Consider the following 144,179-nt stretch of genomic DNA (forward strand, 5'->3'; position numbering starts at 1 on the left):
TGCCTGGGGGGGGTCAACAATCACACTGTGGACGCACAGGGTGTTTCACTGCATGCGTGCATGTGCACAGGTGTGCATGTGTGTATGGGTACCGTGTGCATGTGTGTACCGTATGCATGTGTGCACCATGTGTGTGGGTACCGTGTGCATGTGTGCACATGTATGCACCACGTGTGCATGCCTGTGCATGTGTACACTGTGTGTGCATGTGTGGGGGTACCATGTGCATGTATGCACCATGTGTACGCATGTGTGCACCATGTGCATGTATGTATGTACCGTGTGTGTGTGTGTGCATATGTGCGTACTGTGTGTACCGGCTTATTTCTGAAAACACAGACAGGCCCCTATCACTGTGTCCCTGCCTGGATCTGGGGATGCAGCTGGGGGCCCCTTTCCGTGAACACTGTTCTCACACCCAGTAACTGAGTTGCTTTTGGGTGAGCTTCACATCATGTCCACAACCTCATCTCAGCCTTTCTGCAGAGAAACGAGTGCCTCCGGGCGTATGTTCACGCACACGGGTTTCAGCTCTCCTGTGCATTTCCCAATAAAACAGCAATCACAGAACCATAAGCTGGAGGACAGGTATAGGATTGTTGCAAGATCTCTTGTTAAACTGACTTTTAGTTCTTACTGAAGCCCGTTGACAGCTGGCTGCACTCTTGTTCCCGGAACCGCCGTGGGCGCTGGGCTCTTGCAGCCCCCAGGCCCTCACTTCTCCCCCGCTGTGTCCCCTGACGCCCACTGCACCCCCTCTCCCCTCCCCCCACCTCCAGCACCGGGGTCACACTCTGCTGAAAGGACGGAGGGCTCACGGCACGTGGTAGGGAACCTGTTCCTGCTGAGGTACATCCTGGGGCATGATGGTGGGCAGGCGCATGCCCTGGTCCGCCCCAGTGTGCACCACACCCTGTAGGATGTTCCAGGTGATAGCGGAAAAGTCCGTGGGTATAACTTAGCTGAGCAGGAGCAGATCTGTGCCGGGCGTGTTTCCGCTGAAGGGGGCTGTCTCCGGTTCCAAAGACAGAAACGAGTCTCGTCACAAAGATGTCAGGATCTGCAGGGAGAAGCCACCACTGGGAAAAATGGCCCCCATGGCTATTACATGGGAGCCATGGTGTAAGGAGACAGCGAGCATCCGTGAACACAGGCCAGCCGCACACAGACGAGCGGGAGCCAACTGCCAGCCTTCATGAGAGGCAAGGCCTCCACGGATAGTACAAACTCGCGTGCTCCTCTGCTCACCCAGGACACCCTGTGGGCTTCCTGCACACCCACCGGCCCACACACCAGCTGGGCGCCCTGCAATTCTGTCCACCCAGGGTTCCTGCAACCCCCAGGCCGGGGGCTCCGTCCCGCAGGCCACCCCACCCCACACGCCAGCCACAGGGGCTCCGGGGCCGCGTGGCTCTACACCAGGGTTCCCACGGCCCTGTCCTCAGGTGCAGTGACTCGCTCCAGGGGCTCCCAGAGCTCAGGGAAACACGGGCGTGTGCTGGCTTATTCCAGAACCCAGGATGTGATAAAGGACACAGATGAGCAGCCAGATGAAGACGCACATAGGGTGAGGTCTGGGAGGACCCCTCGCGGAGCTGGGGGGCATCACCCTCTCCACACTTCACATGTCCACCCACCTGGAGGCTCCCCGAGTCCCCCACTGTTGGGAATTTTATGGGGGTTCCTCACGTGGGCGTGATGGAGCATCAACTCCATCTCCAGCCCCTCTCCCCTCCTCGGAGGATGTGGGGTGCGGCTGGAGGTTCCACGCTTCTGACCGCGGCCCGGGGCTTCTGCCGAGCAGCCCCCAGCCTGAAGCTATCTATGCCCAGTCACCTCTTTCGAACAAACCTGCTCCTCCCGCCCAGGAAGTTGCAAGGGGTTTGGGGGCTCCGTGTCAGGAGCTGGGAGATGAAGACTAGAATATGATTATTTTTACATCACAGAAGGTCCGGTGGCTGGGGAGCAGCCTGGTCTGGAGCAGAGCCTGGTGTGTGTGCTGGGAGGTCACCTTCTCCAACGGGTGCTTCCCTGGACAGAACGCAGCCACCCCCTTCTCACGCCCACTCCAAACCAACCAACAAGCACGTCTGCGTCTGGCTCACCCATCACCTTATGTAAACCGACCTCCAAAGCTTGCACACGACAGGGGTGGTTTGTAAGTCATCCTGCTGAACTGTCTTATTTTGGATTAGTGGATCTTAGCCACAGAGGTTGGCACACATGAAAGAGAAATTGACCAGCTTGACTCAAAGTTACAAAACCAGACATTATTAGTGAAGAGCTGCTGTCCATAAACATCACAGAATAGGTCAAAGAGTGAACGGACTGTGTTTACACTTTGAAAACCCAGTGTATGCAAACACATTAGCTGCTCACATAGATGAGACAAAGCATGTGCCCAAATACACAGGCTGTTTCTATGGGAATAAGTCCTGAGCATTAAGCATGTTGACTTTGCCTTAAAGCGTCGGCACGCAGGCTTGGCTGTCCCTGCAGACCAGATTGCCTCTGGCTTGCCCGTATCTGTGAAGTGAGTCATCAGCCACAGTGCCATCGATGTTGTGACTGAGAAGGACATCTGGGACTCAGTTTACTCCCAAGGGGCTCCGGCCCTGACTGGCCTGCAGCCCCCAGTCTCTGACTGCCACTCCCGACCTCGGTGTATGCCGGTGACCGACTTAGCTGAGGTCGTCTGGGTGGACACTGATCCCAGCATGGCTGGAGGGAAGATGCTTGCAAGCCGAGTGGAGAGGCCCGGACAGACCCTCCCTCAGAGCCCCCCGGGGGGACCAAACCCGCTGGGACCCTGGTGGCTCCAGAACCGTGGGTCTGTGAATTTCTGTGGTTTGGGCCACCTGGTGACGGCAGCCCTAGCACACCAACACACTATGGACACAGGTGTGCACCGTTGGGCCCCCTATGGACGAACGAAATCAGGAGCCCGTCCATGGAGCACCTGCTCTGTGCTCCCTACCATCTGTCATGGAGCACCTCCTCTATATCTCTTCCGCGTAGAAAGACACTTCACCCCTCCCCAGCAGACACAGCCCGAGCTCCTCGACATCTCTGCACGGAGGTCGACCTTCAGGACACCTGCTCGATATTCTGCCCCAAACGTCAGGCCCAGGGATGCTCCTTCACGCCCCAGTGCCCAGAAATGGAGCACCGGGCGTGCGCTCCCGCTGGGCTCCCCTTCCATCATGTATAAATGGGGGGAGGACTTCGCAGAAAAATCTCAGTGTGGATGAAGCGGGGCTGACGGCCACAAGACGGGGTCTGGAAAACGCTGGCTCAGCGCCCTGGCACGTGCCCCCTCACCCAGGGTTGCCGACAACCTCTGACCCAACCTGGGGAAATGCGCCCCTGGGCGTCTTGCAGCATTCCGTCCATTCCTGGGCTGCTGTGCTGAGGGCTGGTTCCCGGTGCATAAGCCAGACTCCAGACGCAGCCTTGCTTGCTTCTCCGGCGGGTCTCCTGCCAGGACCCTGCAGGCCAGCGACCCCTCCACTCCCTGAGGGAGGAGGCCTCCACTTAGTCCGTCCATGGGGGCCTCGGCCTCTGCTGAAATTTGGGGCTGCCCCCCAGCTCATGCTGCCCCAGAGCACGGCCCCTCTGTCCAGGGAGACCCCAGCGCTCTGCCCTTGGTGACTCAAGCACAGGCTGCTCTGTCCACCCTAGGAGGGCTTCGATCCCTGCACCTCGGGCTTGGGCCACCGCCGCCTGTGGCTGTGACAACTTGTCACCCTGACTCTGCCCTGGTCCATGCGGCAGCTGAGCTGGGCTGGTGCGACGACAGTGTTGGGGGGCCTGGGCCGGATGCCGATTCCAGCCTGATCGCCGCCTCCCCTCCAGCCTCCCCCTCCTGGTTCATTTCTGCGCTCCTCAGCTCAGCTGCAGCTGAGGACGGTTCCCGCTCGTACGGCAACTGCAGACACAAGGGCGCGTCTCACCCGTGTGGGTGTCAATTCGGTGATGCGCAGGATCCTGTGCCTGCAACGTGCACTCCGGAGGCATGGTCTCCGGGCGAGGAAGCTGCAGCACCACAGGTCCTTCCGCGAGTCTGGAACCGCGAGTCTGGCTGTGTGAACACCGCACCAAGGAGGCAGGCGCTCTGCTCGGGAGGAGCAGGGCTGCTGGGTGCATGCTCAGTCCCAGGCTCAGGTGAAGACAGCCCCTCTCGGGGCTACTTCCTGTCTTGTACTCAGCTCTGGGATTTCAGACTTTCTCAGGGGCCAAGACCTTGTTTCAACATAGCGAAGTCGTCTTGTGGTGGAAATTTCAAATCATTTTTCACAGTTAAGGCTGTTGATGGTGTAGAACTTAAATTCTAGCCCGATCGCCTGGCCCATGGCAGTGAGTGCGTTTTCCCCGGTAAGAAGCACTGTTGCCCTGGTTACACCCAAAGTCACGTCACCCTTCTGAAGGACAGGCTTTCAGCAAGAACTCCCACTTGGGCTGAATGTGGTGGCGCACACAGAGGAAGGGCAGAGAGGCTGTGCCCTGTGCTCACAGCACATGGACTCCTGCAGAAGCACCTGATCTTGGCACCCGGGCTTGTGCTGCCCACACGCAGTTCTCCCCCAGACCATCCTGAACCAGCGAGCCCGCTTGTCCCACGTGGGGGGCTTGCGTGGGGGGACTCGCTCCCCCTCCAGGCACAGCGCACGCCACTTGCCACCTGCAGGACCGTCAGCACTCGGTGGAGGATGGGACTCTCCGCCCTCTGAGAGCTGTGTTTGCCGCCCGGCCTGCCCCTCACCTTCCGGGGGCCCCATGGGAGGGGGCCCATGTGTTGGGGGTGTTGGGAAGGTCTGTGGCCGTGGCCCAGCAGCTCCGGCTTCTTCACCTGATGGAGGATGAGCGGCAGGTGCTCCTCACACATCTCAGCACGATGCTGATGCAGAGGCCCCAAAGGAGGCCTCTGGAGGCCAGTTTATCTGGAACGGAGGTGATGAGGGGGCACCGGGATACACATTGCCCTGGACCAGAGACCCCGCGCCAGCCCAGCACCAGCACCGGGCGTCTACACAGCAGGGCGCGCCCCGCCCGCTGCCCGCCCCTTCCGTGGCACTCACTCACCGCTGTTGCCTGAGGCCGTGACACAAGCCAGTTCAATGCCAGGCCGCCGCCTCGACACGCTGTGCATCCCACGCGCGGTACCCAGGCTAAGAGAAGTTTTTCTGTTCCAGCCAAAGAGACTCAAATTACACTGTAATAATACTGCCGGTCTCCGCCCCCCTGGAGAGCTCCGGAGGGTCTCCCCCGCCCAGATGCCCGCGGAAGCTCACCCCAGCGCCTTTGTGCCCCGGCCACACTGCTCACTCTTCCCCGCTGCAGATTTCAATCTATGATGTTGGCATAAATAGCTTCCTAGAAGAATCCAAACATAAATAAATGAAGCATGATTTAAAAGCGCTTTGCACCAAGAATGTAATTCAGAGCCTCTGGACACACGGGAAACATCAGACAGGTTATGTGTCCTTCGGGGGAGCGACCGCCCCAGCTGGACGGCGGCACCAAGACTGGCAGGGTCCGCGGGGAGAAAGAAGCCGGTTCTGAATTCCCAACCCCACCGTTTACTTGTTGTCTGACCTTCGTGAAATTTCTTATTTCTTGAGTTTATGTTTCCCATTGAAGTTCTCAAGAAGCTCAGAAGAATAATGAGGAGGAACATTTGGCCGCAGTGTTCCAGGCTCCCGCCCGCGGGGACTCGCTGCGTCCTTGGGGCTGCGACCCCGTGCCCACTCTACGGGGGGAGACCTGATGGGCTCCACAAACACGTGAGTGCAGAGCTGAGCCAAACCACGGATTCTTGCACAAAACTTCCATGGACAGAGCCTGCGCAGGGTGGGTGCTCACGAAACCGCAGCGGGTGCCATGTTTTTATATCAAAATTAGGAACTCTTTATTTTGGCATTTTTCATTTTCATTTTCATTTTCTGGTTCAGCTCCGGAGCCGCTGACACATGAACCCAGATGGCAGATTCTCCCTGAGGCGCGGCACCCTGCGCTCCCCGGTACCCCATACCCCCACAATCCCAGAACATCCGCACATCCTGCACACCCCGTGCACCCCACACCCCAGAACACCATGCATCTGCACACCCCGCACCCCACAGGCACCCTGTACACCCGGGCACCCACACCCCGCACACCCTGCACACCTGCACACATTGCATCCTGTGCAGCCCACAGGAGCACACCCAGGGGCCAGAACCCCCTTCTGGCCATGATGACCGTACTCTCTTTCAGCTCACCTCCTTTGAAACAACATATGCAAACACCCTGGAGGTGTGAGTGGGCATCCCCCCATTTATGAAGTTAACTTGTTTGTGACTCTGAAATACTCTGAGACCCAAGACCCATGACACTGACCCGACCTCATCCCTCGGCTCCCCGAAACTGCTGCTCTCCCACCAAGATGCCCCGCGCATATGCTTTAGTACTTCTGTCCACTTTGTTTTGGGTGGAGATGAAATGCGAGAAAGCTGATGCAGGAGGAGGTGAGCCCCGGACTCCGCTCGGCCTGCAGCCCCCGGGCCAGGCAGCGCGCACCTCACCGGTGATCCTGGGCTCAGACACCCTTCAGGTCCGCGCTCTCCCTATTACTCCTGCGGGAATAGAACCGGATTTGTTTTCTAGTCTGAGTGCTGCTGGGATTGAAGTTGTTTCAATCTGATTTTACAGAAGCCAATAAAAGCTTAAAACAATCCACGTCTTAAGGAATCAGAAATTATGTTACCTTTCTTAAAAATCCTTCGTGTTAACCAAGACTTCAAAACAAGTGTTTCCAGGGTCAGTGAGTTTTGAGGGAGATGTGAAATTCAACAAGACACTCTGGGTTAGTTCAGCTTGCCTTTCTGGCCTGGCTGGAGAGCCCCTCCCAGGACTCTCCTCTCCCCTCGACCAGCGGGGCCTCGGGACCCGAGTCAATGAGGTCCAAAGTGTTACATGTACACAGACTTGTGGGAAATGGTGGGGCGATTTGTTGGAACCTGACAAAGAGTTTATTTTTCCAATTTCCTTGAATAAATTCTTGTGCCGGAAAATCTTCAAGATGGTACAAGCCTGTAATTAATAATGCTGAAAGGAACAATCTTTACACATTAAAATAATCATCCTGTGTAGGATGTCCCTTAGTGGCCACATGTAAATGGTGTTGGAAGGGCATCATTTTCAAAACGAAAAATTAGGAAAGAAAAGAAATCCCCGAGACCCCCTAAGGGCCTCGGGGAGGAAGCTGATGGAAGCAAATTTCATTTACATACAATTATAACTCTGGCTGGCTTTAATTAGCTTGGTAAAGGTTAATAGCTTGTACCCCGAGGCACCTCTTGAAAGGTCCCTTTCCTCCACATCTATAAGACCTTTTTTCAAAGATCATCCAAATTAGAGTTTAATAATATTGTCAGACTAATTGTACAGGGAGAGGGTGTGGAGTCCGAGCTTATAACTTCATGAAGAGAGATGTGTCTTCTGCAGCAGAGAAAGCTCATGCAGATGACTTCACTCTTAGAGGATGCTTACAAGGGTGTGTGTGTGTGTGCGTGTGTGTGTAGATTTTCAAAAATCGCCACTTTGCTGTCTACCCTGTTACTTGAATGTTTTCAGGGAGTCAGTCCTGGGAGGGGAACACCACACCTGTGAGAGGACGTTCTGAAGCCCAGAACACACTGCTGAGTGTTTAAGCTGAGATTCTGGTCCCCTGATTCACCTCCATGCCACTAAGAACATCCCTAAAAAGAATATTGAGGTCTGGAAGTGATCTTTCTAGTTACAGAAACCACAGTTGAGTATGTCCTAGTGATTAGCAACCGTGCATGTGCTGGGATTAGGTCTTGGCTCATTTCTCTCAGTAATGCTTGATTCTGCATTGATCTCCATACAGCACCGGCTCATCTATGCCAAGCTCCCACCTGCTCACATATGGTCAGTTCGAGGGACTGAATGGGCCTTGCACGTCTGGAATGCCTGCAGGCTTGGGTGTTGGGTAAGGGAGCGAGCCTCTCTGTTGCCCCGTGGGCCCACCTGCAGAGCACCTCCAGCCGTGGGGCCAGACTGCAGGTGGCTCAACCTCGCAGCTAGCGGTGTGTGAGGACACCCCGAAAGATGGCAATCAGACTGTTTTTCGGAGCCATACTCATTAGTGAAGGAAACCCATGGTCAGTTGCTAAATAGCCCTCATGGTCCTCTTCAAGATCTGTTGTGGGAGGCCCATGCCCGCACAGGGGGCGTCCGTGGGCCTTCCTCCCGTCCACAGCCCGCACCTGTTCGGGCTGCTGGGTGCCCCCTCCCATTGGTTGCCGAATAGTTTGCGTGATGTTCCCGTCAGTTTGCAAGTATGAGAAACTATGGTGTCCTGCTCAGCACGAGCCAGATAACAGAGCAGAGGACAAGCTCCTTCTGCCCCTCTGCCTGAGACCTGAACCAACGTAAGGCTGACTAGCAGGGAGGCCACACACACTTCCTTAAGGTGTTTTATGCATGTGGGGTCTGCAGAGGGAAGGGAAGCCCCAGGGACCCGTTAGTCCTCAGCTTCATGCACCTCCTGATATAAAGTCAGGGATCCCATCTTGCTCCCATTCTCGGACAACTGCGGCTCCAAGTACTCAGTACGCCCAGATATTTTGGGTGGTGGGCTCTGTACGCCTTCAGCAGAAGCAGCTGGACAGCATGTGGCTGCCTGTCCGTCCGATGTGAGGGACGAGGGAACGGGGGCCACAGGAGTTAAAAGGCAGATCCATTCCTGGCCCCTCTGGGACGAAGTGGATCATCTGGGGCATTTGGGAACGAGGAGGGGGACACAGGGGTGTCGTGACGCCTGGGAGGCTCTGCACTCCTCTCAGCTGATGGCCAAGTCCCAGCGCCCTGGCCCCAGGACGGCTGCGCCTTGCAGCCCCCACGCTGTGGCCCCTCGCTGCACCCCCTTCAAATTGCCCAGTGTGGGTCTGTGGTTGCTGCAGCCCGATACTGCACTGATTAGAACTTGTCCACTGCTGGGGAGAATTGGGCCAAGCCAGCCGTGGCAGGCGAGCCGCGGTCCCCGTGAACGCCAGGCGAGATGCTCGTCTCCACCCTGCACACCACGCCCCTTCTGAGACATGGACATACAGGGGACGGACGGAGCCGAGCCTTGAGGAACTGCCCCCACACGTGGTCCAGAGGGAGCTGAGCCGCACGTTGACCCTCCCTCTGGCTCAATACGCCAGCAGAACCGTCACAAGGCCCTGTCCGCCTGTCCACCTCCGGAGACCCTATCCTGCATGCATCTTCCCGTTCGTCATGTGTTCACACCTGGGAGTGTGGCCGGGTATGAGAACGCCACCCGGCTTCCCTTGGGAACCGTCACGAGAGTCAGCATGACGACCCAGACCCGCGTTGCTCCGAGCTCCCAGAGGATGCAGGGTGCTTTTTCGGGCATTGCTGTATCTCATCCTGCAACCCCGGGGGCAGGGGTTTCATGAGCCAGCCCACCCAGACCTAATGTGGACCAGCTTCTGAGCTCCTTGGACCCACAGAAGAGTCGCAGTCAAGAGCCTTCCAGACTTTTAAATGACTCTTTTTACAGAACGCACCACCTTTTGTACTTAAGCGATGTGGGTTGCCAACTTAATGTTTATCATATGTGATGTAAGTATAGTATATATGTATATTTACCGATTTATTGATACGAGTGGCTATGGATCACGTTCCACACACTCTATCATATGCTGTGTTCACCGTCTGGCTTCACAGGTGCAGGTGCCCTGAGCGAGGGTCTCCGTGTTCCAGAACCGTCTGGATGCGGGCATCTTTGTGGAGACGCTGGGGTAGCAGGAGGGGGTGACTGTGCGGAGCTGGAGCTCTGGGGAAGGGGGCCCTCTGAGTGGGCTGGACTTGGGGGTTGAGCCCCACAGCCGAGGGAAGGGGAGTGCCTGGGGCCCAGCAGCTGGGGGCACACAGGCTCCTGACCGTGTCTGCAGGAGTGCTGGGGGCCAGGAGCTCCCCTCTGCGGCCCCACCTTGCACGGGTCTGTGGGGCCGGCTGCCTCAGGCTGGCCTGGGCGTGAGAAGCACAGCTGTTCAGAAGCCCCGCCAACTCGCCAGCCCTGGTTCCAGGCAGAGGACTGGTGAGCTCAGGGCTGATGAAGGAGGCCACGGGAGACCCTTCTCATTTCCAGCCTTGCTCCCAAATTTGCCCACACCCCATACAGTCACCTCGAAGCCCCCGTTCCGGCGATCCTGGGGACCCTCTGGAAGGGAATTCATCTGGTCAGAGGTTCTTTAGAGATAACCTCTAAGGACCCCGGATCGTCAATGTTCTTCTGTTCAGGAATGTTCATGGGTCGTGAAATAACTGCAGAGAGACTGGGTCTGGGTCTGGGTTCCCCAGAAAGCAGGGTCTGTGCTGTGTGATGGGGGAGGCCCGAGGGCTGCTGGGGGGTTGGGGAACAGGGCCAGGGACCCGAGGTGTCTGCGGACACTGCAAACTGGGGGAATCACTGCTCTCCCCCCGACAGGTGCCCAGACACAGGTCAGGCGGTCAGGGGGCCCCTCGGCGGGGAGGGGGCTCCTGGTATGATGTGGGGGAAGCACAGGCCTCCCCCAGCGCACGCACACATCCTGGGCTGGGTGTCCTCATCAACATGGGAGGTCCTTGTCTTTGCTGCTGTGGAAACAAACCAGGGTGGCTTGGGGCTGGACGGGCGGAGGCTGCATACTCACTCAGAGCCTGCGGCCGCAGGGGACGGGCCAGGCTCAGCCTCATGGGGCAGAAACCCAAAGGCAGGCAGACGAGTGGGAGCTCCGCGTGGGAAAGGGAAGGTCAGGGAGCGCCGGGCACCCTGAGAGGCCGCGGGCACCGGGAAGCCGAACTGGGCTCGCGAGGAGGGTCGCCCTCACTGCTGGCTCGGGGGCGCATTGGCCTTCCCAGGGTGGGTCCTAAGTGGGCAGTGGGGACACAATTAGGGAAGCTGTCAGTTATGGATCAAGTTCTGGCCATTGGGCCAGCTGTCACAGGGTTATTGTCGGGCTTCCCGGATGGATTGCTAGGGACAGGTCTGACTTCCTGCTTGCTGGGTCCCCAGGGCTGGTCACCGTGGAAGATGGGCTGGGTCCCCGGGCTGGTGACCGTGGAGGACGGGCTGGGTCCCCGGGCTGGTGACCGTGGAGGACGGGCTGGGTCCCAGGGCTGGTCGCCGTGGAAGATGGGCTGGGTCCCCCAGGCTGGTGACCGTGGAGGACGGGCTGGGTCCCCGGGCTGGTCACCGTGGAAGATGGGCTGGGTCCCTGGGCTGGTGACCGTGGAGGACGGGCTGGGTCCCCAGGGCTGGTGACCGTGGAGGACGGGCTGGTTTCCTGCTGGTGGCTGCTGGGTTAGGTCAGAGTTCTGTGTTTGCAGGTGGTGTGACTGCGGTCAGTGTGCACATTCAGTGTGTCCCTGGTGTCCACACTCCCCGGGGCTCCAATGGTCCCAGGAGCTGGGTGCAGGCTGTCCACCTCAGGAGAAACATTTGGTCCAACATGTTCTGTGATGCACACATCACCAATATCAAAACATTTGTAACCTCCCAGAAATGTCTCAAGGGCTCCAAGTAGGTCTTTGTGTGCGTGTATTAATTTTGGCAAGGCTTGCTTTCAGCTAAAAATGACCCGTCACACATACATGTCACACTATTGCACTCAGTCCCTCACCCACGTCCCAGCATGGTGAACAAGAGCCACACATGTACCGGAAACCAGGACGCCACATGTAATACTGGCTTCCTCTGAGGCAAAGGCTTGGCCCCTGTCACCTCCAGGCCCTAGTTCCCCCTTCCCGATGGCTGGCTCAACTGCCGAGCTTCCTACGCCAGGGCCTGCGCTGCGCATAAAGACCGGGAGGCACAGAGCAGACGGGCTGCCCCCCTGCCCCCCGGCTTGCTCATGGAGACGTAGGTGCTGGTCTCAGAAGAGCCGCCCGGGTCAGTGCCTGCCTCGTGGGACGCATGTGCCCCTGACGAGCCGCCCGGGTCAGCCCCTGCCTCGTGGGACCTGGGTGGACCCTGGACCGTGACAAGGACGCTTCCCGTTGCGTGGCGCACCAGACTTCTCCCGCGAGGGCCTCGTGGAGGGTCTCCCAGGACCTGGGGGCATTTTCTCGTCCATGATTTTCTGTGTCGTCTGCCCCATGGACTTGGTGGCATGTGGGTAGGAGGGCACGTGGACGTAGGAATTGGTGGGAAATCCGAATATTTTGAACACTTACTTGTGGTGTCTCTTACTCTAGTTTTGTCCCTAATTATGATCCAGGTCAAGTTTGGTTAACCTGGCTTCTTGTTTTTAGTGGAAGGTTGCTCTGTGCTTGTTTGAATTGCCACATGGCCTGAGTGGACTGAACCTGTGACAGGCCACATGCCGTTGATGTGGCTCGGGGCCACGCTCACCACTTCCTACGTGCAGTGATTTCCTCACAAAGTCTAATGGAGAAATGTTTATCATTTAGTTAAAGCAGGAGCTATTATAATTCTTTCCAAATGTTTGGCATTAGCTATTCCAAAGAGATAGCCATTACCAAAATTATCATAACTCATTTACTTCTTAGCAGATGCTTAATTAAGACTTTCATGAATCATTATGAGACTTAACTGGGAGAAGTCTGTGTTCACTTGAATTAGTTTTACTAAATTACAAGCAAGAAGGACTTTGAACAAAATCGATATGGCATTCAAAGCTGTAATTAAAAGGAGAAAAATTAGAAAATTTTTCCCTACCTGCAGCAAACTTATATATTCAGAGTAATCCTCCACACATTAAAAACAAAATCGTCACGGGGCGCCTGGTGGCTCAGTCATTAAGCGTCTGCCTTCAGCTCAGGTCATGGTCCCAGGGTCCTCGGATCAAGCCCCGCATCGGGCTCCCTGCTCAGTGGGAAGCCTGCTTCTCCCTCTCCTGCTCCCCCTGCTTGTGTTCCCTCTCTCGCTGTGTCTTTCTCTGTCAAATAAATAAATAAAATCTTTTTAAAAAAATCATCAGGAGTGACAAGGAAAGTGCCAGAAAAATCTTCAGATCTCACAAAACTAAAATTGGGAATTTGCCCAAACTGACATTTAATGAAAACCAGAATCAAGGTAAGAAACAGCATCAGAGGGACTGATGTATGGTTCCCAAACAGGTGCACCTCCCAACGGCTTGCTCTGTTCCTGAGCCCCGTCACCTGCTGTCCCCAGGAGGCGAGATGCTGACTGCTATCCCTGACTGCACTCTTCCTTGAGGGGCCAGCCCCACCAGGCTCCCCCTCACAGCATCCTCGCCCCTGCCAAGGGGAGAAACGGTAGGGGAGAGCCTGGGCCATGTGCTCCTAGTGGTAACGTGGGCCATAGGTTAATCGGGCCAGTGCCCCAACGTGCCTGCCTGGAGCATGGCGGGCACTGGGCCCCGGGATGTGCAGGAAGTGCAGGTGAGAATTCAGCCTCCGGGGACACAAGACGCTCCCACCTGAAAGCCTAGCCCCGAAGCAGCTCGACTTGGGCCCCGTGGAGCTTGTCTCTCCTACTCTGGACCAAACTCCTGTCGGTGCCGCTGTTAGCCTGGTCCCAGGCGAGGGAGCAGAGACCTAGCGCCCGAGCAACCCTGCACGCACACTGCGGCCCCCGCACCAGGTCTCCGCGCAGCGTCTGTTTCCACGCTGACTGCACGGGGTGGGGACGCTAGTAACCTTTTTGGGTCACAGATGTCCCAGGTCAGAAGGGCCTACCTCTAATGACGCCACCATGTCCACCCAGACAACCCCTAATGCCCACGCCGAGGCCACTGGACAGCCGGTTACCACCTGAGGGCTGTGCTCCGTGGTCTCGGTGAAGCCCAGAGTCCACGGGCACCCAGGGTCTGGCTCACATGCCCTGACCTTGAACCGATGCTAGGCCACACGTTTGGACACCACCTACCTGCAGGAGGACCGGAAACGCTGTTCGGACGGATCCCTGCAGAAGACCAAGCGGCAAGACGCGTGTCCTACCAAGGACTGCTCGTGGACAAGCAGCTCCGAGGTCACGACTCCCACATTTCCCAGCTGGCGGAAAACACCCCCATGCTGGTGTGGGCTGGCATTTCCCCAAACTGCGTACCCACCGAAGACATCTTTGATTCGCCTGCTGACATGGGAGCATGAACAGGATTTATTCCAACATCTTTAACGTGGAAATTGCTTTCATCATTTGTCAAACACGGAACACTTGACTAGTTTCCTTGAAACATTAACTACCTCTAACAATGAGCTGGAAGTAGTGTTTTCTGTACTGTGGTCCCCAGCCCCAGAGGGGATCCTCACACACCGGCCGTCAGAGTCACGAGTTTCCTCCATCAGTTTTAATGTTTTACAAGAATTTTAAAACACATCTGCTGGTCTCTGTTATAAACGCTATCTGGGTTTGCAACAATAATTTCTGTTGCCAACCATCTCACACCGTGTTCTGTGCAGCATCCCACGATGGAGGGCGTCATTCCTCCTCTGTGCTTTTGAGGGTGAGTGTGTCACCTTCGCTGGGGCTTCAGGGCCATGAAAACGCAGGGTGAGCTCTGTGTCGCCCACCCTGGGCCGGATGAGGATGCAGGGAACGGCTTAATGACAGAGGACAAAGAGGAAGAGGGAGACAGCACGCAGGCTCCCACGGGGCTCAGGAGGCGCGAGCGCGCAGTGCAGCCCCCTCGCGTGTCGGTTCCATCAGCACGGGGGTGACAGCCTCAGCCTATGCATCCGGGGCCTCCCAGTCCGCAAAGCCACCCTCAGGGAGAAGCCCCATGAGCAACATTTTCAGCTTACGGTGGAAGCCCAACCATACAGACTTCTAAGATAGTTCAGTCTAATGGCAGGAGGTCGATGCTGACTGATGGCTGGGGCTTGACCCAAGTTCCAGCATTGGCCTCCTGAGCATGGTACTCTCAGACTTTCAAACATAGCAGCCAGCTTCCTCCAGACAGAAAAACCCAGGGAATGAGGTAGACTTACTCTCCTGCCTTGGAGAGTCATCCAACATCATGTCCACCCAACATCATTCTACCATGGAGTCATTCCACCATGTTCTTTGGTCCAAGAAATCATGTTGTCCCAGATCCCAGAGGAGGGAACAGAGACCCTGCTTCTCATTGGGAAGATTGTCAGACAACTGTGACCACTTTTCTTAAACAACCATACCACACAGTGTGTTTAAGGGGAATAATCAAATCATGTTCTAAACAAATGCAGAAAATTCCCATAGTGACATTTAACTCTTCTCTGAAAAAATCTCAGGAAACAAAAAATAGGACATTTGCTACCTTGTAAAAGGCAATATATCAAAACCTGTAATAGACACATCATACTTGATGGACAATTTTTATATAATTCATACTAAAATCAAGAACAAGATAAGGATGCCTGGTATCATTGGTATGGTTTAATATAACATTTGATATCTTGACCGAAGGTATAAGATGTGAAAATAAAATAATAAGATTAAAGATGGAAAGAGATAAAGTGTTATTGTTTATAGTTGATTAGCTCATCTACATAAAACCCTCAATAGAGTTGATGTACTTTTAGAACTAATAGGAAATTCATTAAGGTTGCCAGGTCCAAGTTCAGCTTACAAATCAACATCACTCCTCTATGCCATCAAAAATCAGCTAGAAACACTATAGCAAATAAATAAATGTATTCACATGCTCTTACAGTAAAATATTGTGGGAATGTAGTAAAAAATAAAACATATAGTAAGTAAGTAAGTAATCATTTCTAATAAGAATAAAAATATCTTCATAAAGCTATAGAATATGCCTTATATTCCATACATTCCTATGGAATCCTACCCCCAACAGGGCTAGGAACTGGGTTGTTTTCTTCATCACTACCCCTAGTGCTAAGGACTCTGAAAGCACTCAGTGAGTATGTATTAAAGGAATGAATGTCTAATGGATGAAGAATCAAGAATTAACCGAAGAAAGAATGCACCAGACTTCTATGGAGTCTGTTCAACTCTACTGAAGGACAAAAGAGAAGTTTTGGACAAATGGAGAGATACATATTTTTGGATGTGATATAATACTGTAAAGATGTCAACACCACTCAAATGCATTCTTTGCAATGCAAATTAAATAGCCAGCTGGAATTTTAGGTAAGCTCAAAAATATCATTTGAAATTTATATGAAAAATGAAAATACATGAACAGCAAAGTCAGTTTTAAAAGGTAAAGCCAAAGGGGGAATCTCCTTACCTCACAGTGGAACATACTAGAAAGCCAAACTAATATAGGCTGTGTGGATTGCCATAGGACCAGATAGATCAATACAACAAAATAGGATAAAAAACGGACCCATAGTCATATGGGAGACTCAATATTTAATAAAGATGACATACCACAATCTCCCCCAGAGAAAGGACAGATTTTTTTAAAGGTTGAGAATGAGAAACTTGCTCATTATGTGGAGAAAACAATGAAGCCTGATCCTTAATTTCATCATTAGACCTGGACTTGAACTGGATTAAACACTTGATGTGGCAGGTGAAATCATAAAGTAAGAGATGGAAGTGCAGGTCTTTGAGCTCTGGAAATGGAAAAGCCCCAAGGGTACAAATTATCAAGCAAGATATTGGTGGATGTGTTTGCTGAAGATCAAGGAGCCCCACTAACAGACACCTGGAATTCTGGAGGAAGTCTGGAATGCTGGAGGACATCTGGAATGCTGGAGGAAGTCTGGAATGCTGGAGGAAGTCTGGAATGCTGGAGAAAGTCTGGAATGCTGGAGGAGGTCTGAAATGCTCAAGGATGTCTGGAATTCTGGAGGAAGTCTGGAATGCTGGAGGAGGTCTGGAATGCTTGAGGAAGTCTGGAATTCTGGAAGAGGTCTGAAATGCTGGAGGAGGTCTGGAATTCTGGAGGATGTCTGGAATTCTGGAGGAGGTCTGGAATGCTGGAGGAGGTCTGGAATGCTGGAGGAGGTCTGGAATTCTGGAGGAGGTCTGGAATGCTGGAGGAGGTCTGGAATTCTGGAGGAGGTCTGGAATTCTGGAGGAGGTCTGGAATGCTGGAGGATGTCTGGAATTCTGGAGGATGTCTGGAATGCTGGAGGAGGTCTGGAATGCTGGAGGAGGTCTGAAATGCTGGAGGAGGTCTGGAATTCTGGAGGAGGTCTGGAATGCTGGAGGAGGTCTGGAATGCTGGAGGAGGTCTGGAATGCTGGAGGAGGTCTGGAGTGCTGGAGGAAGTCTTGCACTTGCAGTGCCTGAAATGGAGAAAGGATCTGTGCCCAGAATGTTCCAGGAAGTCCCGCCAATCATCGAGGACAATGGGAAACCTGATTGGAGACAAAGGAGTGATGGGAATGGGCCAATCCCGCAAGAGCAGCCACCAGTGAGCAGAGGGGACATAACACCATCTGAGGGGGGAAAATGGCAGGGAAGTGTGTGCTAAGTGGGGGTGGGCGTGGTGTGCCGCCCTGTGGGCATTCTGGAGCATGTGTGGCAAGGGTGGGGTGGGGGGTCCTGCTCTGTGCAGATCCAGATGCACAAGCCTGTGGCCTCCAAGGTGGTGCCCATGAGGGCGTCCTTGGGTGTGTTGTGCTGTGCAGGGCGAGCCCACTGGGGGCACCCTGTCCATCCATCCGTGAGACCTTCTGTGACCCCTGGGGAAATGCTGACCCCTGTGGTACCCATGCACCTGAGACGTGGCTGCACCCGCGTGGGACAGTGTGGGCGTGGGGAGCGGTCCCTGTGGCGTCAGGGTTGTCCTGCCAGTTTTGTGTCCTCATGGCACAGCTGTCTTGTTCAGAGGAGCGAGGGTACCATTTCCTCAGGGGCCTGGCTCTGGGTGTCCACCCTCTTGGCTCCAAATGTCCGGGCCGCGTCCTGGTCCGAGGATGCATCAGGGAAGCATTCTTCTGCCTTGGGCCTGAGGTCTGACTCCAGGTGGGCTTCTAGGGGCCATCCGAGGATGACTCCAAAGCCGCGCCTGTCCCTCCAAGCTCAGCTTCTGTTCCAGACACTTTCCTCGGGAGCTGCTGGTGCGGCTCGGGGACCAGACATCCGGAAGCGGGGCTCCCGGGCGCCTGCCCGACATGGACACAGAGCTGCCCGGCACGAGCTGGGCGTCCGCTGCGCTCAGGGCCTACGAGCAGCCGACATCATGCTCTCAGGATGACAGCTTGAGGAAGGCAAGGACGCGGGATCCGACCTCAGAGGGCCCTGCCACCTACTGGCCGGATCTTCCAGCGCCCGGCCGCCTCTGTGTCCGTCCACCCATCCATCCGCACATCCGTAAAACAGGCGCTGCGAGGGAGGAAGTATTTTCTAAAGGCTGGTTTTTCTGTGCACTGAGAGCCCCCCAGCTTCACAGGTGGGGCCCTGACCCCCCACGGGACTGTGTGCACCCAGGGCTGGGGAGGAGGTGCCCGAGGGTCCGTGAGGACCCAGGGCGGCTGTGCTGACAGGACGGCGTTAGAGGACCCGGCGCCCTCTCCCTCCGCAGCGTGAGGACCTGAGCCAGCACCGAGACCTTGGACGTCCAGCCCCCACAGGGCGCGAGGAACAAGTTCTGGGCCGTGCTTGGTTACAGCACCCGCCGTGGACTGAGGCAGTCGTCAGCAACTGAGCAGACGCTGTGGTGGCGGCCGTTTCTCTAGCAGTGACTGGAAACCCACTAGGGGGCTGGGTGCGCGGGGACCGCAGTGTGATGCCGGCGTCCGGGGGAGAATGGGCTCTGCGCCGCGCGGCACCGCGTCGTCTGCGGAGCTCGGGGGCGGCTGTGGTCTTATCTCGCTTCATCTTCCTTTTGATGAAGCAAGAGGAGGAGGCCGAAGTGGCCGAGACTGAAAATATGCTTCTTCGTGATGAGAAGATCCCAAATTAAAACACTGGGATGCATTATGCAAGCAGACAGTGGAATCTCCTTCAGTGTGATTTAGAAATAGATCTGGGATCCCATCTTTAGGGTGGCTTAAAAGAGGTGGAAAAATGGAGTGAAGTAATTTTAGCCAAATGAAACATCAGTGTATTCACGCATTCTAAATCCTTGGTGTTCTGGCCTCGCCTGTGCTCAGTGATCTTAGAAGAATACACAGCTCGGGGCCTGTATCTCCTTGCCTTGTTTTCTTTCCAATGGGTACAGTCAACACAAAACTGGTATCTCAATTAAGTTGAATTAGACACTGTGAGTCAATGTGGGCTGTTTTGTGCTGAAATTCATGCTCTGGTTCAGCTTAGGTTGTCAGTCTAGGGTCAGGAAGAAAATTGACATTCTGGTTTTTGTTATTCAGCACCTTATGCATGCCAGGAACAGTGCAGGTTTTTTTAGGGGTGAGGGCACCCTAAACATACCTGATATTATGAACCATGTTGGGTGGGGGCCTGTGGGGAAGAAGGATTTTGAAAAATACTGATTCTGATTCTGAAATCTGTATTTTAAAAAAATCACCCTTTTGCTCCTTGGAGAAATGGATGATCCCAACTCTGGGGCATAGAAAGTATGATCTGCCTGCATATCTGAGCTTTCAGAGAGCGGCGAAGCACTCAAGGATGCAGCCCGCCAGAAGGACACAGGGGCCGGCTTGATGGGGCTCCCGTTGGCTCCAGGAAACTCCATAATGGGGCAAGAGAGGCAGAAAGAGAGCAGCTCGGCCGTCCCCATGGAGGTGACCGTCATACCCAGTCTCCCCTTGCAGCTGACTACTATTGGGAGGGAGGGGGAGGGAGGCAGAGTAGGGAGGAGTGGGTGTGCGTCTGGTGCAGGAAATCATCACGGATGGCATGAGAAATCCGGGGAGTGCACCAGGGACAGAATGTCCGAGGTGCCAAGCGTCACTGGATTTACACACTGACTATGGAGACGGAGGCCTTCCCACCTAACCCCCGGCCATGGGAACACAGGCTCAGAAGAGAGCAAACAGTGGCCTCGTGGAGAACGTGGGCCACTCTGGGGAAAACTGACCCGTTTCTCCAGAGTGGGTGCTGAGGGAAGACACGGCCAAACGCTCGGTGTAACCGCTGGTTGGGTCCTGGCTGGAGGGCATCTCTGGGGGCAGCGGGGGAGAGCACCCGTGGATGGAGCAGCAGGGGGACAGACACATCCCCTCCCCACACGGTCACCGCGCGGGACATGGTTTGCGGGGTCACTCGAGGTCAGGCAGGTATACCTTACGGTATAGTGCTTAGGAAAGAGGGGGGCCTTATCCCCAGAGGATGCCTGGGTCTGCAGAATTCAAGCGGTGCGAAGACCTGGGTCACAAGACTCGAAGGACATAGAAATGATTAAAAAGTATGTGATAAGCAACCAAACAAAACCAACTTAATGAATAAATGGGCAAAGGATACAAATTGGGCTTTGCTCCAGGAAAGGGTTAGACCCTGCTGCCACCCCTCCCGCCCGCTCTCTTGCAGGGGAAGGAACATGGTCCGTGCTTTGGTTCCTTAATCAGTTAAAACTGAGGAAACATCTTGGTGCACAAGGAGCCTTCTCTTCTGGGACGCGGCCCTTGGCTCTGACCTTCCCAGAAGGGATAATATTTCTGTCTCTTGCCCAAAGTCTGCTGGGCTTCTCAAGAAGCTTGCAAGGAATTCTAGACAAAGCGGACAACATCACTTCCAGGAGCAGCATCGCTAACCACGCGCAAGGTGTCCCCCACCTGCTCCCTGTCTTTCCTTCCTCAAGCTCTGACCTGTTCCTTCCAAGCCCGCTCCTGGCAGGCCCCTGGCACCCTGCACCAAAGCCAGACGGCCCTAGAAGGAGCCAGAGGGTCCCTTATAGGGGCCACAACACCCACACCAACACCCACGCCAACACAGTCCACTTTGCCATATTGGTGATTTTGAGCTGAAGACACGTGAGAAAGAGCAGCTCTCTGCCCCTGCCCCATTTGCCTAAAGCCAGGACATCAATCCCTGGCATCCCCCTCTCCCAGACCAGCAAGAGGAGGGCAGGTGCTAGACTCCCACTCACCCTGAGCAGGCACACTGGTCCTGAATAACCATACCCTCATTAGCTCCCCAAAGTCTACCATCCCTGTTTGCTGCCCCTGAAAGCCTAACCCCCTTCCTCTGGGTTGTCACCTGGCTGCAAATGTTTGTTCTTTGTTCAGATCTGTGTAAGCCTGGGTTCCAAAGCCCCCTAGCTGCTCCTGGGAACCTCTCCTGCGAGGGTGGGTGATCCACCTACTAACAGACTCCACTCTTTCTGAGTGTCATTCTGTCTTCCGTGGGTGAACCTTCAGGGCCCCTGCCTGGAACCCAGCAGGGAGAGGAGAAGCTTTCTAACCTCCTCTACATCTTCAGCAAGCACCTCCTACATGCCTGGGGGTGTTCCTGTGGGGTGATGAGGAAGTATGAGCATGTAAGACCAAGCCTGTCCTTCAGGGGCCTCAACCTGGTCCAGGCTCAAACAGTGTTCACAGCACCGGGGCTGCTGCTCAGCCTGTGGACGGCCCACCCAGGGCGGCATGGCTCAAGGAGCTACGTCCTCCGCCATTGGGCCATGGTCTCTCCATGCCTCCTCCCGTCAGGCCCTTCCCAGGCTCCCGCGTATCATGAGGCCAACAGAGCAAGGAGTAGGAGAGTTTATGAACACAAAGGCAACCCTCAGCAAGCTGGGAAAGGGAAAAACATAAGGCAAACGCAGGACTGAATCCCATCTGCTCCACCACATGGCTCAGCAGTAGATGGTCCACCTTGTGTGGGATCCTTGGGAACATCTCATGTCTTCCCTTTCATTCTGTCACTGAAACATGACTCCCTGAACCCCTTTTCAATGTTGGTTACTAATTTTATGAATAAATGTAGAATTTGTCCTAATTGAAAATGCTATGTACGTAGATAAAAATCTATCTTACTAACAAAAAGAAAAGAGAGAATACATACTAAAAACATGAGTATCTGAAGGAGGTTTTTTTAAAAAAGTAAACAATTTTCCAACTTGGCAACTTGGGCACTTTATTCTCAGTTAGAAATTCCTTTTAGCCACACTCACAACAGAAGGCTGCTGAGAGATTTGTAGACTAGTAAACCAGAAGCCTTCCTGTTATGTCTTTAGATGTGTCTCCACAGAGCCTGGGTCCACAGCTGGACCCAGTGTCAGCCCAAGTCCAAGGCACGTGTCTTTGGTCCTTGGGAAGAGCAACAGTGTTTGGTTCTGCTCTTCAACTTGGTCGAGCATCTTCCAAAAGACAAGGCCTCTGTTGTCTCTAGACCCGAGGCTGTAGCTACAACTTACTTCCTAAATTCTCCTTTACCCTTGTGCTCAGATGCCCTAGAGCTACAGTTGGCTGTAAGTGAGCCAAATACAGCAAATAATAAAGCCTGCAGACAATTTTGTGTGTGCCTATTAGCATATCCAGTATTCTCTTGGAATCTTTTGACTTAAAAAATTGAATATGGATTTCATTAGTTTCTTTTGCCCTTCTTTCAGAGACTTCTAATTTTTACAAAAGAACAGATCTCATGTTCCCAAATTCTAAGTGTTCTGGTAAACCACATACCCGCCATGTTGGGTAGCTTGCTCTGTCGTGGTTTGGTTGTGTGCTTGTTTATTTGGTATGTAGTTGATCAGTTAAGTGGCTGGTTGGTTGGTTGTATGGTTGTCTATGGGTTTGGTTGATTATTTGTGGGATTGGTTGGTTTATGGGTGTTTGTGTAGTTGGTTGGTTGGTTGTGTGGTTGGTTGGTTGGTTGTGTTGTTGGTTGGTTGGTTGTGTGGTTGGTTGGCTGTGTATGTTTGGTTGGTTGGTGTGTTGTTGGTTGGCTGTGTGGTTTGTTGGTTGGTTGGTATGTGGTTGGTTGGTTGTGTGGTTGGTTGTTGGTTGGTTGGTTAGTTGTGTGGTTGGTTGGCTGTGTGGTTGGTTGGTTGGTGTGTTGTTGGTTGGCTGTGTGGTTGGTTGGTTGGTTGGTGTGTGGTTGGTTAGTTGTGTGGTTTGTTGTTGGTTGGCTGGTTAGTTGTGTGGTTGGTTGATTAGTGTGTGGTTGTTTGGTTGTATAGTGGTTTGGTTGTGTGTTTGTATGGTTGGTTGGTTTGTGTGTGGTTGTGTGGTTGGTTAGGGTGTGGTTATGTGGTTGCTTGGCTGTTCCTTTGTGTCTTGGACCCCAGCTGCTGAATTAATCATGCTGCTCACTTTATCCCTCATGATCACTCTTGATCTGCACAGGGCCTTTCTTTCACTCACTCTCTTTTGTGCTAATAGGTGAGGATTTGATTTTCCAGATCTGCTAAGCTCTTTGGCTTCCAAAGGTGTGATGCCCTTGCTTCCTCTCCCTTCTCCTCATCATCGTGAGTTGGGAGCTTCTGTCTTTAAAGAAGCCCCCTTACAGGGCGGTCACTCAGCCTGAGGGCCTTGGTGGTGGCTCCCAAGCAGCAGGTTCAGGGAGAGACGGGAAGGTGGGAAAAGGCCTCCAATGTGTATAGCATTGCAAGGGCTGCTGGCTCTGAATGCCCGGTGGTGGGAGCTACCGCTCTCTGTGCTGAGGGGCCTGGCTTCCCAGGAAGCCCATTATCCCCGAGTGCGAGGCTGCCTACTGCATTCTGTGAGCACAGGGGAGGGCGCCCGCAGGCTGGGCCAGCTCCGGCGGCCTGCACACACGCCGCGCCCTCACGTCTGCACACCGAATCAACTTCAGTAGAATAACAACAATTCAGGCCCCGTTTTATTTATGAATAGAGCCTGCGGGAAATTCCCATTTGTCTTTTGTCAGTTTGCCAAGCGTACTTCAGCCAAATAACAAGGCCATGAAAATTACCTCTTGTGCCACAAGAGCTGATGTGGGGTATTTATCCTGTAAAGCGACCTTCAGGACCGCTGATGGAGGACCCAGGAATGGGCTGTTTCTGGACCTTTCCTTTCCAGGCCTCAGTGGGCTGGCTGCCCCAGGTGTGGCCCAGCGACCCAGGTTCCTTGCCTGTGGGCCTCCTCCAGACTTGGTCCCCGTGGCTCCGCCCCCCGCGTGGCTCTGACTGTCCCCATTCACAGTTCGCCTCAACATGGGCTTTCTTTTAAACAGCAGCACACACCCCTCCTCACTGTCCACAAGGTGCCGGATCCCGAAGCGGCCCCGATGAATGTGCATTTCACCCCCACACGGTTCATGCGACCCGACGTCGGGGCGTCTGTCCTTAGGGGCCGCGCACACCCCCCTGCCCGCGTCTGGTCTCCCTCTCCTGGGGTGCCACTGCCGCTGGTGATGAGCTTCCTGCCCGAGTAGGACGAACAGTCCTCCCAGTGTCCCCCGCGGACACGGCAAACCTCACTCCGACAGATGCGAGAAAATTGCCTTTTGTTCACCGTCAAACGGAGCTGGCTCTGCGCGGGCTTGTCCCGTGCTCGCCAGGATGTCTGAAGGTCAAGCGGCACCTGGGAAACTGCCACGTGCAAGTGTCCTGTGCGTGGCGAGACAGTGGGCACCCCGTCCCTCCTGGAAAGGCCCCTGGACCAGACCATGGCGGTAACACCACACATGCCCCCGCAGAGCTGCCGCATGTCACCTGGAGTCTGTTCCCTGGCACGGCCTCGGGCAGCTGGCTGCTGTCAGCTACTGTCCACGCTCGTTCTGGAATGTTCCAATCTCTTAGGACACCATTTATTACTTTCAGATGGGCATGTTTCCCGCAAGGGTGGTGGTGATTAAATTTGACAGGGAGATACTGTTGCGGTGATTTCCAGGAAAGGTCTGTCAGCTCTGTGAGTCCCAGCACAGCCTTGTGGGTGCCGATGGAAAACAGCCGTGGGACCCATGGCCAGCCCCAGTCCTCTTCCCGGATTCCCAGACGTCTCCCTCCCACCTGTCTTTCCGGGAGTGGCTCAGACATCACCTCTCTCCCGAGATCCTCCCAGAAGGTGATTTCTCTCTACCTGGATGCCGACAGCGCGTTCCCCCCACTTTGTACCCACACCTACATCTCATGACCCACTTCCTACCTGAGCACACCCCGGCCTCTGGCCACCAGCTTCTCTTGCAAAACGGAAGGGGCTGGGTGACCCGGCGAGAGTGTCCGTGGCCAACCATGCGCCCACTGCAGGCTGAGGGAGGAGGCCGCTGCACAGTGTGTTTGTTCTCTAGGAATGTATTTCTTGAAACATCTGCTGAAGGGAGAAAAAAGGAGAGGGTCTAATATTTGGAGTCTATCTTAATATTATTTTCTGGAAATTGATATTTAAATAGCTAAAAGGAAGATAAAATCAAGAGGTGAGAAACAGGGGCTCATTTGGGGGGACTTTAAATCTGGGCTGAAGGAATTGCTGAAGGCTATTGCGCTTTCCTCCCCAAAAAGACATAATCTGCGGGGGGTGGGGGTCACTAGGTTAGTCCCCACCTCCTGTCTGCACCAGGTCTCACGACCGGGGCACTCCCTTGAGTTAATCATAGGATACTTACAACAATCTCAGATACCTGCTTGTGCTGACACATGCGTGTAAACACGGGACCCCTGCGTGTGCTGACTCGTGCGTGCACATATTCCAGACACCTGCGTGTGCTATGACCCGTGTGTGCACATGCACCAGACATCCCTTGTGTGGCAGACACTGCAGTGGCCGGGTGCCCTGTGAGTAGTGTGAGCACAATAAAGGCTTGTCTGCATTTACTGCAGGATCCTGAAGTTCCCCATGCATCAGTTTTAAATTATTCAAAAGGGAGAGCATTTTGGTGGGTCCAATGCATCAGGGGAAGCCCTTGAGAAGGCTCAGCTCTTCCTAGATTCTTCTGCTGGCCTTGAAGGGGTCCCTGCCAGGTTAGGAGGGGCTCAGAGGGGTCCTTGGCCTGGACATGGGGTCCTCAAGGAGCTGAGAGATGTCCTGGCCAACAGCCAGCAAGAACACCAGGACCTCAGTCCTAAACCATAGGAACAGAGCTCCACCAACAGCCCGGTGAGACCCTGAGCACACAAGCCAGGTAGCCATGCCTGCGCCCTGACCTGCAGACAGTGGGAGGGAATACACGGGTGCTGTTTTAGGCCACTGGTTTGTGTCCATTTGTTGTGCAGAAGGAGAATGTTAACACACTGGTGAATGGGTTTGGGGGAACATGCAACCTCTTTAAAGTTGTGCATGAGGGGCTCCTGGGTGGCTGTCATTGGGCGCCTGCCTTCGGCTCAGGTCACGATCCCAGGGTCCTGGGATCGAGCCCCGCATCGGGCTCCCTGCTCCGCGGGAAGCCTGCTTCTCCCTCCCCCACTCCCCCTGCTTGTGTTCCTGCTCTCACTGGGTCTCTCTCTGTCAAATAAATAAATAAAATCTTAAAAAAAAATAAAGTTGTGCACGATATTTGTGTGTCCGGGGTGGGGTGGACACGTGCATCTGCTCCTTATTTTGGAGAGGGTCTGATGCTTTCATTAGATTCTCTGAAGAATATGTGCCCCAAATGAGAAGACGAGGTCCCCGGAGAAAACGCTGAGGCTCAAGCATGTGCTGGACACAGAAGAAAAATCCAGAATCGGCCAAGTGCCGGTGCAGGTGAACTCAGGGCAGCTTTTCCCTGAAAACACTGCAGCCCTGGGGTTGTGGGGGCAGGTAAAGCTTGGGCGCACATGCCGTGGCCTCGTCTGGGGCCTCTGGTGCCTCAGGGCTGTGGGATGGTGTGGAGAGGCTCTCCTCCGGAACACCGCGGTCTCAATATCAGCTAATGCGTACCCACTCATTGCCCGAGAGCTTCCCTCTCTTTGTTGTGACTGGTTCACAGAGAACAAGTCACATGCACCTCATGAATATTCTGCACTTTTAGAAACGATAAATTGATCTAATTATTACCCAACTTCAACGCCATGGTGATAAACAGATTACCATATTTATGCCGACACATTAGAGACAGGATTTATTTGCTTTTGTTCTCTAGAAGAGGCATTTTTTTCTTCTCTGAATTAGAATGATACACAAAACCCATTGGCCTGTGGGATTACATCTTGTTCCTGTGTATTTTGGGGTGTGGCTGGGGAAACAGACAGAGAAGGCAAAACCCCACTAGGTGGGGAGGGTGGAGGAGGGGAGTTGGCCGGATTCTGTGCTGAGAGGAAAGAGACCAAATGAAGGGCCGTCTGTCTGCCAACTGCAGGGTTTTCCTCTCTGTCAACAGTGTGTTAACTTGCTGTGCACAGAAAAAATGTAAATTGATCATAATTAAGAGACACAAATTGGACGCTGAGAATTAACAGGAAAATTAATGAGTTTGTCAGTATTTTTGTATTGGCAGACACAGCTTATTAGTTCACAGGCGCTGTGGGGAGGGTCACGATCTGGGTCTGTGAAAAGTCAGGTTTCCTGAGGCCAGCCAGGCGGTCCCTGAAGGCAAGCGGTAGCTGACATCCCGCGGCTGAGCGGTCCCTCGTCCCCGCGGGCAGGGACATGACTCCCGGGACTCACACCTCACCCACATTCTATGCTGACTTATATTAGGGGAGAGAGGGAGGCAGTGGATGGGTAGGACCCTCGTGCAGTGACATTTCTCCCTGGGGGGGGGGAAGGGGAGGCGCCAGATGATGTCAGGAGAGTGAACGGTGATGCTGCCCCACCTCTCCCACCTCAAGGTGTGGCCTCCCCAAAATGGCTCCTTTAGGACATGCGCCCACTCCGGCCAAGAGCATTCATGCTCTTGGTCACAGCCCTGGGGTGTGGCGGGTCTATGCTAGTGTCCAGGTCTGGCCAGTGGCTCCACTTACTTTTATGAAGCTTGGGGTGCTTCACAGCACCTAGCTGCAAACTGATGGCTCTCCAGAACGGGTAGCAAATCCTGGCTGTCTCAATCTGCCTCCAGAAGGTTCTACTTAGTGGAACAGGCATCTCTTAAGGACATGGAGGGATAAAGAATACACACATACACCACTGTTATTCAGCAACATTGCATGATACAAAACCAATATACAAAAATCAGTTGCATTTCTTTTTTCTTTTTTAAAGATTTATTTATCTGACAGAGAGAAAGAGAGAGAGAGCAGGGGGAGCAGCAGAGGCAGAGGGAGAAGCAGACTCCCCGCTGAGCAGGGAGCCCGATGCGGGGCTGGATGCTAGATCACAGGATTATGACCTGAGCCGAAGGCAGATGCTTCACCGACTGAGCCACCCAGGTGCCCCAATCAGTTGCATTTCTATACTAATAATGAACAATCTGAAAAGGCAATTAAGAAAACAATTTCATTTACAATCACATCAGAAAGAATAAAATACTTAGGACTAAGCTTAATGATGGAGAGAAAGGCTAGTACACTGAATTCTACAAAACACTGGTAAAGGGAATTTAGGAAGAGTCATAAATACATGGAAAGACATCCCATGTTCATGGAGTGGAAGACTTAATAATAGTGTTGAGATGACCACACCACCCAAAGTGATCTCCAGGTTCAATGCAATCCCTATGATTATCAAAGGTGTTTTTTCCAGAGATAGAAAACTCTAGCCTAAAATTCACATGGAATCTCAAGGGGCCCCAAATAGCCAAAACAATCTTGAAAAAGAACAAAGCTGGAGGATTTACACTTCCTGATCTCATACCTTCTATGAAGCTACAGTAATGAAAACAGTGTGGGCCTGGCATAAGGACAGACATACAGACGAATGGAATAGAACAGAGAGCCCCGAAATAAATCCTCACATATGCGGTCAGATGATTCTCAACAAGGGTGCCAAGATCAGTCAATGGGGAAAGGACAGTCTTTTCAACATACGATCCTGGGATAACTGAATATCCACACACAGACAATGAAATTAGAATCTTACCTTACACCGTATATAAAAATTAACTCAAAGTGGATCAAAGACCTAAATGTAAGAGTTGTAAAGAACTATGAAATTCTCGGGAGAAAACATTAGGGAAAAATCTTATGATACTGGTTTGGCAATTATTTCCTGGATATGACACCAAATGCATCAGCAACAAAGGAAAACATAAATAAGTTGGACTCCATCAAAATGTAAACCATTTGTGCATCAAAGAACAGTAGTGAGATAGAGACAAGGCAGGCAGGCCACAAAATGGGAGAAAACACTGTAAAATCACTTCTCTGATAAGGGATTAATATCCAGAATATATAAAGAACTCTTATAATCCAATGACAAAACCAGATAATCCAATTCCCTAATGGACAATGACTTCAACGGGCATTTCCCTGAAAAAGAGAATGGCCCATGAGCAGGTGAAAAGATGCTCAAAAGCATTCAACACCAGGGAAATGTAAACTGAAAGCACACGAGACATTTGCCGCCATCAGGATGCCTACCACAGAAGATAACAGCTTCAGGGTGGATGTGGGGGCCGTGGCTCCTCTGTGCAGGGCTGGTGGGATGCAGGGTGGTGCGGCCCCCATGGACAGCAGACCAGCATTTCCTCGAGAAGTCACACTCAGAGTTACTGTCGGACCTGGCAATCCTACCCCCCAAGAGGCAGGAACACAGGTGTCCACACAGGATTCCGTGCACGGTGTCCAGGGCAGCACTATTCACAATAGCCCAGACGTTCATCAACAGATGGCGGGCAAACAAAACGTGGCTTATCCATATAGCGGAATGCTGTTTAGCCTGAAGAGTGGTATGGGTGCCCGACGCTGCGAATAACTTAATGCCACTGAATCGTACACTTAAAAATGGCTAAAATGATGAATTTTATGTTATGCATATTTTACCACAATAAAAAAATATATTTTCATGGACAGAGTCAATGACCTCCTAAAGTGTGAGTCAGCTGACAGGTGTTTCTAAAACCCAGTAATCCTGAGAACAGGTGACTATCACCATGAAGAAAGAGAATATCAAACCAGGAAAATGATGTTCTTGATATTCTCAAAGCAGAGAAGAGGAAACAAGGAAGAAAATAATAAATTCAACTAGAATCAAACGACCTAAACCAGAACATTTAATGTCCATAAAGTGTTCTTAAAACAGAGACTTTCAAATACAAGGTTATATTACTTTACAAAAATATATAACAACTTCAAACTATACAGTTTATTAAATTTAACAGAATGTCCATTTTCAATTTTTACAAGAATCAGAAAAACAGGATCACGGTGTAGTAATCTGAGACATAAGCAATTTCCGATAATTGAAAATGTTCCATTTTATCCCAGTTTCTCAAAGTCGCAGACTGCATGTTGCTCATTGTGTACAACACACAAATAAATAACACGGCAGAGATATTTTCAAAGTTCCTGGGATTCAGGTTACAAAGAAACTTTAGGCAATTCTATCTTCTTTGTACAAATCACGTCTCTGCCGATCGCATGTTTGCCTTTTTATATTTTCTTGCTAAATGTTGGCTCTTCTCAGATGCGCCTATTTATTCACTGTGTTTCTCCGGAAGGATGTGTGTGATCCAGTAGTTAAAGAAAGCTGAGAGCACTCTGGCGTGGTCTGGAAAACAAACACACAACATAAAACAAAAAATAAAATTGAACAGGAAAGCCCGCAGACAAAAACTATAGATGTTTTCACAGCCATTAGCCGTTGGCTCACATCTCTGGTGCAGGAGCGAGAGTGGTCGCGGCCCGCGGCAGTTACAGGCTGCAGCACACGGCTAAATTCTGGGTGTCGGTACTTCCCTCGGGTGAGAGCCCGCGGTCTGCAGGCTCTGTCAGAGCTTCAGAATACCCGTGGCGGAATCGCGCGACCACCGGCGCTCAGGGGAAGGGCACACTGAAACCCAGTGCAGGCACAGGTGTGCGCGCTGGGGACAGAGCGCTCGGGGTCCGCGGCGGAACCCCTCCCTCCGCGGGGGCGCGGGGGCCCCGGGCAGGCACACGTAGGAGAAGCCCTAGCGCACCGTGGTGCCTGCAGCCGGCCTTGGCTCCACCCGCCCCTCGTCGGCCTCCGGGGCCTGTGCAGCTTCCAGTGCGGATGCCTCTCCCCAGTCGCTGGGCCTCCTAACCGCTCGGACACCCGTCACAGCGGCCTCGGGGCCGAGTCGGAGACCCGGCTGCCCTCGGGAGCTGCCGGCTGGGCCAGCACGCTCTGCAGCCGGGTCAGATGCAGCCGGCTCCGCTGGGAGGCCCACCCCACTGCCCGCTCGGAACAGAGGCCCAGGGCTAAGGCCGGTCCGGATGCGCCCTGCTGCCCCGGCCAGCGGCCTGACCCCGCGCTCCCTCAGCAGGCATCAAAGAGGGTTGCGTGACAACATGCAGTAGACAGCAGCGTAACTGCCGGTACCGTCAGCGCCTGTGTTCGGGAACCGTAAGCGGTCAGCGAGGTGAGCCCCTTTCCTGGGCACCAGCTTGGTCCTAGCTCCGTAAACACGCACCCGTGAAGAGACCCACTAAGGTGCGGCCAGGAAAGGGCCGAGCGTCAGGAATGGTAATGACTGAGCGGCGGGGAGGGACCCTCTGCGGTTCCCAAGTGCTGTGGTCCTGGCCGCGACGCCCGCCCCTGCGCCGCACCCAGGACAAGCGTGCGTCAGACACACAGTCTGAGGACAGGGCTTCAGGGCTGGCAACATGCTTTTTGTCTACAAAACAGCTTTAAATAGAACAACTCTGAATGCATATCCTACATGCACTAAAAGGGAACCCATTTTTAAGAAAAGTGCTTCATATGTAAGTTTTAGTTCTACCAAGTGCTGAAAGTAAGTGTGCTTGTAGACAAAACTTGCCCAGTGACCTGAACGTAAGAAGCTGAGAGAAACATTCCTGCTAAATCCCCAACTGCTGCTGAGGGCTCTGCCGACACATTTTAGAGCAACGCAGAAGAAGGACCTCAGTGTGAGGAACACAGCACAAATCTTGAAAATTTTAAATGACTTATTTTTACCTTATAAAAACTTTATATTTGTTTAATTTAATAAAACTGGCTTTCTGCAATTTGAGCTGAAACTTTATGGAAATTTAAGTCGGCTCCATCTAGCACGACCACCAGCAAGCTTCTCAGGAAGTCCTGGCCGCCCGAGCCCGCTGAGCCGAGCTCCTCCTGAGAAGGGCTCGGGGTGCCTCAGCTTCTCCTGTGCTGTGCCTTCCTGCATGCTCGCCTCCAGGCTCCCCCGCGCCGCCTCCTGCAGTGGCCCCTGGACGGGTCTCTGCTATCCTCTACCCTCTCTGCTCTGCGAAGGTGGCCCCTGGTGACCTTCCCCATCCTGAGTCCCACCCTGGGGGACTGGGGTCCCTCTCCCTGGACTGCCCCTCCGAGCATCACAGCTCAGAACCGGCTGCTGGGCTCTTCCAGAGGCTCAGGCCCCATGCCTGCTCAGCTGGCCTTCCTGTGGCTTCCACCTGCACAGCCTCCCTGAACCTCCCACACCTCCGGACCACCTCTCTCACCATAAGCAAAGGCCCCGGCCTTCTGCTCCTGACCCTTCACTCTGGTCTGAACTTCACAGCCGGGGGTCTTGCTTGTGTCTGGGAGCAGAAGCCCATAGCCATGGCACGACTCCACACTTGGGCCGACACCACCGCCAGGTCGCCCTCCATCCACCTGTGCGTGCCCACGATCCGCTCCCACCATGCGACACCCACCACACTCCATCCCAGTGCATTTGCTCCTGGCTGCAAGAGTATCCCCTCCCTGTGGGTTTTCCTTCTCCGCAGACTCCGATCTAGCGTGCACACAGCGGGGTTCAGCTCTCAATCTTGTCACCCATCTCCCCACCGGGACACAAGGCTCCTGTCCAGCGTGCACATGGCGGGGGTCAGCTAGATCTCCAGTCACCCCACCGGCACACGAGCACCCAAGGGCAGGGCTTTGTCTGCCCTGTTCTCTGAGAATCCAGCAGCTGAGGACAGAAGGCGGCTCAGGCAGACGCCCAGTGAAGCTCAACAAACACGCTGATTCAGGACCTCTGGGACTTCAGCTCGGTGACTGGCCTCCCCAACTGGAGAATGAAGTGTTGACGGTCCCTGTCACTCCCCTGCTCATCACCCCAGCACCACATTGGGATGGCCTTACTGTCCTTTCACCTGATTTGATACCGTGTTAGTCTTGACTTTTCAGCTGCACCATGCGGTTTCTGGGTGGACACAGTTATTACGGTCACTTTGACATTCCCTCGGAGAAGTCTGCAGAACCCCTCCATTCATTCAGCTGAAAAGGTGCCACGGGCCTGGTGTGGGTCAGGCATGGGGCTCTGCAGTGGTTCTCTAGGAAAAGCCCTGATTTTCTGATACTTGGTGTCTGCACACTCCCGTGGCCTGATATTCCCCCCAAAGCCCATTTCAAGCTACTGACATGAAGTCAGCACCCCGGTGCTGGGAGGACTGGAGCATGGTTGGCCCCAGCACCTGACAGTTTGTGTGGAATCGGCACCCAAGAAAGGTTGGTACACAAGAGAAAAGTCATCTTGTAATTCACGTCTCCCCAAGATATTTAGCAGGCAGAAAGAGTCACCCTCCTACCAGTAGAGCAGAGAAGGAAGAGCAGAAGGGGTAACATTTAAACTGATGACATCTGGCCCAGACAGCTCAGCGTCTGGAAGATCGGGCGGCACAGGTCCTTCCACGCCCGTCATGTGAGTCCTGCTTACAGCAAGCACATTCCCGTGTCCACAAGCACACGCGCGTCCCTGATGTGCTGCACCCCGACCTCGGAGGCAAACCCCAGTGGCCCAGTACGTACCGGGCGGCATGGTGCAACATGCTGGGAGCCTCTCCAGGGCGTGCTGCAGGCTCTCGGTGTCTCGCACAAGTAACAGCGTTTTCATGTGATGCACAAGGCGCACATCGGAGGGGGACATGCTGTGAGCCTCGAGGTGCTGGAACAGCTCCTGACTGGCTTCCACAGACACAGCAGAGTCTGCATCCTTGGAGGCACCTAAGCAAAGCCAGGGTCCCAGAGAAACACATGTTTATGTTTCTTTCTGTCAGCTTAAGGTAAGCTTCCAATCTAACGCGTCTCTACTCAGAATGAGCTATTTGGGATAGAGGAAGCCACCAGGAGAGGCCCCTGGAGCAGAATGTGAACCGTCAGCAACGAACTAGGACTCACTGAAGCCACTGGACGCCTGCCTCTGTCTGGGCCTCCATCTCCTGCAACGCCTTCCAGAAATGCCGCTAGGAGTCACAGGTTGTGGCAGGGCCACGGACATGGCCCAGCTCTGCAGACCGGCCTCAGGTGCCCTGGCCCCGTTCCTACTCAACGGCAAGTGCTTTGGCTGTGCTGTTGTTCTCTGCATTAATCCCGCTTGGAGTTCATACAGCATTTTGAGTGTATGACTTGATGGCCTTTCCCGACTTTGAAGAACTCGCAACTATTACCTCTGCACACAGGCTCCAGCGCCCCAACCTGGACCCCACGTGCACGCATGTCAGACCCGTTCCCGTCCCCCTGGCACCCGCGAGCCCCCGTCTGCAGGTTCTATCCTGCCTGTTTCCCGGCCACTGATCTCTCTCATGCTGAACCTGACCTGCGGCTTAGACTCAGCACTGAGTTCTTAATTTCAGTTATTATATTTCTCAAAATTTCCATTTGACTGTCTTAATAGATTGAGGCTATCTGGTGAAATTCTCTAATTTTTCACCCTATTTTTTTGAGCACCTTAATCATACCTCTTTCAACACCTTCTGATAACATCAGTGTCTCCATTGTACGTTCTTCTCGTGGTTTTGCCTGCTAAGTTGGAGTGTGTGAGTATGGAAACTGGCGGTGGTCTGGGCCAACCCACCCCTGCAGGGACTGAGCTGACACAGGGTGGGCTCAGCCTCCTCCACCCACCCCTGCTCCAAGTGTGTGGCCCTCTGGGATGTCAACCTTGTCAGCACCCCAAAACTGCTGAGAGGTCCACCATGTTGTTGAAGCTCCTTGCTTCTCCCTACCTTGCACCCCACAGGTTGGCATCTGGCAAAGGTTCTGAGAGACCCACAGGCCTGTACTGCGGCCGAAGCTGCACTGGTGGGTGAGCTTCCCAGGGCTTGGCCGGCCCTCCCCTGCACCCCGCTCCAGCGCCCACATGCATGGCTGGCAGACGTCCCCGGGGAAAGGAGGCCGTGGAGTTATGGCTCAGTCCTCATGTGGTGTCACCTCCCCTGGGGTCTGCCCTCTTGGGCGCTTTTCTGCAGAACCTCCTAGACTCACATGCGATGGATCCTGTATTGAGGTCTTTCTGAGGCTCCTTCTGCTCTGCCGCGTATTAGCTATGTGTTTCTACGAGCCTCATTTGGCTATTAAGTTTGTTTTCACTCTGTTAAGACAAAGCGCTGATAGACGTGCTAAAGGGGAAAGGGTTAAACTGATCTATTAACAATGGCATTTTCACACCCTTGTGTAAATCACTTCCTTACCGCCCAAATTATCACAGAGCCAATATTTCTCAGTCTTATTCATAAGGTCAAATTCTTGCTCATGTTGGGATACACTAAACCCACCCCAGCCCCAGAATCCACAAGGAATGTTGTCAGAATGGGCAGTGGTTCATCCTGAGCACGTTTGTCCTTGGTGTGAACATGGTGGCTCAACCCAGCACCTGCTCCTTCCTGATCCTGAGGTCAGCCGTCAGTAAACCTCAACACAAACGTAAGCAATTACCATCCGTTAGAATAAATATGCTTCCCTTTTTCATCTCCTGTGTCAATATAGAGAGTTGCTCAAAGATGCTCACTGAAAATCTTAAATCCGCAAGTTACGTGTGGGAAGTAAAATACAGTATGTCTTAGAGGGGATGGCTGTGCTTACACTTTTACTTCCCAATTAGCTCATGAGAACGAGCCTGAGTTCATCAGACCTGCAGTCTGGACTGACCTTCCCCGTGGAAATGGAGCTGAGAATACCAACAGCCTCTGAAATCGGGTTCAAGGAGTAAGGATGCAAAGACCAGCCGCGTGAGGAGCCACATCCTCGAGCAGAAGCCACTCTGCATCCGGCTGGACAGAGTTTAAATATTCTCATCTTTGCCTCAAAACTAATGACTTATTTTGACTACTGAATATTTTAGTGTTTTATATTTTAAACATTTAAATATTTTATTTTTGCTTACTTTTCCAAATAAGTGGATGCCATTATTCAAAAGAATGGTAAAAAACATACCATCATAAAAATAAATTTCTTGTGTTGACTTCAGAAAGCTTAGGATATCATCTGCCTTTTCACTGGTACTTTTAATGTCTTCCTCATTGGCGTCTGCACCGTCCTCCCCGTGGTCCGCGGCGTCCTCCCCGTGGTCCGCGGCGTCCTCCGCGTGGTCCGCGGCCTCCTCCCCGTGGTCCGCGGCCTCCTCCCCATCACTCTCTCTCAGGGCTTCTCGCTCGCTGTCGCCCTCCTCGGGCTGGTACATGAAGTTGCGGCCAGAGGCTGTGGTCAGTAAGCCGGCAGCTTTCTTCCTCTTCATCTGCTGCTTCTTCTTCAGTTTCCTCTTTTTATTTTTACTGATTGTGGAGCCATCTGTGGGCCGTAGCTGCAGTTTTTCTTGTGAAAGACTCTGCTGTTTCTTTAATTCTGCTTGTTCTGCATGATTGTTATTGGAATTTTTAAAACTTTTCTTGGATTTATGCTTTCTTGCTCTTCTTCTCTTTGGTTGATCATGAAGATCCTCATCTACAAAAACAAAAATTCAAATACAACCGTTTTCTGTACAGTGGAACCATAAGAAACATATTAGGTTAAGTTTTCCACTGGAATCTTGCAGATTCAGTAGAAAAGGAACGTAAAATATTTACTTCAGTGATTCTCAACTTTATCTCAAGTAACTATGTGATCGAGGAACCTGGGACTTGCCCTTACCTAAATGAGCGGCGGACGCGCTCTTCCAGAGAGGCCTGCCCGGAGATGGATACACGCACATTCACTGTTGCTACAACCGTGACAAATGGTGAGATTTCAGGATTTTAGAGCTGTTGCAATTTTATTGGAAGTAAAATTTCAGGCCTGCAGCCTTGGGGAAAACACATTAACTCCTTTTTAAAATTTTACTTTGGTGCCTTCTAAGAGTTACTCGGATGTGAGAATAAGTCATAACTCGTGGCGCCTTGCCCGTGTGAACCAGCATGAGGTCACATTTTGAAATGAAGATGGAGCTTGGGCTCGCGGTCAGCAGCAATGGGTTGGCTGTGGACGCGGCGTCAGGGGCTGTGGTGCTCACCCTGAAGCCCCAGCGTTGAACACGGGACAACAGTGAAGGCTCTGAGGCTGTTGCTGCATCAGTTAAGGGGCTGCCTCTGTCTCTATTTCTGTGTCTGTGTCCCCGTCTGTCTCTCAGTCTGTCTCTGTGTCTCTGTCTCTGTGTCTCTGTCTCAGTCTGTGTCTCTCTCAGTCTCTCTGTGTCTTTGTCTCTCTCAGCCTCTCTATGTCTGTCTCTGTGTCTCTGTCTCTATGTCTCTCTGTCCCTCTCTCTGTGTGTCTCACTCTGTCTCTGTTTCTTTCCATCTCTCTGTCTCTATTTCTTTCCACCTCTGTCTCTCTCCTTCTCTCCGTCTGTCTCTATGTCCCTGTCTCTGTCTCTCTCCGTCTCTGTGTCTCCGTCTCTCTCCATCTCTGTCTCTCCATCTCTATGTCCCTCTCTCTGTCTCTCTCCGTCTCTGTCGCTGTCTCTGTCCGTCTCGGCGTCTCTGTCTCAGGACCCTCACACGGTCCCTGGGCAGCAACCCCACAAGGGCGGGCTGTCTCCACTGCGAGCCTGTGAGCACCTGCTGGGTGGGCTGGAGGGACGGACACACGGACACGCGGAGGTGGAAGGCAGGTGGAGAGAAAGGAAACCCGTGTGCCGATGGCAAGTTCCCGGTTTACCGCGGCCTGACCGACAAGTCCACCGTAACTTCGGGCGCGCCGAGTCCGCCTGGGCGCGTGAAACACCGCGCGCAGCCGCCCTCACGCAGGGAGCACCGCGCACGCTCGGCCCGCTTGTTCTGGGGCGCACGGACCCCACTTGCTGCCACAGCCTGCGTGCGGCGCGGCCCCCCATCTGCACCCGCGCTCCTCCAGCCCCAGCACCTGGGCTCCGTGCAAACGCCACTGCTCCGCCTCCCGGGCACAGACGTGGTGCTGCCTCCACGGCTGTCCCCAAGCCCCGCCAACAGGAAGGGCTCGCACCTGGAGGGCCACCGCCAGTGCGTGGCGCCGTCTGCAGTCCACACTGGACGCCGAGCCCTATTGAGAACGGAGTTATCAGGGGCTGCGCCGTCAGCGTGCGGGAAGGCGGCGTGCAGCCGAGGATCTGCGGGCCTGCCGCCTGGTTCGCTGCACCTTCTGCGCAGGCACGATCCCGGTCCAGTGCGGGGCCACCAGCCCGAGTGCGATCCCGTGGGTCTAGCACCAGCCCCACAGGGGCGCAGGCCACATTTGTGCGAGCTGTGCGCGAGCCCTGCCCACCCCGCCCCCCAGGGTGGCCCACAGGTTCCAGCCTACACGCCGGGAAGAGCAGCCCCTCTCTGACAGCCTGGCCCATGCGGGGTCGCTGCGGCTCAGTCTGGGGCCGCAGTGCGCACGCGGGGCTCAGACCCGGGAGGCGGCGGGAAGGACCAGCCGAAAGGGCTCAGATCTGCAGCTGTCTCTGTCTTCATTCTGTAAGCTCCCTGCCCTTTGAAAACAAGGCGCTTCTACAATGAAAAGTACCTTAAATGCTAATTTTCTGTGACTTCTGCTACCCTGACCTTGCATCTCACAAGAGAAGCTGGGTTGCCGCTCCTCGAAGGGACTTTGTCCAAACATGCACTCCTCCATTGACTCCAGAACGTTCCGCCCTTCACTGGCCCACTACACACCTGCAATCTTGCCTTCTTCAAACCCTCATGCACAATGAGAGCTATGGGAACATTTATATTAGGGAGCCAGTGGTCTATTTATAATCTGAGAAGCACACTAATTTTGAAAAGCTGCCACCCCCAAAACATACCTTTCAGGCACGCTAATTTTAAAAATAATCACAATTTGTCAAAGTTCTCTCAGCTACTATTTGGCACCTACATTCTGATGAACTGCTATAGTAGAAATAGATACCAAAAATAGCCATAGTCTTGTTCCAATTATCACGGCTGTACCATGTTGAATTAAAAAAAAAGCTAAGTATTTTAAAGGAAATGTGAGTTTTATTCTAGATGCAAAGCTAAGACTACAAATGCATGTGATAATTACCCTTCGGCTCTCAGGGTCCTCTAGATGCTAAATACAAAGTAGTAAGCTTATAGTTAGTGTTGATCTAAACCATACACATGGCAGGCCTGTTAAAATATGAAGAGATGAGGTGCTTCAAATTACTTTCTTTTGTTTTTAAAGATTTTTTATTTGAGGGAGAGCGACAGAGGGAGAGGGAGAAGCAGACTCCCCACTGAGCAGGGAGCCCGATGCGGGACTCGATCCCAGGACCCTGAGATCATGACCCGAGCCAAAGGCTGATGCTTCACCGACTGAGCCGCCCAGGCGCCCCTCGTACTACTTCCGTAGTCTGTTGTTTGCCTCAAATTCAGGACAGTATTGGCCAGTGACCAGTGCCAACTGCACACATTCGGCAAAGTGAAAATGGGGTGCAGGTTTTGTCAGGATGTGGTTGCCTGGCTCTCGGGACTGCCCTCCCCACCCAGAGACTGAGGGGACAGGGGCACGTCCGCAGCCCAGCCTGCATATTGCGCAGAGGGGACTTTAGGAGTTCCCTGTAACTTTAAAAAATGGATTTGCTCACTCTTTTTTTTTTTTAATTGGTTCTGGATACTAGAGCAGAAATTTCCAAAGAGAGCAAGAAGGGGAAGCAGCCGCGACAGCTGGCCACAGGGAAGAGGTCTGCCTGGGCTTCGCTTCAGTTCCAAGCTATCATTTTAATCCCAAATAACATCCAAAGATGCACGGGACCTTCATGTCATAGAAAGGGCGCCAGGCTTCAAACCCTACAATCTGGGGGCGCCTGGGTGGCTCAGTCAGTTAGTGTCAGACTCTTGGTTTCAGCTCAGGTCATGATCTCATGGGATCGAGCTCCATGTTGGGCTCCGTGCTGAGCGGGGAGTCTGCTTGAGAGCCTCTCCGCTCCCTCTCCCTTTCTCTCTCTCTCTCTGACTCTTCCTCTCAAAAACAAAAACAAAACACTACAATCTAGATAATAAATTCCTCATGACTGCAAGTCTGTCTGCCTGACAGCGATCAGATCACTTTGTTCTGATAAGATGTTCTGATCTGCTGCCACACTAAATATCTACTTCACAGGAACATAACAAATACGCGGTCCACATACACAACCTAATAATCTTCAGCCTCATTACTTCCTGCCTTCTCTTCTGAAACAGGTTTTGGTACTGAAATCATCTCCCAGTTCTCTAGTTAGTTCTGAATAGGCTTGAGTTCTCTGTCTTTGGAAAATGAAACTTTAGTCTTGAAAACTGAGAAACAGGCACTTGGTGGAAGGATAATTAGGTGGTGCCTTGCCCACAAAAACACTCGGATATGGACTTCTCGACACAATTCATATTTAGAATAATTCTCTGTGATAACTTTCAATAAAATGACCAATAAAATGGTGAAAGTTTTGAATTAATAAAATAAATGGCTTAATATATGGCAATAAAATCCCAAGTCCCTTAGATATAATGTTAAAACCATGACACAACTCATTAAAGTTAAATTATGGGCAATAAATAAAAAAAGTTAAAGAATGGGCAATCAGGAAAGTAATTAAAATAGTGTAAGTAAGGAAGAGACACAGAAATTATTCAATAAATACTGAGCTACAGAAGGTTTGCGTGGAGTAAACACGTCCTCCAAGAACAAGACACAGACCAGGGACGAGGGGGGAAGTCGCAGGCCGAGCGGGCAGGCTGTGTGCTGGGCAGGTGCGTCTGTGTCCCAGACCCCCTGAGGACCCCCTGAGCTGGAGATCTGGGGACGCCGGGCACCCGCCTCTCGCCTCTCACCTCCAGGAAAGACGTGAAGCAAGGAACAGGGAGGGTGTGGATGGCCAGGGTGGACACGCCAACCCTCTCCTGACGTGGCCCCGACCTGTGTGGTGGAGGCGGCCTCACACACGGTGCACGGTCCCTCCATGTCCACCAGACCTGCAGCCCTGGCGGCCTCTGAACACACATCTGCATAGTTGTTTGGGGCACCCGAGCTCTGATTTTGCTTGTGTGAACCCATTCTCTGCAGTTAGGATGGGCTCCACAGCAGCTTCTAAATGGGCCGACCGGTAACCAGACACCGAGCGCGCCAAGTCTGCTCCCAGGATTGCGAGCAGCCACCCCGCCTTTCTGCGGTCCCGTGACATCCCGCATCGCCACGGGGCTTAGAGACTATTTCCCCTATTTGTGTCCTAAGGATAACATCCTGATGCAACTTAGCTTGAAAATTTCAGTCAATACAGACCCAGACATGGTTCAACATTTCTTTTGAAAAACAGTAACATGTGTTAGTAATTAGATCTGATATGTAGGCAACACTGTCAATATAAAGATCCATTTATTTTAAGTGTTAACATTTCAGAACAACCTATAGACCATATATGTCCCTTGGGCAATGCCTGCATGCAAACGAACGTAACTTTTATAAGCAGAACAGAACGTAGCTGTTTGGCTGGGTTACGTGCAGAACTCCTAGTAATGTAGAATAATTTATAAAAATATGGTGAAGTGATAAATCTGACCCTTTACAACACTTTTCACATGAACACACCAGACCTTCTCATGATTCTTCATTCTCTGTGCCTAAAACTAAATTGTTCCTCTTGTTTACGAGCTGCCTTCACTTACTGCCAAGCCCAGCTCAGACCTGCCAGCTTCCTTTGTCCCCAGGGCTCTCCTTCTGCTAGAAACGCACAGCACGGGAGGAGAAGACCTGTTACCGGCTTTAATCTGCGAGCTCTAAGGGCTACGTTTCAGCCACTTGTTTCTCCAATGTTTGACATACTACGTTCTCAATAAAAAGCTCGCATTTCAGATCCAGCCAGCTACAGAAAATGACACTGTGCAGAGCTCCTCATGCTCTGAAGTTCACAGCAAATGATGCTTATTTCTCTTCTCCACAAATAGGCACCAACTGTCTTTTGGGGCCGGAAGTATAGCGACATGCGGTCCACTAAGATCTCGGGATCCTCAGAGTTACTCTGTGGTATTCACACAACCAAAAAGGCACCCTCTTATGTGGGGCTTTTCTCTCCCTATCAGACTGATTGGGGTGAATCTAGAGGAGATCCGGGTTCCTTGACTGTTTCCTAATGGGAGTTCCTTGCATTACCAGTGAGTTCATGTAGGGTCTCCTGGATGGCTGGGACCCTGGTGGCTTTGGGAAGCTCTCAGAGATGCCACCAGTGACGAGAATGGCCTGGAGGACACCGGGCGTGAGGCCTCCTTCATGAGGTCTGCCGGCCAGAAGTAGAGACCCACCACTGCACCAACAGTGTAGAGGGTTCCCCTCTCTCCACATCCTTGCCAACATCTGGCTCATTCGCGGACACTTCCTACTTCACGATGACTGGTTTTGGGTAAACTCGTGTTCTTGAGAGGCTCTGATGACACAGAGATTCAGAATGGGTCTGAGTTTGGGAATGCAGTGAGACTTCTGTGCAGAATTCACAGGGTTCTGGCACTACCTCATTATTTCAGGGTATGGCAGAGACTTAGCAAAATCCTTAATTCCACATTACCATTTTTATACTGTGTCTACAGCCAATGGTGGCAGGAACCACACACCCCTGTCCCATGTTCACACTATTTCTCATTCCCTATTTCTCGGCTAATTTACAAGAAGGTGCAAACTGCCCTGGAGAAGAATTTGTGAAATCCCATGTGAAACCATGGGTCACTGGTAACCAAATCTGTGTCCATGTGATGATGGGAAAATGGGTTATGTGGAGCCACAGAGTGCCCTTCTGGAGGGGCCCGCCAGCCACACCTGGGAGAACATGGTCCGTGCACCTGTCACCTCCCTGATGCCATCAGAAAGCACCACAAGATGCTCTTGGTATCACTGGCCATCTTTGGTGCTCGGTCGGGCTAGGCTGTGAGGATGAGATGGAGAAAGCAGCCTCGGATGTGCACCTGTCTGCAGTGACCGTGGGCCGAGTGAAGGGCAGCCCCGCTGGGCTCGGCCCCTGTCCCATCCTGGCCTCCATGCTCTTGGAACACCTGGTCTGCTGAACAGCCTGCCCCCCACCATCAGCGTCGTGTTTGCGTACCCCACCCCCTCACTGGCCTGTGAGCCTGTGGTGCACGTCACTGACTCGCTGTGGGACAGAGGACGGGTCAGAGACGCTGCATCAGAATTATTTTCATTAATCTTCTCTACCCATTGTCACTTTATAGGACAATTAGTTCAAGGAAATCTAAATGCATTCACCCTTAAAACTGGGAGAGAATTCAGAAAACCGTCTATTCAAACCCCTCATTATACAGAGAGAAAAATGCAGCCCAAACAGGTCAGGAGTCTGGCAGATCACGTGGATGAGATGGAGTAAGCACTCGGGTCTCAGACTCCCTGCACACTTCTCTTCCACTTCACCTGGCACCTCCCACCATCCGCCGCCAGGTGATGTACCTTTTTGTCCGGTGACGCTGATGGAGTCCCGTCATGAAAGCTCGGGGCACAGTCAGGGGAGACTGTGCACCTGCCGTGCTGTGAACCTGTGAGCCCTGCACAGATGCTCCTTTTGGACCCAGCCCTGTGACCTGGTGCATTGAGAACTAGCGTGAGCCTGCTCGGCAGAGAGTCTGCTCAGGTGCCATCGAGGACGTGCGGCCCCGAAGCCTGCAGCTCAGGGAGGTTGGGGCCCTCCTTGGCAACACTTCGGCACATACTGTGGGGGCTGCTACCTTGGCATTTCATGGGAACCCTTCTGGATGGGGGTGCTTCTCAGTATGATTACTGCAGCTTCTGCATGAGCCCTTCCCTCCATGGCATCTCTCCCCAGCTCTACACAGCGGGCAACCCACCCATGACTCATCGTGTAGCTGAAAACCTGGACCCTCTACCAACCCCTCCCTATTTCTCCCAACCACTAGCAACCACTTTCCTATGCTCTGTTTCTAGGGCTTTGCCTTCTGTGTTTAGATTCCACATATATGACACAATGCGGGATTCAACATTCCCCCTCAGACTTATTTCATGTAGCATAATACCCTCGAAGTCCATCAACGTCGTGGCAAATGCAGAACTTCTCTCTTCCTCATGGCTCAACCATATTCCGTTGTATGTACACAATACGGTCTTTGTCCATTCACCCTTTGATGGACATGTAGGGTTGTTCCATGTTTCAGCTACTGTCAATAGCACACAATGAACATGGGAGGCAGGCATGTCCTTGAGATCCTGTTTCCATTTCCTGTAGTTATGTGCCTGGAAGTGGAAGAGCTGGGTCACAGGGTAGCTCTTTTTGAATGTTTGAGGAACCTCCATACTGTCTTCCAGAGTGGCTGCACCAGCTTGCATTCCCACCAACAGTGTAGGAGGGTTCCCCTTTCTCCGCATCCCCGCCAACATCTGTCGTTTCCTGACTTGTTAATTTTAGCCATTCTGACGGGTGTGAGGTGGTATCTCATGGAGGTTTTGATTTGGATTTCCCTGATGCCGGTGATGTTGAGCACTTTTTCATGTGTCTGTTGGCCATTTGGATGTCTTCTTTGGAAAAATGTCTGTTCATGTCTTCTGCCCATTTTTCAATCAGACTGTTTTTTGGCTACTGTTGTAAGAATTCTTTTTATATTTGGGACATTAACCCCTTATTGGATATATACTTTGCAAATGTTTTTTCCATTCAGTAGGCTGCCTTTTCGTTTTGTTGTTTCCTTCACTGTGCAAAACATTTTAGTTTGATACAGTCCCAATAGGTCATTTATTTTTTGCTCTTATTGACTCTGCTTTTGGTGTCAAATCTAAAAAGTCACTCATGAGAACTATGTCAAAGAGCTTCCCCCCCATGTTTTCTCCTAGCATTTTTATGGTTTGAGGTCTCCCATTTAGGTCTTTCATCCATTTTGAGTTTGTTTTTGTGGGTGGGTAAGAAAGTGGCCCAGTTTCATCATTTTGCATGTAGCTGTCCAGTTATCCCAATATTATTTGCTGAAGAGACTGTTTTTTCCCATTGCATCTTCTTGCCCCCTTTGTCCAAGATTCACTGACTGTATGGCTGGGCTTCTTTCTGGGCACAGAAGTCCGAGCTGTTCCCCCCACTAGACAGGCAAGTGAGCCCAGAGGGGAGAGAAAGATGACACACGCAGAGATGACGGTGTGCAGACACTGGCGGGCAGAGCACAGACGCGAGGAACGACGCCCAGGCTGGGGTGGAGGGGTCTCGTGGGGCATGTCTTAGAGGACACCGCAGGCTGTCACAGGTCACAGTGAGGAAGCTGAGGGGACACTCAGCAAGCCTTCAGCACCGGGTCGGAAGCAGGGCCTGTGTGAAGCCCTCTCAGCTGCGGATGGCGGGGGTGTGGGGCCCTCAGGAGGGACGTCTGTGAGCGGGACAGTGAGCCAAGCGTCCGGGACCTCAGGAGCGCCATGGAAGACGTGTGGGTGGTGAGGACTGCGGAGAACGGGCCACACAGAGGCCGACAGGCACAGATGCTGGTGCATGGGGCGGGCTCATCAGGGAAGCGACCCGCTCAGTGTCCTGAGCTGGATCCACCGGGGAGGTGGCCCCGGCTCGCCTGCTGCACTCCCAGCTGAAAGCCGGGCAGACCAGGGTCCTGCTCCTGGGTTTCAAACCTGCACTGCACCCCAGCTGGGAGTGCAAAGGGCAAAGTTACTGGGCAGATGCGACAGGAACCGCAAGAGTGAGGAGCCCCTGTAATGTGATGGGAAATGTGTGTGGGCTTTGGAGATGGCCGTGAACCAAGCATGGAGTCAGACTTCCCAGGGGAAGGCTGAAGAAGGAAGAGCTCTTGCAGGGGAATGCTCAAACCAACATTCTTGCAAGCTCACTGGGAACCAGCCCAGCCAGGAAGACAGTCAAAGCAAGGAGCCTAACCAAAGAGGTGAAGGATCTGTATTCTAGAAACCACAGGACACTGATGAAGGAAATGGAGGAAAACACAAAGAGATGGAAAAACGTTCCATGCTCATGGACTGGAAGAATAAACATTGTGAAAATGTCTATGCTACCCTGAGCAATCTACACTTTCAATGCAATCCTTATCAAAATACCATCAACATTTTTCAAAGTGCTGGAACAAACAATCCTAAAATTTGTATGGAACCAGAAAAGACCCCGGATAGCCAGGGGAATGTTGAAAAAGAAAACCAAAGCTGGCGGCATCACAATTCCGGACTTCCAGCTCTATTACAGAGCTGTCATCATCAAGACAGTATGGTTAGTGGCACAAAAACAGACACATAGATCAATGGAACAGAATCAAGAGCCCAGAAATGGACCCTCAACTCTATGGTCAACTAATCTTCAACAAAGCAGGAAAGAATGTCCAATGGAAAAAAGACAGTCTCTTCAACAAATGGTGTTGGGAAAATTGGACAGCCACATGCAGAATTAAACTGGACCATTCTCTGACACCAGACACAAAAATAGACTCAAAATGGATGAAAGACCTCAATGTGAGACAGGAATCCATCAAAATCCTGGAGGAGAACACAGGTAGTAACCTCTTTGACCTCAGCTGCAGCAACTTCTTTCAAGACACGTCTCCAAAGGCAAGGGAAGCAAGGACAAAAATGAACTTTTGGGACTTCATCAAGATAAAAAGCTTCTGCACAGCAAAGGAAAGAGTCAACAAAACAAAGAGGCGACCCACAGAATGGGAGAAGATATTTGCAAATGACCCTACAGATAAAGGGCTGGTATCCAAGATCTATAAAGAACTTCTCAAACTCAACACCCAAAAAACAAATAATCCAGTAAAAAAATGGGCAGAAGACATGAACAGACATTTCTCCAAAGAAGACATACACATGAAACAGACACATGAAAAAATGTTCAACATCACCCTGCATCAGGGAAATACAAATCAAAACCTCCATGAGATACCACCTCACACCAGTCAGAATGGCTAAAATTAACAAGTCAGGAAACAACAGATGTTGGTGGGGATGTGGAGAAAGGGGAACCCTCCTACCCTGTTGGTGGGAATGCAAGCTGGTGCAGCCACTCTGGAAAACGGTATGGAGGTTCCTCAAGACGTTAAAAATAGAGCTACCTTAAAACCAAGCAATAGCACAAGACACAGATGCAGTGAAAAGAAGAGCCATATGCACCCCAATGTTCATAGCAGCAATGTCTGCAACAGCCAAACCGTGGAAGGAGCTGAGATGCCCTTCAACAGATGAATGGATAAAGAAGATGCGGTCCATAATTCAATGGAATATTACTCAGCCATCAGAAAGGATGAATACCCAGCATTTGCATCGACATAGATGGACCTGGAGGGTATTATGCTAAGTGAAGTAAGTCAAGCAGAGAAAGACAATCATCATATGGTTTCACTCATATGTGCAACAGAAGGAACAGCACGGAGGACCACAGGGGAAGGGAGGGAAAACTGAATGGGAGGAAATCAGAGAGGGAGACGGACCATGAGAGACCCTGGACTCTGGGAACCAAACTGAGGGTTTCAGAGGGGAGGGGGGTGGGGGGATGGGGTAACTGGGTGATGGGCAGTAAGGAGGGCACGTGGGTGATGAGCACTGGGTGTTATACGCAACTAATGAATCATTGAACACTATGTCAGAATCTAATGATGTACTATATGCTGGCTAACTGAACATAATAATAATAATAAAAAAAGCAACAAGCCGCAGGGAACCAGCCAGAAGACACCTGATAACCCCAAGGAGCATTTTCGGTCGCTGAAACAAGACCGGGAAACCTAAACGGCAGTTTGTTGTCGCTGAACAGAGTGTAACTGTTGTAGTCACTAAAACTATAATAATGAAGATATAATACAAATGTTATCATAACCTAAAGCAAGTTGGCTCCATCGATACACAGATACATTCTTTTGTGAAGAGATGTAAGTAGTTGTGGGTATGTGCTAACAATAAATCATTCAGGTGTTAAATATACTTTATGTTGTGGAAACAATCCGAGGGCTAGGACGGCAGGGGGGTCAGCCCAGGGAAGAGGGACAGCAAGAGTGGCCCCGCGGGCAGCAGGGGATGCTGCAGACAGCCTGGTGTGGGAGAGGGGCCCCGCCACCTGTCTCAGGGTAAGGAACTGGGCGCGGCTTATGCGTAACGGCTCTCTGAGTGGGCGCAGATGCCCTGGCAGTCCCCGAGTGGCGGAGGTGGCCAGGACTCAGACTCCTGGGACGAGGCTGCCAGGACTGAGCGCTGGCCAGGTGCATGCCCCCTCTCTGCGGCACCAAGCCAGAGGGACGAGGAGGGGAGGGCTGGACGAGGCAGGCACGTCCACGCAGGAAGGAGAAACACACCCACACCAGCCACTGGAGGAAGAAAGACAGGCCTGCAGTCAAGGCTCTGACCAGCTGTTCATGACTCTAGACAAGTGGAGCCAGCCCGGCGGGATGCGCATCAAGGGGAAGTGACTTCACGGAGGTTGTTTCTCTTGTTGTCACTGTAATTATAAGTAGGGACACGACCTAGTTCCAGATTTTTAGCCCTCATCAAACTTTGGGGTCTACAGAAATTTCATAAAATATGTTATAATAACTAAAAGGGGCACCTGGGGGCTCAGTCGTTTGAGCATCTGTCTCTTGATTTTGGCTCAGATCATGATCTCAGGGTCGTGAGATTAAGCCCTGTGTCAGGCTCCGTGCTAAGTGGGGAGCCTGCTTGAGAGTCTCTCTCACCCTCTCCCTCTCAAAACAAAAAACAAAACTAAAAAAAGTGGGCACCATCATGAAATACACAGCAATCAGTATTGGGGAAGGTCATAGAGAGATGTATGCAGTTACGTAAGAATTAATAACTGATCAGTTAGCAGATTAGTAAACCTGGGGAGTTCTCAAGATGATGGAGCTCTTCTGAAAACATGACAATGATAAGAGAACGGGTGGAGATGGTGGATTCGTCCGGCGCAAGCCCCGCCCCTGCAAGGGCCACACTCACCAAGCCCGAGTCTCCTGCAGTCGACCCCCCTTCACAGGGTCCTGGTCCTGGGGTACCTGAGGGGCTCTGGGGAGGGGTGAGGAGCAGGGATGGCCATCTGTGCTTGCCCCTCAGCTGGGGTGTGGTGCTCCCATCCACCCAACCGTCTTGAGGCCCGTCTAGCTCCAAATACCACTGGGGGCAGCTGGGAAGGAAGGGCTGGTCCAGAGAGTCCCGAGGAACAGAGCCAAGGTCAGGGCTAGGTGGGGATTTGCTCTCTTACCAAGATTTGAAAAAAACCATTAAGGAAATTAATAGATAATTCGAGAAAAGGTATTGGATTTAAAAGGGTAAATCTATTTTGAAAAAAAAGAGATGGACCTACACCTGTTCTAACAAAATATATTTTAGATGGCTCAAACATTTCACGTAAAAATTCCAAAGGTAAAGAGCCATAAAAGGGTGTTTTCATACGTTTATTAAGATAGTTGTTTTTATTTGTTCTTCAGGGTGTTGTCATTTCTGTTCTGCTCATTCTACCAGGGTGACGGCTTGCCACATTTTTAGGAAATTCACTTTCACCGACGTGAAATGTGCGAATATCCTTTCCTATTTTGTTCCTTTGTGTTTTAACCATGCACACCGTGTACTTGGCCGTGAAGAAAGTTTCGGTTTCTGCAGAGGCAGATCTGTCCACCAAGCTCTGAGGCTCAGGAAGACCGTCCCGGACGCGCGGTCTCCTCACACGACCAGCAGGACATGCTGTCCAGGGAAGGGGCTAAAAGTTCCGGCTGAAAAGGCCTGGCTCTGGGAGAAAGTGAACTTTAGTCGGCCTTCAGGACCGTAAACTGCAACAGTTTTTTGGAAAGATAGTTTGTGAACAGGTCCTGAAATTTAGAAACATGTTTACTCTTACGTGAGAGTCTGTATTCAGGAGGAAATCGGACTGCAGCGATTATGCACATGTGCGAACTGCAGTAGTGTGGAAACTTCTGGAAACCTGCTTTCACCAAACAGATTTCAACAGATTTCAGCTGTTGAAAAACACAATATGAACATATCTATATGCTGTGAGAAGAAAAACTCTGGACTGCAACATGAGAGACAAGTAAACTGTGTGCGTGCGTCTTGTGCACAGGGGACGTGTGGAAGATGCTCACTCGAAGCCTCCGGCTAGAGGCCTTACGTGCTGCCTTACTCTCTCTGCATCGTCCGTCACGCGTGACTTTCCTGTAGTAAGTATTTTCTGTGAGCAAGAAAACAAAGTGCTTTCATTTTAGCAAAACAAAAGCAACAAAGATGAGGAGTACCCAGAAAAGGCCCTCCTTCTAGAGACCGAGCCTCCTGTTTCTGTGTAACGTGTACACTTTCTGGTCATGGTTCCGGGACTTAGTCTGTGCCGTGGCTGCAGGAACCTGTGTCATGATGACGACAGTTTGGCAAGCCGCAGGGGTCACTGCGGTGGGAGGCAGCGGGAGGAGGGGAGGCACAGGGGTTTGCCACTGAGAGCAGAGCACGGAAAGACGCGAGGGCAGACGGAGGGCAGCTGGTGAGAACATCTAATTCAGGGAAGAAGGGAGGAGGTTCAGGTGCAGGCAGCGGCAGCTGCGAAAAGCGTGTCTAAATGAGGTGGATGCACGAGGACCCGTCCTGTGCCCAGATCACCTGCAGGTACGGGCTCACCAGCGCCTGCTGGGCTCCCTGCTGGAGCTGAACTGAAATCATGGGCCCAGCCACAATTCTGTTTCTAAGGACGTGAGGGGGGCTTGAGGCTTGTTGCTGCCTGACGAAAGCTGGATTCTTGGGTCAGCGGCTCAAAGGCACTGACTAAACGTGGGGCTGAAGGAAGCAACGTGGACAACAGTCACTGGGCCACAACGACAGACGTGAGAGGCGAGAGTTGTAAGACTACTACGCCGTGAGGCCGACGGAGCACAGAACCCTCCTTCCGGAAGGATGAGTGAGGCCCACAGAGCTCTCGACCAGGGCGCGCTGGAGACAGTGGGAGACACACAGGGAGCGTGCAAACAGTAATTTCGGGGGCGTTTGAAACGTGCCGGCCACTGGAATGCCCCGCGGCAGCTTCACACCAGCACTGTGCTCCGGGCTGGTCTCCATTCCCAGTGCAGTGACCTCCAGGGGCGGCGTGTGGGGGTGAACCTGTTCGCACATATGCACCTGTCCCCGGCACCTGCTGGGGTGTGGACGCCCTTGGGGACAAGCTCCGCCATGCCAACAGTGTGTGAGTGCCTTCACCTCTGCGTGGGAGGCACCGCAGGGTCCAGGCCAGGTCCACCAGAAGGAGAGATGCTCACGAGAGTTGTCTCTGCGTCCTCACGGCGGCTCCTCCAGGCTCAGAAGCACTGATGTGGGGAGGAGGGTCCTTCTCTCGAGCAAAGTCACACATCTGACTACCCCTGGGAACAACTTCCCTCCATCACCCACGACGGCTCAGGTCACGGCGCCCTCTCTCCCTCCCGGTGCCCTAGACGTGCCAAGTCCAGACCCCAGAGGTCACCTGGGGCGCCATCCAAAGTCCTTGCAATGCTCATCCCCCGCTTACTTGTCCCCGCAGGTGGGCAGGCTCAGCCTCTGCGACACTGCATCACAGCTGGGTCGCATGCCGCACACACGGCGCCTCCTTGCCAGAGGTCCTGCTACCCTCTGTCCACCGTTCCTAAGTCATGCTTTCCACAGGATCAGGTGCCCCGCCTGCCGTGCTGAGTCCTGCGCACTCGTGCGGATGTCCCCGAGGTCACTCTGCTCCCGCGGCATGCACTGCTGCCTGTTGTCAGGTAACTTACTCTACCTCAGGGCTCACGCGAGTCTCCCGGGGACGAGCCCCAGGCAGGGCCCTGTCTGCTGTCTTTGTGGTCCCAGGGCCTGACCACACAGCCAGCACAAACGTTAAACAGACATTTACTAGTTAAGAGAACGCGTGGTTGAACACTGTTTACTGTTTTTACTTCCAAAACGGGTAGGGCGTAGCTTAGAAAAATCAACATCTTAAGGACTCAATCTAAAAAGAAAGCCCAAGCATTGAGAGGTGGGGAGAGGTAACTATCAGAGAACAGAGATCAAGGAAACCAAATGCAACTGAATAAAGACAACAAAAACTATGATCTGAGCTCCCCGGCAGCCAAAGCAAAAAGAGTGTATCTGAGTAAAACATTTCTTGTCCAATAAGAAACAGCACACCAGTTTCTAACAACCAAAGCATTTTCTAGCACTGAATGCTAAAACAAATTTTCACTGTTATATAAACATCAGGGGGTGTACAGTGAGCGAAGAACAAAGTTTTAAATGACAGCTTTACTAAAACAAGCTAACAACAAAAAACACCCTCCAGGCCTTTAACTAACCTTATTAAAAATGAAATTCCACGATGATATTGTTAGAGAAAGGGGTGCTGACATAAAGTGGATGCAGAGCTTTCTTACGACCTCACGTGACATAGCGGGAGCACTCACCAAATCCCAGGGATGGAGTGATGGGTGCTCCCCTCCCACACCCGCACCAGCACTGGTGCACTTCTGACCGGCCTGGACCACAAGAACCCAGGACACAGGCACGCGGAGCCACTGCATGCCTCTCCCTCTGCAGGTGACACGAGGCTGCTCGGGGGACGAGCTTGGGGCGTCTGTAGGAGGCTCCGCGTCTGCTCACGTTTCCACCAGTGGGCACCTGAGTCCCCAAGGTCCTGCCAGGCGGTGTGCTGGGGAGATGACTGAGCTGGTAACAGTACTTATTACCTGACCAGCCGGGAGGACTTTCACGGTAAGGTCCTGCGTTATGTAACATCACACAGGGCTGCGTTCCTGGGGGTGCACCAAGACGGTGAGCTGAGCAGTGTTCCCGCCAGAGAAGTGACTCAACCAGTTAGCATTTTCTGTGGAAGAGCTAAGGGTCGCAGTTTACTGGCTCGTTGAGAACAACGTGCAATACCACGTGAGCAAGCACAGAAATGCCGGGTATCCGAGGCAGGAAGGAGCACAGGAGCACGAAGTTCTTCTCGAAAGCTGTACCAGGGCACTTGTGTGAATCAAACATAGGAGGGGGATCCTGGAGTCCGATAGGACCCGCTTGGTTTGATGCAGCTCCCTTTCCCTACAGCTCCCACCGGCCCACTAACAAGCAGTAGGCCTAAGAGAATTCAAGTCTGTATTTGTTACACTCAGAGATTACCCACGGAATGGGAAAGGCCATACGGACAGCAAGCAGCACACCAGCGATACCGGGTCTCCGCGAGTACATGCTTGTGTCCACAGCAAACACACGTGGGCCTGGAACAAACCTAGTGAGGACGGTTCACAAGCCCCAGGTGCATTCACATCAGGGTCCCACATGCGGGCAGTGGGGCCAGTGAGGGGTGACCGGGACGGGGCCCTCCCCAGGGAGGGTAGGTGCAGGATGACCAGTGACCAGGACGGGGGCTCCCCACTGGCTCCCCGGGTGGCCTGGGGACTTGGGTGCCCTGGGCCGCGGCTGCGCCCTGCAGGAGTGCCTGGTGAGTGGGCACAGAACCTGCAGGCCTCAAGCAGCTGGCCTGCTGGCCACACGTGGACACAAAAGCAGGACGGAGTCACCCCTCTTCTCCTCAAGTTTTCTCCAAGCTACTATGTCAGTGACTTACTGGTCCTGCGTATTCACAGTGGAAGTCAATGGCCAGAACTGGTTCTTGGAAAAACAGAAACAATTTGACTTTTTCTTCTTTTCCAACGTCAGTGCTCATGTTCTCTTTGCTTAAAATTGCAAACAGGAAGATTCAGGACTCCTCCTCCCAGCTTCCTGGTCTGCACGCCTCCCACCTGGCGTGTGCTCAGGCTGCACACCCACTGCGCGGAGCTGGGCGCCACGGCCTCTCTGAACACTCGTTCATTCTGGAGACCACTGGTAAGAGGCCTGGGTGCACATTCCTCCAACTTTATCCCCTCCAGCGCCCTGCAGCGGCCCACTTCCTGGGCAGACAACGGGAAGAAAACATTTGATAAACAGTAAACAAAGCAGATGGAAACAGAGATGGGTTCCAAGTGTTGAAAAGGGAAAGATACGGACTTCCCAGCCTCGATCTGGTGAGTATGTTATTCGAAGCTCTTCTGGAAAAGTGGGCAGCGTTTTCAGCAGCACTGACTTAGGCAACCGAGCTCACAGCGCCTCCAGAAAGAATCGCCTCCTCAAGCCCAGACACAGTCCCTGGCTGGTGAGGAGCCCCCGACTCCGCCTGCTGTGGAGAGACCCCAGTGGCAGACGGCCGCTCAGGGTCCCGAGGCAGAGCAGACGGAGCAAGGTGCGCAAGACTGAGCTCAGGGAGGGGCCTGCCCACGCTCTCCTCGGAGGGTGAGGGGTGGGGGCGCAAGTCCCATCAGCCCCCATCTCCACCACGCCCCTCCCCGGTCACAGCCTCTGGGAAAAGGAAGACCCATGCCCACAACAAGTAACAGAGGAAGAGACAATTCACAGAAAGATTCTGCCTCACAAGTCGCAGACATGGATCCTGTAATAACGTTGCAGTCAGCGCTGTCCAACTCACTAGTGAATTTGCCAGGTTACCGTGGAATTCCAGTAGGCAGCCCCCCGGTCTTGCCTGTTTTGCTCTCAGCCATGGGCCACCGTCAGGCTGGCTGCCAGCTGCCTGCGTGTGGGGGCAGCTTTGGGCCGGGACGTACTTGCCCAGCTGTGCCAACACCCCTCCACGTCCTGTGAGGGCATCACCCCAGCTCAGATCCTGCAGTCTCAGGACACACTCACGCTGACGACACGGGGGTCCAGGACGCAGCCGGGCCCTCACTGGCCTTGCCAGCAGAGCTAACCGTGCACAGCTGCGGGTGAGCGGAATTGTGTCCAGTGGCACGGGCATGAGTCCCGCACGTTTTGTACCGAGTATGCGAGGTACATGTGAAGTATGTTCACCAGAGTCACTGATCTTCATTAGAACATAGTTTTCTAATTAAATAATCTATTCATCCAATAATTACATTCCAAAGATTTTCAACAGGGCTTGAAAAGATAACTACATTTTTCCTTAGCTACCCCATTTTTGGTTTTATGGTTTCTGATCCTTTAATTAGGGACTCAGGAAGATCGATGTACAAGGAAACCACATTTTCCTGATGTTCAGATTAATTAAGGTTTAGAGTACAGAGTTCTTCAGTTTATACTCGTTAGAAAATCATCTGGGTAAAATTTTTATTGGACAATTCCAGGTTCCTCTTTACTTTGACTAATGTGATACCAGCACACGCACCAAAGCAGGCACCTCACTTTCCTTCATCCACAGGACATTCCAACACAAAAGCAAAACAGTCATTCAGTTCTTCCATAAAAGAGATGCAAAAGAAGTTATTTCCATAATTATAAAATTGATATACAATCTCAGAAATTCTAAAATTTGGAAAATCAAGAAAAAAGTTCTACTTAAGTCAAAACAAGTACCATTAACATCGTGCTGTATTTAATAGTAAACTTCTCCTAACCTACTGACGACTACGCCCCGGCCCCGTTCCGGCTGAGTCTCCTCCCACCCGAGTCTGTCTCCCTGTCATTTTTAATGATGGCAAGACACGTTTGGCCCATCCTGTGGCCGTCCGCGGACATGCTCACCTGAGCCTCTCACTGGAAGTCTATAGAAGCGGGACACTGTGGAATCACGCCTCACCTGAGAGCTGGCGCCCTCCTCCTGCATCATCGCCGCCGGAGGTGTCCTCGGAGGCCGGGCTGCCCCGCGGCTCTGGCAGAGCGGGGACGTACCCCTCAGGAGGCAAACTCGCCGTGTAGAACCGCCTTCGAGGTGGGGCCTTGGTGTCCTCAGCTGCAGGAGACAAAGGGACGGTGACCACGGCGTCACGTGACCAGACATTTGCTGGCCCTGGCGCCCTTCCCCAACCTCACGACCAAAGACTGAGACCCAACGGCTCGTGAAACACAGGAGCTCTGGAAGCCAAGGCCTTGTCAGAGGGCACCAGCCCTACATCCAGGCAGGAGAACGGAACCACCTGTGATTATTTAGCCTCTGGGTTTTTATAAAATGAGAGAAAAATATAACTCATGAGAAGGAAGCAGAAAAAAGAATATTCCACAAGCACACGTCTCATCATTCCCATGAGAATCTCTTAACGTCTTGGTACACGATCTGGAACTTCTTCTCCGTGTGCGCTAACAGTGCGCATACACTGGGTACATGCACACACATCTTAATGGGATCATGCCACCCACTTTGGTTATTATACATTTGTATATCATATATAATATCATTCAAAAGTTAACACAACATGACAGAATAATATCTTAAGATACATTTACATCTACGTGGTCTTTTAATGGTTACATAATATTCCATGTCTCCAGCAAATTATAATTTAAATATAATTTAACCATTGTCCTAAATTCCACACATGGAGGTTGATTCTAAATTTCCACTATCACAAACAGCTGCTGACTGTCCTTGTCGTACATAACTTTGCACAGCTGACCACTGAGTTCCTTGCAGAAATCCCTGCAAACGGGACTGTCCGAAGGGTAAGCACCTCTTGCTGGGTTCTGAGACGCATGGTCCAGAAAGGCAACTACAGGGTGGCTGGTTTCTCCCACGCCCTTTCCAACGCTGGGTGGCAGAAACCTTTAACTCACGCACAGCTGACACACACAGGTGCGTTAGTTTCACGCCACATACTGACTGGACAATTCCACCTGTCCTGCAGTGTTCCTGTGAGCAGTGCAGTCACCATCTGGCCCCACACACGGGATGACAACGTTCCGGACTCTGTTCCCCAGGCTGCACTTCCAAACCTGAGACGGGACCACACACAGAAATAAACTCTAAATGGATCAAAGACCTAGATGTGAGACCTGAGACCACAGAACTCCTAGAAGGGAGCACAGGCTGTGATCTTTTTTTGATTCCCGCCTCAGCAATATCTTTCTGGAACTTTCTTCTCAGACAAGGAAAACAGAAGCAAAAATAAACTACTGGGCAAAGGAACCGGCCAATGATGAGGCAGCCTAGGGAAGGGGCGATGTTCGTAAACGACCTCTCCATCTTTTTAATCGTCATATTTCCATTGAAAATATGGTAAAGCAATCTTGTATATGACAAACACAAGTGGATATCGCCATTAATCTTTCACAGAAAAACTGCATTTTATTTAAAAAAAAACAAAACAAGGTTTGAAAGAAATCACTAATACATATGACATATAATGTAAAAACCTTGAAACACTCTCCAATTCTTCCACCATCAATGTATTTCACTTTCTTGGAGCTAAGATACAAGAATTCAGTTCTTAGACTAATTTACTTCATAGTTGATGAATTACTATGTCATTCCACTGGAATCAGGGGCAGAGTGGGACATGGCTTCCAAGGAGACCACCCCAGACATCAACGTTTATCCTTTCCGCAGAGGATTTCTGGAAGCTTTCAGTCCACTAAAGTGTCAGTGATGAGAAGGTTAAAGAGAACTTGGAAATGTCACTGTTCATTTGATTATTCAGGTGCACATATGGGGAAGTGAAACACGATCTGGGTCACCAGAGGCAGCTGAGATGCATCTCCATCCAGTGCCGTGCTCCCGGGAAACAGGGAAACAGCTCTCATTCATCTGGACAGCACACCCGTGGCTCCTAAGGCTGAGCCTTTGAACTGTAAATGACCTGACAGCTTCCAGCTCCGGTTCTCCCCAATTTCTTCTGGAGAAAAATGGTTTGTTGTGATGACATCTATCTACCCTTCCCCAGTCAGATGTTCATGGCTCAGGGACGAGCCACTAGGCTTTGCTGAGCAGCCGTACACACAGGCCTCTGTGCCCCCAACCTTCATCCGGCATGGGGGCCCCAAGCCTCACCGGACTCCACGCCCCCCCCCCGCCCTCCACCCCACACTCACTGGGTGTGTGTGGGGACAGCGCGGGGACAGCGTCCCAGCTGGAGAGAACACTGGGGGACCGGCACGGCTCAGGTAAAGCCAGTGGAAGTCACCACTATGAGCTTGGTTGTCCACTTTGTTTAGCTCCCCCCAACCTGGAGCGGCTCCCATGCAGGTTCCTGAGCTCACTGCGTGCTGCCTCCGAGCAGCCGCCGTGCAGGGCACAGGACACGGACAGACTGCAGCGCCTCTTCCACCCGGGGGTCACCCCAAGGTGGGGCACAGAGCCGGGAAGGGAGTGAGCACAGGACGCGGGAGTGGCTGGCTGGAGGAGAGGCCCGGGTGCGAACGGCTCAGAGCCCATACGAGCCGTGGCTGCGTCCCGCGCCTGAGGAGCCGCACAGATGTGCGCAGTGACAGGAGAACGTGGCCGGGGCGGGAGCGCCGATGCTCAGGCGTCCTACCCCCTCAGCCTGTCCTGAACAGGGATGCGCCTCAAGGGGCCTGCCCTACTTGATCTCTCTGCTTCCTCATGATGCCGCAGCAGTCGAGCAAGCCAGTTTTAACAAAACTGATTCTGGTTTCCAACTCAGCCTCTTAAAAAGAACCACAACCACCAGAAGCCTTTAAAACATTCAAGTAAATGCTGTTGTTGAGGAAGAGAGAAGTTTCTCGTGGCACCATCACTCACCCCCCCCCCCCAAACTGGGTTAATTTGTTCCTCTGTTAGGAATGTGGTGTGCTCACCAAACCCCCTCCCACGGCTAGCTATTCCGATTTTGGACTCTCAGCTCCCATGGAAGTAATTGGATGCAGCTCTGCCTTCCTGCCTCTTGGACAATGCACGAAATTTGGCGCAGACTCCGGACCACATGGCCCGGCCAGCCTAGAGCCCTCCTACCACCTGCAAGTCCAGGAGGTGACACCTGGTCCGCCCCACTCTGGGGAAGCCCAGCACTGGGTCTGGGCTCTTCTCCTTTGCCCTTTGTCATTCCAGACGCGAAATTCAGCACCTTCTTCTTCTACAAATTGTCCGCTCACCCCAAGTACCTCAAGAGCCGAGTGATTAAAAGAAAAGAAAACACAACCTTTTTTTTTTTTTAAAGGACTTTACATTTTTAGAGCAGTTCTAGGTTCAGAGCAAAATGGAGAGAAAGCTACAGAGATTTCTCATATGCCTCCCCCCACATGCACAGTGTCCCCCCACCACCAGCATCCCCCCGGGACGGTGCATTTGTCACCACTGATGAGCCCGCGTGGACACGTCATCACCCCCCAGAGTCCACAGTCTACATCAGGGTCACTGTTGGTGGTGCACGCTCTGTGGTTTGCACAAATGTGTGATGACACGTCCCCACCCTGACAGGGTCCCCCAGAGTGGTCTCACCGCCCTGAACCCTCCGTGCTCTGCCCGCTCCCCCTCCTTCCCCCACAGCCCTGCGCCCACTCCCCCTCCCTCCCCCTTCCCCTGGCAGCCACTCCTCTCTTGACTGTGTCCCTCATTTTGCCTTTTCCAGAAGGTCACAGAATTGGGATCCTGCGGGGTGTAGACTGCAGAGTAGCTTCTCTCAGTAATCTGCACTTACGACTCCTCATGTTTCTCACGGCTCATTTCCTTTCTATACTGAATACTACCCCACTGTCTGGAGGGACCAGTCTATGTGTCCATCACCTACTGCAGGACAACTTGGTGGCCTCTGAGTTTTGGCAGTTTTACAAACACAGCTGCTGCAAACACCTGTTTCAGCTTTCATGTGCACAACAGCTGGGTCATTCCCGTGGGGTTTTCAGGGGGGATGAGGGGTCAGATCATTCTCTGCACATCTTTGCCATCTTGGCCTCCCTGGGCCCCTCCTCCTGTACCTCAAACAGAGTTCTTTTATCCCTGATGGAAGTCTCCGGGCCACCAATACCCCATGCAACTCAAGCAGGCTTTCCTGTTAGGAGGTAAGGAAAATACATCAGCCAAGTAAAAAGAACTTCCTCTGAGAAGCAGTCAGATTCAGGGATGTGCTGATGGTTGGTACGTATATGGAGTGGAGATGGGAGACAAGTTGTGGGCTTCCATGCTTACTGAGACGCGGGGGGGGAGGGGGACAGGGCCGTGGGAGGCACAGCAGGAACAGAGCCCTGCGTCTGGGGAGTGACGAAGGTGGAGAAGTCGGCTGGAAGCCGTAACTGTCTACAAACACAGAAGCTGTGAGACTGGGTGGAATCACCTGGGGCACGCAGTGGACAAGTCAGAGTGAGCGTGGGGCGCTCCACCACCCAGAGGTTGTATATATGCGTCTCGTTAACATGCACGGGGGAGTTAGGACATGTAAGGGTGGAGGGGCCACGTACATGCTCCAAACTCCTCCAGAAAGGCTGTGCTGAATGACGTTTGTACCAGGTTATGAGAACTCATTTTCCTGAATTCTCAAGGACCATGTGGCGTGCACACTTTGAAAATGCTGTCTACCTGGTAGGCAAAGAGCAGCGTCTCATGGTCACATTTACCATGGGTGCCATTACTAGGGAGGGTCCCTCTCTGGTCATGTGTACCGGGCACAAGTGCTCCATGCAGTCCTAAATGTCAGCTCAAAAACTCCCTGCCATTCCATTAATCTAGGCTGTGGCTACAGTTAAAAGGAAATAGGTTATTCTCAGGGGAAAAAAAATAGAAAATATCTCCGACCTGCCTGGGGTAACTGGCAAAATGCTATGGAGGGAGGCAGGGCTGACTGGACAGCGGACACGGCACCCATTCCTGTCCTAGCCGCAAGTTTTCCTGAACCTTGACGTTTTAAGAAATTGGATCTATGTTGCAGAGGAAAAGATGCCCCCACGTGCACTCACCGCAGACCCACACTGCGTGCGCAGGCACGCACACCCAGCAACCATGCTGTGACCGCACCCGTGAACACCGTGCGCCCACGCTGCGAGCGCACCCACGCTGCGAGCGCACATGCACACCCCGCACCCACGCTGCGAGCGCACCCACGCACACTGAGCACCCACGCTGCGAGTGCACCCACGCACACCCCGCACCCACGCTGCGAGCGCACACACGCACACCCCGCACCCACGCTGCGAGCGCACCCACGCACACTGAGCACCCACGCTGCGAGTGCACCCACACTGCGAGCGCACCCACGCACACCCCGCACCCACGCTGCGAGCGCACACACGCACACCCCGCACCCACGCTGCGAGCGCACCCACGCTGCGAGCGCACCCACGCACACCCCGCACCCACGCTGCGAACGCACCCACGCACACCGAGCACCCACGCTGCGAACGTACCCACGCACACCCCGCACCCACGAGCACCCACGCTGCGAGCGCACCCACGCACACCCTGCACCCAGGTACACCGAGCACCCACTTTGCAGGCACACCTGTGAACACTGTGCACCCACGCTGCAAATGCACCCATGAACACCACACAGCCACGCTGCGAGTGCACTGACGCACACCCCGCACCCACGCTGCGAGCGCACCCACGCACACCCCACACCCACGCTGCGAGCGCATCCACGCACACCGAGCACCCATGCTGAGTGTGCACAGACCACATCCCTACGACCCCCACCGTCAGGTGGTTATCCAGCTTCCAAACTGCCACTTCACTGCAGCTACTTCCTGTCAATGAAAAAGTTTCACTGCCTTGTGCTTAATTGATCCTGGAATAACATCTGCCATATAGGATGGGTCCGTGAGCTCCTCTTGTTCACGTGGTGAACAGTTAACCTGTTGCCACATCGTCTCCCAAAAGCTGCCCCTCTTGTGCTTCCAACTAGCAGCCTAGCTAAGTCACACTGGACACATCTGCAGAACAGTTAGCTTTCAAAGGCACTTCCTTTTTTATGACAATATTAGCTAAAAAGCACAAATATTTGAGCACTGAACATGTCGGTTTTTAAAGACAAACGCAATAAACTCTTGCCACTCCCCTGAGCATTAGGTACACGTCTTTCCACTCGTGGGCGTGTCCACGCTATCGCAGGCCTAGTAACATAGTCCTGTGTCAGAGGCTTCTGCTTCTGGTGACCGGGCAAAGGGAGAGAACCTGAACACTTGTCCCGAAAACTCTGAGAAATGCCAGGTAACCCGCACAAACATTCTCTCCCTGCATAGCTGTGCTCCGACGCAACCAGGCCATCCTGGGAGCAAGCAACACATTTTCAAGAATTTTTCTGTGCACACCTTGAGAATCGATTAAAGTACACGAGGACAAGCAAAGGGCGCAGTTGAGCAGAGAAAACTTTGAAGAATAAGCGGAATGGATTTTCCTGACTGGATATGAAGGCACATTATAAACCAGAGGAATTAAGCCGGTGTGGCCAGCAGCATCACGGAGCTCACTAACCCGGAGGGGACACTGTCTTCCGCAAACCTGGCCGAGGAGCCTGCACAAAGTAAGGTGAGACCACCTCCCCAACACGGGTCATGGTCTGAAAGGGGCACCTATGCAGGAGAGGCCTCTCTTTTAGGAGACAGAAAATACCTACTATTACAGTAGCAAAAGACTTCTTCAGCCAGAAACAAACAGCACTAGCCACAAACTTAAAGACGGACTTCTAAACAAGAGAACACATTGTTTTTAAAAATGAAGACAGTCCATGGAGAGAAGGTACTTGCAACATATATAGTTGGCCAAGAGTTGAGATTTGGAATACAAAAAGAACTTGTGAAATCTGTAAGATAAATAACCAAAAACAACCCAAGAGAAAAACAGCCCCTAAATCTGGTCTACAAACATGCCTATGCTGTGTAGCTTCACGAATAATCAGTAGTGCATATTAAAATGAGATGTAGTTTCCTTGCACTTGATTAGCTGGCCCTGCAACAATGGGGGTTTGAACTGCTGGGGTCCATTGATATGCAGATTTATTTTGATCAATACAGTGCATCCTGAAATGTATTTTCTCTTCCTTAAAATTTTCTTTTTTTTTTAAAGATTTTATTTATTTGAGAGATAGAGAGAGCATGAGCAGGGGAGGGGCAGAGGGAGAAGCAGGCTTCTCCATCCCAGGACCCTGGGATCAGGACCTGAGCCGAAGGCAGACGCTTTACCGACTGAGCCACTCGGGCACCCCTTCCTTATAATTTTCTTCATGACATTTTCTTTTTGCTAGATGTGTAGTAAGAATACAGTCTATAATACATGTAACATACAGAACATGTGAATCGACTGTTTATGTGAGTGGTGAGGCTTCTGGCCAGCAGTAGGCTATTAGCGGGTAAGTTTCAGGGAGCCAACAGTTGGAGGTGGATTTCCGACTGCCCGGAGGTCAGCGCCCCAACCCCTAGCTCATTCAAGGCTCAGCTGTGTTACCTACTCGGTAGGACCTGGAGAACAAGAAGGCAGGCGGGTCCCTGGAGGGTGCGTACAGCTACTTCTCTGGCGACAGGCCCTAGGAAACTCCCCTGTGTATGGAGAGGTCCATGACGACCTAGGACCTTCACTCAGAGAGAGAACTGTGCTGCAAAGCCAGAAGAACATACAACGTGAGCTTCCAGCCAAGACGGAGTCACAGGCAGCATGCACCATCCCGCCCGGAACAGCCACAGGGGCGGGCTGACCTGATAAAGCAGGTTTTAAATGCTGATCACTGAGGAACAGACTGGCCGTGAGCCCGTGGCCACTGTGGCCCAGGGCAGAGTGAGCATGAGCAGCATGGGGTGGGACCCGCCAGGTGGTGTTCTCCCAAGGTGAGGTGGGGACAGAGGTCCAGGGAGGCCCAGGTGCCTGCAGGCCACGGGCAGTGTCCCCGAGAGAAGCAGGCTGCATAGAGTGAGCCCAGGGTTCTGAGGGGGACCCCTGAGTGTTCTGATGAGCAGGGTGTGGGCACCCTGGAGAGGAGCTGCCAGGCAGGGGGGGCTTCACATCTTGGCGCCGGGCACCTTGACACTTGGCAGCCGGCAACCTTGGGAAAGGGCCAGGCCACTGCCCGGCAGCGTCCCTGCATCCAGACAGCTGGGAGGGTGGGCAGGAGCATGGGCCCGTCCTGTCCTCGACGTGAACACCGCGGGCTGATGGACAGCAGCTTCCGGGGCCAGGCGGACTTCCACCTTGCAGCCTGGCCCCTTGCACCCCGCCAGCTGAGATGGAAGAGCACGCAAGGAGCCCCATGGAGGTCAAACAAAACCCACAGAAACGGAGAAGGTACAGGACCAACAGGGCCTCTGTGGGCCGTACGACAACGTCAGGTGGCCTCGTGTGTGAACCTGAAGCCCTTTGAGAAACACTTACTGAACGTTCCCCACGTGATGAAGATCACAACTGCAGGGTTCCCAGAAGCTCCACACACTGGACGCACACAACCGTGGGGGGCACCACAGCGAGGCACAGCAGAACCCGATGGCTGGAAACCAAAGTGGGGGTATGTTCTCATGCTGCTGCCCCGCTGCATACAACAGTGGCTAAACTCGACAGCACTTACCGTCCGCAACAGAGTCTTGCACACCTTCCAGGACAATATATGTACGGTAAAGGGTACATACTGTAGGACCAAGCAGGAAAAGTGCACGGAAGTGGGGCTTCCGAATTCCAGGAAGGCAGGAGGGAACCGGGCCTGGAGGGGTTTGGGGACGCCGCTTACCCTGGTGTCACCTCACGTTTCCGTCCTTCCTGAGCTACAGCTGAGACTAGGTACACAGTGGTCAGATTTGACACACTGAAACGTGGCAAGGTGACGGCCAGCCTACTGGCGGCTCCCTGCCCTCACGTACTGACCACCTCTCTGGCGTGGTGAGAACATTTCTGGTCTATTCCCAGGAACCGCCAGGTGTACAGTACAGAAGAGTTAACTACAGTCATCAAGCCCTACGTTAGACCCCAAGAGCTCACTCCCCTATAACTAGAGGTCTGTGCCCTGTGACCAGCGTCCCCCCACCCTATCCCCTGTGAGTTCCCTGTTTTCAGAGTCCACACTGAAGTGAGATCATGCCGTGTTTGTCTTCCTCTGCCTGACCCACCCCACTCGGCCTGATGCCCTTGAGGTCCATATGTTGTATTTCTTAGACAACAGGAGGCTTTCGAGGAAGTGGCAAAAGGTTAAGATTTGAAAGACCTGAGTGGAGTGGGTTCCAAGACTTCTGCTGTACTCTCAAGACTTTATTAGAAAATATTCACATCTTAATGGAAAACTGCAGTTTTTACCAAAAAGAGCTTTGCAACATTTTCATGGGCAATTCCGGCACTCAGATGTTTCTCCACATACTGATTCTCACAGGCCCCCAAGAAGCGCGGTGCAACAGCACAAACCCACCCGACCGCCGCCCAGCGGCTCAGAGGGGCCCTCTTGCTCCCGCACACACAGTCCCCAGAACCGTGGTTTTAAACTGCGAGCCCCGTCCACGCACACGCAGTTGCCACATCGAACGCCTACTTGTGTTGTAGGGTAAGTATTCATCCCTAAAGCTAATCCACACCCCACACAAACTGGTGGCCACCCGCATCCACTGAAACAACATATATGAATGAGCTCTTGGCTCAGTCAGAAGCCCTACTCCATCCTTTTTCCCTCTGGAACTCCAACACCCCCACAACTTTGCCCTCATAGAGTAATTCTGTCATATCATACTTCTCGAACAAATTGTACTCTTTCAAAAATTTCCACGATGCTACATGTGGCTTTTTCTAAATTATTACAACTAGTAGAAGGCAACTGACCAAAGTAACAGTTGTTGCTTCTCGTGATTACCCGATACAGAGGCAAGTCCTTTTGGCAACAACTCTCTTGCTGAGAGGGAAGGACGTCCGTCCCTGCTACAAGACAACAGGGTTTTGCTGGAACGCAATTACCATTTTGCATTTTTATGGAGGTAACTGCTCAGAAACTTTGAACACAAAAATAGGTAGATGACAGTGTGTGGCTTTTTAAAAATAGCAATATTACTTGATTCACTGAATTCTCTCTAAGTCATATGCCAGAAATCACAGTGAAATCTGTCATCAAACAAAGTTACTTTTCATGATCTACTGGCTGAGAACTCAATTATTTCCTTCAGTTTTGCTGAAAGCAAAGGAATGCCGAATGTCTGACTTGCAGAGAGATGCGTTACCCATCCTTAGACTAGGTCATTTCTTTCCAGGAGACCGGGATTCCCAGTCACCCCTTGGCGGGCACACTGAAGTGGGGTCCTCACCTGCTACGCCCTCCTTTTCAGATGGGAGAAGACCGGCCGAGGAAGGAAGGCCCGCAGGGCAGCTGGGCAGTCCCTGGGAGCGGTGACCACGTGGCCTCAGGCCCCCAGCACAGGGGCAGCTTCCAGGCACACACAATCAGGCATCCCAAGGACAGGGACACAGGGACAAAGAGAGGCATCCATAGCTACTCCCTCTCCGGACTCCACCTGGGGGAGGATGGTGGATGGAAGGGCCTCCGGGTGGGTGGGAGCAGCCCCGAGGATGTTCAGGACGCTGAGCCTGAAATGACAGCGGGGCCCATCAGACAGTGTTGTTCCGGAGCTGATGCCCCAGCGAGAGGCCGCCGGCGGGGCGTGCCGGCAGGAGGGCCGGCCCTGGGTGTGGGGGAGACTGAGGCAGAGAGGGGCCATCTGCGAGCGAGTGCCGCCCTCCAGCTCGCCCCAGAAGCTGAGACAGGAGGACAGAATGAGAAATAAGCACACAGTGTGGAAGATAAAGTTGAGAAAATTGCCCAGAAAATAGACAAAGATGACGAAGTCATAAAAACAGGAGGGGAGAAAGCGAGGTGATCTCTTGGGAGCCTCAAAGCCGGTTGACAGGAATTCCAGGGGAGGAGTGACCAGAGAAGCCACGTGGCACCCGTGTTTCCAGCCTCAACGGCCCGTGTGGCAGACGGAGACAGACCCACACCGGAAAATGTCTGTGCTCTATTTCAGTTCTCTGGGGTCAGAAAGAAAAAGCCAAAACGGTCCAGAGGGGGTGACAAATGGCTATTTCCAATGGGACTGAGCATCAGAACGGCGGTTGACTTTGCCGCTTCGACAGTGGGTGCTGCGGGTGGAGTCTTCAAGCCTCTGAGAGAAGACGGTTTCTTTCTTTTTTTTTTTTAAAGATTTTATTTATTTGAGAGAGAGAGAGAGAGAGATCACGAGGAAGGGGGAGGGGTAGAGGCTGAAGCAGGCTCCCTGCTGAGCAAGGAGCCTGATGCGGGACTTGATCCCGGGACCCTGAGATCATGACTGGAGCTGAAGTCAGATGCTTAACTGACTGAGCCACCCAGGCTCCCAAGAGAAGGCAGTTTCTAACTAAGAGTTCTACATCCCGTGGCATTTAAGTACAAGAATCGAGATATTTTACAATCCAAAGTCCCCAAAATATTTATTTCCCCAAAACCGTTTGTGAAGAAACTACTCCGACAAAGGAGACAAACCCTCTTGAAGGGAAGAGATGGGTCTGGGCTTGCAGATGAGGGGGTCCGTGTGGCACAGGAGATCGCTACAAAACCATGAGACCCACACAGTTCCCAGGGTCTGACGGTGCCGACAGTGCTTCGGACCATGGCCCCAAAGGGCGGTTAGGGAAGACTCTGGGAGTATTTAGAAAATTGTTAACTCCGCGAAGCATCAGTACCTCCACTCCACTCCACCAGAAGTTGTGCGAAACAGAATCATCACATATTATGTGGCTCAGTGGCAAATACTCTCCACATATTCATCGCAGTGCAAACAGTGGGTCCCGAGCCCACAACACCGTGGCTGACTGACACCGGAAGACATGTCGTGAGGAGGAGCCAGCAGAGAAGCTCGCGGGCCCAGGAGAAGCTTCAGTCACCCAGACAGCGGGTGCAGACCTGGGCACCTGTGTGGTGCATGCTGCTGCTTGTCACGGTAATTCCTGCAGGACTACTTGTAGGACTTCAAGATATGTGCAGAGACCATGAATCCATGAAAAATAATAATAAGAGCAATAATGAAAAGTAAAGGTCTGATATGGGCCTCTGAGTGAAAAATTTACCAAATGCATACAGATTGGTTGTTTTGTCTATCTGCAGATTATACCCTTGTCTTTAACAAGTGGAATTATCAGCACTCTTTTAAAACCAGAAAGAGGAAATGGGTTTCTGTGAAGTTCTGAACAAACATCAGTAAATTGGCTAAATAATTATCATAATTACCATGCTGTGTCCTAACCACAAAGAGCATTCTCCCAATCGCACATCCAAGGACTCACTGATAAAGGCACCTTTCTTCATCTGGGCTGCCTTCTTCCAACCCTACAAAGATATGGGTGCCCCTACAACTCTGATGATCACCAAGCTGTCCCCTCTAAGAGTGCCTCCAAGGGAATTCTCAAAATAACATTTACAGAAGCTTCATGCAAGTTTTATCTATATGATTGTGATTTCATTGTTTTGCTCTAGCCAAGATTTCTTTTTCCAGCTGTAAATTATGTTTTTCCTTTAAAATTTCCAAGGCATATTGCTTCATAAAAGTATGTTGCTCTTTCATGGTTTAAAAAAAAAAAGCATTCAACAAACTAGGAATAGGAGGGAACTTCGACCTGACAAAGGGTATGTGCACAAAGCCCACTGCAAACATCCTGTGCAGAGGGAGAGCCTGGATCCTCTCCCCAAGACCAGCAAAGAGACCGGCATTCCCACCCCTGCCACTTTCCCTCAAGGGTACACTGATGTTCCAGCAAGTAAATAAGGAAAAAAAGAAAGAAAGAAAGAAAAGACATCCAGACTGAACGGGAAGAAGTAAAACATCTCTCCCCACAGATGACATGATCTTATATGCAGAAAGTGCTGAAGACACACATGTGCACACATGCACACAAAACTGTCAGAGATAATAAATTTGGCAAAGTTGTAGGATCTGAGATCAAGACACAAAAAACATGAATTTCCATATTTAGGAAACATTTGCCTATTCTGAGGTCAGAGGATTCACATTATTTCCACACACCAGCAATGAGCATTCCAAAAAGAAACCAAAAGAAGAAAGTAATTCCACTTGTAACAGTATGAAAATGAATACAATACTTGGAAATAAACCTTTTTTTAAGTGTAAAATTTATAGTAAAAGCTACAAAATATTGTTGAAAGAAACCAAAGATGACTTAAACAGAAAGTTGTTCTAAATTCATGAACTGGACAAGTGAATATTGTTACGAAGGCAACCACCCCCACAGTGTTCTGTACATTCAGTGCGATCTGTATCAAAATCCAATTGCCTTGGGGCACCCTGGTGGCTCAGATGCTTAAGCGTCTGCCTTTGGCTCAGGTCATGATCCCGGGATCCTGGGATCGAGTCCCGCATCGGGCTCCCTGCTCAGCGGGAAGCCTGCCTCTCCCTCTCCCCCTGCTTGTGCTCTCTCTCTCTGTCAAATAAATAAAATCTTAAAAAAAAATCCAATTGCCTTTCTTCCCCCCAGAAGTGGATAAGCTGACCCTAAGATTCATGTGGAATTGCAAGGGACCCTGACAGCTAAAACAGGCTTGAAAAAGAACAAAGTTGGAAGACTCTCACTTCCTGATTTCCAAACTTACTATCAAGCTGTAATTAAAACAGTGTGGTCCTGGCACAGGACAGACATACAGAAAAATGGAATGAACTGAAAGCCCGGAAATAAATCCAAACATCTAGAGCCCACTGACTTCTGGCAAGGGTGCCAAGGCCATTCAATGGGAAGAGCAATCTGCTCCGCGGACGGTACGGGGCAAGGGTGCCCAGGAGAAGGGCTGGGTCTGGACCCGGCCTCACACCATGTACAATCGCCGACCCGGAAGGCATCGATGTCTTCAACATCAGAGGTAAAACTATAAAACTCCCACAAAACCTAGATGTAAAATTTGGGACCTTAGATTTGATGATGGTTTCTTGGATATAACACCAAAACCACAGGAGACAGAAGAAAAAAATAGATGTGAGACCCAATCAAACTTGAAATCTTTTGTGCTTCCAAGGACACATCAAGGAAGCGGAAAGACAACCCACGGTACAGAAGAAAGCACCTGCAGGTCACACATCTGGTAAGGGTCTAGTATCCAGAGCATAACCAACTCTCACAGCTCAACAACAAAAGACAAACAGTCCAGCTTACAAGGGCTCATACAGACATTTCTCTGGATACACGGATGGCCAACACATGCATGAGAAGACGCCCCCCATGCACGGTCATCAAGAGAACGAAAACCAGAACTACAGTGAGATACAACCTCACACCCACTAGGACAGCCGCCATCAAGAAAACAGAAAATAACAGATGTGGGAAGGGTGTGGGAGACTGGAGCCCTCGCGCCCCTGCTGGGGGTGTCATGTGGGGTGGCCGCCAGGGACAACACAGTGGTTGTCCCTCAGAACTATCATGGGACCAGCAAGCACACACCCAGGTGCACGTCCAGGACAAGTGAAAACACATGTCCACACACACACTTGCTCTTGGGTGTTCACGGCAGCATCACTGATGACAGCCCAGAAGCAGAAACCACCCAAATGGCCATCCACTGAGCAATGAATAGACACAGCGTGCTCTACGCACCCAACGGAGTATCCTCCACGGTTCAAGAGGGACGGAGCGTACACGCTACAACGGGGATGGACCCGAGCACGCAGTGCCGAGCGGCCATGGGCCCAGGATTCCGGGCACGTGGGCTGTGCAGAAGAGACAAACCCACAGAGCAGAGCGTAGGGACGGGGAGCGGGGGTGCTGCTAGTGGGCATGGGCTTTGTTTCTGGGGTGATAACTGTGTTCTGGAGTTAGTGGTAGCTTTTGTAAATATACTAAAAATCACTGCCCTGGATGCTTTGAAATGGTTAAAACAGTAAACTTGAGGTTAAGTGAATTTTATCTTGAGAAAAAAAAAAAATCAGGGTCACCTGGGTGGCTCAGTGGGTTAAGCGTCCGAGTCTTGATTTCGGCTCAGGTCCTTGGCTCGAGCCTGGCCTCAGGCTCCGCACTGGCGGGGTGTCTGTGCCTCTGCTGCCCGACCACAGCCAGGCCCGCAGGCAGCGCTCCTGGTGCTGAGGATGAAACGTGTGCGGAGGCCCACTGAGACCCTCCCGCAGACGCATACAGTGCGCCTCCTGGACAGAACAGAGCAGCTCTGGGGCCTTGTGAACCAGCGGTTTCCATGTCATAAACACATTCCGAACCGAACTTAGCGATGGTATTTTCACATTTACTTAACACCTCCAGGCCCAACAACGGTATTTACAGGTGCCTGTTGACACAAAGTGACTGAGCACAAACGCTGGTGCGAAGACGTGGCCCAGAGGATCAGGGGCCACTTCAGAGGGTGTGAGTGATGTGTAGGAATGGACTGGACTCAGCCCCTGAAGCTGAAGCCCTCCCCATGCCGACGGCAAACACTAGCCCCCATGTGTGCGGCTGCTCGTGGGCCAGCACTGTGCACGGCCACGAGCTGCCACGACTCACAGGGCCATCTCCTCCCCATGCTCAGGCTTGCCCACACAGACCTGGCCTCGGGGGCAGCAAGCAGAGCGGTAGGACTCCTGGGCCTGTCTGCTGAGATCAAGCCAAGGGCATGTCGTCGGATGCGCGCGTCTAGGGAGCTAACCCGTCTCTTCTGCCATGGTCACTCCACGGGGCCGGCACCCAGGAACAGTCACGTGCGAACAAAGGCCAGTGCAGGCTCATGCCAGAGGGCACAGAACCAAGGATGGGGGCTCACAGCACAGCCCACAAGTGTCCAGCCCAGCATGGCGTCCCCGTTTCCCACGCAGCGGCCCCGCACCAGCGGGACACCCCCGCTGCTGGGGGGCTAATGATGCTCTGCTGCAGACCATCCTACTGCTTGAGGAGCTCACACAGGCCTCTGCCAAGGACCAGCGGATGAGGGACGAAAGCAAGGGAGCCGTCAGGAGCCTGAGCCGCATGGACACAAGCCAAGCAGGGCCTGGGAGAGAGTGGCGGTAGCAGAGGACAAGGCCGGCGGGGTCAGCGGTCGTCTCTAGGACCAGAGAAGGGCCTGCGAGTGAACTCAAGCACCCAGCAAAGTCCTGAGCTGGTCTCTGATGAAGGCACCACCAGCACCAGCTTCTCTCCCCGAGCGCACTGGACAGGGATCCCGGAGCTCAGCACCCCCAGCAGCCAGGCCAGAGCCGCCTGCCCCAGGGCAGACAGGACGGTCGCCAGGAAACCGTTGGTGACCCCCCCACAAGCCCCTCACCTGTCAGAGTGGGGACCTCCTCAGCGGTCTCTCTCCCGGCTGGTTTGTCAGAAGCTGGAGTCACGGGTGCACTCTTTTCTTGGCCACAGGGAACACTAGGGAAAAGCCTCCTCAGCACTTTTTCCACAAACACTACAACCAATTCACAAAGAAAAGAGAAGGAGGAATTATTCACGGCACTAAATCACAAATGGATTTTATGTAAAATACATAGCCTGACACTACCACCTGAGAGAAAAGGGAATGTGTGTGAGGGCACCCTAACACTGTCCCAAGGACCCCCAGCACTATCCTGAGGACTCCCCAGCACCATCCCCTAGGACCCCCCAGCATTATCCATCAGAGGGCCCCCGGCACTGTCCCCCAAGTACCCCAGGACCATCCATCAGAGTACTGCCAGGACCATCCATTAGAGGACCCCAGGAATGTCCATCAGAGGACCCCCCCAGGACTGTCCATGAGACCCCCAGGACCATCCACCAGAGGACCCCCCAGAACTCACCCCTAAGGACCCCCAGGACTATCTTTCAAGGGCCCCTGCACTTTCCATCAGGGGACCCCCAGCTTGGTCCATCAGAGGACCGGCAGCCTGGGATGCCTGTAGGTATGGGCACCAGGACAGGAGCCAGGCTGGGAAGAGAGTGGTATGAAGTCAGGTGTTTGCTTCTGGGTTTGTAAGTGGTCTCTCTTCCCTCCAATGTTCTTATCTCTCTGAGTTTCTGTGTAAAGTACCGACTGTGAACCAGTTTCTGAATCTGGGGTTCAGGTGCTGGGTACAAAGTGTCCCCCTACAGGGCCAATCCACGTGCAAGTCACACAGCTGACCCCGGGGCCGGTGTGCAGTGGGGCAGACAGAGCAGGGCCCCGGGGCTGGCAGCACGGGCCGTTCCCTCCAGCGCTCCTGTATGAGCTCAGCGCTGCAGTTAGGAACCGAACCCCGCTCTAACACGCACGTGTTTGGGTTAGCTGGCATTCTGCTTCAACTGGAAAAAGGCTGTCATAATGAATAAATATTTCTGTCCCGATGGAAGTGTGGATAAGGAACAGGCATGAATCTCAAAACAGCATCCTGGAAAAGGTGAGGGGAAAGGTTAATAAAATGAATTTGTAAATTTAGAAAGAACTCAACAGAATGGGAGAGCGCTGCTCTGCGGTGACGGGCAGCCGAGCGGCAGAAACCAGACTGCTGGGAGCCAGCACGTGGGACTCCCAGATTCTTGGGGGCGGTGCCGTCCCACCACAGCTGGGGGCACGGGGACCCTCAGCCTCCCGGTTTCATCACATTGTCGGGCAGCATCCCTACTAGGAATAACTCCCACTGCCCCGTTCTAGTTGGGAATTTGGGTTTCAAAATTCCAAAGGGCTCCCTCCATGGTAATGACTCCTCAGAGAACCCACTGGAATGCAGCTGGTGGCTCCCAGGGAGGAGGGTGGCCCCCTTCCATGGCAGGGGGCTCCTCTGCGTGAAGGAAAGCAGCCCGTGCTAATGACGTTAGCATTTAGGACCTCAGGTCCTAGCAATAAAAGATTCCCCACGCACTTGTGTTTGGTTGAATGTTCTACAAAATTGTTGTTAGCATGGAACCTGGCACAAAGTGTGTTTCCAACACAACCTGCTGAGGAGGCATGTTCCCACAGCCTTCTGCGGAATGGGTTCCAGGCATGTGCCTGGGAGCATCACTCACCGGAACTGTGGGGACAAACAGCCTGTTTTGCACAGCGTTGACAAGAAATGTTTGGTGGTACTCAGTGATATATGGAAGGGAAGTTTCCAGAGTTTTGGTTAGAAACAACAGTTGTGGGTGACTCCTTACGCAGCAGAGAGGAATGTTCCATTCTGCCCCTGCTGGGTAGGACACTGGGTTAAGGTGAGCTGAGCCCCAGCATTTCCCACCTCGAAATGGGCAGAAATGCCCCTCTGGCCACAGACGTGGCTGCACCCACCACACCCCACCGTCTGCACCTCCCACGTCACTTCTTCCTCACACACTTCCGACCACCGCTCACAGGGGACCCTCCTGCAGCACGCCCGAGTCCCAGAGCCCTTTCTCACGACAGACACCCATCCTGGTATTTCACACACAGCACTAAAAGAGTTCATAGTTGATTGAAACAGCAACAGCCAGCTATTTGAGGCCTAAAAACATGGTTTAGAGCCACTTAAACTCTCACTGCTACTCGGAGCCCACAGTTACAAATAAAACATGTACCCTATGAACTGCTTGATGGTTTCCTACAAATATGGACTTAATTCTATAATCAAGGCATGTTTTCCAACTGGTCAAATCTACTTAGTGATGCATGTGAAAAGCAGAACATAAAAGAAAGTACCAGTAGTTTTTCAGGATACTGGTACATAGTAAAGCATCATTTTTAAAAAGCACCTGTCACTTCTGGTTTGTTGAAATGCAGCTTTTGACCTTGTGTGTGTGTGTGTGTCTACTCACTACAAACATTAAATCTTCTTCAATGCCATTACTGCTTTAAAATCTAACAGTTGAGTATAGAAAAGGGAGAGTATGCTCCATTTTTAACAAAGTGTTAGTGTTGGTGTTGCAAGCATGGTTTCCTGTGTTCCGTGCTGTTAGAGCAGAGGCCTGGGATGCTGTGCAGCGTGCAGCAAGCGTCTGGAGGCTAAGCAGGTGAGCGAGCTCCCACACTGGCCAGCTGGGCCATCTCCCGACTGGGGCAAACTGGCTGCATGTTCCATTCGAAAAGGCTCTTCTGAAAGAAGAAATGGAAATAGGAACTTTTTCTTGTGTAATATCCCATTCTGAAAAAAGCAAAAGAAGATTAAAAATATGTGGTACAGAAAAAGCATCCCATCAGTATCAGGAATGGTTCTCCTTAAAAAAGTTCAGTCTGATCACAAAGTAATATATATTCGCCTCAAGATTTGTGTACATAGTAGACTTCACTTAAAATGGGAGTAAAGCTATGCACCTATTTCTACTAAATACACAGTGTACATCTGGAGAGCTTGTAATGGGGGAGAGTAGAAATGTTTACTCATTCGTGATTCTCCAGGCAGGTATGTCAAAGCCTCTGTTAGCACCCCTACAAAGCACTGGCTTTGGAAAAGCGGGACTTGGAGAGACAAATAAAACACGTGTGAGCTCATCTGGGGACATGAGGAAGGAAATCAGTTCCGAGGCCGTACTTTAAAGGGTGATGTTACTGGGAACGAGTAAAACCAACAGGACCCCACGCTCCCTGAAAGGACACAAAAACAGAAGGGGCCTCACAAGAGCGACACATAACTTTAAAAATTTTGAGAGGAAAACACAGAACAATCGGTTTATGACACACCTTTATGTAGTTTCCAGTGAACAGACGTACAAGTGGAAAGGTGATTATCTAGAATTGAGAGTCGCCGGGTTTTTGAAACCATATTTATATGAAAACTGCTATCGAAAACAAGACCAGAAAAGGACATTACTAGAAGCTTAGTGGCTGAGTGACCGCGCCCCCTCCTCACCGAAGCCTGAGCAAGGCATGCAGACGACACATACGCATGCACCCGAGAACGGAGACATCCCCCACCTCAGCAGATCCTGGGTCACGTCACCCCTGTTTCCATCCTGACTTGGGTGTACCAGGTTTCAACAGACACTTTAAGTTAACATTTCTCAGGGTTACTGTATTCTTGGAATCGGGTATTTTGAGTTCTATCTTTTCAGGAAAGACCATGTTTAAACGCCTGCTGAGTACCTGCCAGCCTATCTATAGCTTTCTTAACAATATTCAATATTTTATTTTTTCCATTTTATCCCAATAATGAGGCAAGGTATTTAGCCATTGTCTATAATCTAGGAATAAATTGATAATAGCACTCCATCACTTCATAAGAAAGGAAAGTTCAGGATAATATGCTAATTTAATGAATGATAGTTTCTTAATGAGCTTCATAATAGAATCATAAATGAAAGAATAATTAGCTAAGATTTAAGCAAGAGTTGGCAAGCTCTCTGAAGTTTTAATTAAGAGGGAAACAGTGTTCAAAATAAAGCCAGAAATGGTGCCCTGAGGGGACATGATCAGAACGTACGCCATGACCAGTCTGATGTGCTCTCCCGTCTGAGGGTACATGGACACTGAATATTCATTTTCTCCCAAAACTTCGACACTTCAAAAAATTCCAAACTTTGTCCTCATTTTTGCCTTGCAGAGTGTCTAACGTGACTTAACTGTGTCAGCTGCCAGAAAAGCCGTCCCAGCCACAACCGTTCCCACCAGGGGACACAGCAGGACACGGGGCCAGGTGGCTCCGGAGCTCCTGGCCTCACCGAACACGCTGAGGGACCAGCGCTCGGCCCAACGAGGCTCCCGGGCCCTTCAGAAAGTTGCTTTACTATCCTGGGGACATACAGGGTAACCTATCATGTCTACTCCAAGACTTCCATTCTTCCCAGTTTCATGAATGCTGGCTTTTTCATCCACCAGATCTTGAATTCCAACCAAAGCACGCGAGGCGAGACGGGCAGCCAGGTCACCGGCAGGAGTGGTTAGGTGAACCGCTTGCTTTGGGAGGGCTCGGGGAGGACACAGACTGGGAGGTGCCCGCTACTCGGGGTCCTGAAACCCCCCCACTCAGGGACCGGGCCTCCTGCTGCTGTCTTCGAGGTGGGGTACTGGCCTGCTCTCTAGCCCCTACGCCAGGCACGCCGGGCCCCCCGAATGGCGTGTTTCCACGCTGGTGGCCTGGCTGCTGTGTCCCTGTCAGCCAGGCTGTGACCTTGGACCTAGCACTTCACCGCGTGCCGACGGAGTCGTCAGGACAACGCCAGCGTCACCACGAGCTGCCTGCACTCAATCCTCAGTGTGCAGCTGCCCCCTGAGCAACGCAGGGTTTGGTCATGGACACCTGTGCAGCTGAAAACCCCTGTATAAACTCTGACCCCCCAAACTACTATAGCCTACCGTTGGCCAGAAAGCTTACCAATAACATAACAGTTGATTAACACTTATTTTGTCTGTTATGTGTATCACGTAGTGTATTCTCACAATGGAAACTAGAGAAAAGAAAATGTCACTAAGAAAATAAGGAAGAGAAAACACATCGACAGAACTATACTGTATTGATGGGAAAAACCCACGTCCAAGTGGACCCATGCAGTTCAAAGCCCTGTTGTTCACGGATTAACTGTATTATCATTTTTTGACATCTTAAAAACCTTCCTGGCTGGAGAGACTGCCCCTCCCAGGGCTGGCCCACACTTAGGAGACAGCAAAGCAGAGTCTCTTTGATATGCAAACTAATCCATGGGAGCCTGGCCTCTCCCACCAGCACCACACCCAGAACAACACCCCTCTGCCCTGCCTGCCCCACCTTCCCCGCACCCAGGAGCAACATTCCTCTGCCTTGATCATCCAGGGCCTGGTGCCACCCCTATTGCCCAAAGCCCACCCAAATTGCTCAAAGTCGCCAGTCCTGAATCATTCGCCCTGTCCTGCCTGCTTTTCCCATGGAAACCCCAACAAAGGCTGTGGCCTAAGGGTTCCCCTGCCTCCTGACCCTAGTGCTTCCCCGGGGGGCCCAGCATGGGGTGGCCTGGCGTGCCTTCCGTCTCTAGGACCCACGACTATAACGGCCTTGGTTTTCCTGAGCCTCTGCTCCGTGCCTCTTGCGGCTGCATCTGACAACCACATCAGGAAGGAACCCAGGACAGCCCCAGCCTACAGATGAGAAAACTGAGCATTACAGGGGCGCCCTGAGAGGGGCCCACCTCCCTCAGACCAGAAGCGTTCTAGCGTTGGGCACATGGTGTCAGGTGGTTGAACCCACTCTATCCACATACCCCAACCTGACTTGTGCCAAATCCAAGAGACAGCAGAGACTGTAACCGCCCACCAGGCATCTCTGGACTTACGAGGTCAGTCCCCATGTCCAGTTTTTTCAGGAAACATCTGTCCCCCAGGGCTGCTGTCTTACTCCCTGTTGTCTTCACCCACCCACGAAACCCCAACCACATGCTGGACCTGCCCCTTCCCACAATTACCCTGTGCACTTTCAGATCTGTCTTTTATGGAAACAAACACCCACCCCTCCTGTGCCTGAAACCTGTAACAGCTCACAATTCCTACCCCAACATGGCTGCTTCTGGGCAGCCAGGGCCCAGCATTCATGGTTTGCATGGAGCCATTCGTTTGTCTGTTCCCTGGGTCATTCATTCAGGAAATGCTTGCTGAGCACATGCATTCATTCATTCATTAAGGAAATACTTGATGAGATCATGCATTCACTCCTCTGCTCATTCAGTAAATGCTTGCTGAGCACATTCATTCAGTCATTCATTCAGTCATTCATTCAGGAAATACTTGCTGAGCACATGCATTCATTCATTCATTAAGGAAATAACTTGCTGAGCTCATGCATTCACTCCTCTGCTCATTCAGGAAATGCTTGCTGAGCACAGGAAGCCTTCCTGGTAGAATTCAGACAGGAATCTGGTGGTGACAATCCAGAGAGCAGCAGTGTGTGATGGAGGGTGCACGCCATCACGGGAGCTGGAACGGGGGTAGGGGCGCTAATCCAGCCTTCTGCCCTGGACAACTTATATGAGTAAGGAAAGCCAGGCTATTTCTACTGTGGAAGCCTCACAGGCACAAAGATGAAGCTGGGCCCCAAGAGCCACCTGGCGCTGGCCAGCACCAGACACCTGGCATACAGCTCAGCAAAGGAGTGGGGGTCACTTTCCAATAGAGATGCATCCCAACCAGAGCATGTGGTTCTGAGACTCCAGAGGAGGCGGCTGGCAGTGTGTGTAAGCCCGAGGGGTGATAGGGGAGACACCTGCACACACACAGAGGTACACAGGCACACGCACATGCCTGTACACGCACGTGTACAGAGCTGGGAGGCAGGGATGGCAGGGTGCTCAAGACTCTGAGGAAGCACCATTGCGTGAGGGGCTACACACTCTCTGCTCAGGCTCCAAGCAGCAAAACTAGAAGCAGGGAGACGTACCACAGTCAGGCTTTCTAAAAATGGATGAGCTACCTCATGAAATACGATGCTCCCACTACAAGAAGGCACCCGGAAAGGCAGGAGAGGCACCTGTTAGGTAGGTGGCAGGGACACTACACCTGGTCACTCATTTGAAGAGTGACCTGGGCAGCTCCTGAGGCCAGCACCGTGTGAGATGGGGACCAGACACTCCTGCAGCCTGCGCCATCCCCGGGGGAGCGCCCGTTCCACAGGGAGCTGGCCCGTGGCCGCTGCCGCCCAATCCACCTGGACATCCTTCCCGATTCCCAGTGCTATCATGCTGCTTCCTCTACCTCGGCTCCTCGGAGCCAGCCGGTCCCCACCTGACCCAGCACTTGACTACATGCTGGATATTCACCCAATCTCCCGCAGCACAAAGGATGTGGGGGCCTTCACAGGACTCGCTTCACTTACGGAGAGCTATTCATTCCAGGTCCGCCTGTTACCTCCCAGAGGCAAAGTCTGGCCCAGGAGACACTGCTAGTACCATTCACACATTTTCCCACATAAAACAGAGCACATTAAAAAAAAAAAAACTTGCTTCTTACTCAAGTCGTATCGCTGCAAAAGCAAAACATCCTCCCCATGAATCCCGCAGAGTTTCGCTACAAATCGTCTCAGGAGAAATTTGGGTGTCGGGAAGATTCAGGACCTGGCCGAAGCACTCTGCCTTCAGGGAAGTCCCTAGAATCACTGCTGCAGCCTGTCATGCTTTCTTGGTCCATGCCAGAGCGGAGTATCTTTCCTGGGATGTGGCTCAACCGCAACCATGACCCTAGCCGAAAGGAACAACCTGGGACCTGCCTAGAATGAAAGCGTTTGATTCCCTGCTGCGTTCCCAGGGCCTGAATGAGATGTCACACACACTCAGCAGACTCAGTGAACATTTGCTGCATGAAAAAGTGTGAAGCGAGAGTTCTGCAGGCGACCCTGTGTCTCTGAAGGGGGGCTGGGCAGAGAGAGAGCAGAGCTGTGAGGGCAAGTCTGCACCAGCCATGGCCTTCTCCGCTCGCTACACAAATTGTAGGCTTCGACAAGTTACAGGTGCTTAGAATCTTTTTCCAACTGTAATCTCCCCCATAAGTGTTTCTGGAAGTGTAAGTGTTGTCCCAGAGACATGCTCTTCAGTGATCTTGTTAAAAAGACTCACAAAACTAATATTTGTTTCCCACTTAAATTGTAGACTTTCAAGACTTGCTAATCCATCCTTCCAACTGCAGTGTCTTAAAACCTCACTTTGACAATTCTACCACCGATCCAATGGGAAGAGGAGTTTGTTTTTAGAGAAGAAGGTCCCTGACCGAGGAAAACAATGCAAGGTTTCACTCATGTCAATCTGGTGAGCTGCGAAAGGTTTTGACAACTTGATGAGGTGCGCTCAGATGCTTCTACTTTCTTGCTGAGGGAAGAGTACAGTGTCAGGCTTGGAAGGGTCACACACACACGTGGCATGCGAGAAGGGGATGAAGAGAAAGAGCGGCTGTGCAGAGTCCAGGAAGGACCCCTGGTGACAGGGAGGCCTGCTCGGGCTTGCAGACAGCGCAAACATCCAGGGTGGCCACCTGGGTTAGGCCCGCTCACAAGCCTACAGAGTCTTCGCTCCTGCTTCCAGCGTATGTAAGAACAGTGGTCTGAGTACTCAAGATCTGTTAATGTTCATTTTGGAGACTAACATCTGACTGGTTAGAAATTAAGCCATTTCAACCTGTGATGATCTGTTTTTAAAGCTCATAGGAGCAAGTCAGGACTCAGCAGGGTGCAGAACAGTAGGGAGGCGTGCGCACAGTGTTCTCCTATAAAGGAAGCCACAGAGATAGGAACTCTATTCACTGCTCTCCATATTCTGCCTTACTGAGAAATTAGTTTCCATTTCTTATTTTAAGCAAGTGCTTATTAACTATAATGGACACTCGACTTTTCATTTCAAAGAGCAAAACCACAATCATCCATTTTAAATGTAGAAAAGAAAAAATAAATAATTACAGCCTGAACCAATCCAAGTAACAAAAGAAATGTATCAAAAACCTTCACTTTTACCTGAAAACATAAACTCCTAGAAGAAAACACAGGGAAAGAGCTTCTCAATATGGGTCTTGGTGATGGTTTTTTGGACAGGAAACTTAAAGCACAAGGAACAAAAGCGAAAATCCACAAGTGGGACACATCAAACCAAAAGGCTTCTGCACAGGAGAGAAACCCACCAACACGATGAGGAAGTCTAGGGACCGGGAGAAGATGCCTGCCAGTCATGCATCTGAAAGGTGGTCATGCCCAAAATATATGAAGAATGTACACAACTCAACAGCAAATACCAAGCTAATTAAACAAATGGGCAGAGGATCTGAATAGAAATTCTTCTATAGAAGACGTCCAGATGGGCAACAGACACATGGAAAGATGTTCAACACCACTCATCACCAGGGAAATGCAAATCCAAACCACAGCAAGAGATCGCCTCACACCTCTTAGAATGGCAATAATCAAAAAGGCAAAAAATAACAAATGTTGGCGAGGATGTGGAGAAAGGGGAACGCTCTTACATTGTTGGTGGGAATGCAAGCTGGTGCAGCCACTCTGGAAAACAGTATGGAGGTTCCTCAAAAAGTTAGAACTATCCTGCAGCCCAGTGATGGCACTTTTGGATATTTATTCAGAGGAAATAAAATCTGGAGCTCAAAGAGGTATTTGCACCACCATGTTCACTGAAGCACTATTTACAATAGCCATTAAAAAGGAAGGAAATCTTGCCATTTGCAACCACATAGTGGACCTCGAGGGCCTATGCTAAATGAAATAAGTCAAAGACAAATACCATATGTTCTTGCCTATGTGTGGCTTCTAAAAACCCCTGAATGCGTAGATACAGAGAACGGATTAGTGGTTAACAGAAGGGGTGAGGGGCGGAGGGAAGGAACTGGAGGAAAGTGGCCAAAGGTACAAACTTCCAGCTGTAGAGTTAGTAACTCCTGGGACGTGATGTGCAGCATGGTGACCCTAGTCTACAGTGCTGTGTGCTATATTTGAAAGTTGCTAAGAGAGAAAGTCCTACAGTTCTCACCACAAGGAAAAACATCATGTTAACCTCGTGTGATGATTTTGCAGTGTGCATGCATGTCAAGTCTCTATGCTGCACACGTTAAACTTACACAGGGTTGAATGTCAATCATATCTCAGTAAAACTGGGAAAACATAAAACCTTCCCCTTCTTCCTCTGAATGCTGATGACTGGGTGGGAATGAGATTTAGTTGCACCTTAATGAGATGGGAGTTCCCTGCATCTGCCCACATTCAATTCTAAGGCACCAAAGTGTTAGCCAATTAAATGTATTCCACCCCTTGGGTGCTGGTTGGAAATATCAGTTAATGAACTGTTACAAGGTAGATATTATGCCCATTTTACAGACGAAGCAAATGAGGCTCAGAGAGCTTCTGACCTGTTCCACGGGAGGAAAACCAGTCCCACAGTGTGTGCTCGACTACAAGCTGCAGGTCCCTGCCAAGAATTTGGGGACCGACCCTGGCCCCTGCAAATCCCATATTCACTCATGGAAAGGTGCTCCCTGCTCCTTTGGGGTCCCACAGGCCTTGTCGCCTCCGCCCAGGGCCTTTGGACACCCAGGGCTGGGGTACGGATCCCAGAGATACCTGGGGTCCTGGGGTGTCCCGGCCCCCCAGCGCCAACATCCGCCTGGGCCTGGGGTTTGGGCAGGAGGTGGGCCAGGGTCCCTGTACGGGAGGGAGGTGGATAGGGCTCTGGGATCCCAGCGGGAGGTGGGCCCGGGTCTGGGGTCCAGGGAGGGAGGTGGACAGGGCTCTGGGGTCTGGGCAGCAGGTGGGCCGGGGTCCCGGTACAGGACGGAGGGGGATAGGGCTCTGGGATCCCAGCGGGAGGTGAGCAGCTCTCCTGGGTCCGGGTGGGAGGTGGACAGGGTTCTGGGGCCCAGGCGGGGGGTGGGCCCGGGTCCGGGGTCCGGGGAGGGAGGTGGACAGGGCTCTGGGGTCCGCGGTTGGGGGGCGGGGAGATGGGTCGGGGTCCCGGGCTCTCCTGGTGGGAGGCGGACAGGGCTCTGGGGTCTGGGCGGCAGGTGGGCCGGGGTCCCGGGTCCGGGTGGGAGGTGGACAGGGCTCTGGGGTCTGGGGTCTGGGCAGGAGGTGGGCCGGGGGTCCGGGGTCTGGGTCCTAGAACAGGATCTGGGCGGGTCGCGCCCCCGCTCCCCACCTGCGCCGCCCGCCTTGGCCCCCAGACCCCCACCCAGCGTACCTTGCTGCCGCAGCGCTGCCATGGAGATCCGGCGACCCTAGTTTTATCCCCGCGGGACCCACTTCGGGGCCAGAGCCGCACGGCGACGCTTCCGGATCCCGGCCCTCTATGCCCGCCCACAACAACGGACGTGCCCAATCAGGATCCGGGAGTCTTTCCCGCTGGCTGCCAATCAGCCGCCCTCCGGCTGTGGGTTGGCTCGTACGGGGGCTGCGGGCGTGGCCGTGGGGGTGCTTCGAGCATGCTCAGAGGGAAGTGACTGAATCGTGGGTTAGCCGCCTTCTCAGTTTTAGTGCCTTAAAAGAAAGTCAGGAGATGCAGGGAACTCCAGTCTCATATGAACCCTATTAAACTATATCTCCTCCTCATTACCATTTAATCATCAATATTCAAATGAAGAAAGGGAAGGATTTAATTTTTTTTTCTCCAGTTTTACTGACATATAATTGAAATACAACACTAAGTTTAGGAAGGGGTCATGACTAGGGGGTCAGCGGGAGGGGGCCAGTGGGAGGAGCCATATGGAGGGAGGTCAGCGGGAGGGGGTCAGCGGGAGGGGGTCATGGGGAGAAGGGGCACAGTGGGAGGGGAGGGCTGGGGGTGTGGCTTGGTGACCATCCACGGTGTCATCTAGGGTTCCGAGGCCCCACATCAGGGGTGCTGGTGCTGCAGGGAGGGGAGCAGTGCTGGGCCTGCTTAGCGCCCACCCTGCACCAGGTGTCCTAAGGTACCCCAGAACTAGGGGTGTGAAGGCCCAGGCGAAGAAGAGAGCCTGCTGATGGCCACGGGGAAGACCATTGCCCTCCCGTCCCTCTTCCCCGCGGGTCCACGTCCCCGCGGTGGGTTTCTTCCCTGTGCGCCCCCATCCAACCCCACTGCACCTTCTCTAAGACCTTGACTTATTGTTTGCTCCCTTTCTCAAATTTACTTCTTGGAAAACAGATTTTCCCAGAGCCCAGAGTCTGTCCATGTCAGGCACTGTTCCCGACGCTGCGGACACGTCGTGAAAAGTCTGATGTTGGGAGACAGGAAGGGAACGAGGGAGACACACAGCATGTCACGTGGACACGGGTGTGGCGGTCAGGAATGTTCCACAGGAAGGTCAAGTGGGCCAGGCTAGCCGCAGAGGAGCCAGGCTTGGTGATAACCAGGCAGAGAGCACTCAGCAGAGGGGAGGCACATGTGCCTTGAGGCTCCTGGGGGACAGTGTCTGCAGCGGAACCAGGGAGGGCAGAGGGGCTGCTGCCATCAGGCAGGAAACAGGCCTCCGTGTTGGGGACACGGGCCCAAAGGGGATTATCACAACTCTACGTTTCCCAGCAAGCCACGGAAAATCATCAGCCTGCTGGAGCGGAGGAGTGAACTTCTCTGACCTACATCTTAAGTCCCTTGAGGAAGCAGGGAGACCAGGGTGAGTCCATGGCACCTAGAGAGACCTTGGTGGCCAGCATCAGGGTGGTAGTAGCTTCCGCGGTTGTAGGAAGCCGTCCTCGGATTTCGGATGTATTTGACGACAAAGCAAAAGAGGTTTTCATGTTGACCCGTGTGGGCTCTGAAGAAGAGCAGTGTGGCCTGTGTCCCCGGTGTTGTTTCGGAAACCGGAAGGATGGAGTCACACGGAGCAGATGGGGAGCCTCTGAGAGGATCATCCTTGGGGGTGGCATGCAGCATCTGCCCCGTGAAGTTTGAGAGGCTCACTAAACCCGTAAATGTAGGCATCCATTAAACAGTTGACTGGGACTTTAGAGTTCAGGGGACCAGTGAGTCCAGGTAACCATCCACTTGTCCAAACCCACAGAATGTCCAACACTGAGAGTGAGCCCCGATGGGATTCACGATGGACTCCGGATGATGACGGGTCAATGCGGACTCATTGTTGTAACAGAGGTACCATCTGGTGGGGATGTGGATGACGGGGGGCTGAGGGTGGGGGGAGGGAGGCAGTATATGTGAAGTCTCTGCACCTTCCCCCCAATTCTGCTGTGGACGTGAAACTGTTCTAAGAAATAAAGTTACGTAAAACATGTTGGTGCAGGAGAAGGAGGGGTTACTTGCTGGACTAACGTCCTCGAGGAGGCTGCATCTTGAACTTGTCCTTCCCTTCTGCCACACCCACCGGAGTCCAAGACCACTCTGGACTCGGCAGCTGTACAAAAAATCTTCCCAGAAACCCAATTTTCCTCCCACCCTAAGTCCTTAATCTCTTTCAGACACAAACCTGAAAGAATTGAAGACGAAGTCAGCCTCCACTTGACAAAGTGGAGCGTGTCTGCGGCGTGTCTCCGGATCCACCCCCTGTGCACCTGCTCCTAAGTCACAGGACCTCACGCCCCCGGGTCCAGTGCAGGCTGACCAGTGTGCACCTGCCACCCGGTGTCCTCGCAGAAGTGCCACCTGCCCAGGTGCAGAGCCAGACGTGGGACCCCTGTGGCTCCTCTCCTCCCTCTCTCTCCCCTCATAACCCGCCCAGAAAAACCACGAGAATGTTCTCCCTGCAGTGTTTCTGGCCCCCGCTGCCTTCATCAGCTCTCACTAGAATTCCTCCAGGCTTTTTTAAAAGAAGATTTTACTTATTTGATAGAGAAAGAGGGAGCACGAGCAATGGGGAGGGGCAGAGGGAGAGGGAGAAACAGGTTCTCCGCTGAGCAGGGAGCCCGACACAGGGCCCCATCCCAGGACCCCAGGATCATGACCTGAGCCGAAGGGAGACACTTAGCCGACTGAGCCACCCAGACGCCGCTCCTCCAGGCATTTTAAACTGAGCTCCCCAATTCCACTCTCGCTTCCTCATTCCCACCCCCTCCGGTCTTCTTATGCAGCCAAAATGTCTTTTAAAAATCTCACTGCCATTCAGAATCAGTGAAGGTAATCCATCACTTTTAAGGTAAAGTACAAAATTACATGAACATATCAATAGATGCAGAAAAGGCATTTGACGAAACCCAACACGTGTTCACGATAAAAATTCTTCAGACTAGGAACAGAGGGGGACCTCAGCTTGACAAAGAGCATCTACCAAAACCCTGTGGCTCCATCATGTTAACCCTGTATTTCATGGTGTCCCTTCCCACCACGCTTTCCCAAGTGGCCCTGGAAGTCCTGCTCAAGTAATAAGACAAGGAAATAAAAGGTGTACAGATTGGGAAGGGAGAGATGAAACTTTGTCCACAAATGTCATGATTGTCTCTGTAGAACATGCTCCTTTGCTGCTCAAAACCCCACATCAGGTCTTACTGAATACAAAATACAACTTGGAGTCCTTCCGATGTCATGTAAACCCCAGACTGTCCTGCAGACACTTCCGTGCTGCTCTGTCCCTAGTCGACTTTGTTCCGCTTACTCCGATGTTCCGAGCATGCAGGGCGGGTCTTCCACCTGCCCCCTTCCTTCCACTTGCCTGCATCCTCGAGCCGGCTCTTCCTTCTTCCCACATCCCCTTCCCCACCCCGCTCCTTTCTTGTCCAAATCCCGGTGCTTCTCCAGGGCTCTGGCAGAAGCTGCCCTCAGGATTCACTGTGCTTTTCTGCACAATCCCCTTGCACTCACCTGCTGCCCCCAAACCCGGCTGGCAGCTTCTTTAGAAGGTACAGGAGTTGCTCAGCCAGAGGCACCTGCCGTGAGCCAGGGGGGAAACACCCGTCAGTCTGGGGGATAGAACTCCGATGAACAGACGTCCGGGCCTCCAAACCTCAGTCAAGCAATTCTGAGGGGCAGTGCACAGGGTTCCTTCAGGGACCCCAGCCAGACTGAGCGCCCTTTGTCTACAGGGGTGACCAGCGTGGTGATGCCTCTGATAAACTTTCCCATCCTCCCTGTCATACTCCTCCAGCTTCCTGGACTCACCTCCAAATTAAACTACCTGCACCCAACTCCATGTCTCATGCGATATTTTTACAAGTGACTCCCTCTCTGGACTGAAAGCTCCCTGGTCCAGTGGCTGTTTCGGCTGTTTCTCTGTTTTGCTCAAATATTGAGAGACGAGACAGACACTCAGCACATTTTTGTTATTTGTTTGTTGTTGCTGTTGTGTGAATGAATGAACAAATGAATCTCGAAAAGATGAACAGATGAGGATAAATATGGAGAGGAGCGAAGTAAGCTTTTAAGTTAAAAAATGAATCTAGAATCTGGATTTCTGGTTGAGGTTTGGCACGCACGATTCATCCGTTTTTGACCCCAGAGGCAAATGGGAAGATGCTAGAAACACTGCAGAGAACGCGATTGTGGACAGGTTTCTTTGATTCACCTTGTAACCACTCCCCTCAGCATGTAGAACTTTGCTGTAAAATAAAATAAAACGCAATTGATGAACAAGAGTGGTCAGTTCTATGAAGAACTCTTAGGGAGACAGTGCTTTTGTTTAAAGATCTTGGAATTCCTGAGGACGCCTGGGTGGCTCAGTCGGTTAAGTGGCTGCCTTAGGCTGAGGTCATGATCCCAGGGTCCTGGGTTTGAGTCCCTGCATTGGGCTCCTTGCTCAGTGGGGAGTCTGCTTCTCCCTCTCCCTCTGCCCCTCCTCGTTTGTGCTCTCTAAAATAAATAAAACCTTAAAACAATCTTGGAATTTCTGAAAAAGACTGGCTTGTCCACCAATTATTTTTGATCACCGGATTCCTAGTCTAATCCCTCTCATTTCGCCAAAAACAAAGCTTCATCCTGCCGACCTCACTTTTGCTAGCAGCTTCCTCGCCCTTTATCCCCCTTAGACTTCCCAACAACCCAGGTGGAGACCTGGAGGAGTCTGTCATTGCAGAGCGGTTACAATGGGGCTCCCTACCCTGGGCCCATGACCACAAGGGGTCGGCGTGGAATAAGAGCACCTGGCCTCTGGTTACCGGTGCAGCAGGTATCACTCTGGCGGCTAAGTTTCCTTCTCAGGCAATCCGGTCTTGGAAGGGTATTGCCACGAGTTTAATGATCTATCATTGAATAGATCTGCCACGGTCTATCAGAGTATGGCCAGTGGGGCTCAGTTGTCCAGATAGCTCAGGTTGTCAGCACGACTTCTACTCAATTCATTCTTCCTCCTCCTCGGCCGGTGTCCTCTCTGTGCTGCTGAGAGCAAACGCACGGAGGCGGCCAGACCCCGCTGATGGTGCTCACTGCCTCTCCGCGCAGGTTTACTATTAAAAGGAAGGCTGTTCCGCTGCGGCCACAGTGCACCCCTTCTTCCCTGCGGACGCCACGTACGTTTTCTCTACAGGAAAGTGCGCCCACGGAAGGAGGAGGAGGCTCGGTTTTAGGGCAGCCCCAGCAGCAGGACGGACAGAAGCAGGGCACCTTGGCGGTGACACCCCCTTGCCAGCGCCTGGAACACGCATCTTCTCCTGTGTCGTCTCTGGCTAGGGAGCATCTGGCTCTAGAGCTGACTTTACCCGGTGCGCGTGTCGTTCCTCCGAATCCGGAGCGCGCTGCTGCTTCCCAGGTGCTGAGGCACGTGCGGGATCCGCGCGCAAACTTCGCAGCGCTCTGGTACGGGCTGGCGCGCACAGCGCTGCAACAGAGGGACTGCCCGGCGAGCTCCCAGCGCCTGGTGTTCCACGCCGTCTCAGGCGCCCTGCCGCGCCCCGCGCAACAGGTGGCGTCCGGGGCGTGGCTAGCGCGCCGGCGGGCGGGGCGGGGCGGCCGGGGGCGCGGCGCGCAGGCCTGGGCTCCCCCGGGTGCGGGCCTGGCCCCTCCCCAGATGCCGCCGCGCGCCGGCCGCCCCCCAGTGCGCCGGGCCTCCCCGGGTGCCCAGTGCGCAGGCGCGGGCGGTGAGCTCCGACCGTGCGCCGGGCTCGAGCGCGGTCGGAGCGCGAGGCGGCGGCAGCGACCCCGCGGACTGACGGACGGGCGGACGGACCCACCACGCGCCATGTCGCCCTGCACCTACTGAACTCCGAGCGCCCGAGGATGTCTGCGCTGAGGAAGGTGCGAACGCCGGGTCGCGGGGCCGGGGCGCGGGGTTAGGGTCCGCGTGGGGCGCGGGCAGGGACCCCTGGGCAGCCTGGACACAGGGTCCCGGGCTGCGCGGGCGGCCTCGTCCTTTGCTCGGGCTGGGCGCATCGCTGGTCGTGGCCGGGGTTCCCCGGCCCCTGGGCTCTCGGGGTATGGGCGCGGTGCGGGCGCCGCGGAGGCGGGACAGGCTCCGCTCGGCCGGCGAGCTGGGGGAGCTGGAGGAGACTGAGGAGGGGGCGGTGTCCGGCTCCCGCCGGGCAGCCGCGAGGGGACGGAGGCGCAGGTGGGCCGTTGACCCGGATTGGGGAGGTTCAGCTGGGGTCGGGAGAGCGGGCTGCGCCTGCCAGGGGCTCGGGCCAAGGACTGCGGAGGGGCCACTTCTGCCGGGTCGCGACGGCTGCAGCGCGGGGAGGGGGTGGCCGCCGCCCCGCTCTTCAAGTGGGAGCGCGAGCACCGGGCTTTTTTCGGGGTGGTTGCTAAGCGCGGAGCTCCCGGCGCAGGGTTTTGTAACCAAGCCTCCCCCGGCAGCGGCTGTTGCTGTTCTCGGCTCGCTCGCTAAGGATCGCAGAGAAATAATGAGGATGTAATTATTGCAGCCTGCGCTGCCAGGGGTGGGGGCGGCAGGCACGGGCTCTGCGTGCACTAGCAGGTGAGGCCGGGCTGGGGAGGGTGCCCCAGCCCACCTGGCCGCCCTCCTTGCCCACGCTGCGCCCAGAGGCTTGGAGCCAGCTGGACAGGGAACCTGGGGGCGGGGGGTGGGGGGGGGACGGTTAGGGGAAAGTTAGGAGAGGTCGGGAGGAGGCAACAAGGTGGAGTGTCTCGGAGGTCAAGGGGGTCTGCAGGTGGAGAGGGCCCACGTGCAAAGGGGAGAGGGTGCAGGTGGAGAAGGGAGAGGGCCCGACTGGAGGCAGGAGAGGTCTGCAGATGGAGAGATCAGAGGTCTGTGAGGGGAGAGGGCACAGGTGGAGAAGGGAGAGATCTGCAGGTGGAGAAGGCTGCAGGTGGAGAGGGCACACGTGGAGGTGGGAGGGGGCACAGGTGGAGAAAGGAGAGAGCATGCCCAGTGGCTGGAGATTTGCGTGGGAAACTCGAGGCAGCCTCTCTTCCTTTGACTCTTGCACACTTCTCAGCTGCTGTGATTCCAGCCGCCTGCCAAAAGAATGGCGATTCCGGCCGGGGCTTGGAATTGGGAATTCGTGACTTCTCAGCATCGGCTGTCTAGTATCGCTTAAAATGAAGCGATGGGTAGCAAGTTCTTCCTCGGTAGTGGTAATGCTGCGGGCCAGGGCTGGTGTGGCTTTGGAGCTCGGAATGTAGAGCGCACCGCCTTTGTCTGTCCCCTCGGAGGCAGGAGAGCTCAGGGGAGGGCTTCAGACAAGGACTCTCCCTGGGGTCCTGGGCACTTGCTGGCTGTGTGTCCTTGGGGAGCACTGCATGCGAGAAGAACCGGCGGACCTGGTACTTATTTCAGATGGTGAATTCTGTTGGTGACTAGAAAATCGCAAGGCTCTCAGCACAGGCTGGGGGAGGCCGCATAGCACCTCCAGGGGATGTCACCCCCGCCCCCTCCCCCACAACTTGCAAGAAGCAACATGGACATCTGAGGTTCATGTGCCTCACAACACCATTCTCATTTTTCTTCCTTCACATTCTCGGGGTAAGGTAATAGGTAACTAAGGCAAAACATGGCGAATTGATGAAAAATTGTGATTTTTGGCAGGTCAGGTTGTTACTCCGGTGTTCAAAAAAAGTCATTAATCAGGATTTTCCAGGAGCCAAATTGTCTTGTGCAGGCACCGGATGACTCACACACTTGGCTCCAACACTAATTGTAGAGCCTGTGTACCATTTCCTTTTAGATGTGACTTTTTCGTTGCTTGGAAGAGAACAAATTGGAATATTTTATGCCCCACATCTGGCAACAGGGGGAGCAGGCTGTGGGGAATAAGGTCTGCTCAGGCTCATCTGAGCAGAGTAGGGACCTAATGAGCGAAAACATGGGGGAAAGTCCTGTCCTAAAGCTCAGTGTCTTTTTCTAGATCACTGCAATGTCCTGTATGTGAGGAGGTCCATAAAGGTGGCATTGACTCTCACTGATAACTTTGTGTCTCTGAGCCCCTCTGCCCCTTCATTACCTCTCCCCTGAAATCCGCTGTTCTTGCTGAAGAAGTCGGTAAGCCTTGGGTGACTTACTCTAGTGACCTGTCCCTTCTGCAGGGTAATTGTAGGTTACAGGGTAAGCTTAGTGAGAGAAAGGAATACTACCTCAAGTAATCCAAAGTGATGAAGGGCTTAAAATGAGTTTTCTCACCACGGAGATGTTTTCTCAGATAAGTGCTCTAAGCCAACTTTTCGTTCTGTTAATCCTTTATTCCCTTTCCTTCCAAGAAACTTCACATTTACAGTAGAGTTGCCCAAAGTGGTCTGCCTGAGACAGAAATAAACATGTATTCTTTTACCACTATTTTTGTATGGCTTAGGTTACTCATGATTTTGATGAATTAATAAGGATAGATTTTATTTTTATAGAACTCAGGTTACTTTGCATTATTCCTGGTGACGTAAATATGTCCTCCTATGGCAATCTATTGCTTCTGTCTACTTCATTTTTGAAATTGGGGGAAATTGCAAATTACATATTAAAAGCAAAAATGTGCTTTGCAACATTTGGGTTACATTGGATTCCAGATACCCAGAATCCAACCACTTCTGAAACTAAAGTGTCCTAATATGATCAATATTGTTAGAGGATTTCTCATGTCTGTTTTTAACAGAGTATCTTCCATCCTGTGCCTACATGATGAAATTGAAGAAATGCTGTTATTGTTTTATAACTGTATTTGAGGACAGCTTCATGATTACCCAAGGAGTTGAAGGATGGACACTTTGAGTATAGATCTTAAAAGGAAAATCAGTAAATGTATCATTTATTGACCCTTGGAAAGGATGTGTGGGTCATTCACTGGATACAATAAAAATAGCTGTGATTCATCATGTTGGACAGATGGGAGTCCTCTTCAGAGCATTGCCAGTGTGTTGGTTCTAAAAGAATTATAGGCTACCACACAGGAAGTTAGTAGGCAAAACATCTTAGGAAGTTAAAAGTCATTCTTCATCCACCACAGTTTTATGTGCAAGTTCTTTTTATCCTGTGACCGTGGTCCTAGCTGATCATCAGCGTTTCAAATGTGTCTTGTTTCGCAGGTACTCGTGAATACAAGGAATAAGCAGGGCATTCCGTGTTTATTCACGACACACTCCTGTGTAGGGAGCTGGGCCCGTGGGCTTTGGGTTGACAGGGTGGGCTTGGAGGGTGTATAGATTGCGGTTCACATCCTGCACCTGCTTGGGGAAGAGCACCGGCCTTTCCAGCCCCTCCCCCTCCCTCCCGGGGACAGACCCTGTGGTTGTCAGTTCCTTGGCAAAGGTAACTGGACACCACGTGCAATCCATTCTTTGTTTTTCCTGCCCTTACCCTGTGCTCTGGCTTCATCTTCTCCTGAAAAAGCTGCCGGCAGTGAGCCAGTCATGGGCCCCGTCTTGTCCTGACTCTGTGCCCAGGAGGGGTGCCTGCCCAGTCCTCTTGGCTGTTCCGACAGCCTTCCCAAGCACTTTGGAGAACGTGCCTCCCCGAGTGGTTGCCGGTGGTTTTCCTTGCCGGGTGCTGGTCACGCTGGTTTTGAGCTCTCTTTGTTTCTGGGTGGATCTTCAAGGAGATGAACTCTCTAGACCAGCTTGTTAGGCTTCTGTTGAACGTCCCATGCAGTGTGAATTCACCCTTCCAGATGACTGCTGATGTCCTCTGGGCGTCACCTGTGCCCACTTTTAGCACTCTGCTGTGGTGGTCTGCCCTCTGTCTAGAGGCGGGCTCCTAGTGGGCAAAAGGAAGTCACAGCCCCATCCCTGTCCCAGGAGGAAGAGCATCCCTGTGGACCTGGACATTTCCTTTCAGTCCAGAACTGCATATGCATTTTGAGGAACGAAAGCTTTTAGGAAATCAAGCTGAAAACATGCAGGGCCTAGAGTCCTTGCCATGCACTCAGGAGGGCATGGCCTCTCTGAAAAGGAAGCCCCGTCGCAGGGGATGCCCGTCTGCGGAGGACGGCAGGGCTCTGGCTGTGCTTGGGGACCACTGGGTCCTGAGACCTTATTGTGCCTGCATCGTCATTACTGCTTAACTTTCAGTTATGTAAACCAAGAAATCTCCCCTAGTTTGAATTGGGTTTTCTGTCCCTGGGACCCGGGTGGAATGTGAGGGGTTTTAGTTTCTCCCAGAATATCCGCATTAAAGCTCTCATCCAGGGGCGCCTGGGTGGCTCAGTCAGTTAAGCGGCTGCCTTCGGCCCAGGTCATTATTCCAGGGTCCTGGGATCGAGCCCCACCTTGGGCTCCCTGCTGAACGGGGAGCCTGCTTCTCCCTCTCCCTCTCCCTGCCGCTCCCCCTGCTTGTACTCTCTCTCTCTAATAAAAAATAAAAAGTCTTTAAAAAAAAATAAAGCTCTCATCCTGGTGTAAGATTTGTCCATCTTGAGGTGATATTTTTGTTTCATGTACCTTTTTGTGTGTATCCACAGGAAAAAAGTCATTCCAAAGGGGAATAAGCATTTTCAGTCAGCCTATCCATAAAATTGCAGCAAATATTTAAAAAAGTAACTTTGTAAATGTAATTGGTCATTGTCTTTACAATGATGTATACCATATTCTGCACAAAAGTAAAAATATTGAAATGATTCCCTTAGGGCCCATAGAGTATATATGACAAGCCGGACAAAATAAAATTATCTTCTTGAGCTAAATGAAGGTGTGTCCTACTGATTTGGCACAGCACTGAGCAGCAGGATCCATGTCGGCAGCGTAGATGGTGATGAGAGAGTGGGCTCTGGGGTCAGACCTGCTGGGCAGCCCAGTGTCCTCGGACCGTTCATTTGACCTTCACATACCTCAGTCCCTTGTCAGTAAGAGAGGGACGGATACCCATTAGCTATATAGGGTTGTCACGAGGTTTAAAGGAACTGATGGCTGGGGCACCTGGGTGGATCAGTCAATCGTCTGACTTTGCTCAGATCGTGATCTCAAAGTCCTGGAATCAAGCCCCACGTCGAGCTCCCTGCTCTGCAGGGAGCCTGCTTCTCCCTCTCCTCTCTGCTTGTGCTCTCTCTTGCTATCTTTCAAATAAATAAATGAAATCTTAAAAAATAAAAGAATTAATGGCTATAAAGCACTTAGAATGGTGTATGCAGTAAATGCTCAGTAAGTGTTGATCACAGAGTAAAACTGGGGCTTGGTTTCAGCCATCCTATGTTGTGGGTCGTGAAGCGATGTTCTGAATTCCCATAAAACTTATGTATTTGTTACTTGTAGTCTTCTTTTACTCATTTATCTGTTTTGCCTCCTTTTTCCAAAATTTTGACCCAACTTAACCACAAAGACTAAGGCCAAAAATGCTAATCAAACAGCAATAGATAATCAGAGCAAACAAGTATGACAACCAGGAGGGTTAACATAATTCTTTGGGCATCAAATTTGATTGAGTTTCCTGTTCACCAAGTCCACGAGACCCCACAAATCTAGGCCCTGACTTGATCACCTTATCGGAGTGGACTTTGCATGCTTGTTTTTCGGTGATGAACCTGTCTTAGCCAAAGACGAGCGGCTGTGTGGTCTGAATGGGAGCCAGGTGAATGGAGTCGTCACGGCTATGGTCTCCAACCCCAAGGCCATGTCCGGTCTCCGTCTCCCACCCACACTTTGGGGAGCAGTACTCAGCCTCCGAGTAAGAGCTTAGGAGCCATAACTTGCCTAACCCCATAAGGTCAGCTAGGTAACTCCCTGTGTACCTGCTAGTCGAGTAAACCTCACACTGCACTGTGGTTAACCCTTTACTTCTCTTCCCCTTTCAGAATGACAGCTTTCGAGGGAGGGTGCTTGGATCCCTGTCTGTCTCGCTATCTGTTGCAGCGTGTGACTGAGAGCAATGAGCAGACACTCAGCCTGGCAGATCTGACCTTACGTCTGTTACTCTTCCTTCATCCCCACGGCTCCTTCCGTGGTGTTCTAGGCTCTGCTCTCGGATCCTGTGCCTGCTTTGTTCCCTGTTTCCTGACTTGGCCATGAGCAGGATGACACCATGCTTCTGCCCACACTTAACCACTGTTTCTTGTCTGTGCTTTCCTCGGTATTTCCTTTCAGACCTCGTTTAACTGTGACGTCCCCGTTGACAGGTTCCCCAGTCCTTCAGTGCAGAAGCAAGTCATCCCTGTGGTTCTTTGTGCCTTTCTTAGGGAATGTTCCATGGAGGATCGTTATTTGTGCTCCTGATGCCTCCATGTACTAGCTGCCCAGCTCTGTCCCTGGTGTTGAGGAGGAACAGTGAAGGGGGCAGATCTGGCCGTCCCCCCTGCCCCGTTCTGTCAGTGTTTTAAGTCGTATTACTCATTAGACACTTGAGTGCGTGAATCCACAACCAGTTTCCTCCCTGGTGCCCTGCGGGAGAGGCTCCTCGTAGACCTGCTTCTACCCATGGCTTCTGAGTTGTGTGTGAGGATGTTGGAGATGTGGGATGTGACAGGCACGTCAGTGCGTTTGGTTACCTTTTTAATTTTGCTAGAACATGAAACTTTTGGCTTTTTAAAAATGATGTCCATTTTTCTGACATTCTTTGTGATTTGACAGTTTCTGAACAAATTTCTGAGCATCTCTTTTCTGACTCTTAAAACAGTGTAGAATCTATTGGTAACTTAGCAATTTTCTTAAACAGTTAAATGTTGTGTTTTGAACTTCCGTTGTGGCCGTTTTAGGGTATAACATTCCTGGGTCTACAATAAAATGCTCCAAATTATCACTCTAGTTAGTTAGATTAACATTTTATTTTCGTTGTGAAGGAGGGGCTACATAGCTCATTAAAACAACTGAACAGTATTTAGTCATCCTCAATTTATCGACTTGCTAGTTTCTCTGATATTTTATTCAGAATCACAGCACTCATTTAAAATAAAACTACTTTTGTATATAACTAGTCCCAGCAATTTCACTTCGGTGAACATATTCTAAGAAAATAGTCATGGATTTATAGGAAATTATTGAAATGATGTTCAGTCTAGTTTTGTGTTACAGTAAGATATTGGAAAATAGGAATAATAAGAAATCAGATCAATTCACTGTGTTATAGCCACAGTACCAAAAAAGCACACCTCCATTAAAAAGATGACAGTTAAGTATTTCATACTACAGAACGGTGTTCATACCACATTAAGGGACAAAAGGAGATCACAAAGAGCATATTCTCACCCCATGTCTCTGAAGAGGAGAGGCAGAAGAGATACCGAGGCCAGAGGGGGGGACCCCGTTTGTCCCCCTCCCCTCTCCAGTGCTCAGAGTGAAGGGCAGGCCCCGCCCGACCTGGTTGGCTGTCTGAGTCCCTCTCCCCAGCACACTGGGCTCACACCGGATTCTCCCCCTGCTGTTCCTGGGGCTGGGGCACGTCTTGGCGCCGGGCCTTTGCACAGCTCCCAGCCCTGCCTCTGCGCTCCCAGGACGTGGCAGTCACCCCTCCCTGCGTGGAGCCTTCACATGCGGCACTTCGTCAGGGAGTCCACGCCATGCCTCCCGCACTCGCGAGCTCCCTGGTTACTGTCTGACGCACTGTGTGATTTACTTATTTATTTTTGGATGTTTGTCCCTTGCCTGTGATCACCAGCATGCACTGAGTACTTGCCGGCGGCGGGCACGCTGCTGAGTGTGCAACACACAGCGTTGTGTCCCTCCCTTGCACACCAGCCCTGGGAGGTCTGGACTGCTTTCCCCTGCACATCGCGGATGGGGAGACCAGGGGAGACAGGTTAGGTGACGTGTTGGGGGTCACATACATGGTCGGGCAGGGCCGGAGAGTGCAGCCTCTGGCTGGAATCTCAGCTCTGTGAGGGTGGAGGGTTGTATGCATTTTGGTCACTGCTGGGTCCCAAGCCCCTAAAATACTGCTGGGCCTTTGGTGCTCAGTCCGTGTTTGCTGAGTGGGTGAATATTGATCAGAGGACTCACAGTGTTCATCCGCAAATGCTGGGATGGATCCACAGTTTTTCGTTCTTTTTTTCTGTTTGTGTCTGAACACATTTGGCCTTGGGCCATGGACGGTCCCACATGGACCGAAACAGGACATGTTACTCGTCATAAAGGGCGGCGGGTGGAATGTCATCAGGCACCCAGGCTGCCCCGGTTCTGTGCTGGGTCTTCCCTGTGTTGGTCTAACCCCTCCTGGTGCAGGGCCCGGCACGTTCGGGGCCTTCACTCTGGGTGTGACCGCGCCCCTGGGGGAAGAGGGCCGGCCTCTGCTGGGCCTGCGGCCGTGGTGACAGCCTCCTGCAGCGTTGGTTATGTGACACCTGGCGCGTGGCTTCTGCGGTCACGTGGAACAGGTTTCTGGGGCAGGGAGTGCAATCCCCAGAATGATCCTGCTGTACCCAGGTTCTTCCCGTCAGCGGCTCCGCCATCCACCCAGGAGGCTTTCAGGGTCACTGTGCTCCCCCTCCTCACCCAGCCAGGGCAGGGAGGGGCCGGGCGGACCCCATGGGGCAGGGTCTGCGACACCACTTCTTCCTTGGCCTCTGTCACTTGCCGTGTCCCCTGCAAGCCTGGCAGTAGCAGCTCAGCGGCAGGATCCGTGGCACTCTGTCCTGGGGTTTCCGTTCTCCATCTCAGCCTTGCTTGGGATTGGTTCACGCAGCGGCTTAGCAGGGTTGTGTGCTGCTTTATCCAGAGACCTGCAGGGCAGGGGTGTGGTGTGCGGGGGACGGGGCATGCCGAACATCGACGAGGCAAATGTGTCCTGTTCTTTCTGTGCTCCCAGGAGAAGACCCTTACCCGGCCTTTCCCCTGTAAGTCGTTGGAATCCCGGCCGTGGGGGAGGTGAGAGACGTAAGATCTTGGATCCTCCTACAGCGTGTCTTCGGATGGTGTATGGAAGCGGTCTCCACGTGTATGCTGGGTAGAGTGAGGGTCCGCGGGGTTCCAAAGTTAAGAGCGTCTCTAAGCACCACTTGTCTTTCTAATGATCACAATGGCAGTTTATTCTTTTGCCTCTGCCTGTGAGCTTTTGTTCCAACCCTTTAGAATTTATCTCTTTTAGATCTAGAATGTTCTTTTTTAAAAAATTTTATTGTTATGTTAATCACCATACATTAGATCATTAGTTTGTGATGTAGTGTTCCATGATTCATTGTTTGCATATAACACCCAGTGCTCCATGCAGAACGTGCCCTCTTTAATACCCATCAGCAGGCTAACCCATCCCCCCACCCCCCTCCCCTCTAGAACCCTCAGTTTGTTTTTCAGAGTCCATCGTCTCTCATGCTTCATCTCCACCTCCGACTTACTCCCCTTCATTCTTCCCCTCCTGCTATCTTCTTCTTCTTCTTTTTTTTTTCTTAACATATATTGCATTATTTGTTTCAGAGGCACAGATCTGTGATTCAACAGTCTTGCTAGATCTAGAATATTCTTTGAGAAGTATGCCGTGTTTTTCCAGGGAACAAAAACAGGCAGAACCTGGAGGTCAGAGTCTTATTGTCAAACTCAGTAGCACATTTGCTTGGCTACCAGATCCTTTCTTGCCAATACCTCTTGTATTTATTCCGCTTTTAAAAACTTCCCTCCTATGATAATGGCTGTCTTTCCCCTTAGCTGGTGGAGAAATTGCAGGCTAGTTGGATGACATTCATACATTTTCTTTTCTTTTTCCGGCCATTGGATCTGCTAAATATTTAGAAATTATAGAGAAGCACAAAGTAATGACTTCTAAATCAGTAATTCCATGACCTAGAAACAATCATTGTTTTTGTCTTGCATGCTTCTTTCCCATCTTATTATTTTTTATTTTTTATTTATTTCTTTTTCAAAGATGTTATTTATTTATTTGACAGAGAGAGAGAGAGCACAAGTAGGCAGAGAGGCAGGCAGAGGGAGAGGGAGAAGCAGGCTCCCTGCTGAGCAGAGAGCCCGATGCGGGACTTGATCCCAGGACCCTGGGATCATGACCTGAGCCGAAGGCAGCCGCTTAACCGGCTGAGCCACCCAGGCGCACATCATCTTACTATTTTTTAAACCAAAATCGCAAACTATAGTGTTTTTTTCACTTTATATTCTTTTCTGAGAATGTGCCCCTATTTTCAAGATATTCTTTGATTTTATTGAAGTATAATATTCCAGTATACAGTATTATTTAAGCATTGCCCTATTGCTCAGTTTCAGTTGCTTACCAAAATTTTTGGCCGCCATTCTGGAGGCTGACTGGGGGTCCTGTGACTTGTGGCCCCATCACTCGGTCTCTGCCTCCATCTTCACGTGGTTTCTTGTCTGGGTCTGTGTCTCCTGTCCATCTCTAGTCTCTCTCTCTGAGGGACTCTTGTCACTGGAGCTGGGACCCACCCAGATGACCCGGGAGTGTTGGCTCCTCTCCGTGTTCTTACTTGAATCACACCCTCAAAGACCTCGTTTCCAAACAAGCTCAGGTTGCTGGATTCCAGGCAGTGGAGTGGCCATCCCCTGGGGGCCGTTTTTGGCTCACTGCAGTGGGCCTGAACGTTCTTAGAACTTGAAACTGCTGCCGAGCTCCTTCCAGAGCAGGACGTTCCCCCCCAGCACGGTGTGAGTGCTCATTCTGTGGCACCCTCACCACAGCTGGGAAAGGGGGCAAGTGTGCACTGATCGTGGCTCAGGACGGGGTTTGTAAGTGTGAGAGCCATGAGAGCAAAGGAAAGGAACGTCGGGAAACTTCTGTGCCCACCCAGAGAAAACTAAAGGCACACGTGGTGAGCTTGGACGCATGTTTGTTCTTATCCGTAAAAATGGGTTCATAGCCTTTATGTGTAAAGGTTATTTTCATGAGTGCATAAAAATGGACAAGGAATAATCAGGAAATTCATAAAGGAGTCAATAGTTGGTCCATAAGCATTTGAGAATGACCAGAGTCACTAATAAGAGATAACAAAAAGGCAAACTAAAAATCACTTTTTAAAACTCATACCGTAGGTTATTATTTTAAAAATAATTAATGACCACACATTTTCAATATTTGATGATCAGACATCTGAGCATGAGTCCATTCGTCGTATGCCCTCAACCTTCCCAAAATACCCCTGTGAGGCATTTGTATCTGCCGAGTGCACCGTCCCTAATGCTCACTTTCCCCTGCGCTTCACAGCTGATCAGAGAACACCGTGTTCTGACTTTATAATGAAATGTAGATTTCCTCTTTCAAAAGGTTTAATGGGATAGCGTTTTTTAAGAAGAATTCAAGCGAGCTAAATTTAGTGTCTGAAAAATGTCCAGTCCTAAAATAGACCAATTCTGAACTGTGGGACCGGGCTGCACTATTTGGATGGAGAAGGTGAGCTGCCCAAGCTGCTGGAGCCTGGAAGTACCCACCCCCCGCCGCCCCGAGCCTCTGCCGGCAGACAGGTGCCGTTAGCCCTGCCGATGCCACAACCATCCCTCCCTGGAAAGATCTGTTTGCAATACTTTGTGACATAAACGTCTGATGTGCTTCGAGCTCCTGACGCATTTCTGATCACTGCTCAGGGGTGTCTCTCCGTTCTTGAACGCGCCAGCTCAGCGTCCTCCCTCCGGGTCCTTGTTGCTTTCTCTGTGGAGACATTTAATAAATGTAAGGTTTAAAAAACATAAGCACTTCTCTGGGTTTTCTGCCTCTTTCCTAATCCTGACGGCAAATTCAAAATTCTCCTTCATCTGACGTTCTCGCGCTTATGTTTTCTTGATGCACCTGACTCACTGGTTCTCCTGTGACAGGGTTTGTCTGTGTCAGATCCCGCGCTGTGGTCAGAAAGGACAGTGGGATGCGGTCCTTGCCCACCAGAGGTTCCTAGTCTGGTGGGAGCCATGGACATGGCAGGACCGAGCCGTTGGCCCTTGCCCAGCACTTAACAGTGGTATCTGATGCGCAGACAGGTGGAGCAGGGGCCAGGGGGGTCAGGTGTGCCCGGGGCCTGGTTAGCATCTGTCTGGGGTGCATCTGACTGTGTGGTCCAGGAATAGGGGCTGGGGCCGCAGGTGGATGCTCAGAGCAGTGCCTCCGGCCAGTCTTCCTGCTTTCACGCCCGGGGCCCGTTCATTCAGTGCGACGCATGGAGGATGCCCCATAACGGGGCCCGGATCCCCTCTGAAATGTCAAAGTGGCGGGCTGCCTGAGCCGGCCAGGAGGCGCGGGATGCATGAGGACCCCCCCAGCCTCTGGCAGCGGACCCTGAAGGTCGGGCAGATGTGGAGTGTGGTGGCCCTTGTGACGAAGCCTCTGGGGAGTGGGGTGCAGGCCGGTCCGGTCCCCGTGCCCGAGCAGCCCAGAGTCACCCCACGGTTGGCCCCCTGCAGATGGCCTGCCTCTTGGGTTTCTCAGGAGAGTCTTCCTCTCAAATGTTGTATTCCTTTGTCCGTCCAAGTAGATGCCTGCTTATCTGTTTCTGAAGATTATTTTTAGAAACGTGGCAAAAGCCATGGTCACTCTCTTATGATTGTTTTGTCCTAAACCCCCACCTTAGAAGAACACAGATTACAAGCTTATTTGGGTCAAGTATTATCATCTCTCTCTTGCAGACATGCAAACAGTTGCCTTGACAGGTGTGCAGACTTTACAGTGCGGGACACAAGCCTGGAGTAACGGTGTCGCTGTTCCCCCGTGATTCCCAGGGAGGGACGACGGTGATCCTCTGTGCTGCGTCGCTCCCCTGCGTCTCCGAGCGTGGACTTGACAGATGCCTCTCGGGAGCAGTAGTCACTTTAGGGCATGTTAGGAAGGCTCAGGGTTCTTTTTATTTGAGGGTAGTTGAACACAATGTTACATTAGCTTCAGGGGTACAACCTAGCGATTGGACAAAGTTTTGCTGCGCACTACGAGTGTGGCTGCGTCTGTTGGCATATGGTGCTGTTACAGCATCACTGACAGTGTTCCCCCTGCTGTTACAGCATCACCGACCGCCTTCCCCCTGCTGTTCAGCGTCACCGACAGTCTTCCCCCTGCTGTTACAGCATCACCGACCGCCTTCCCCCTGCTGTTCAGCGTCACCGACAGTCTTCCCCCTGCTGTTACAGCATCACTGACCGCCTTCCCCCTGCTGTTACAGCATCACCGACCGCCTTCCCCCTGCTGTTACAGCATCACCGACCGCCTTCCCCCTGCTGTTACAGCATCACTGACCGCCTTCTCCAAACTGTTACAGCCTCACCGACCACCTTCCCCGTGCTGTTACAGCATCACCGACCGCCTTCCCCGTGCTGTTACAGCATCACCGACCGCCTTCCCCCCGCTGTTACACCATCACCGACCGCCTTCCCTGTGCTGTTACAGCATCAGCGACCGCCTTCCCCCTGCTGTTACAGCATCACCGACCGCCTTCCCCCTGCTGTTACAGCATCACCGACCGCCTTCCCCGTGCTGTTACAGCATCACTGACTGCCTTCCCCGTGCTGTTACAGCATCACCCACTGACTTCCCCCTGCTGTTACAGCATCACCGACCGCCTTCCCCGTGCTGTTACAGCATCAGCGACCGCCTTCCCCCTGCTGTTACAGCATCACCGACCGCCTTCCCCCTGCTGTTACAGCATCACCGACCGCCTTCCCCGTGCTGTTACAGCATCACTGACCGCCTTCCCCCTGCTGTTACAGCATCACCGACCGCCTTCCCCGTGCTGTTACAGCATCACTGACTGCCTTCCCCGTGCTGTTACAGCATCACCCACTGACTTCCCCCTGCTGTTACAGCATCACCGACCGCCTTCCCCGTGCTGTTACAGCATCACCAACTGCCTTCCCCCTGCTGTTACAGCATCACCGACCGCCTTCCCCCTGCTGTTACAGCATCACCGACAGTCTTCTCCCTGCTGTTACAGCATCACCCACCGCCTTCCCTGTGGTGTTACAGCATCAGCGACCGCCTTCCCCGTGCTGTTACAGCATCACCGACAGTCTTCCCCCCGCTGTTACACCATCACCGACCGCCTTCCCCGTGCTGTTACAGCATCACCGACCGCCTTCCCCCTGCTGTTACAGCATCACCCACTGACTTCCCCCTGCTGTTACAGCATCGCTGACCGCCTTCCCCGTGCTGTTACAGCATCACCGACAGTCTTCCCCCCGCTGTTACACCATCACCGACCGCCTTCCCCCTGCTGTTACAGCATCACCCACTGACTTCCCCCTGCTGTTACACCATCACCGACCGCCTTCCCCGTGCTGTTACAGCATCGCTGACCGCCTTCCCCCTGCTGTTACAGCATCACTGACCGCCTTCCCCCTGCTGTTACAGCATCACCGACCGCCTTCCCCGTGCTGTTACAGCATCAGCGACCGCCTTCCCCGTGCTGTTACAGCATCAGCGACCGCCTTCCCTGTGCTGTTACAGCATCACTGACCGCCTTCCCTGTGCTGTTACAGCATCACTGACTGCATTCCCCATGCTGTGCCTTTCTCTCTTTCCTTTTTTTTTTTTTAAGATATTATTTATTTGACAGAGACACAGCGAGAGAGGGAACACAAGCAGGGGGAGTGGGAGAGGGAGAAGCAGGCTTCCTGCCGAGGAGGGAGCTTGATGCGGGGCTCGATCCCAGGACCCTGGGATCATGACCTGAGCCAAGGGCAGACGCTTAATGACTGAGCCACCCAGGCGCCCCATGTGCCTTTCATCCCATACCTGGGCGTCTGTATCTCCCACTGCCCTCCACCAATTTTGCCCATGCCCCCAACCACCTGCCGTCCCACAACCACCAGTTTCCTGTCTGTACTTATGGGGTGATTCTGCTTTTTGTTTAATTCTTTGTTTTTTTTAGATTTCCCATATGTGTAAAATTGTATATTTGTCTTTCTCTGACTTACTTCACTTAGCATAGTACCCTCTAGGTCCATCCATGTTGTTGTAGATGGCAAGATTTCATCCTTTTTATTGGCTAATATTCCACTGTGTGTGTGTGTGTGTGTGTGTGTGTGTGTGTATTACACCTATTTTATCAATTCGTTTATTGATGGATACTTGAGTTGCTTCCATCTTGGCTATTGTAAATAATGCTGCTATAAATTGAGGGGTTGTGTATCTTAAAATTATTGTTTTTGTTGGTATTTTAATAGGGATTTTATTGGTTCTGTAGATTGCTTTGGGTAGTATGGACATTTTAACAATATTGGTTCTTCCTATCCATGAGCATGGAGTATCTTTCCACATATGTCATCTTTAGTTTCTTTCATCAGTGTTTTATAGTTTTCAAAGTACAGGTCTTTTACATCTTTGGTTAAGTTTGTTCCTAGGTATTTTATTTTATATTTTTGGTGCAGTTGTAAAGGAAATTGTTTTATTAATTTCTCTTTCGGCTACTTCATTATTAGTGTATAGACACTCAACAGATTTCTGTACATTAATATTGTATCCTGCAACTTTACTGAATTCATTTATTACCTCTAATAGTTTTTGGTGTGTTTAGGGCTTTCTAAATATAGTATTATGTCATCTGTAAATAGTGATAGTTTAACTTTTCCTTGCCAATTTGGTTGCCTTTTATTTCTTTTTTCTTGTCTGATTGCTGTGGCTGGAACTTCTAGTACTGTGTTGAATGGAAGTGGTGAAAATTGGAATCCTTGTCTTGTTCCTGATCTTAGAGGAAACGCTTTCAGGTTTCCACCATTGAGGTTGATGTTGGCTCTGGGTTTTTCGTATTTGGCCTTTATTACATTCAGGTGTGTTTTCTGTAAACCATCTTTTTTGAGAGTGTTTTTTTAATCACAAAAAGATGTTGAATTTAGTCAGATGTGTTTTTTCTGCATCTATTGAGGCGGTCATGTGATTTTTATCCTTTATTAATGTGTTGTATCATACTGATGGATTTGAGGATATTGAACCATCCTTACAACCCCAGAATAATCTCACTTGGTTGTGGTGAATGATCCTTTTAATGTATTGTTGGATTTGAGACTCAGTGTTCTTTAATGTTACTTCTAGGCTAATATGGCCATAATTTGTTTATACTGAAGCTTTGTCTGTAGGGAAATGGGGGCATTCAGTCACTAGGAAGAATGAAGTCTATTTATTTTATTTTATTTTTTTATTTTTTTTATTTTTTTAAGAATGAAGTCTATTTAAATCATAAGTTTACTCATTAAACATTTCCTTCTAGGAATGAAGAACTGAAAGGGTTTCTTTCTGTGAGGTAGCAGGTACCCCTGCAGGTCTTCAGAAATTACGGGCAGATCCGTGAGGAGTGAGAAGTTCTAGGTGAGGCCACCACAAGCAGACCAGGAGGGAGGGAGGGGCCTGCAAAATTGAATGGAGTCACAGAGAGAAAATAGAAGAAATAACAGTAGGTGCAGTTTTCAAGCCCAGAAGCTTCTTTGAGTTCTTTATTCATCTGTTCAAATATCATAGACATACAGAATTTATCAGTACACCAGATGGAGATTTACCAGTTTTTAAACACGATGCGTGTCCTCTACGATGATCCAACATAATAAAATGAGATAAATAATCATTATTTTCCTTGAAGTATTTAAAAATAAATGTACAGAGAAAGCATGGTAAGTTTATAGTCAGCCACAAATTAGGGATAATGGCCCTGTTTGTGTAATTGCGATGGGATGGGCATTTCAAGGTCCCTGAGAGTCAGTGCTGTGGAAACTGGACAGTACAGATTTGGGTTCCCTGTTTAAAGTGATGCCCTGGTAACTCCTTTCATTGATTCCAGCCCTTGTTCTGAGGGGAGGCCTCAGTGCCCCAGTGAGCCACTCCTGCCGGGAGAAAATGGTTCCGAGTGAGGGTGTGCTGGTGTCCAGAGCATGTGGGCTTGTCCCACAGGAATTCCTGAGCCAGCCATATCTGAATGATACTTCCAACCTTTCCTGGGCTCACTGGGGCCTCTGATGGATGTCTGCCATATCCAGTTGCCAGCTTCATCTACAAACACTTCTAGGGTTTGCTGAATTCAGCTCCACTGGACTTTGACAACTTTCACTGTATCTTAAACAAAGGGACAGATCTCTCTTTAAATAGCAGGGAATCACACGTTCAGTAGGATGGTGATCGCATACCAAAGGAACTTGAAGTATGGATTTCTGCATGTATCATCTCTCTCTTTTCTGTGTGTGAAGCCTTTCGTGGAGGACCGAGTAAACATATAGCTTAAAAACAAGGGCTGCAGGATTAGTGTTCTCTGTTCCCATAGAAAGGAATACTCAGCAATTGGATGTGTGCAGCCACAGAGTGGACATTAGAAAGGGGCACGTGGTTTTGTCACCAGGATATGCATTTTTAATCCATCTGATAAATCTTCCTAGTAATTTTTTAAGAGATTTTTATTTATGAGAGAGTGTGTAGAGGGAGGACCAGAGGGAGAGGGACAAGCTGACTCTGTGCCCAGCGGGGAACCCGATGCAGGGCTCAACTCAGGGCCCTGAGATAATGACCTGAGCCAAAACCAAGAGTCAGATGTTTAACTGACTGATCCACCCAGGTGCATTCTTCCTAGCAATTTGTAATAATCTGGATAACTTTGGATGAATTTCTAGATATTTGGTGATTATAGGTCCTTTGGAAGGTACTTTTTGGTGCATGTCTGGTGGATACAAGAGAGAACATTACTGTTCGTTCATTCATTTGATGTATCCATTTGTGAACTCCCAGTGGGCCAAGCACTGTACTCAGCATCATGTATATTTCAGGAAACAAGAAAGCCCTTGCTGGAGTAAGCCTCTGTGGAGGGAGATAAATATTAAATAAATATGTAACAATTCCTAAAAGTGTATTCATAATTATAATTACGAGACTGCTATATGGGGACAGCTCTGAAGGAGAAGCATTGGTCCTATGATGATGGGCAGCCTGGAGTGTGGGGGCAGAAGTGGCATTTCAGGTGCGTTCTGAAAAACAAATAGGAATCGGGAGCAGTGTTTGGGGTCGCAGAGGAGATTGTCTTCTAGGTCCAAGGAAAGGCTGTGCAGGGGAGCATCAAGGACTCTCCAAGGCTTCTGCCTGAGCTGGTGGAGGATGGTGCCGTTCTGGGCGGTGTTGAGGGTCTAGTAAGGTTGGAACCATTAACCGACTACTTGGGAATGGTCTGTAATCTGCTTTTAGGTAGTATGGATACAATTGTTTATTTAGAAGGATTTTAAGAGAATACTAAATGCATGAACTTTAGTTTGCAAGAACCAGGTTTCATTGTTTAGGTGTGGTTTGGGATTGCCCTTTTCCTTCTCCCCAATCTCTATTCATATCCAGTTCACCTGGAGATCTTATCCATCGTCTTTTGGATCATCTAGAATCTATTGGATCCCAAAGTGCTCAAAGTGAAGTGTCTGGGCAAGTCTGGCATTTTACAGATGGGGAAACTGAGGCTGGCCCCAGACCTCTTCCTTCCCGTAGGAGCGCTCTTTCCCTCCACCAGGCTCTGCACCCCGGCCACACCCTCCCCCCACTGTGCTTGAATTAATAGAACATTCTCTTAGCAGGTCTCCGCCTCCAGTCTCCCTCGGCTTGAAACCATCCTACACACAGCTGCTGGGATAATCTTTCTAAGGCCATTTTTATCATGTCACTTCTCTGCATGCTGTTTTCTGTTGCCTTTTGTCAAATCCAGATTTCTCCCTTCTGGCTTTCAAAGCTTGCTGCAAAATATCCTCTTTCCTGGGGTACTCTGCATAAAGCTTTATGGAGCAAATGCTGCTCATGCGGGATTCCTGCCCACGGTTTACTGTTGCCTGCCGCTGGGCCTTTGCACAAGCCATATCAGCCACCTGGAAAATGCTGTATCACCCTGTTTCCTGTGTTACATTTCTCCCTCGATCTGTGTCCATTTCTCTTTCCTATCTAACTGAAACCCTTTTTATCCTGGAACATCTATGCTTCACCCCTCCAACTCTGACCATTCCTTTACTCTATGGTTCCCTTTGGCAATTATGTATTCAGCTTATAAACTTTAGCAATTATGTATTCAGCTTATAACCTTCAGAAGATGTCCTATACAAGATATCTTAAACCACAAACCAGTCCTCGTATAATGGCTAGCTAGATTTACAAATAATTTACAAATACTGTAAATTACAAATAATGTTGCCCCACAATGAGTTTTCTTTAAAAAAATAGTTCCCGTTAGGTGTTGACAATGATGCAGTTCATGAGATTGATTTATTTCACGCTGGGTTAGATGCCACACTCATGGTTTTACAGGCTGATAGGAGATTGCAGCACACCCCTCAGAATGAGGCCCAGGAACGTGCTCCTTCAGCGTCCTGTGCTGTGCCTGTCCATTGGGAAATGGTGCTGGCTTCCCAGGGTATGTGGTCCATGGGCCTGGCTGGAGTTTAGAATCCCACACTACTGAATCTAAGATCAGATGTCTTTGATTTAGAGACTGTGTGTCTTTGATTTTCCCATTTTAGAGTCATGTTTTAGCAGAACCCCAGATAGTGTTGGAAGTGGTGGGAAGCTGTATGCCTTTCCCCAGAAACTCTGTGTCAAATTCACTATGTAATCAGAGGCCGAGTCTTTTCTCTTGGTGGATTTAAAAGCCAGCAGGTGTTCTCAAATGCGTGTGCCCCTCAGCTGTATGATTTCACGATCGTGGGGTGACCGTGGGGCATGATGGAGGATGGGTGGCCTGACCTCCTGGCTAAGTGAACTTGGCCATGACCGTGTCTGTGAGTGCCAGTCATCTTATCGGTGGAATGGGGGTGACGATGATGTCATTTCCTTCTGCACCGGTGCATGGAGGGCGGCGTGAAACAGGATCCCGAGATCTGGCCAGCTGGATGACCAGCCGGGGGATGGGGCAGCAGTGGAGCCTGGACGAACATTTGGGTTCCCTTCCTGTGGCTGAGCGCTAGACTGAACTCTGATCTGTTCCTCAGCACAGAGCATCCCGGTGAGCTCCCTGAGCACGCATGTAGTGAAATTCGTTTAACCGTAGAAATTACTATACTCAGAAGGTGATACTGCGTCTCCCATATTTATGGGAAAGCATTTTTAAAATTTCAACTGTTTTTTTTTTGTTTCAATCCATCCATCCATCTTTATGAGAGACGGTGTCTTTTATTTTTACTGATTAAAACAAACCGTGAATATTTTTATTGAATTAGAGATGGCGCAACAACTTTTCACGTGACGCATCTGAAGTATTACTTGCAGGTTTTCCTGGAAACTCTCCAAAAGTATGTGCTTCCATGGTTCTTCCCACCTTCTGATCTCGATGGCTTTGCCTTAAATTGGTCTCCCCAAATGCTGCGTGTCTGGTTACCTTCGTCATTCACATGCAGACAGACCTTGGGCAGCTTGGGGGCTGGCTTAGCTTCTCTGCACTCCTTTCACATCATGTCTGTCTGGTTCCTCCAGACCTGTTGTGGGATCTGCTTTTCCAGCTGCAGCCCTAGCCACACCTGATCACAGGTCCTCTCCTTCCTGCTGGGTGCCCCTGGGCACACAGTCTCTCAGAGTCATGGTGAAGTCCTGCAGTGTGTCCCCCGAGAACCGAATCAGCATTCCTACCTACAGGTTATTTGACTATAATGCATCCATTGATCACTTTGCTGATCTCTGACTTTAGCACTAAATCCCCATTCCTTCTGCTCTTGCCCCTTCCCTCAGCCACGATTATGTGTACATCAGCCTCAGCTCTGTGGCCCCATCTCTAAGTGCATAGAACCAGATTAAATGATTTCTACAGTTATTCTCAGTTCAAAACATCACTTTCTCTACTTTTGTATTTCTTTGGGTTTAACTGTTCAGCAAGATCTTAACTAATTTATATATTTGACCCTTGCACATTCATGTTCTTTTTTTTTTTACAAAATTAAGTTTATTTTCTCTTACCATTTTCATAATAAGTATTTTCTTTTCTCCAGCCTACTTTGTTGTAAGAATACAGTATATAACACATATAACGTGCAGAATGTGTTAATGGAATGTTCATGTTATTGGGGAGACTTCCTTGTGGTCAAAAGTAGGCTATTAGTAGTTACACTGTTGGGGAGTCAGAAATTATATGTGAATTTTAGACTGCACAGGGGTCTGGTGTCCCCAGGCACTGTGTTTTTAAAGGGTCAACTGTACTCTGATCATTGAAGATAATAGAGATTCAGCTGCCGTTTCCTGAGGGAGCACCCAGGTGTGGTGCTAGATGCTGTGTTGATAGTGTCTCACTGAGTTCCATGAGACCACCATGGGCGGGGGTCTGCTGTTGACCGACTGTAGCTGGACCAACAGAAAGAAGACTCAGAAAAATAAAATCACCGTTGAAGGAGGAGACATTATCACAGATGCCCAGCAATAATAGGATCATGTGGACTGTCATAAATAGTGATATGGTAGCACATTGGGTATCCTAGAGGAAAGGCATAAATTCCTAGACATGGAGCCTGTCAAGACTGAGTCAAGAAGAAGTGGAAAGCAAAGGAAGTGGTAATCAAAGAAAGGTTTTGTTTACCTCCCGACAAAGAAAAGCCTAGGACCGGAGAGCTTCACATCCAAGTTCTTCTGCATATTCATAGAAGAAATAATACCAATCCTTCTTAAACTCTTCCAAAAGGGAGAAGTAGAGAGAACACTTCCAAATGAGGCCAGCATCACCCTTACACCAAAGCCAGGTGAGATCCCACAAGAAAAGAGAACCATGGGCCGTACGTCCCTGATCAATCTGCTTTAAGCTGAGGGGACCAAAGCCACAGAAGGTAACTGCCCGAGGGTTCCACGCTGGTCGGGGTGCACAGGGTCCGCCCTGCTCTGAGGCCCTCAGTGCTGGGAGGGGTGAGGAGGCAGGATGCTGTGATTGGGGTTGGCTGTATTGAAAGCCTTCCTAGTATTTCTTCATAAAAATCAGTTCTGTATTTGTACCTTCTGTATAAACTGTGAAATGGTAATGAAGACCTTTCTTTAGGTGGGAGAAAACCCTTCACACTTGTTTCCTTGTTGACTATGAAGACTGGAAAAACCTTCATCTTAATATATATCTTTACATGTATTTTAGAGTAACATTTGCACAAAATTAATCAGATGATACAGAAGGAATTGTAGTGAAAAGCAGTAGCCTCTGGCTCCACCCCTCCCTCTAAGGGGAGGAGAATCACGTGTAACTCAAAGTTTTTGACAGACTTTATTTTTTACTGCAGTTTGAAGCTCATGGCAAAATAGAGAGGAAGGTGCAGAGGTTCCTCGTAGCCCCCTGTGGGTGGTCAGTGTTGATCTTTACTGACATTAGTTAGAGCTGGTGTGCCGCACTGCTCATCATCCAGAGTCCACGGTGTGCTGCGGGCTCTCTCCAGTCCACCCCGGAGAATGCACCGTCAAGTAGTTTCTCTGTGTCGCTCACTTGGACGTGTGGCTGCTGTGTTTTCAGGTCTTCTCAGGTGATTTCCTCACCTCCTAACTAATCCCCTTTAATGTTTCTAACTACTCGCATCTGCCCCTTCTCTCAGCGTGAGGAAGTCACTGCTCTTAGATCCTTCTCTTTGCTGCCGTGTTACCTTGATTTACAGTTTCCCCCTTTACTTATCACTGCATCGGCTCACAGTTGTATCACCCGACAACCTGTTTTGTAAGGCAGGGGTATTAACACCTGTCAGCTTCCTCCCTTCCTCGGTTCACTTCTGCCTGCCAGCATGTGTCCGTTGTGGGTACCATTCATTTGTGCTTACGTGATCGTAGTTACGTTCAGTGCTTTTCAGTGGGTTGAAAGTCGAAAATACATGTGTGTATGTGTGTTGTTATCTAAATGGCAAAATTCAGGGCAGAGCTACCTGCCTGGTGTGTGTTCATTGTTTTCTTTATCAAGCAGCTGCTCATTCCAGCTGAAGTTTCTGATGGCTTTTCCTTTTCTTGCATTTTCTTCCCTCACTGCCTCTTAGCTACGTTCCAAATGCTACATTTCTCACCTGAAACATCCTCATTTCCCCCAACGACTGCCTCATTGACAGGAGCTACTTCCTGAAGCCCTGTTTGCTCAAACTCACTGCCTTCTGGGCAGGAAGCCCTGGGTCTGTCTCTTTCATTTCCCTCCTGGCTAGAGCTGTTGTTCCTTGTCTTTTTTTTTGTGTTGATTTTCACCCTCGTTTTGCTAATGTGCAACTTCAAATAATTTACTGAGAAAATAAGAGTAGAAGGTGACTTTTCCGATCTTGCCTGTCTGGCTGCATGTGTGTGAAAGTTGGGCTGGGTATAGAAGTCTACCGTCTGATTTTGGTAAAGACGTTTGAAGGCGTTTTTTCCTTTGTTTTTAATTCAGTGTTGTTACTTGAAAGTCTCATTCTTGTTTGTTGAACTGATTTCTCCTCTCTGCAAATACACTTTTCTCTTTATCTTTGTGTTCTAGGAAATTATGGTGATGTCCATGGGTGTATATTTTTCCCTCCCAGTCAAGATGCTTGGCTATGTGGACTCCTCTGGTTGATAGTTTTGTGCTTTGGCTTCTGTAAACTCTCATGTAGTGTTTCTTTGATAACATCGATTATGCTAGATTGACATTACATTGAAACACTAGATTGATTCTTAGTGTTTTGTGTGTTTTCTGTTCTATACTTTTGAGTCTCTCTTATATTTTTGTTCTACTTTCTGGCAAATTTTCTCAACATTGTCTTCTAACATTTCTATTCAGATTTTAATCTCAACAATTTTATTTTTATTTTCTAAAACATCTTTGTTCTAGTTCTGTTTTACAACATTTTTTTTAATGGCCCAATATCTTCTCAGATTTCTTTGTGGAGACTAATTTTCCTTTTTTTGGGCGGGGGAGGTTCAGAATACTTTATTCTCTGCCATTTCTCCTCTGCCCTGGGCTGCTTGTTTTGTTCATTTTGACTGTGGCTCTTAGTTTGCAAGCAGAGCTTGTCACCAGGTGGGCTTCTCCTGAGGGAGCTGGGCTGAGAGCTGGCTGTATTGCTGGAGAACCCCTAAATTTACAAATTCATGTCTTCATTTAGAGCAAGTCAATTTTATTTTTGAAAGGAAGAATGGTCTAATATTGTGAGAAGGAGGTGGTTGCTGGGCTGATCAGCATTTTGTGTGAAGGGGTACGAGGATTCCCTAGTGATGCTTTAACCTTCACCTGACGCTCCATGCTCTCTGTGTCCCAGGCATGTTGTGAAACATTCACATAGGTATTTTTAACACTGCCCTCCTCCTCGATTGCCCTACATCATCTGTGTCTGTCTCTGCCCCTGTGACCTGGTCCAGGCATCCTGGAGCTCCTATGTGCTAGCTGAGCTTCTTAACTTCTGTGTATTTTGCTATCTGTTCCTCTGCTCTCTGTCATCAGCCACCTGTTCACCTGCTTTCCAGTTCCTGGAGATTGTTCCAACTTATCGGTCCCCACTTACTTTTCCATCTCTGTAGATTTTTTTTCTTTAGATTCCTTCACTGTTACTTAATGGGATCTCTGAGGGAAAAGGGGGTAGATAAAATTAATTAGTCACCCCAAATCAGACAACTATTTTATTGTATTTGGGCTTTTAGTTTTGGAATGTATTTTAACTCTGTCATTATTTAGATGACATTGGCCAAAATTCTGTAAGATAATCATCTTTTTGATTTCTCCATGGCATTGTTAAAAAAAAAAAAAAACCTGTGGATTATAGTGTTTCACACGTGGGCATGGACATACCGAAAAATCAGAGTGCTGATGGTTTGAGCTGGAGAAGCAGTAAGTCCTTTGTGTGATCGTCTGCCTTGGTGAGCATTTCACTTTAATACTTGAAAGCAGGCATTTCATCGAGCACGGTGGGCAGAGCCTTCCTCCCATGTGTATGAACATGTGTTCTATGGAGGCACGGATCCTGTGTTGCAGAAGACAGAACACAGCAAAACATGTACTATTACCCGTGTTCCCTCCCTCCCTTAGAAGTAATGCTGGAGAAGGAGCCTTAGATGGATGAGTCCCTCTTCACAGTGTTCTTGCCTAACTTCTCCTCTTGCACCTGCTGCCGAGCCCTGGCTGGGAAAGCCCTGGGAAGGGGAGGGCACAGACATCTCTGGGAAGCTCCGAATCCTGGTGTGGGCAGTGACAAAGTGAGCGGCCCCCAGGGCCAGGTAATGTCTTGGTGTGTATCAGGGTGTGCTGAATTCTGTGTTTTCAACAGAACTGAAGGAGAACATAACCATGTTATCCTCTGGTGGGTCATTGGGAATAGAGGAAGGGTCACTGTGAGCTTAGGTTATGGGAATCAGTGGTTGTAGTGACATTACTGTGACAAATGCTCTCTGTGAAAATGCTTTCTCATGCTTATTTCAAAAAACACCCCAAATAGTCTAGAAGTGATGCTGAACCCACTCTCAGCCCAGCAAGAGGGACTATTTATTCAGACACATTTTATTTTTTTATTTTTATTTATTTTTTTTTGCTCATATCCCTTCTTGAGGTGAATGTTTTATTTATTTTATTTATTTTTTATTATTATCAAAGACCCATTTAAAAACTGTATCTTCACAAGTGGTGACAGTTTACTTTTTATGTTTAAAGTTATTAATAAAAATTTGTATCATCTGCATAAACACTTGAACCTCATGGTCACAGGGTGTCTTAAAACAAACATTTTAATTCACTCGCCTACATATCTTTGTTGTAGGGACAGACGAAATGGTCAATAAAAGCTTTCATGCATGAGATCTATTACTTCAGGATGAAATTCTTTGCGGTACATGGAGTGGAGTGAAGAGGAGTAAAAGTGACAGTATACGATTTCTGATGCCTTGTTCGAGTTGCTACCTTGCTGACTGCCAGGGGCACCATCCATTTTGTGGCCTGATCTCCTCCGCGCTGAAGTTGGAGGTCTCGCATGGGTATGGTTGTCTCCGGGCCATTGGGTACATTTAAAAGAACCAGGTACAAGTTTTACTTAAAATGGCAGTTGTTGCAATATTCCAGGAATTAAATCCTTTGCAATGCTTTAGTAGGTATTCAAAATCCTTCAAAGGGCCACTTGAGTGAAAAAAAAAAGTATGAAAGAGCCACTAGTTTAGGGATTCTGGAATCAGGAATCCGGCGGTTTTAGGAGTCCGAGGGTGAGGGTAGAAGGGAACGTGGGGTCACACTGGGGGACGAAGACGATGCTATAAAGGCGCCCAGGGAGTCATCAGTGAGCTGGAATAATGGCCTCACCACCCAGGTCTGGGGCTAATGCCACACTTCTCCTTGCATGCTATTATTATACTTATTTGAAAAACTTAATTTTCAAGGAGTTGTATCTTATTTAACCGAAGTGCAGTATTTCCATTTTAAGTAATACTTTTGTTATCGAGATAAGAGTTCTTTGCTCAGGTGTTGTGAGAAATTGTGTGAATTGGAAGGGCCATAATCGACCATCTCAACTGTGCTACCATCCTATTAGAGATCGTTCAAGGAAAGAACATTGGAAAGGAATGACCTATAAATGGCATCTCGAGAGGGAGTTATGTGGTGTGATTCCCACTTTTATAGACCATTCTGGGTAGAATTTGCCTAAAACGGTCTATGGAGAATAAGAGATAAGGAGTGACAATTCATAATTACAGAAATCCATAGTGAATGTCAGAGATGATTAAGGCCCATGAACTCGTGGTGGCTGTGCTGGGTACAAACAGGTGCTTACTTAGCAGGGCACTTGGTATATTCCTTCCAGAGAGGGATGAATGTGCTCATGTATGGGAAGATATATACCAACCACAATGGCTTGTGTGCCTGTAGGACAGAGAACTCCAGACTAATTAGCTGGATTTAAAGAGAGTAAGAAGAATCAGGGAAACTGAAATAAATCTTTCTAATTGCAGTCTTGAACCTCAGCTGATAATTTCCTTACTTAAAACAACATTGAGAATTACACCAAGATGACAATCTCATTAAGTAAATGAAGTGGTTTTCGGAATGCAAGGATTTATGCTGTATTTGGCCGTGCTTCCAGCTTTTAAGTGGAAATCTTCACTTTGGAGAGCCTGAGAGTTCATTCTGATAGGATATTTATGTCTTCCAGCTCCTAATCTATAACCAGATTTGGTTTTTGTGGTTTAAATATGTTGGTGAGATCCTGAGTCATGATTCCTTCTTCCAGAAATCATGACATTCTGTCTAAATAGAGTTCCGGGGACCATTGTTCTGGGCCAGGAGTTGCCATTCATTTGCTTCATTTTGACAAAGACGAGGCAGAGGTGTGGGTTGACGTTACAGGGTTGAAAGGCTTCTCCCTGCAGAAGAATGAGCAAGTGTGTGGTTGCAAGATCTTTATTTTAGCTTCTGTTTAGAGAATTACTTCTAATCATAATGCCTTTTAAATCCTTAGTAATTTCCTTACTTCCTATGAATTTGTCCATCTGGGAAAAGAAATAACATTAAAATGTACATAAATGTGTACTATATACTTTAGCCATTTTGGTATTTAAAAAAACAACTATCCATTTTTTTCTAAAAAAGTTAGCATGTCTTCTGACAGATGAGTGACTAGGACATAGCTGTGGGAGTCTTTGGATCTCCCCAGTGCTGTTCTGGTCTGGTGTCTTTACCTGAGTTTGGGTTGTTCTGTTTCATCCTGAGATGATAAAGCCATGTGTTATTGGCCAGTTACTTTTCTAATTCTACACAGTGGCAACCTGTCCCATATGAACCATAAAATAAAGCCCTGACACATAGCCTTCTGGTAACAGTAGGTCAATGACCAGTGCTGTCTGTTAAAGAGGTTGAGTGCAGCGCTTATAACCTACAGATTCCCTCAGAGAGAGGAGCATGACCTGGACAAGAACAGTTCCTCTATCACCAATACAGACCACAGACCTTGTAAAAAAAAAAAAAAAAAGTACTAAAATCCACCTGTAGATCCAGATAGTTGGTGATTTAACCTATTCAAGGCAAAGTGAAGGTTTAGAAAGAAAAACTATTTCTCAGGAACCAGAATAGATACAATTAAAGCTTGTGGCAGTTACTAATACAATGCTGTAGTGACTAGTGGTAGTGAGCAAACTTTACAGGAAAGTTTGAATTGTCATTTAGAACATATTTACTCAAGTTTGAGCATTGCACAAGGGACTTGAGAATTGGGGGGAGCCACGGGGGGTGGGGCTCCATTCTCCCCACCTAGATTCCACTGTGAACTGCTCTGTTTTTATCTGCATTTTATATGGGGGTATTTGTGTGCAAGTTTATTTGAAATATAATTTAATGGCAAAAAAACCATGGTAACATGAACTATATGATTTTCAAGGGCCCTTCTAGGACTAAGATGATTTGATAATAGATAAATTTCAAGTAGTATTTTGGTAAAGACCTTGTTTTCCCTTTGTGTGCAGATTGTTGAGAATATTCTTAGGTCTGTTACACAGTGGATGGAAAAAGGAAAGAATCCCTCACCAAGTGACTGTGGCAGTGTGGGTCCCCACAATTGGTAGAGGTAGTTTCTGTTGACTTCTGTGCTAGGATCAAAATAATCATTTGCCAAATGCATGACATTTGGCTTAATTGCCATGCCATTGCCATTGAAATAAACCAGCTTTTAGGGCTAGGTGCATATCAGTCTATATTTGGTTCTAACACTACATCCAAAAAAGATCATGAAATGATAGTGACTTAAAGAGAATGACTAATTTTTCCATAATGTAAAGAAGGGCCACATTTAGGACATCCTGGGCTCTGTAGGAATTCCTTCATCATCAAAGGTCCGGGAGGCTTCTGTGTTGTTGCTCTCCCATCCTGAACTTCTGTCTTAACTCACAGGCCAAGTTGGATGCTGGAGATCTCGCCATTGTATCTGCTTTCTAACCAGCAGTAAGAAGAAACAGAGATGTGTGCACTCCCTTTTGTTAAGCACATATCTTAGGAGTCATACAACATTTCTGTGGACATCTTAACCATTCAAAACTTAGTCAAATGGCCATTCCTCTCTTCACAGTAAGCTGGGAGAGGTAGTTTTTATCCTAGAGCAGGCCTATACTCACTTTCCCTTTACGAGGTCAGATGATAAATATTTTATGTTTTGCAGGCCATATGGCCTCTCTTACCCCTCATTTCTGCCATTATCCTATGACAGCAGCCCTAGACCACACTAAGTGAACAGCATCGCCACATTTCAATAAAACATGGACACTGAAATTTGAATTTCGTATAATTTGTACCTGTCATGTAATATTGTTTTTTGCTTTTTCAATCATTTAACAATGTATTTCCAGCTTGGGAGTCATATAAAAACAGACTGTGACTGCTGCTGGTCGGAGTTTGCCAACCCCTGTTCTAGAGGGCCAGGAGTCCAGTTAAAATTCAGAAGTTCTAGAGACAAAGAAGGATTATATACTGTTAAGAGGTTCAATCCATCAAAAAAGCATAATAATTTTAAACACATAGGCAACTAACAACAGAGCCCCCAAAATACATGAAGAGTAATTGACAGAATTAAAAGTATATTGTGTTGTGGAGAAATAAGCAATTTTACAATAATACTTGGAGATATCAGGAACCCGTTTTCAATACAACAACCACGCACAAGGACAGCACAGAGCTCGAGGACCTGAGTGACACTGAAAACCAGTCAACCTGATGGACATATGCAAAATCGCCACCCAACGGCGAACACACACTCTTCAGGTGTGTATAGGACATTCTCCATGTACACCGTATGTACAGTTACAAAACAAGTCTCAGTAAATGTCAGAATATTGAAATAACACAAGTGTCTTCTGACCACAGAGGAATGAAACTGGAAGGAAAACAAAGGAAAGACAGCAGTATGGAAATTAAGCAGCACACTCGTAAATAAACAATGAGTTGAGGAAACAGTTACAAGGGAAATAAGAAAACAGAGACAAGTGAATACAAAAGCACAGTATACCAAAACTCATTGGATGTAGTGTAAGTAGCACTCAGAGATGAGCTTAGAGCTTCAAATGCCTACATTTAAAAACAAAAATGACTTCAAATTGGCAACCTTACTGTCCATCCTTAAAAAATTTTGAGTATAGTTGACACACAATGTTATATTCCTCTCAGGTGTCCAACATAGTGATTCGACAAGTCTGTATGTTATGCTAGGCTCACCACAAGGGTAGCTGCCATCTGTCACCATACAACACTATTACAGTGCCACTGAGTCTCTTTGCGGTGCTGTGCCTTTCATCCCTGTGACTTCTTCATTTCATAACTGGAAGCCTGTATGTCCCACTCTCCTTCACTCATTTTGCCCATCCCCCTGCCCCATGCCCTCTGGCAACCATCAGTTTTTTGTATTTATATGTCTGATTCTGCTTTTCATTTTTTTATCCATTTGTTTCTTAGATTTCACATATGAATGAGATCAGTTGATATTTGTCTTTCTCAGACTACCTTATTTCACTTAGCATAATACCCTGTAGGTCCGTCCATGGTGTCTCAAATGGCAAGATCTCATCCTTTCTTATGGCGGAGTCATATTCCATTATATCTGTCTGTCTGTCTGTCTGTCTGTCTACCCTACCTATCTATCCATTTATCTGTCCATCTATCTATCCGTCCATCCATACATTTCACTCCTTATTTATCCATTTATCTATCTATGGACACTTGGGTTGCTTCTATATCTTGATATTGTCAATAATGCTCCAGTAAACATAAGGGCACATCTATCTTTCAAAGTAGTGTTTTTGTTTTCTTTGGGTAAATGCCAAGTAGTTGAATTACTGGATCATACAGTAATTGTATTTTTAACTGTTTGAGGAACCTCCACACTGTTTTCCACAGTAGCTGCACCAGCCTGCGTTCCCACCAACAGTGTGGGAGGGTCCCTTTTTCCTACGTCCTCGCCCACACCTATTGTTTCTTGTCCTTTTTCTTCTAGTCACTCTGGCAGGTGTCAGGTGAATCTCATTGTGGTTCTGATTTGCATTTCCCTGGTGATTCTTACTGTGCATTTTAAGAAACTAGAAACAGAATAGCAAACTAGACCTGGAGTTAGCAGAAAGAAGACGATAATGATTAGAGTGCAGATAAACACAGAAAATAGAAAATCAGTAGAGGAAATCAGTGAAAAAAAAAAAAGCTGGTTCTTTGAAAATACAAGCATGTAGTTAGCATGACGAGTGTCCAGTTCTTAGAAGTTAGGAGTTTGGAGCATAAATGTTCTCACTGTAACCACAACAGCTGGTGACAAGTGTGTGAGGGACAGGGTGTGTTGATGAATCTGATTGTGGTAGGCATCTCACACGCCCCCAGTTGGAGCGACCGCACTGTGCATCCCAGACAGGCGCAGTCTGACATGTCGTCTCTGTTAGTGAGGCTGGGAGAAGAAGATGAGTATGAAATACAGTCGGAGCTTACTCATCTGTGGTCCCCGGCACAAGGGTGTCTGGGTCTCACCAACTCTGGTGTCCTGGGGAAACCACCAGCTAATGCATCTCTTTGTCCTCATCAATGTGGTCGTGCTCATCAGATGCTGGGGTTAAAACAAGGCCCTTGAAAACAGCGGTCTCCATACAGTAGAATTAGACGTCCCAGACAGACCAGGAGACGTGTGAAACTTGGGGGTGAGGTGGGGACTCGGCCATGGAGCTTCCAAAGGAGCAGAAACACAACATAGAAACCATGGGAAAGCACAGTGCTGCATGGGGCAGGGAGCGGGTGGAGGCCCCAGGACTGGCTGGGAAACCACAGCGCTGTAATGAAGGGACTGTAGTTTGGAGAAAGCTCAGTGCTACCTGCTCGAGATTCTGTGTAGAGCCTCTCTGGGTAGCGAGGCTTGTGTTGAGGCGCTGAGCACGGAGCGCTGTGGCATGTCAGCTTGTGCAAGCGGGCACTCTGCCAGTGCCAGGGGGCAGGACACGGGGCCTGGAGCAGTGGAGGATGCGGGCTGGGCTCCAACGGGGCTTTCTGAACCCATATTGTGTGCTGTCCCCGTGATCGTCATGCCAACGGCAGTGCTGAGTATTGTACCTGGTGTGCTCTCCTTTCTGTGTGTGCTGAACCTCTTTGCTGTTAGTGTTTTTAAAAAGTAGGTAAGTAGTGGAGATGGTTGCACAACCTTGTGAAGGTCCTTGGTGCCCCTGAATTGTACACTTAAACAGTTTAAGATCGGGGACACCTGGATGGCTCAGTAGGTAGAGCATGCGACTCTTGATCTCAGTATCATGAGTTCAAGCCCCACGTTGGGTGTGGAGCTTACTTAAAAAAAATTAAAATAAAACTGTATATTAAAAAAAAGGTGAAGATGGTAATTTTTATGTTATGTGTGTTTTATCACAATAAAAAGCACATAGGAAGATGTTGAGTGTATGATTTCCTGAATAACGTACTTTCTTTTTAAGCTGATGCCACGAGAGCCAACATAGGACTGATTTCTCTTTCTTGAAGATACTACCTTGCACCTGTCATTTATAATAACTGCGTATTTTTTGATGACAGGTATATATTTTTAAAGAAGTTATGTGATTGGAACACTTCACACACGTCCTATTATGTCTTAGGTTTTAAAGGATGAAAATACGTAATTGTTGATATATTGGAACTCCTCAAATAAATTTTCTTAATGTTACCTTGCAGTTTGGTGGCATTTCAGGGATCTTCAGCATCTCTCACAGTTAAAAAAATGTACATTTTGTAATCTCTAAGTGCTTCTGCACATATAATACATCCTATGCCTCACACATTAAGTGTGTGTTACTACAAGTGGGTTTGCAGGTCCTTCTTTCTGCCTGAAATTACAGAAATAATCCAGACCTATTACAATTAAGATGATATGTCATGCAGTCTGATGGGAACAATAATCTCACCTCTTAAACCGGAAGCACAGGCTGTAAAGTAAAAAGTGCTTTCAGGAGCGTTTTCTGTTCTATTTAAAATTAAAATTGATCTTGTCAAGGACCTGTGCCCTAAAATGAGCTTCTTCCACCATCTCTGTTTCTGTTTGTAGACGCTTTCCTACATGGATTCGCCCTCAGCCCTTCCCAGACACTCCCTGGTCGTGCCATTTCTAAGGAGACGTCCTGATTTCAGCCCATTCTGCCATTCAGAGCCTGTGGGACTGGGACCCTCTGCGTTTTGCATTTTGCGTTTTGTCTGTAGACTTGTTTTGGTTGGGGACATACCTGTGTACGCTTGTGTTACAAGCTCTTTGGGAATATCAGTGGTGACCATGGGTGTGAGGCCACGTAACTCTCCATTCAAATTCTGACCTCACCATTACTGCCTTAAGAGCCCGGGGCAAGTCACTGAATTTGGACGTTGGTTTCCATACTTGCAGGGGACCTTATCCTACTCACTTCCCAGGTGGTAGTGAGAGTGGAAGAGAGCCGCATGTCCATACAGTGCTCGGAGCTCACACACGGGCTCACACTCTGTCCTCCCTTCATGGGCCAGCAGCATCGCTGTGCTGGTGACCCTGTATTACTCACCTGCCATATTCCTCGAGGTCTGCAGACAAGAGAAGCCAGAGATCAGTCTTCTGTTTCTGGGTTACGTGTGAGCCAGCACACAGTTTTCACTGTTGACCACGTGTTTATGTTCTCTTTAAACCCCCTGTGGACAATACAGATCCTTGTAGAGCCCCCTGGATGGTATGTGCTGTGATGTTGGGGGAAGAAAGAGCCACACAGAAACGAGGTGTGTTCAGACCTTCCCCAGACAGGATGTGGTCTTTTACCTTCAAGACTGTGACGGCCTCAGGTGTGTGAATGACCTACTTGCATATGTGCTGGCCAGGTGTCCGACTTTGTCTTCTCCTGATGGAAGCTTCTAAGGTTTAAATTACATTAGAAATGTTACCTTCTAGGGGAGCCTGGCTGGCTTGGTCGGTGGAGCATGTGACTCTTGATCTCTAGGGGGTCGTGAGTTTGAGCCCCATGTTGGGTATAGAGATTACATAGAAATAAAGTCTTAAAAAATGTTATGTAACATATAACAGATCCATAACTGATATGTAAATTATTTTCCTAGACATAGGATATTAAGGACATTAGGAAACACTATTTTTTTCCACATAAGAACTGACTTTCTAACTCTAAATTATTACCGACATTGATCAGGTCAGACCAGGGGCAAACTAACAGCACGATACAGAACCGAGTGAGCCTCTGACCCTCTGCCCCGTGTCCAGGTGACATCGCCCCCTGCCCTTGGGCCGCCACGGTCAAGAGCCACCGGGAGCAGCCTTCCCCACCTGGTGTCCTCTGCATCGCTCCTCCAGCAGGAGCAAAGTGCCCACGAGCGACTCCGATTGTCATAGTTAGGGGCTGGTGGAACGTAATCCTTAATGTGGATTAAGCCACCCTTCAGAAATAGTAATCTCAGCTTTTCACTTTTAACACATACTAACTCATTATTTACAAATGATCTCTTCATGTGTGATACTGTGGAGCAGTGCTTCGTGATAACCTTGGCAAAATGCCGAAGAGCAAGAGGACTGCCTGCAGGGCTGGTTGCCATGGTGTGGGGCGGGCTGCAGCTGAATGGAGGTTTGGGTGCTGTGTTCTCAGGGGCGTGGGGGACCGGTGGGCTTGCTGGTGCTCCCCAGTGTGTCAAAGCAAGTTCTCGCAGCTCCCACCGGTGCAGGCGAAGGGCCGCAGTGCTGGGATGAGCGCTCAGCAGCGGGCTTTATCATTTTGTATCAGAATGTAAAAAAATACTGTTGTTCTTACTGGAAAACTGCATTAATTGGACTAAGGACACAGGTTTCTTTTCAAATGATCTTCTACCTATTCACTTTATGGTGATTTGGGCACAGAATTTGAGGAAAAACTAATAATTCAGAAAATCAGGGTAAAATGTGTAATTTTTTTTGAATTGCCATTTCAGTTTATTTTTCTGGATTTCACTTGTTCTTCAAACATAATTGGTTTTGAAGCAGGGTGTTTCACAGATTTCCCTGCAGAGGGACAGTACATACATGGGTCCATATTCATGCATATTTTATGTGGGTGTGTCAGCCAGCTTGGGATGCTATCCCGAGACCGGGGATGGGGGCTCACGCAGCACACATTTCTCCTCTCACAAGCTCTGGAGTCTGCGAGGCTGACGTCAAGGTGTCATGATCAGGGCTGGTGGCTGGTGACATTGTCTCCTGGATCCCAGATGGCTGCCTCCTCCCTGAGTCCTCACGTGGCCTTTCCTCTGCACACTCTTGCTCCTGGTGTCTGCTCCTCCTTTTACAGGGACACCAGTCCCATCAGATTAGAGTTTCACCCTTATGATCTCCTTTAACCTTAATTACCTCCTTAAAGACCTCACCTGCAAATACAGGTCACGTTGGGATTAGGGCTTCACCGTAGGGATTGGGGGGGTGGTGGGCACACAGTTCAGTCCACACTGTTATTTACAGCATCCATGTAAACTTTCAGCTTAAGTCATTACTCATTTCAGTTGTAGAAAAGCAAGTGCACTCATCATGCTCATCTTTGCTGATTCTTGTGTTTCAATAGAAAATAACAGCATCTGCAACTACACTAGAGTTCCAAACAGGTAGTAGCGCTGTTTTTAATTTTTCACAACATATAGGCGTTGTCTAGATGAGTTAGTTGTGTTGTCCAGAGCATCCCGCACGTGAGTAAAAAGACGGAGAGCTGTAGATGCCAGAAAGGCTAGCTCATTTCTGTGAGAAAATGTTTCAGAACCACAGACTGTATCTCTAAGCTTGGATGTTCCTCAGCATTTGCAAGGACAACCAAGCGGAGAGCTACCATTTTGGGGGTGTTCACTCACGTGGCAGGTACCTGCTGAGTAGGTGTGTTTCATGTCCATCTTTTCCCACCGTCCCCCTTTGTAGAAGAGGAAGGCGTGCTTGGAAATGTTGCCTCTTGTCCAAGACTCCACAGTGGTGCTACCATGGTGTGTTGATGTAAGACCCAGTTATAGGACCTTCACATTGGCAGCAGAAATACTGCAGTTCAGATGGATTATTTTCATCTAGGAAGCATCTGTCTTTCACGATATGGTACCTCTAGCCCTGTTTTGTATGTCTCGTTCCATTGGCTCCTCTGTGCTGGGTATCAAGGAGAGGTGTGTTGCAGACTTTACAACAGAAAAGAGACGCTTCTACAAGTCATTGGTTTCCACGGAGACCAGGTAAGATGATGCAGATGGCTAGAGGTAGTTTGCAGCGTTCCTAGAACACAGCTCAGGGCAGATACCACAGGGAGATTAGACGTGTCACTGTACAAAACAGCAGTGCATCCCTGATCCAAGGCATTAATCCGGGAATGTTTATTTTTTCAAAGCATGATAAGAATAGATTCATGAATTCAAAGTGTTAGCTCAGTGCTACCCAAATCTCAGTAGCCGTACATTAAAAATTGATTTGAAATCAAATCTAAAAATTCTGCCCATTCACTCTTGAGTGTGCCTGCAGTTGTAACATGCTTGATGGAGCAGCAGGGGAAGCACGTGTGTGGACCCCGTGTCCCTTCTCTAGGCGGATCCTCCCTCAGACACCTGCCTGTCCTTGGGCACATGGCAGGGTGCATGGCGTTCCTCCCTCTCCCTTTCCTGACCATCCCCGGACTGAGACATTGTAACTCCGTTTCAGAGGGCAGTCTTCTAGTTACTGTGTAACATGGGGGTTCCAAATTTCAACAGCTAACAAAAGTCAGAGATAAAAGTTTCTATTTTGTTGGGCACGTGGGTCTACTTCTGCATTTCCTTTGTCTCAGTTTTTGGTTTATTCAAGTGCCCATCCCTGCTCTCATTCAGATCCTGTGACTTAGGAGCCCAGAGGATCAAGGGCTGCCCCTAACCTACGTCTCAGTACAGAAGATGCGGGGCAGCATGTGAATAGTCTGACTGGGAAATCAAGTGACTGGGAGGGAGCAGGACAGTGGGAAGGGGGGACTGTAACTTTGGATCATGGTGGGGGGACAGCCACTGGTCCTAGGGTCCACGTTACTTGTGGAAAGGGGAGCGGGTCCTTGTAACTCCCTGCAGAGTCCGGGGGAGTAGAGGACTTGAGGCCCGTTACAGCCAACAGCTGACTCTAAGAAGGAGGGAGTTGAGAGAAGCTCTTACTGCCTATTCAGAGCTGATTCCAGGGGAAAACACCCAGACTATTTCCTGACTGGGAGAGGAATCATGTGGGCATCGAGGCAGAGCCTCAGTGCCGCCTCATCCCGAGCCTGGAGGCATCAGAGAGAATAGCTGGTTACAGTCAGTGTGCTCGCACCTGCTGGGGAAGGTCTGTGGGGACCAGGGCTCCCCTGAGAAATCAGCCCCCAAACTGGTGAGTGTATTGGGATGTGGGCACGTTTCAGGAGAACCAGGGCAGCAGTGTTTTGGACCTCAATCAAGAGAGGCATAGTCAAACGAAGACCTTGTCTCTAGGGGATTCAGAATTCACCATGTTCATTAGAGAGGCAGACAGCTGAGGACCTGAGAAATGGAACAACCTGGGCAGCCCAAGGCCTGCGCCACATGAAGTATGTTAAGGAAGCCTCAGACACCACAGAAGAAACAGAGCCTCTGAAGGTCGTCCCAGCATTACTGGGATCTGAGTCTCAGAAGCTGAGCTTCACAGCTTCCGTTGCAAAGGGGGGGTCTGGGCCGTCACTGCTTCAGCCAGTGGAGTGGCTGTGAGGCAGGGTTCCAGAGGGGATGGGAGGCGTGGCTTCAGCCTCAGTCCTTGGCAAGAGGCCGGCTAGACAAGGTTCTGGGCAGGCCTCAGAGCCACACTGAAGGCAGACTGTTAGATCCGGCATCCACAGCAGAGTTCTCATTTTGAAATAAAGAGTGAAAGAATTCATTCATTTGGTTTTTCAACAAATCCTGACACCACGTGTTACGGAGCAGAGCCTGGTTTTGGAAATGAGGATAGTTGTGCCCTGGGAAGGTGGCCTAGTCTTTTCAGGGCCCTATAACAGGACACCACAGACTTATAAACAGCAGACCTGTACTTCCCCTGGTTTTGGAGGCTGGACGTCCAAGATGTAAGTCGCATACCGTACAATTCACCCATTTAACGTACAACTCCATGCTTTGCAAGTATGTTCACAGAATTATGCGGACATCACCAATATCAGTTTTGGAACATTTTCATCACCCCCAAAAGAAGCTCTGTACCCATTGGCAGTCACTCCAACCCGGCATCCCCTGGGAAGCACGAAGGTACTTTTGGCCTCTCTGGATTTATCCACCTGGACATTTCGTAGAAATAGAACCCTACTCTATGTGGTCTTTTGTGATAGGTTCCTGTCACTTACCATAAGGTTTTCACACTTCACCCTTAACGCAGAATAGCTCAGCACCTTATTCCTTTTTTAAAAATTGTGGTGAAATATACATAACGCATTATTTACCATTTTCACCATTTCTTTGTGTACCATTCAGTGGTATTATGTCTTTTCATGATGTTATTCAACCCTCACCACTATCCATTTTCAGAACTTTAAAAAAAATTATTCCAAACAGAAACTGTATCCCATTAAACACTAACTCCTTATTTCCTGCCCCCCCCCCCCCGCCCCACCCATGATCACCATTACTCTGCGTTTGGATTCCTGGAATCGACCTGTTCCAGGTACATCCTACAAATGGAGCCATTTCCCTTGTTCTTTCTGGTCTGCCTGGTCTCCCTGAACATGTCTCCAGGGCTCATCCTGTTGCAGCAACTATCAGAACTTCATTCCTTTTTAACGCTGAGTAATATTCCATTTTGTGTGCCTACTATTTTTCTTAATCCATTCACCTGTTGATGGGCACTTTTGGCTGTTGACAATAATGTTGCTGTGAATATGGGTGTACACGCATCTCTGAGTTCCTGATTTCCATTCCTGTGGGTCTGTACCGAGGGGTGCTGATACCGTGTGTGTAACCAGGAGTGGTAGCCAACATCCTCATAGGTGTCAGGTGGTATCTCACTGTGTTTTGATGGGTATTTCTCTAATGACTGGTGATGGTAAGTATCTTTTCATGTTCCTTTTGGCCATTTGTAGATCATCTTTGGAGAGAGAGGTATTTAAGTCCTTAGACCATTTTTTGATTTTTTTGGTCTTTTTGTTTAGTTTAAGCATTCTTTATATATTCTAGATATTAATCCCTTATTAGATATATGATTTGCAAATATTTTCTCCCATTCTGTGGAATTCTTTTTCACACCTTTGATACTGTATATTGATATGGAAAAGTTTTTTGACCCTATGTTTTCTTCTAAGAGTTTTACATTTTTAACTCTAGTTTTTTGCTCCATTCTGGTTAGTTTTTGGATGTGGTATAGAGTGAGGGTGAAATTTCATTTTTTTGCATAAGGATATTTGTTTTTTTCAGGATTTTGTATTGAAAAAACTATCCTTTCCCCATTGGATGGTCGTGATACCCTTGTTGAAAATCCGTTGATGATATTTTGAAGGTGGATTTTTGGACTTTCTGTTCTTTTTCCTTGGTCTGTAGGTCTTCTGCCAATACCACACTGTTTCATTACTGTAGCTTTATAGTAAGTTTTGAAATCAGGAATTGTGTGTCCTCCAGCTTCATTCTTCATTTTCAAGATTGTTTTGGCTTTCAGGATCTCTGAGATTCCATATAAATTGTAGGCTGGGGTTATCTATTTCTGCAAAAAAAAAAAAAATCCCACCATTGGAATTTTGATTGGGATTGCATTGAATCTGAAGACCACTTTGGGTATGGATATGGTCATTTTAACAATAGTCTTCCACTCCATGAACATGGGATGTCTTTCCATTTATTTAAGTCTCTTAATTTCTTTCAGCAGTGTTTTCTAGTTTTCGGAGTACTAGTCTTTTGCCTTTTTGATGCAGTTTATTTCTATTTTATTCTTTTTTATGCTATTGTAAATGGAATTGTTTTCTTAATTACCTTTTCAGATTGTTCATTACTAGTATTGACTTGCAACTAATTTTTGTGCTTTGATTTTGTATTCTGCAACTTTATTGAATTCATGTCTTAGCTCCAACAGTTTTTTTTAATCAAAATATTTTTTAAATAAAATTTTCTATGACCAGTTTAATATTCACAATAAAATTAAGGGGAAGGTGCAGAGATTTCCCATATACCCACTGCCCCAACACATGCACAGGCTCCCCCATTATCAACATCCCTACCAGAGTGTTAAAATTAGTGAATTTATGTTGACATATCTTTATCATCCAAAGCCCATGTATTCACCATTATAGTAACATACAAGTTATTTTCATTGTCCTAAAAACTCTGTGTTCTGTCTACTCATCCCTCCCCACCACCAATCCTGAGCAACCACTGATAGCTTTACCCTGTTCATAGATTTGCCTTTTCTAGAATGTTGTGTAGTTGGGATTATACATTATGCAGCCTTTTCAAATTGGCTTTCTCTTAGTAATAGGCATTTAAGTTTTCTCAGTGCCTTTTTATGGCTTGATAGCTCATTTCTTTTTATCAGTGAATAATGATCCATTGTCTGGATGGACAGTTTATTTATCCATCACCTACTGAATGACATCTTGGTTGCTTCCAAGTTTCACTTATTCCCATTTGTATATATTTACTTTTGTTTTCTGTAACTTTTAGTGTCATTGAGAAATCTTGTCAAACCCAGTGTCATGAACCTTTTCACCTATTTTTTATTCTAGTTTTATAGTTTTAGGTCTTACATATAGGTTTTTTAATCATTTTGAGTTAATTTTTGTATATAGTGTAAGGCAAGAGTCCAGCTTCATTGTTTTGCAGGAATGCTTCCAATTTTACCGACATTTTTTTTTTTTTTTTTTGTGGAAGAAACTATGTCAAGTTGTATAGTCTCAGGATCCTTGTTAAAGATCACTGAACCATATATGCAAGGGTTTCTGCCTGAGCCCTCTTTTGTTACATTGGTCTATTTGTCTAACTTTATGCCAAAATGCCAAGGGTTTTTTTTTTGACAAGGGTGCAAAGATAGTTAAATGAAGAAAGAATAGTCTTTTTTTTTTTTTAAAGATTTTATTTATTTTATTTGAGAGAATGAGAGAGAGCACATGAGAGGGGGGAGGGTCAGAGGGAGAAGCAGACTCCCTGCTGAGCAGGGAGCCCGATGCGGGACTCGATCCCAGGACTCCAGGATCATGACCTGAGCCGAAGGCAGTCGCTTAACCAACTGAGCCACCCAGGCGCCCAGAAAGAATAGTCTTTTAACACATAATGCTGGGACCACTATATATGCAGCACATGTAAATGAATAATGTTGGACTCTTCTCCCACAGCATATATAAAAATTAACTCAAAATAAATCAAAGACCTGATACAAGAGCTAATATAAAACTCTTGGAATAAAATTTAAGCATAAATCTTTGTGACTCTTGATTACCCGGTGATTTCTTACATATGACACCAAAAACACAAGCAACAAAATAAGCAGATAAATTGTGTGTGTATACAATTGTATGTGTAAATATTTGTATGTATAATTATATATATATATGTATATATGTTTTACACAGTTACCTTTAAAATCAATTAAGGAAAGAAATATGTATTTATACTGTATTTTATAATTGCATCGTTATTTTTATAAGTTTCAGTTTTCTATTGCTGTTGTGGCAGATTACCACAAATTTGATGACCTAAAGAATTACAAATCCATTATTTCACATTTCTGGGGTCAAAAGGCTGAAGGGGGTCTCCCTGGGCTAAAATCAAGATCAGCAGCACTGTGTTCTTTCCGGAAATGCTGGAGTAGAATCCATTTCTCCGTTCACGTCAGCTTCCAGAGGCCTCTTGGCTCATGGCCCCAGTCTTCCTCTTCAGAGCCAACAACGCTGGGCCATGTCCCTCTCATAGTACCATCTCTGCACTTAGAAGAACCCTTGTGATTACATTGGGCTCACTCAGAAAATCCAGGATGATCTTTCCATCTGAAGGTCACCTGACCAACCTTAATTTCATCTGCAACCTGAATTCTCCTTTGCCCTTTAGTCTAACATATTCACAGGTTCTGGATGTTATGGTGTGGAGATTGGTGGGGGGGGGGAGGGCTGTTATTTTGCCTACCATACTGGTGGTTTTTGTTTTGTTTTTCATATATTTGCATTATTGGCTTGGGACACTTGCTTTTAGATGGATGAATCTAGTATTCTAAGGCAGTTCTGCTAGCAATAAATTCTCTGTTTTTATGTTTTTATTTTAATTTCATTTTTGAAAAGAAATTTTGCTGAACGGAAGACTCTTGGTTGACAGTTTTTTCTTTCTGTCTTTGGAATATGTCATCTCACTTCCTTCTGAACCATTGTTCTGATGAGATTTCAGCAGCTCATCTTTTTGGTGTTCCTTGTATCTGAAATTGTTTTTCTCTTGCAGCTTTCAAGATTTTCTTTTGGTGTTTGGCTTTTAGCATTTTGATGTGTCTGGATGTGGATCTCTGCATTTCCCTGCCTGAATTTTGTTGAGCTTTTTGGATGTGTATACAATGTTTTTCAGCAAAATTTGGGAATTTAGGTTCAGCCGTTATTTCTTCTGATACCTTTTCGGCTTCTCTTCTGTCTTACTGGTACTCCCATAACACATATGTTGATTTACTTAATGATATCCCACATCTCTTTAAGACTTTCTTCTTTTTACTTTATTCCCTTTTTTGTCTACTCATCGGATTGTGTAATCTCCATTGACCTGTCTCACAGTTGCTTGTTTTCTGCCAGTCAGATCTCCTGTTGAGCCACTGAAGTGAATTTTTCATTTCAATTACTGTACTTTTCAAGTCAAGAATTTCCAATTAGTTCATTTCTTTATAATTGCTGTGTCTTTACTGATCCTCTCTAGTTGATGAGACATTGTCAGTTATTCTCGAAGTGTGATTTCCTTTAGTTCCTTGAACATATTTGTAATGCATGCCTTGGTCTTTGTTAAATCTAGCATCTAGATCTCTCATAGGCAGTTTCTGTTGTCTGTTTTTTTTTTCTCTTTGTGGATGCATCCCATTTTTTTTTTTTGTTTGTTTGCATGTCTCATGGTTTTATATTAGAATCTGGATAATGTGGCAACTCTGAATATTCATCTTCCCTCTGGGGCTTGCTGCTGTTTTTCTTTGCTTGTATAATTTTTTGAAACTTGGCTGGACTATTTTCATGAAGTCTACACCCCTGTAGTGTGAGGCTTTTTTTTTTTATTTTAAGAATTTATTTATTTATTTGACAGAGAGAGTGTGTGTGTGCACATGCACAAGCAGGGGGACCTGCAGGCAGAGGGAGAAACCTGCTCAGCGGGAGCTCGATGTGGGACTCGATCCCAGGACCCCGGGATCATGACCTGAGCTGAAGGCAGATGCTTAGCCGACTGAGCCACCCAGGAGCCCCAGTGTGAAGCTTTTTAAGTTGTTCTTTAGAGTGGCCACTTGGAGAAGAATGCTTTCAGGGCCATTTTTCTTTGCCTCTCTTTCTCTCTTGTAACATTTCTGCCTCATCTGGTATCACAGCTGTTGGCCTTCACTAATTGCCAGCTGATGGCTCTGTTGTTTTCTCTAATGCCCACGGGATAAATTATGCAATAGTCTGATCCAGTTTTGGCCCCATTTTAGTGATAGTTTTTGAGGTCAGTCTTCGGGATTTTGTGTGACCCCAGGAGGACTCTTCTCAGCTGTATATTTTCCTGCTTCTTTCTGGTAAACTTGTTTGCCTTGAGTTTAACTTATTGCTTTCATAGAGCTACCATCCTTATCTTAATTGGTTTCCTCCTAAAGATCCCTTGTCTTGAGAGTCTTTTTGGGCCAAACTTATCATATTGTTTCACTTGCTTATGTGAAAGCGTTGGAGAGTTTATTTACATGCTGTTCTATCAGCGAATTAAACGGCCTAGGATGTGAAGTGTGAGCAGTGGGGTGGACCATAGCAAAGGAATGCACTCCCTTTGGGGAGAGCATTGGGGTTTTCTGTTCTTATGGACTGCCTCACCTTCGGGACAAAATCTATGAATTGTAGCTCCAGGGCTGGGAGTGGGCTGGCCTGATCATCTTTGCAGGATACCCCTGTTTTGTGGGCCAGGTGCCAGGCAGCTGCAGTTGTATCTGGTCTTCTTGGCTGCCTTGTCTTAGTTTGTGCTGCATTAACATGTTATCATTGACTGGGTGGCTTAAGTAACACGTTTAACAAATATTGAAACTAAGCACCCGAGGCTTCAAAAAACCGATGTTCCTCTCCAACTATATCACAGAAATGACTAGAGTAATATTTCTGTAGTGCCTTAAGGCTTGGAATGTCCTTTCCTATCTGTGTGATGTGAATTGCCCTCTCTGTTTCACACATCAATAGACTGAGGACCATGTTATTCATGTGACATTTCCCAGTACTCACAGATGAGATTTGGTAGAACCAGGACACAGGAGAAATTTTTCTCATTCAAAATCATACTTATACACGTGGCAACAGTCTATTCCTATATTCTATATTCTTTAGATTGTATATACTGTAAGCCAATTTCAAAATTGTATAGTTTTAAATCTTTGGATGAAGTAAACTGTAGTCAGTAGGTATTTATGAAGTTGCAGTGTTTGCCAGACACTAAATTCTAGGAATACAGCCTGAACCAAACATCATTCCTGTTCTTGTGGAGCTTATATTCTGCAGCAGCATACAGTAAATAGATAAATAGATAAATAAATGATATCAGGTAGTAGAGGTGCTATGAATGAAGTCAGGAATGCAGTACCGCGAGAGTGTGGGGGCTGCTACTTTAAGAGGAATGGTCAAGGTACCCTTAAATTACTCCCTTCGTGGTGACTTACCTTTCTACTGTTATGTCCTGCCCATGCTGCCTGTATCATGGGGCCTGGGGCAATGTCCTGTTTTCTCACACATTAATATTTCTGCAGTAGAACGTGTGATATTCATACTAAGCAGGATAAAGAAAGATGAATTCCTTCACATTAGTGCAAACTCGTTGCCTTTCTGGGAAGGGCGGAAACGTGAGGCTTTGTTGCCAAATGAGATGCCAACACACTTGTGATTTTCAGAACCTTTTGAATTTTGGACTTTTGCATTCAGGGCTGGTGGACTTGTACTATATTTGTGAAGGCCAAGGAGGCTGAGGAAGTAAGAAGGGTACCTTGTAGGGGAGGGAATACGTGAGAAGTGTTGTTCCTTCTGTTCTGCCTCACTCTGGCGCATGCATGCTCGCACACCTGCACACATGCCCATACCTGTGCATACACACACATACATGCACACATCTGGGGTGTGGGATCTATGACACAGTTCTCCACATCCTTCTGCTATTATCTAACTGGGTGGGCTGGACTCCCACTATAAACACTCAGGCCTGTTAAAGTTATGGTTACGTTGGAGACCCTTTTCTGTGTGAGTCATGGCACTCATTGAAGTCAGTCAAATCTGTCCAGTGATCTCCAGAATAGAACTGTGGTGTAACCTGGATTAGTCCAGCAGGTGTATTTTGATAGTGGATTAATAACCACCTGGGATCTCAGTCTCTTGTCTGCATATGCCACGGGTGTGGGCTGTTGGGGTAGGAGGCAAAGGTTTCCAGATACACGTTTCCTTCTGGGTGAGGAGAACCATGCATGATATTTTGGAGCTGTCATTTCAGTTGATGGTGGAGACCTTGCACGTCTACAGAGGACAGAGTTCATTAATTCACCAACCAAATTCTGGCCTCCTAGAGTCAAGCTCCAAAGAACTACGTCATCCTGAAAATCACCGCTAGCTTTCTGACAGTTAACAGATGCAGTCAAAATGGACCCCTTCTTCCTGCTGCTTACTTGCTTATGTGAAAGCACTGGAGAGCTTATTTACATGCTGTTTTATCAGCGAATTAAACGGCCTAGGATGTGAAGTGTGAGCAGTGGGGTGGACCGTAGCAAAGGAATGTATGGGCCAGTGATTCGGGAGAAGTAGTCCTTCCTCCTGTTGGAGCCATGACTGGTGCTGTGTCAGGGGCTACCAGACCAAATCTGGGCTGTGAGGTGGTGGATCATAAAGTTCCTCAAGCACTTTAACTTCTACAAAAGAGAGATTAAGTTCAAGAAGCTTGTTCAGGTCCCTTCTGTTGGCTGCATTTCTTTTTCATGTGGGTGTTCCTGTTTGTGCACTGTTATTTCCAAAAGGACATGTGTCCCTCCAGGGACCTCACCCACCACTCTGCTCCTGGTACTGACTGTGTGTGTTCTTCCGTACAAACCTTTATTTGTTTCCAGCAGGGAAACGAGAAGGACATACCAGCATGTTCAAGCCTTGTCCTTGGAGTAAGGCCAGGTGTCAGGGAGGCTGAAATGCACATAGACGATTTGTTAGTCAGTCAATTCTTATACATGTAAGGAGCTTGCCCTGATTCTAAGGAGACATTGGAAAACATTTGTAAACTATACCTTGAGAATAGGAGAAACACAGGACATTTTCTGTGACTGCAGCAGAATTTTGGGGTGAGAGCTATTGGTGAATGATTTTCATATTAGCAACTGATAATAAGATTTTTATCTAACTCAGTAAATGTGGTCATCTGGAAGACATTTCTGGTAGTGGAACGTTTCATTTGTGCCCTGTGGTAATCAACGGTCTCTTCGTCTGGATATTTAAACTGTTGTTTACAATTTAAGAAACAATCCAGGACTAATGCCTTTGGAAGAACGATGCTCATCTCACTTGTAATTACACTGGTGCTGCCTGGACTTGGTGGCGGGAAGGAAGGACGTTCATGCTCTGTTAGTCTGTTTTCTAGTCTCCTTCTTGCCCTGGGAATTTGATCAGGACTGAAGCTACAGTGCCCTGGACTTGTTTGAGGACACTTGAAATCCTTTGTTGTCACTTGATTTAGGGAAGGTGGAACGGACGCATGTTTCATAAAACAAGGGAGGGAGGTCTGCCACACGCACTTCCAGGAGCGCTCACGTCCCCAAGCCCCTCCTCGAGCTTCTCTGCAGGCCTGTGTCTTCTGCGGGCCCCATTCCTGAACCACTTTGTTACAGTAGCGTCACCGATGTGTGCTCAGGCAGTAACAGTCACTCAGGTACGTCACTGCTATTGGGGTCAGTTAATTCAGTTGATGTTTTTACTATTCTTTGTAGGTTCATAGTGACTTGGTCAGGAGGCCAGAAGTGACACGCATTGATAATTTTGGTCTAACCTCTTGTGAAGCCAGCACAACATTGCAAACCTAGCATCACTAACCACTTGGAAGCTGTGTGGATTTGAAAACTGTAGATTTAAAATTAGGATGTTGTTAAAATATAAAATTCATGAATCATCTTGTATTGTTATTTATATGCTGCGGTGTGTCTGGGGTGGGAGGAAAGCATCTGTGGGGCCTGCAGAGAACAGTGGCTTCAAGCGTGGTGGCCCTGGGTCTGAACCCAGCATCCAGTGGCACTCATGGCGGGGGCTGTCACATCCCTCTCTGGTGAGGCCGCCCCATCTGTCAACTGGCAGTGACGGCAAAGGAGTGTTGAACATTAAGGAGGTGGTGCGTGGATGACGAGGTATGGCCTCTGGCTCATAGTAAGCAGTCGGTCAGTATTGGTGATGGCAGGCTTATCAGCTAGACCCTCTAGAAAAAGAAAATCAGCATAGAAATCTTTTAAGGTTAATGAATAATGACAAACAGCAAAATCCCAAAGAGTAATTTGCAGTAATTTGAAGTTAAGATTGTACAAAAATGAAGATTTATGGAGTATTTGCAGCATTGGATCTCAGTAGGAAGAAGGATTGGCTTCTGGACCTTCCATGCAGATATCCAGCAGGGAGTGTTGGAAAGGAACTTGTTCACAGGCGATTAGAGGTGTAGTCATTCATACAGGAGGATGCCCTGCAAAAAGAAAAGTAGCTGACACAGGAAGTTATACCCATTAACCTCAAATGCAAGAAAACCATGACCTAACTTGTTTAGTGAAATGACACAGTAGATACTCTCTGTAAGCCTCCATGTTTGGATATTTTTTTTTCAGATTTTATTTATTTATTTGACACAGAGAGACAGCGAGAGAGGGAACAGAAGCAGAGGAAGCGGGAGAGGGAGAAGCAGGCTCCTCGCTGAGCAGGGAGCCCGAGGAAGGGCTCGATCCCAGGACCCTGACCTGAGCTGGAGGCAGACGCTTAACGACTGAGCCACCCAGGTGCCCCTGGTCTTTTTTTTTTTAATTTATGAGTAAATCCCAAATGAGGTTTGGGAAGGAAGAGAGGACTAATTCTCAGCTAATATTCAGAATCTTGATGAGTTACAGACATCTAGAGGGAAACGATGAGAATTTGAATGATTTCGATGGAGCTTAAATTTCTGGTTCTGCAGATCGTGTTTGCATGGCCACCATGAACTAGAGGATCGTTCAGATTAGGGACCAAAGACTCGTTGCTGCTCCATATCCTTGTCGGGACAAGAGCCTGATGCATTCAGTGGAGTTCTTCCCACCAGAGGTGAGGAAGCAGAGCCGCCCTCCCTGTGTCCACAGGTCCTGCTGGCAGGCTTGTGGATGTGTTGCCGAAAACACAGCGGGCATGGTGAAGCCTCACAACTGGAGCGTGGCTGGAGCCAAAGGGGTCTCTGCGGCAGCAGGTGTGCGTGACTTGCTGAGGTTTCAGCGCAGTTCTGTACAGGGACAGTGTTCTCTGGGTCTAAACCAGCAAACCGTCAAGGAAAACCTATTTGTAGGGGTGCATAATAATGCCTTATAGTTATGTGTCGTTTTTCTAACAGTGCCTCCAGTATCTTTCAGATTATTCTGTGACATATTTTGTATAATCTTGCAAACAAGAAACATACATTATTCCTATTTATCCAAATTAATTTCCCCAGCACAAGTTATGGAATTACAACGAGCTACCCAGCATTCATCTGGAAATGGTGACTCACAGCATGTGTGCCATGCGCCCCGAGCTCTGGCATACAACGGAAATGGTTGGCTGCCGAACAATAGTTCCTACTCAGTGACCTCTGCCTTCTCACCGGAGAAGTAGGTCACACTTCTGATTTATTTAATTACAGCCTGCATAACGTCAGGTTGTCCACAGCTTAGGATTTTCTGACTGATGACCCAGAGGCTTTCCTCCTTATAGAAACTGAATTTTGATGCTGAAGATGAATGTGCACTGCAGAAAGCCATATGTTCTCTGATTTCATAGGGCTGCCCCAAACCAAATCCTGCACTCTGCTCAGCGGATTTTGTAATGCCCTGGGTGCTTCCTTAGCAATTTCTGTGGACTCTGCAAACATTCTGGGCCTGTACCTCTGTCTCCATCTGACTGTGAAGACTTGTTCCATGCAGATGTCCTTCCGTTGGCCAAGTTGGATCTGGCAAAACACTGACGTGTGACAGGTTCAGTGAATTGTGCGTGCTTCGTGAACATACGCACTGTCAAGGCTGGTCATGGGTAGGGCAGCTTGTGGTCACTGGGTTCAGGCATTGCACAACCAGATGAGGATTACTTTCTCTTATTCACTGTAAGACATCACATTGGACTCAGTCCCTCCTCCAGCATTAGTGGCAACATTGGGCAGTAATTGCAAAATCCCTTAATTTATATCTGTGATTGCTTAAATTTCCCAAAACTCTAAAGACTTTATCATGTGTGTTTCTACTTTTCTGGCCAGATTTCCTTGACCACGTCCCCCCAAAATATTGTGCAAATACTCAAACCTCAAAGGTGTACTTTTTTAATGTCCATGGTCAGCAAATGCTTCTCATAAAAGGAATGGAGAGTCTCTGGATCAAAATCATTTCATAGAAAACTGTGCTGGTCTCCGTTTCAAATAGAGAAGAACACTTGGCAGAAACCCTTACAGTCTAACTGTCTTAGTTTCTGGTGCCCACAGTAGCCGAGCTCAAAACGGATTTGCTGGTTGTTGCTGTTTTGTATCCAGATATGTGGATTATCGGGAGAACTCCCAGTCCTGGACTCAGGTATTCATATGACCCCAGCACTCACTACCCCCAATGCCCACCTTTAAATGTACATGACATCCTTGGCCACCTCTGTGGGTCTGTCCTAACACTAGGTGAGACATTTATCCTCAGAAGCCTATTTTCTTTTTAAAATGATTTTCCTTAAAAGTTAAGGAAGTGATTCATATTTAGGGAAGTGATTCATATTTACTGCACACGGTATGTCAAGAATGAGAATTTCCCCCTCTTCAGTCCAGCCGAGTGAGTCCAGTCCAAGGTGAGTGTTCCTTCATCCTGCAGTGTCAACAGACACAAAATGGGAAGCACTTACCTGATTTTAGATTCACTAGGACTCACATTAAAACAAGGAGAAATAAGCAGGTGAAATTAGGTTCAGTAGCATATTTTCTTTAACACAGTATACTTTAACATAATCCTTATAAAATTGTTATTAAAGTATCGTACATGTGTTTTTGTAAGTTTGATTCCTAACACGGCTCATAGGAGGGTAAAAACATCCAAGAGACTAACTGATATTTCCTCAAGGTGTGTGTGTGTGTGTGTGTGTGTGTGTGTGTGTGTGTGTGTGTGTGTGTAAGAGCATAAGAATGCAAACAGTGAAGGATGGTATGAAAGCGTTTGAGACTCCCTCCAACAGTGATTAAGTCCTGTAATTAGTGTTTCAGTGTTTGCAGCCCTCTGAAAAACAAAGCGTTGCCCAAGTACTACATTAACACTATAATGATGGACCATGAGGCTGGGAATGGGGCCCTAAGATCACACACACAAAAGGGAATCCAGTAGGACCCAGAGTTTTGGTTGGATACGTCGAAGACACGTGAAGGAATTACACCCTAGAGCCACAGAATCACACTCACAGAATTGGTGTAAAAGCCCCTGTGATTGTCGCTGTGCGAACTGCGCCTCTCTCCTTGATGTGTTCTTTGGGTTCTCTGCAGCAACAATGACTTCGCCTGCATTTTGTGCTGTGATTTTTGTTTCTTTTTTTAAAAAGTTGAATGCATTGAGATGATGCCACTCTCATTCGAAAGATGGGGATTCACAGGTGTCTGCTCGTTTCTGGGGAACACCGTAGGTAACTCGTAGGAACAGGTGATATCTGGATCGACTTTTAGCTTCGATTCCCCTTTGGAACCATGCAAGTCCCAGGCCGTCTCGGCAACTGATGACAAATAATCTTCTGTCTCATCAGACTTTCAACTATGTGCTTATACCTAAATACTGAAATGTAAGATACTTTGTTATTTCATGTGGATTAATATTTTAAAGCTAAGCATCCTCCTTTCTTAATCTCCAGGCACTCGGTAAAATATTTTATGATCAGTAAAATATTAATGCTCAGTAAAATATTTTAATTCTTCATAAAGGGAGTTGAGAAGTGTGGGTTCAGTTATTATAGAAAATTCAAATCAATCATTGTCAACACACTGGAGTTCTAGTTTCTATGTCAGGGTGATTGAGGGCTGTCCCAGCTCATCCTGAGCACTGATTTTTGTTTTTAAAGATTTTATTTATTTATTTGACAGACGGCAAGAGAGGGAACAGAAGCAGGGGGAGTGGGAGAGGGGGAAGCAGGCTTCCCGCGGAGCAGGGAGCCCAACTCGGGGCTCGATCCCAGGACCCTGGGATCATGACCTGAGCTGAAGGCAGATGCCTAACAACTGAGCCACCCAGGAGCCCCCTGAGCACTGATTTTATCAACTGTTTCTCTCATTTGGTGTCTGCTGGCTTATTGTGCTGCTTACAGCGTGTTAACTCACGAGGACTTACTGTCTGCCAGTCACACCCCACTGTGACTCTTCTAAGGTACAGACGTGTGTCTTGGGCACCATCTTCCTTAGGGACCCTCTGGAGGACCCTGCCAACCTGCAGCTCTCACTGTGTGCCCTCCGCCAGAAGACCTGACACAAGGTGCCCACCCAGTGTCCTGGTGCACGCTTCGGGGCAGAGATGCTGATCGGCTCTGCTGCCATATTCCAGAGAGGAGAGTGGGCACCACAGGACACCGGCACCCATCAGGGAGGGCCTTCAGTTTTCTGTGATTGAGGAAACCTGCCCCAGTTCTCCGAGTTCCACCACGGAGTCTGCCTTCTCTAGGAAATAATGTGACAGTGACAGAATCCTCTGACTAAGGCAGGTTCTCACACTGCTTGCTTGTAGACATTGCCTCTAACTTCCTACCTCGTGGAATACCCCAGACGCTAATAAATGTGCGTCTGCCACTGCCGTGTGGATTAAAATCAGGCACGTTAAATGGCTCAGAACCGCCCTGGAACCGTGTCCACACGGCTCCCGCAGACCCTTGTTTCAGCGAGAACACCGTTACAGGAATGAAAATGCACATGGCTATTTTTTCTTTCTGTCTTTCCATATTTTGGAAGTCATGCCACAGTCTTGGGTACATGGGAAAATATCACTTATGTATGAGCGTTTTCTGAGCTTAAGAAGATGGGTACAAAAGACATCTAGTTTTTTGACATTTTGAATAAGAAAGGGCCTCTGTCTTACTATTTTGTCTTTTTTTAAAAGATTTTTATTATTGAGAGAGAGAGAGAATGGTAGAGAGAGAGCATGAGAGGGAGGAAGGTCAGAGGGAGAAGCAGACTCCCCGCTGAGCAGGGAGCCCGATGCGGGACTCGATCCCGGGACTCCAGGATCATGACCTGAGCCGAAGGCAGTTGCCCAACCAACTGAGCCACCCCTACTATTTTGTCTTAACAAGTATCTTCAAAGTGCAGTGTTTACTCTTCCAGAGCATCGACACTTTTTCTGGAGGACATGATACGGGATTGTTCTAAGGAAATTAATCCCCAGATCCTAGGTTTCATATGTGCTTTTTCCCAAGACCTATTACTCTTAGAAAGCATCTGATTGTGCTTGTACGTCTTTCCCCTCGGTTCTCACGCTGCCCTTCCCCCGCTTTATGAATGCGCGTGGGCACCTGCCTTCCCAGCACGATCTTACTGTCCCGTGTTGCCCGGCTAAGAAGTGACCCTCAGAGGAAGGGGCAGTGCATGGTGGACTTGCTGCTGAAGAAAGCAATGGCTGTAATGAAGAGGAAACAATTTTTGGTTTCCAATTTCTAACTTTCAACATAACTGAGATATGACAATGAATAAAAATACTTGTTGGTGAAAGATACTTTCCGAAGGACGTGCAACAGTTGAGGGTTGTTGCCATAACCAGATGCCGCACCGTCATCGTGATCTAAGTGTCTCAGCACTGATAGCGTTCAGCAGTCGGTGCTTGGCTGTCGTCTTCACTAACACGTGACATTTACCCATGCACACATTAAGGAATCGTGAAAAATCTCTGTTTCACTAAGAGACGCATTGCCAGCTAAATTTTAATGTTTAATAATAAATTTTAGGGTATTTATATTTTAGGCTCAATTATATACCTGTCAGAATAATGATAATTTAACCAAATAGCATTTTTTACCATTTAGAATCTTTGTCACAGAAAATTGAAAATACATTTCTGATTGTATATCTGTACATGTATATATGTACATGTGTGTGTACACAGAAAGAAGTCTATATAAACTAAACATGCTGGGTGCCTGGGTGGCTCAGTCATTGAGCACCTGCCTTCGGCTCAGGTCATGGTCCCCGGGTCCTGGGATCGAGCCCCGCATCGGGCTCCCTGCTCCACGGGAAGCCTGCTTCTCCCTCTCCCGCTCCCCCTGCTTGTGTTCCTGCTCTCGCTGTGTCTCTCTGTCAAATAAATAAATAAAATCTTAAAAAAAAACTAAACATGCATTATGGTAGGATACAATTCTGTGAGGGAAGGTGGAATGGAAATAAGAATTTAAGGACAAAAATGCAGGACGTCACATCTTCAACCATTGAAGATGAGCTTGTTCATGTTTTCCAGTGGACAGTAGTCAGGATGAAATTGGTGTGCCATTTCTGTTCCCACTGATGCATGTGAGGGGGACGATATAAAAGTTTTATTTCAAAATTCCAGTATAAGTCATACAACACTTTATGTCATTTGCCACTATTAAACTTATGGAGAAGAACTTTAGGTGTTAACGTAGAAGCGTGCGTAGGTGTACATGTAAGAGTTTTCTGGAATCCTGTAAAAACCCATGATGAGTATCTGTGCAGACCCGTGCCGTCTGTGACCTTGATTCTGTTTCTGCTGCGGCGTCATGACTGGCATGGGTGCGGCGTTAGTACGGTGTTCGGGGACTGTGACATCACCAGGGCAGTGGAAGGCACGTGCTGGTGTCTGCACACCCTCTGTCCTCAAGGCCCTGTGTGATCTCTTCTGGGAGGCAGAAGCCCTTTGTCTGCCAGGTGGGGCCCTCCCAGGTGTCCCCCTGCCTGGTCCTCCCACACTCACCTCTGTGTGTCTGGCCATACTTCTCCCCTGCACTGGCCTCCTTGCTGCCTTCCCTGCTCAGTAAGGAGGCACTCACCCGGGGAGCGACTGAGTTTGGAGCTGGAGACTTCTGGCAGGCGGTGTGATGCTAGGATTCTGTCCACAGAGCTCGTGTGCCCCCTTCCCCACGTTGGCCATGCCTGTTTGGGAGACCTGTCTGTGCTTTCACTGCTCAGCGAGGTGGGTCTGAGTGGCGCCGGCCCCATCCCTGTGGCTGCCGATGTCTGGCTCCTGGAGCTCTTCCGTCCCTGACAGCATGTCCCTGTCAGCATGGTGTCAGAATCCAGGACTCTGGACACAATGGTCCGGAGAGAGAGTTAGCTGAGGACTTAGACGCTGTCACAGTTCCCAAAGTCCCCCCCACCCCCCCGACGTGGTAAAGATGCTGGAGCAGCCTGCACATGTGGGGAGCTTGCTGGGCACCTGTGTGGCTCTGAGGCCCAAACGCGTGGATGTGAGCCCACGTGCATGTGCCGTTCACGAGACACACACTCAAGAACAGTTCTCCAGAAATGTGATGCTCCTGCGTGGACGGGGCTTGGAGCGCGGCCACGGCCGGGGTGTGGAGGGTTCGGAGACAGTGGGAGAGAATATCTCCTTGTGGTCAACTTACTCCAATTGAGTGATTTTGAAAAATCATCTTAGTTTTGCCAATGAAAGGTAGCTTCTTGGAGGGAGTGCCCGTGCGTGGAAGATGCCCACTCGGCCTCTGTGCTCAGAGGCTCTGTAGCCTGACCGGCCCTCTCTGCTTTGGACGAGGGACGCTCTGTCCCTTGACTGTTTGCAGCCGAAGGTGGAAGACGTGTTTTGGGATTTCTTTGTCAGATCGTAAAGGGCAAATAATACCTTTCCCTTTAGCTTTTTCCCCCTTTCCCTCCTTGCTCTTTTGTTGTAACAAAGTAGCCACAGAACATGAATATTACCATAAACAAACGGGTTCTTTAATCTCATTGGCTCAGTTTTCCTTCACAAAGTGAACCTCCTGACTTGCGGCTTCCTGTCCGGCCTGATACGGTTTTTAAACAGTCTGTTTAAGCAGGTTCTTCTTCCCTTGGAAAATTTTTTGTGCCTTTTCTTCGAAGTTGTCCGCATCTGGGCTGCAATGCCACCAGCGTCCTGATGGGTGTTGTGCGTCTCATGTCTCTCCATCCAGCCA

The 144,179-nt window shown here is 49.8% G+C and overlaps 1 protein-coding gene across 1 annotated transcript; it reads right to left on the reverse strand.

Moving 5' to 3' along the window:
* Positions 1-27,872: 27,872 nt before the first annotated feature.
* On the reverse strand, positions 27,873-83,078 carry ERICH1 (glutamate rich 1). The gene is made up of 6 exons (XM_028099762.2): positions 82,979-83,078; positions 71,730-71,861; positions 55,415-55,567; positions 35,887-36,393; positions 33,484-33,678; positions 27,873-30,300 (listed from the first exon to the last, which is right to left on the reverse strand). The coding sequence occupies exons 1-6, from the start codon at positions 82,998-83,000 to the stop codon at positions 30,227-30,229; spliced, it is 1,083 nt and encodes a 360-aa protein (XP_027955563.1). The 5' UTR covers positions 83,001-83,078; the 3' UTR covers positions 27,873-30,226.
* Positions 83,079-144,179: the final 61,101 nt, after the last annotated feature.

This window comes from Eumetopias jubatus, unplaced genomic scaffold (assembly GCF_037043125.1).
Source record: "Eumetopias jubatus isolate StellerSeaLion01/CBP00866 unplaced genomic scaffold, mEumJub1_p1.0 scaffold_2, whole genome shotgun sequence".
Lineage (NCBI taxonomy): Eukaryota > Metazoa > Chordata > Mammalia > Carnivora > Otariidae > Eumetopias > Eumetopias jubatus.

Excerpts from the sequence above, each read along its gene's own strand:
- ERICH1 (XM_028099762.2), bottom strand. The coding sequence starts at position 83,000 with ATGGCAGCGCTGCGGCAGCAAG. Across the intron at positions 71,862-82,978 it reads GGCAGCGCTGCGGCAGCAAG|TGTTTGTGGAAAAAGTGCTG; the intron begins GTACGCTGGGTG and ends AATTGGTTGTAG. Across the intron at positions 33,679-35,886 it reads AGAAATTTATTTTTATGATG|GTGCCTCCAAGGATGCAGAC; the intron begins GTATGTTTTTTA and ends GGCTTTGCTTAG.